We start from the raw sequence: 102,030 nt of genomic DNA, 5'->3' as shown, positions 1-102,030 counted from the left end.
GTACATCTCCTTCCTCTCCATGTAATCTCACTTTGTCTGCTGGTGACTTTTAAGAAAAACTGTCAACACTTCTCATTTCACCAGTCAAAGTCATTACTTCTAAGCTGGTTTGATACCAATTAACTACACATTAATAACTAAAATGTGTTCTTTTGAGTTTGTAAAATAAACTTAGTAAATTAAACTAAATTCCAGAGTAAAGAAATAACTGTTTTTTTTGAGGGACTTGGTTGTTTGTCACATTAAACAATAAACTATTTGTACAGCAAATGACTTACATATATCTATATCTCATTGACTTCATACACGAGACTGCATTTGTCACAACAAGTTATCGGCTTATCGGTGTTATTTTGTATATTGATTTAAAAGTCAGAGTCAAGGAGTGACTTTTTCAAGGGATAGAAACAGTAATTGTAGTCTATTGCAAATACAGTAGGTAAACATGGTACTAATAGTGATGTACAGGTGATTGTCATTCCTTCAGTTGCTCAGCTGGTAGAGTCTAAGCATGTAAGTGTTTCTAGAACTAATCCTGTCATCTTGCAGGGTGGGATTTTCTATATCATTCCTCCTCTTCATCACATATCATGCTATATCATTATCATATCAGTTTACAAGTACAATGAATTACATCTTAATACTTCTAAACTGTATTGCACCTAATAAACTACACATGAATGACTAAATTGTGTTCTTTTAAATAATTAATTAATAAAATTCAATTCCATATTATACTCAGTCAGTTTACATTTCGAAACAATGTTATAAGTAGTTATTAGCACATAGGAAGTAGTTAGTTCCATTCAACAAAGATTGTGTGATATTACTTGTTAAGTTGCATCACAAGTTCATCTGTTAAACAAGCAGTTCCTTCAATGGTGTTTGAGCTTCTTCTTACACTCTTATCTAAACAGCCTTACCCTGATCAGCAAACATGTGCTACCTACTGAGTTAAAAAAAATAGTTTCTCTCTTAAAATATTAGTTAATAAAACATTTGTGTGCTTTCTCCATGTTCATGCGATGATATTTTTTGTTACATCACAACACTAAGCCATGAACAGCTTCATCCAGTAGAGATAAAAGGGTCTGTTAGTTTGTTCTGCTTGTCAACCTTCGATAGCTCAGTTGGTAGAGCGGAGGACTGTAGTGGAAGTACCAGGCATCCTTAGGTCGCTGGTTCAAATCCGGCTCGAAGGAGTGACTTTTGAATCAACACTGTGTACTTTGAACAAGCATATAAACTCAGATGAGTCACTCACTACATAGAAAAAGAATAAACTTGCTAAAACAAGCACTTCTACAGTCGTACCTTATCCCTGCTCAGTGATTACATGCCACGGAGAGAAGTATCTGGTACAGGATTATTTAGAAACTGCTTCTCTCATGAAGTATTAGTTCAGAAAGTGTTTTTTCTTTCTTACTTTAAACTTGTTTGAAGCGGTTATAAATTTGATCAAATTGAACCCAAATTGAACCCTGTTCTGTTTGGTCTCTATCAATGTGTTTTTTGTGCTGAATACGTTCTTTATCATGTCATGCAACTCCATGTGGTCGTGGACACATGTTTCAGGTGTTCTCCAAACATTGTCACAGTTCAGAGGGGAAAATAAATAAATAAAAAATACTCCTTCGAGCCGGATTTGAACCAGCGACCTAAGGATGCCTGGTATTTCCACTACAGTCCTCCGCTCTACCAACTGAGCTATCGAAGGGCTGCTGCTGCTCACATTCACACAGCTAATCCTGAGTACAATAGAATGGCTAACGTGGGCTCTCTCTGCTGGAGGGCTGTTTGAGTAAAGCACCTTGTTTACACAAAAGAGGCAGCAGGAATTCCCTCACGTGCGTTTTGCTTCACCACGTGCCTCTGTGTCCTCAGGTACGACGAGGAGCAGGCGCAGAGCGAGAACGCCGAGCGCGACCTGCGGAGCCGCTCGGGTCAGTCGCTGGGGTCGAAGGGCACCAAGGGGAGCGCGGGTGTTCGCCCCACTGCCGCCACTTGGAAGTGAGGTGATACCGCTGACTCATAATGACTTCCTGCACATTTCTACAGGGACCACCTGTGCGGCACGGGGGCATGAAAAAAAAAAAAAGGACCACCCAGACTTTTTTTTTTTTTAATTTAGCCCATCAGACTGCTCCCTCTCTTTCCACATTTCACTGGGAACAATAACACTACTGCTGGAGGAGCAAGAAATCAGCAATGTATTTGGAGAGTCTGAAGGCTGGAGTTTGTGACTGAATGAGTAAGAAATTCTACTGGTGGGGACTGAAGGTCAAGTCAGTCCAATATCACGTCCAAGGTCTCAACAACAGCTGCAGTCCCCAAAGCAGACCAAACTCTTCACCCTAAGAACTTAAATATCGGGGAAAAGTTGGGAGAGGAACTTAGAGGTGAGCAGGAACGTGCTATGCATGATTAATGATTACTGACACTTTAACTTGACCTACCACATAGGTGCTAATAGGAAGATATGTGTACGGGAATTAAGTGATAAGATATTATTAAGTGGGACAATAGATGTAACTAATGCAAATGGTTAAAGATATAATTAACAAAGAGGCAGATGATAGTTGATAGGAAGAATTAGCAGTACTAAATGTTAATAGACCCCAAAATATTTAATAATGTTTTTTTACATGTTCATTATCATTACGTATATGCAGGGGGGTTATTAATATTGATTGTATTCAGTGCTGAACTTTATTGCACTTTATTTCTTTATTTGTGCTCAAGTATTAAAGAAAGTCAGGTGATAAATTAAAGGAAAAACTTGAACCTTTGATGCTACAGTCTGGTGGCTCTGTTATGCTGTGGTGGCTTTTTGTTGTTTGGGTCTCACTTGTCCAGTCAGAGGAAAGGCTCACTGCAAATTAATCCAAAGTTGTTCTGGGTGATTGTCTTTGTCCTGTAATGAAACATTTCTGATGGAAGTGTCTTTTTCCAGGACTATTCATAGGCCACAATAGGTCACTGAATGCTTTTACGAGTATGAAAATGATGTGAATCGTATTCTGTGGGCCTTCACAGTCAGCAGATCTCAACCCAGCTCAGCACCTCTGGGCGGTTTTGGATGTACGCGTTAGACAGTGCACACCACCACTATCATCAAAACACCAACTGAGGGAATATCTCTCAGAATAATGCTGTTCAACCCTCAGTAAAGTTCCAGAGACTTAAAGAATCCATGCCAAGGAGCACTGAGGAATCCACACACCAGTTACTACAAACACTTCATGTTGGTTTTTCCTTTAATTTGTCACTCCTCTGTGTCTTTCTCATGTTGCATTTGGAGTTGGACCTGACGTCACATCTTTTGCACAGATCTTAAAAACAAGCGCTAATATGTGTTGGGAATGTATGCCTTTTTAGCTCTTTTCCTTTTTGTTTCCTCCAACTACTGAAATGAGAGAACATTCACCCTTTTAATACACTGAAGTGGGGCTGAACGATGTTAGAAAAGCACTGAAAAATATACTTAAGATGTGGCATTTTATAACAAAATTGCTAAATTGCATCAGACTGATTCTGTCTAGGGCTGCAGCTAATCATTTTTTTTCCCATCACTGATTAATCCGTTCATTATTTTCTGCAATAATAAGTTAATGAGGCTGTCTGTGAACGTCCTGACACTTTAGAATGTGGCACCAATAAAGATGATTAATTAGTCATCTGTACTTGCAAGTTAATTTTCTGTTAGACTCACAAAGTAGTTTGCTAATCTTTTGCAGCTCTACTTCAGTCAGACACTTTGGAAATAGTTTATTTGCTCTGTTTAAGATGAATTTTATTCAATTTTCTGTTTCATTCCATTTCGGTCACCTGTTCATCGAGGCTGCAGTCCATTCACTTATTCTTTCTCAAACGTGGGACACCCACTGCATTTCTGTAACCAAATTATAATTACTCTTATAGCTGAAACAACATCATTCAACCCTACCGTCTGATATGGATCCTATTTGGCATTTTGTGAAATTAAATGCTGCTTTTACTGTATATGTCTGATGTTTGTTGCTTCATGAATTCTTTACTGATTATGTAACAGGAATCTTTATTTGCTTTCTTTATAAAATTTCAATTTATTCTATTTAAATAACGGAATGTTACTTTTTTTTATTGTTGTTTCTTGTCATTTCTCTGTGGGGGAGGAGGGGCTGTAGGCTTGGATGGATGTAATCTGTCTGGAGTTTAGATTAATCAGAGGTAAATCCTTCGAAAGGCAACCGACCTTCGTGTTCTCGCTGTTACCACGGCAGCAGGGTAGGTCCCTGCATGGCACCGTTCCTCGACCTTGACACTGCCTCACTCCACCACCTTGTCCCTGGAGCTGGTTCACCTCGCATCAAGGGGTAGAAGCCATACATACATGACCAAAGTCCCCCAAGTAAATGATCTGTGTGAGTCACTGTTGAGCAGTAGTAATCCTCCTGCGCTGGAGACTGAATTTACTGAGAGACGGTATGATTCTGGGACGGCCTGAGGTGAAGGTTCCCGCTGCTGGTTGTCTTTAATGTGATCACAAACAGTGCAGCTTATGTTGTGTACAAGACGTAAGCAGCTTCTCTGTGCAGTAATGAGCTCTCCCTGTATGAGAAATCCATTGTTTCATTTTATTTCTTCCTTCCAATAAAACATCCACATTGGTGCTGCCTTTCAAAATACTTCAGGCTCATTTTTCTCAATATTTTAGTGAATTGCCCCTTTAAAAGTCCCATAACAGTTCATTTACAGTATTAAAATTGTCCTTTTTCTCACTCATTTTCAGGTCTTGCGTCACTCTATACTGCAAGTGATGGAAGCTGTTGTAATACTCAACTATGAAAGTGTGCATAACATGACTCTGCATAAATATATCTCAGTTCAGACTACAGACTTCTGCATGAATAAAGTGGATTTTTTTCACAGTGGAGGGGGTTTCCTACAAGTGGCACAAGACGGTTTTCACTTCCTTTTTCCTTGAAAGTACCTGAGTATGTGTTTGCACTATTTATGCAGTCTGGTTCACCCACAGTCATGATTTGCTTGTATATTTATACTCAGACAGACAAGTCTCGCAGTCTCACAGCACCGCATTAGTTTGCTGCTGACCATGTGGCCGACGCATTGCGTTGTTTAACCACTATGTGAACTGTGACTTACATCACTAGAATGTAAACTAGTTCACAGTTAGTGGTTTCTTTTTTTAAACTTTGAAATATGCATCGCTACAGTAAGAGCCTTATAAGTCCTTCAGCTGAACATTAAATCAGTAAGAGCTAAATTTGAGAAATTAGTAATCATAAGATTGGAAAAAAACAAAACAAATAGTTGACACACAACAGACACGTGGCAGGTAAATACTTGATCTGCACAATCATGATATTTGCACAAAGCATGAGGAACAGGAGGCCGACAGATTCCTGAAAACACCCGAAACAGCAGAACAATTTGTGTAATGATGAGTCTTTATACCTCATTATCTGCATTATGTGATGTTCCTGAAGTTTTGGGGGTTTTGTTTATAGTATTGTCTTAACTGTGAGGAAAGTTTAAAAGTGAGAAATCAGCCTGAACATGTTTGATTTCACTTATTCCTCCTTGTGCTAAATGACCCCTGAAAACTCCTCAGGGGCCCTTGGAGGCCCCCAGACCTCATACTGGGCACCATCGCTGAAAAAAAAAGGAGGGGGATGTGACGTCAAAAGGCGCGCCTCTGACAAGTTTACATAAAGTTAACCTGGTTTAACTAGTCGAGCATCCGACATCACAGGATTTCAAAATAAAGCGTTTCAACAAGACTGCTTTTATTCCAGACTGTCAAGAACCAACTAAGCCACATTGTTTGGCAAAAGTCTAATGTTATATCAATTGACAAATATAATACTATTAGTTGTGATGCAATGTGAAACTTCTGCATGTTTGTTTTACAGTAAATATAATTATGTATTTCCTGTGTGCACTTTGCCATGGCAGAAAAAGAAATATGTAGAAATACATGAAGACAGGTAAAAGCCACATGTTCAAAGTTGTGCTTAAGTAAAAGTACAGAATATCATCACCAAAATGTGTGTCAGGTATCTGAAGCAGTGATGCCTGTTTTGCCACAGAATTGCTGCTATTGTATTATTCTAAATTATTGGCTCTTTATTGTACTAGTTAATCAAGGTGGAGATAGTTTAATTTAATCCATGTTGTGTAAGGAAGTTTAATCTGTACCAATGCAACATATTGCAATGCTGTCTTTTAAATTCTAGTGGCTTAAAAAAAAAAAAGATGTATTTTTCACTGATATGTGGAGGCGTAGAAATTTTAAAAATGTGGAGACACTGTTGTTCTTCTACATATGTTATGTGGATGTATGTAAGTAACTGTGAGATGTTTTACTTTCCTGTCTTATTTTATTCTTTTCTGTTTTCTGTCTCTTTATTTTAATGTTTTGTGGTCCTGTTTCCCTTAGAAAGTCTGAATTAAATTGAATTTAAAAAGCAGAAAATAGAAATATCAGTTTAAGTCCACCTCAGAAGTTGACCTATGTACAACAGGTGTATTTTTCATGCTTGGCACTTATGTATTATATAAATACATTTCTACTTTTAATGGAATATGCTTTATTAGCATGAATGGTAAACAGTGTCAAAGCAAAAACAATCAGCAAAACCATGTAAAAGATCATATAAATGTAGTTATTCGGTTCAATTTCACCTTTATTGAAGGCAGGCTCAATTTATCATGTAGCTGAGTAACAAAATAAAAGCTGTTGGAACAAAAATAAGATATTTGGATGACAATGTAAGTTTAAAAGGCCAAGCTTGCAATTAATGAAAACATTACTGGGAGTGTATACCTTTTTAAAACAGATAAATCAGACAAAACAAGAACAGCTGGAAATAAAATAAAATGAATTAATTATTCATCTCATTCATGTTGTGCGTTGTGATAATTCATCTGTGAATTATCACATCACATCCTATCACATCTCATTACATCACATCTGAACGCCTTGACCAGATAAAAACAAGTGGCTGCGGCTGTGCGTCTTATTTTGAAGGTCCTGACCGGCTGCGCTGTGCCGCACTGCGGGTAACTGACGGTTGTCAGTCGGACAGTCGATCCATGGTGCCGCTGCTGAGCAGAAAAACGGAGAAAAGACTTGTAAATTGGCACCACTAGGAGAAACAACTCGCTTAAGCATAACCCCTTAGGAGGAATAAACCGGTTCTAGGTAAGTTTACACGGAAACTTTTGCGTTGTGCTGCTGTGCTAACTTTTTTTACTCTTGGGGCTGTGGCTAATTCGCTAACATTGGAGCTAACTGGGGGCTAGCGTTAAAGTTAACTAACTTCTCGGTGGGAGGAGGTTGGCTTATAAAAACTTTACACCTATTTAATTAGATGAAACCTGTACAAATGGCAGTGCTTGAGCGGTATGAGCTGTGCAGTAAGATATTAAACTGAAGTTGAACTGGTTGTCCATTGATGGCTGCAGTAATTTGGGTAATTCAGGGTATTAACAGTCCGACGACTTAAGCTAGAACCGTTAGGTCCTGGTTTGGTTAATGGCGCAGGAGTTAATGTCAGGCTTTAGTTTGTTTTAAAGCAGGTTAATTCATCCAGTTGACTTGAGCTGTGTAGTTTTCGCAGGGAGAGAACAATGTTTCGTTGACTGGAGAGATAAAGGGCGGGGCAGGTTTCGCAAGTAAAGATAACCTCCTGGTTCCTGTCATATCACCCTGCTTGGTATTCTCACAACATTACATAATTCTGTCCTTTTCTATTAAGAGAGATGCCTCAGTTCCTGCAGCCTTATTGTTCCTGATCTGCCCCTGTGCCCCGTGTTCAGCTCTGTCACTGTTTGGATTTGCGCAGTGCCAGCTGGATGCCAAGTTTAGTCCTGAGTCCTTATAGCCGGAGTTACAGTCACAGAACGAAGCTCTCTATCCGAGACAGAGGGTTGGAATATTTAGGTCTGATCCTTGTCATTAATCATGTGAGGATGACAAACAGTCAAAAGTCATGATACTGCCATGAATCAGTGGAAGTTATCAGTCACCATCTGAAGGACTTAGGCAAGCCCAGTGATACTGAGCTGGAGATGTGTGATTGTTGGAGTTGTGTTGTCAAGGCAAAGGAGTAGTGAAAATGCTGCTGGTTCCTTTTTTTCTTTTTCTTTCTTTCTTTCTGGGGGGCCCATGTGAAGCGATTGCTTCGTCACAGAACTGTGCTAAACTTAGAGTGGGTTTTCCAATTTAGGCTGAAGGCACTGCTCTCCATTCAGGCAGATCTTTATTGGGGCATTCACCAAGAGCGCTCATGAAGCAGTTAAAGGGATATGAGCCTGCAGAATGAAATCATGAAACTCTGTCTTGATTCATGCCAGTATGCATTTGGAACCACCACCAATGTTAGAATTCAAAATGGAAACGCAGTGTTGTATGTTTCAGTATCTTGCAGCTGAACTCTCCGAAGTGACTTTGTGTGTTATTACAGTACTCACAGGAGCATCAAGTCATTTTTTAAGCAAAAAGACCAACATTTACAGGCTGCAGTCATTTGTTTTTGCACTTGTCTGTTTTATGTTATTGTAAAGTGATTATATTTGGGTTTTAGAATCATTGCCCAGACAAACAACAGATTTGACAATGTCATCTTTTGTTCAACAAAATAATAATGAGTATTTTTCTATAGTTTTATATAATAAATGGTTAACTTAGATTGCCTTTTAGCCACTGTTAATACAGCAACTTAAGGAAGCTCCAAAAATGCAAGTCAAAGGGTTACAAATAGGTGTTTGCAGGTGGGACACTTTGATGGTGTTAAAAAGGGTTATATAGTGCTTTCCTGAAAAGTCTGCAGCTTTAAATGCATCACGAGACACTGCTCAGAGTGCAGTGCTGGGGCTTCCGCAGGAAAAAATGCCGAATTCGCCTGTCGGTGATGTAAGGATCTCCCCTTCCCTTTCATGTAATACTGAATTTCCCTCCATTATGTTCCTCTCCATGCTGCTGGCGTGCCCAGTGGAAAGTGCCTGAAAGTGTGGAACAAATGCCATTGTTTTTCCCCTGTCCATGGAGCAAGGTTTTTTTTGAGCAGGCGGACTGGTCAGTTACGTCGAGGCTACAGTTGACCTGGTGTTGATGGACCAACAGTTTCATTGTCTGCTGTTTTGGAACCTCTTAATGGCAGTTTGAAGCTCCGCCAGCAATCTCTATAATAGCTGGATAGGTGGGAGTCTGAAGTGGAGAGCCTCCACATTGGAGAGGCCATATTCCTGTGAGACCAGCAGTCTGAACAGCTGTTGAGCTCACATGAGGAAGGAGGGCAGGGGTGACTTGACTGACAGTGAAAGAAAGTCAAGGTCATGACCTACGATTGCTATGGATACTTCTGATCCTCAAGCTTGTGTGCATGAGAGAGAAAGAAGCAGAAGAATGACTGTATTTTTTTTTCTCTCCCATAGCCCAGGCGGGATTTAGCAATGTCCTGCTGTGAAACCGCAATATCGAAGGGCTAGATCAGCTCAGCTGCACTCCCTGCCTCTGAGATATTGCAGGCGTTTTATGCAACAAATGAAGGAAATGGAAGCTGACTAAAAAAAATCACCCCGTGTCAGATAAGCAATTTTTATGTGATTAAGACACTGACAAAGTAGAGTGCTATTGTGGAATATTGTAACTTGAGGGTTATGTAATCACACTCTCTTACTTACGATTGAATTAAGTGTGGTTTTGTGTATAGATTCTAACTAATTGTGTATCTACAACTCCCCATTATTTTCAGTATCGATTCATCTGACCATTACTTTCTGGTTTAAACATATACTTTGAAGTGTAAAATGTAAGAAAATTATGAAAAATATCCCAAAGACACTCTGTTTACTGTCACAGTTGATCAAAACTGACTGGTTGCTGTACCTCTGATGGTCAGCAGAGCATTTTTTAATGAGGTTTGATACATTTTCTCAGCCGCAAGTAGCTGTAAAGCAAGTATTTAAAACCCTGGCAAAGACAGTCAGGCATTTTCCTCCAGGCAGAATGTATGTGTGGGTTCTTGCTTACACTGACATTCATCCAGACAAAGCTGGGAGGTCTCAACATTTATCAGGAAACGAAATATGACACAGCAAACCCTCAGGATAACTCCACTTACTGCACACATTTCCCCTCCCCAGCAGTTACTGATGCTGATAGAGGCAGAAATAGATTGTGTGACATTAATGTGGTGATGTCCTTGCTGCACACTGTTGATAAAAGTTTGGTCTCAAGTAACCAGATTTACTTCTGAATTAACTTGTGAGGTAGGAGTTAGAAGGTGTTCTGTCACAAGCGTGATCCTCCATTTCTGTAGTATGTATGACAAAGTGCTGTTTTACTTGGTTTGCGCTCGTGATTATATTTTCACCCACTGACATAAACACACACACGGCTTTAGGGCAGGCATGCATGTGCCTGTCAGCTGTGTATGCGCTCATCTCTGTGGTGCGTATATCCTGTTGTTTCCTGTTCTTCAGCTCAATTCATGACACTGTTTTCTGTGTGACAACCCCCAGAACAGTCTGAGAAACATAAACATGGGGTGAATAGACGGTTTACTGGTGGTTTCTGGGAAAGAATATGCTCCTCCACATGAGTGTGTGTTTTGTGCAGCTATCTTTCCTCTTCTTTTCTGGCTGTGTCTTTTTCATCAGTCTCCATTTGCTCATCTTACATGATTTGCAGAGGTGGTCGACTGATATGTGGTTTTTTGGCAGATACCAATTGTTAGCAACCTCATTAGAGCATTGTTTGGCTATCACTCATGACATGTAAACAGTCAGATAGTGCTGTGGATGCTGCTCAACACCACAGAGTGACTACAGATGGAGAGAGGCAGTTGCATCAGAGACTAAGTGACACATTTTTGAATCAGTTTATTTCATCAGCAATCAATTTTTAAAAAATGATGCCAGTAATTGCTGAAAATGACTGAATATCAAAATTTGATAATGGGTTGACTCCTCGTCACTGGCATATCATATGACTGACTGCTACATAGACATGACTCAGGTCGTCTCATGGCCAGCATGCTACAGTAAACCTTCATGTGCTTTTAATAACACCCATGATCATCTCTTGCTATTGCTGTCTCACCCTCAGCCTCTCCCCTTTAAGCCTGGCGCACGTCACAGGCAGCTGCTGCTCTCTGAATCATCAGTCACAAATGAAGAAACCGCTCATTCTTACCATTTCGACTTTAAAACAGCGACGTCTGCCTGGTCTGCACAAATTCAGATACGAACTTGTGCGTTTGTAAAAGGGGTTAAATGAGTAGTGACAGTGTGGGAGCTTGTGGAACATGCCAAGTCTCAGTTTGGACATGGTAGCACTGAGGAATGCATTTGTTCCTGTCTATCTTAAGGCTGTTGTCAGCAACCAAATTCCGACATGCTTAGTACATTTACTTATCAGCCTTTAGTGGATATCATTGTTGTGCTTGATTATATAATCTATAAGCTTGTAATCTGAGAACCACTATTCAACCAAGTTTCTGTCGCCTTGATTAAATCACGCATTTGTTGACAGAAATACTGTCTTGTGTATTAATTTGTCACTTCAAATTTATATGACAGTGACACAGTGCCAGATGATAACAACTCCATTTTACAATCTCTTCATGTTCCCTTCATTCTTGTGTGTTTTGTGCTTGTTCATAGCAGCACACAGTGTTGAATTTTCCAGTGTTCTCCTGCAGAGTGATAGACTGAGTGGACTTCAGACCTCGGCTTAGTCAACAGCATTGTTTACAGTTCTGGGTCAAGCTGCGTTCAATTGTTTAACACAGTACCACCCCCCCTCACCATGTCCTACAGAACCAGCAGTGTGCAGACGCTTGTTCCTTTTTATTGTTGATTACATTCGACCGGAGACAGAGCTTTTGTGACAAAGGAATTTCCCCCCAAATTATATTTGATTGAAGTTTTTTTGCCTATAAAATGCCAGTTTCCATTCATCCAAGTTCCTATGTTTTCATTTGAAATGTAGGCAGGAGAGCCACTTTATTAGAAGCTTGTCACCCTTGCTAACAAGCTTTACTGTCATTATATGAGACATCTGGAACTTTGTCATATAGTCTTGTTGCTGTCTTGCATGACATTTGATTTATCGTATCCACATCATCCCATCAGCTCTCAATGTGCACGTCTAGTCAAGACACATTAATCATATCATGGTACTTTGTCAAATGTACATTTGATCTCATCAGTCCCAACCCCTCCTTGATGTAACAGAACAGGAACATGCACGTGTAAAGCTGTCGGTGGTTTGCTTATATTGAACCCTACTGTGGTTGTGTTGTCAGTGGAGGTTTCTGCTCTGCAGCGTTTGATGTCAGCAGACTTGCTGCCATGTGCACAGCAGATATTTGTGGCTCGTTCCATGTGTCTCCTCTTGTATAGCAGAAAAGTGATATGTGAATGAAGAATATGGACAGCTGGCAGGGAAAAAGCAGGACCAACAAGAGGACTGTGCTGGCCTAAATAATGTGTCATTTTTGCTGCTGTGAAAGTCAATTAGTTTCTCATGGATGCAATGTGTGTGCATCACACTCGTTGTATTACACACACCAGTGGGACAATGACACTCATTGATCAGAGGCTCATCAGTGATCACTGTGATGGTTAGTCACTTGGAGACTGTGGCAATCTGTCCTGCACAGTCATATTAATGGTTAGACTTTTGAAACTGTGTCTCTGCAATACACCTTCAGGGAGACATGGGAGATGGATTCATACAGTAGGAATGTGTTCTAATAATAATAATCCATAATATTTTAATATATCATAGAGCTTACCATGCATTGAACAGGTGATGGCTGAAGTTGACATATTGGTTATTTTTTTTACAATCCAGGGGTCTGAAAGGCAAATTTTCTTGCCTTAGAAAGAATATCTCGCATCTAAGCAGCTGAACCCAATGAGTTTTTGATTTTTGTTTCAATCTGTGATCAAAATATTTTTGATTTAATTTTGCTGTTGATTATTTAGCTCGAAGGAGCTTGATATCATGTTTGTCACAGATATTTAATATTTTGTGGAGATAATGTGGTGAGTTATGTGGATATAGGGCTGTAATTCGTTCAGTCTAATGTATGATGCATACAAAATGTTCTGCACATACAGTTGTGTCTGCTATCACAGCTGTCATTTCTGAGGAAGTGGAGTACAATTAAATGTCTGGCTTTCTCTAGAAATAGTGACAGAGAACATCTGTTGTGTGTATACCAATCTGGGTGCATGTGTGTATTTGTCTGTTTGACTGACCTGACTGTAAACTTCAAACACAGCTAAAGGGAGGATTGTTCATTTGCCCCCCTTGGCCTGTAGTACCCACAAAGCTACCCTCTGTCCATGTTCTGCCCTAGAGGGCACGGGCCACTGACCATTGATGGACCCACACCCACACTCAGAGCTGTAGCCCTCATCCTCTCGCTGTCTCATTCAACTGAAAGAGGCCCTGTGTGATCACACTTGGCACTAAACTGTATCTTGTGTGTTCTAGTCACAAGTAGACAGCCCTGAATTAGGGATGGGAACTCAGTTAGTTGTGTGTTGAAATTGTATGTTTAAATGAGTGTACCAATTTTTTAGAACAGTATAAAAAAACAAAACGAGAGAGTCACAGGGAGGAAGATACAGACATGGGTTCAATAGGCCTGATTTAATTTGTGATTAATTAATATTGTTAAAAAGAAAAAAGGTTGATGCCACAAAGACTTTATGTTTAAAAGCCTTTGATATGAATTTGAGGACACAAATCCGATCATGAAGTCATGTTTGAAACAGGGCAGCAGTGAGGATTTTGAGAAGCATTAACACATGTTCAAGTTTTTTCAATTTATTTTGTTAGGTCAAAATTTTAAAAATCTACAAGGAGAACACTGAATCCTTTTTTATTTAATCAACTTGGTTGGTCTGTAAGCCGACATATAAGATACCACCACTATGTTTAAGTTTTGGGTTATAGATATAAACTACTTTTGTGCCTGAGGCAAGTTAAACTCTCAGATTCCCTGGAAAAACAAACCTGACACCCTCAGTGTCTTCACTTGTGGGTATGGCCCTGATTTAAAAATAGATGGATACACATACTGTAGGCCTGCTGATAGTTTGCAGCCTGTTAATTGTGAAAAATAATGACAGTCACTAATCACTATTGTTTTGCCTTTATTGAACAAACATTTTTTTTCCCTTCCTAGTAGTAGCTGCAGCTGTCCTAAAGACACAATTGAGTTGCAATGTACAATCTGATCTCTAGTGGTCACTTGAGAAACATTTGCATCCTGATGCAAAGTGTCCCCTGCAGCGTGTCTCAGCTAGACGTAACCACTGTCTGAAAATATACGATTACACTGGATACTTGGTCTGTAGAGAGAGGAGAGACTCCAGGCTGATGGGGGAGACAGGAGAGGACTGAGAACTTGAGCAGAGACGATGGAGGAGGATATGAGGGGATGAATAAAGAGGGCCTGTTTGGGGGGGCGCTTTTTAGTTTGAAATGATGGACGTGAGGAGACAAGAGTAACAGAGGACTGCCTGTCGTACCAGTCTGAAGGAAACGGAAGCTGCCTGCAGTGTGACTCTTGACAGATTTTTTTTTTTTACTTCTTTCTGCCAGAATAGAGACTCAGTATGCTCCCAGTAACCACTGTGGTTTCCGTTTGTTGTGTGTTCAGGGTGGCAAGGTTATAAAAATGGGTAAAACCACCCACCTGCTGCCGAAATTTTCAACCAGATCACACACACACTCACCCTCTGAGTTACTTCTATTTTCTTTGAAAAGCATTCACCGTTTTATCTGTGAATGATCCACAGCTGTAGTCTCTGAAGAATGTTACTTTGACTGTTGACTCTATGTCGTTGTCTTTCAGCTGCTGGTTTCATAATACATTTAGAGCTTACAAGTGTGAGACGGTGTGTAAAGGACTGATTAAAATATGTGTTTCCCTTCCTCTTTGCTGTTTGAATGTCAGCTTGTCTCCTGTTGTATTTGAGCAGGACTGCATCGAATCTACAGCCATACATGTTCAATATATTTCGGTACACTGCATGTACTACTGATAGTGGGTTTTTGGGGCAGATACTGATTTTTAGATGGGAAAATTATGAATAGAAAATGGGTGGATGGTTTTCTGCCTCATACAACTTTTTAAAAAAGTGAATACAACTTCAAAGTTATAGTTAATTTTTGGACCTCCACAACAATACTTTAAAAATAGTAATAATAACAATGTTTTAGTCAATGTACCTTAAAATGTTACTGTTTTACTCAGTAGAATAATTTTGTTAATCACATTCAGATATCCTGATATTTACCTTAAGTTTGTGTTTTTTTAAGGCCCTATACACTGAGTGTACCTTTGGGCAGCAGCGATGTCAGGCGCCTATGATGACTCCATGATTGATGTCTCCAGCGATAGCTTCTGGGAGGTGAGATGCTTAAAATCTTTTCCCCTTGACTGCTACTAAAGCCAGAATCACAGTTCTTCCATTGGGAACACTTTTGCTGCATTGCAGTGCTGCAACAGATGAAAATTCATATATAAAGCACAGAATATTACTGTTGTGAATTAATTTGTCTTTCAGAAATAAGGTAACTTCTATCAGAGATATGATTCTAATGGCTAATGTTTTGACTAATACTTTCAGGAATGTTTCGGCCCTTTTTCAAAGTATTCATCTGTCCGTTCTCTGTTGCTGGTTTTTAGGTTGGTAACTACAAACGCACAGTGAAACGGGTAGACGATGGCAATCGACTCTGCAATGATCTCATGAACTGTCTTCATGAGCGTGCACGTATTGAAAAAGCCTATGCACAACAGCTCACAGAATGGGGAAAGCGCTGGCGGCAACTTATAGATAAAGGTGGGTACATGAAAACACACATCTGACACTGAATTGGTTACAGTAGTTGTAATTTTCATTGTTAAGATTGTATTTCTTATTAAGAATGTCAGCTGTTGTAGAAAAAAGCCAGAAGTATTGTTCTCTACTTTATTAGGGGAAATGCATTTATATCACAATAATGGACAACAGTGGTGCAAAATATTAAAGAGCCCATTTTACTCTCATTAAAATGAGCTGTTTCATGCAGGTAAGAAACCATTTTTTCTGAGAATAACTCCCTTTGCTGTGGATTCTTGGACTTTGTAAATTTGCAGATCTTTTAGTGCACAAAAAACTGTAACATACTAAAAGAAAGGGCTGAACTGCAAAAGCATTCATGGGCTTTTTAGAATATTATGCTTGTATTGGCATCAGTAGGAAAACAGTTCTCGAACTCAATCAAAGCATGATTTTCAAAAGACTAACTGGTAAACAACTCTGTCCTTAGGTCCTCAGTATGGTACGTTGGAGCGAGCATGGTCTGCTCTGTGCACTGAGGCAGAGAAGGTGAGCGAGCTCCACATGGAGGTTAAAGCAGCATTGATGGGAGAAGACTATGAGAAGCTGAAGAACTGGCAGAGGGATTCCTACCACAAACAGATGATTGGTGGCTTCAAAGAGACTAAAGAGGCTGAGGATGGCTTTCGCAAGGCTCAGAAACCCTGGGCCAAGAAACTCAAAGAGGTATGAATTTAATTTCTGGTGAACTCATGAGATTTTGATCTTTTTTATATGATTATGTGTAGTTTAGCAGTGGCACGTTGCAAGTAATTTCCATTAACTGTGCTTCAAACTGTAAACATCTGAGCAATTACTGCAGGGCAAGCCATTTTTCATCTCACTGATTATAGCCATGACTATCAATTTTACCCTTCAGTTCTCATGATTACATTTTACTGACTCACTATTGTTTCTTTTTCTCTCCATGACTACCTACGTGCTAAACAACAACACAGCAGAAACACAATTGTACCCTTCTTAGTGTTGATCTAAAATGAGAAGGTAGTGTTGGGCATGAGCCACAGCGTGCCAGCCAGTTATTCTGTCTGCCTTTGATTGTGAATAGAAGGGAAGGAAGCAGTGAGGGCTTACAGGGAGACGTCGGGCATCTCTCAGTTCAAAATCAGGTCACTGTATTTCCTACTACTGCTTTCATTTTAGAAGCCTGTTTACTTGGTAACATTCCTTTCTGTTTCAGTGCATGCGTACGAGCACACGTTTGTTCAAAGCTGCAGAACATGTTGTTGCAACCTTCAGGCTCCTTTCCCCCATTTCCTCTGTGTGTGATGTCACAGGGGGTGGCGACATCCTGGCTTGTCATTGAGCAAAGGCAGAACAACAGTTCTGCGGTCATAGTGATTTATTGATTGGCCAGACAGACAAGGACAAGTGGTGGTGGTGGTGGAGGACAGAGGGGAAATGAGGCTAATTAACTGGGAAGCTGACAGGGTTGATGTGGGCCGTATGTCACTAATAGACACATAACTTATAAACTGAACACAGTGTTTGACTCAGAGACATGAGCCCTCATGCAAATAAAGGAATATGTAACTGCCTGTTATAGCAAGTTAAAGAGACAACGGGCTCTTCTATTCTAAGTATCATCTACTTATGTCTGCATTGTTTGCTCAGTGGGACATGGCTGCTCTGGCCTCGGCCCAAGTTACACCTAGTGTTAGCCAAGACACTCTTGAAATATTACCACAATGGATGAGTGTTCTTCCTCAATTCTTATCTGTTGGAGTTAAAATATAACAAAGTGACACAGGAGTGGTTAATTCCTCTTCTCACAAATTAATCACATGTAAAACTTAGCAGACATCACCTGTTCCCATGTTGCCTCCATTACATGACAATATATAAATATATATATATAAAATGTCATCAAAGTCATTCACATTCATGATGCGTCCAGGGGACGTGGTTGTAATGATCCTAAAAATAACAGATTACATTAAAAAGTCCTGCTGTTTCATGATAAAACATGAAACAAACATACAAATTACACAATAAAATCTCCTCAGAGAGTTCTTTCAGAAAGTTGTTAACATTTTAGGAGAGGATGAATATGTTTAGAGTGGCTGACAATTTACACCTTCAAAGATTTTGTTGGTTTGAAAATTACTTTTTAGGTGAGCCAAAAAAAGAAATAATGTTATGTTTGCAGTCCTTAGTCAGACACCAATCTTTGACCAATGTGTTGTACATGTTATAAGAAAGACAACATCACAGATATGTGGAAAGAAATTAGAAAATTAATTTGTAAAATAAATTAATATAAAATTTGAAAATGTACAAGACAAAGCAGGATAACAAAAACAAAGATCAAATGCGCAAAAGCAGCCAAAAGCTGTTGAAAACATATAAGATTTCCTTAAACGTGTTCTTCTAAGTTACCTGTTTACCCAAGTCTTGCACCATTTCCTATAATGTATTTTATTGATTGACTTCACAGGTGGAGACGACAAAGAAGTCATACCACTCTGCCTGCAAAGAAGAGAAGCTGGCAGCCAGCAGGGAGACCAATAGCAAACTGGAGAACAACAACAACCCTGAAGCCCAAAAGAAACTCCAGGAAAAGGTGGAGAAGTGTCAGCAGGAGGTGCAGAAGGTAGGGCTTCCTGTGGAAACGGTCTAGGTCGAGTGTCTTGTAGAACCCATAAGCATTAGATCTTGATAGATAATAGGTCTATTTTGTTATGAGTGAAGGAGTTCATGTTTTTTTTAATGTGATTTGTCTTTTCATTCCGTCCTTCCACTCAGACTAAAGAACGCTATGAAAAATCCCTTGAAGAGCTCGACAAGTTGACCCCTCAGTATATGGAGAACATGGAGCAGGTGTTTGAACAGTGGCAGCAGTTTGAAGACAAACGAATTCGCTTTTTCAGAGAGCTGCTGCTGGAGGTTAAACAGCACTTGGATCTTTCAACCAATCACAGGTCAGACACATAAGATGCTGTCCATTTGTTGCATTTTACTCCTTATTTAAAAAAAGAAGGAATGGAAAAGTAAACATAAGGGGAAAAACAGTTGGGGCTCATATTGTGTGAGAGTCGCTTGAGATTTCAATAAATACAAATAAAATAATGTATTTTATGTTTTGTGTTGTCTCTGTAGATTCCAGGATGTATATAACACGCTGGAGGACACAATCTCTGGTACGGATGCTGAAGAGGACCTAAAATGGTTCCGGTCCAATCACGGCCCCGGAATGCCAATGAACTGGCCCCAGTTTGAGGTACTGTACTACAACTTAGAGTTACACTAATGAAAGAGTATATAATGAGGAGGTTTCGTAGAGGAGAAATGAAGGAGAACCATCCAGAGGGCTGCTCAAGAAGTTCCCCAAAAAATGTCATGTTACATGACACATGACACACTGGGTCATGATCCCTCGCTTTACTTTATTGCAGGCACTCTTAAGGGAGGGTTTTTGTTGTTGACTTTATGAGATGAAGACATACAGTAATAGTTCTTATATATTATTTAGTAGGGTACTTAAGAATGAATTAAAGTTCTTATTTATCTGTTGATGCCAAGCATGTCCTCTTAAGAGCCACTGGTGGCCCCCCAGCCCCAACTGGGACAGCCACCAGTGAGGAGAAATGAAGAATTATGTGGTACTGAAAAATGTTTAAGAAGAAGAAGAAAAAAAAAAAGAACTTCAGTCGTGCCATAGCTCTTTGCCATTAAGTTTAGCTCCAGCAGGAGTTATAGCATAATGTCATTTTTGTCATTGAGGTACAGTGTTTGGCAGCAGGGGTGGAGGTAAATCTATCCTCAGCAGTCGGAGTGGCAGTGAGAGGAATGTAGTTTATGTCCTTTTCCCAGGAGGAGGTGACATAAGAAAAAGAGGAGGGAAAGGCAAAGAAAGGCTGCGTGTACTTGCATCGCTGCAATTTATAGTGCTGTGGAGTGTTCTTGCAGGCTTAGCTGTTCCACTGAGGTGACTTCTTCTACTTTTTCTTTCTGAGTTCTGTATGGGTGTTGGAGAAATATTCTAGAAAAGATAAAGTTTTCTCTGGAACAATTTTCACAGATAAAAAAGAACAAGACAGAACTTGTCACTCAGCTATCCACAAGAAACCTGAACAAACTAAACCCAGCACGCTCATGTCATAATTACCCCGCAAGCTTTTGATTGTGTTGCCCGTGTAGGTGATTCTACATGCTTTTCAGCTGTAAGATCAGACCGTGCTGTCTGCATTAACCCTGTTCTACACCTGCTTCCCTTTCCCCATGTCTGACAGAATTTGGACTGGTCCCACCCTCGCTCCTTTAAGAGAAGGTCCATTGTAGTGAGTTCTGCATGGGAGGGCTGTTCTGTCACAGCAGCCATGGGGGAGATCCTTCATTCCCACTTACGCTCTCACTTCTTACTGCTTCCGTTTGTGTGTGCGTTTGTGTGTGTTTGAGGTGGTTATGTTTATGTCTTGTATCGAAGAAGCTGCAGAGATGTTAATCAATACAAATTCTCCTGGTACACGCAGACACCATGTGGCTTTCTACGCAAACATGTCACATATCCACCTGTTTTCTTTCCCTGTACCTACGGGACATTTTCATACTTCTTACTGGAAATCAGCATTGCAGAAATGACCTTGTAATTACTAACTTTTGACCCCTCAGTGCCCCCCTTCCCCTGATCTTTACAGCTGTTCATGTGAACCTTGCAGTATGTCATATGATGCCACCATGGCTCTTGTCATTTGCTAGACAGAGGGACCTTTGATCTCTAAAAGTTTGCGAGGCCTGAATCAGAAGGGTCAGGCGAGCACATTAGGCAGCTCTGAGGTTGTGCTTATTAGTTCAATATATTGTCTCTATTTTATAAAGGACATTAAGGGAGTTGTCTAAATTATTTGAATATATTTGAGACATTTCACTTTAACATTATCACCACGATGAATACTGGAAATTTCCACGATCATTCAAATAGGCTTTTACAATTTTAATGATTGCAAAAACACAGAATAGTTTCAGTGAGCAAGACCTGAATTTTAACTAAATTTATAACTATATCCAAACACAAAAAATGGTTGTTTTATTTTGTTGTGACAGAGTTGCTGTCATTTGATTGAAGTGCCTCTCTTTTGCTCCACTCTCCCTGATTATCCACTGGTGGAGGTTGTGATCTCTTGGTGCTGTGTTTCTTTCAGCAGGTGATGGATACTGCACTTGGTTGTATCTCTCATTTCGTCCAGCTTACACTGTGCTATATAAACACAAGTGCATGCACAGTTTTAAGCTCCAGTCAGTTTCACAACTCGAGAAATGTTTCACTGATCCTGGACTTTGTTGAAGTGTGTGTCTGCTGCTGTGCACATGTCTGTGCGATGTTCTCCCGCTACTAGCAGTGAGGCATGTTTTGAATCAAGCTCAACCTTTCAGCTGGCCTAGGTTGGTTTTGGTGTTTGAGTGTAATGTGTATCTGTGTGTGTCCACCAGGATTGGTCCATAGACCTGAACCGAACCCTCAGCAGACGAGAAAAGAAGAAACCGTCAGATGGCGTCACACTGACAGGCATCAGTCAAACTGGGTCAGACCAACCTGTTCAGCCTGCCAAGACCAGCAGCAGGTAGATATCTGATCACTCACTGACTCACTTTTTCTGTCTCCAACAACACACAGAAAACTGAACATTGTGTTTCATGCACACACACACACAGACACAGACACAGACACACACACAGACACACACACACTCTCTCTCTCTCTCTATTTTATGTATCCATACCCCCCACATCAGAGATAAGCCAGTGCACCACATATGGCATCTTCCTCTTAAGGAATGCCTGTTAAAACTTACATAAGGGGGAGCTCCAAGAATGACGTCTTGTTATACGACTATCCCCATGGCAACTGTAAACATTTTTGTTACAGATTGTTGGGAAGAAGTCATCCCCGCGAGACTGAGTCTGCTGGTACATAGCTGAAAGCATGCCAGAAATAATGTGGAAATATTAATCACACACAGACACACACACACACACAGACCTTCAGAAGCATTAATATTGGTACTAAGTTCAAAAGTAGTAAGTTCAAAGAAGGCCAAATTGGTGCCGTTCAAGTGAAACATCTGCGCTAGAGGCAACAAATAAAAAATCTTCAGCTAACCAACATGTTTTTGTGTCAGATAAACAGACTTCAAGAAAACCTCTGGTTATCTTCCAGTCTATGCTTGGTAATTTGATCTTCTAATGATTTAAATAATGGAATTACAACCCTCTGCTAGCGTTTAGAGCCACTGGCGGCTTTTAATAACGTGATGTAATCTTTTTAAGCCGATAAGATAAGAAGGTAATTGTCCTTGCTGAGATATTTGTCCAGGGTGTTGTGGCAACAGCACCAAGGACTTAACATTCGTTGGATGGAAATGACAGCAAAAGGTTGAATTAATGAAAAGCTATGAGCACACTTACTCACATGGTAATAAAGCACATCTTACTGTCGTTGCATATTTGATTTTATCAGCCTGTGTCTTGGACATAACGACTTCACATTCCTTTGTAGCTTTGTAATGAGGTTCCCTTAATTTAATGTGCAAACACCTGCTGTCTGCCCTTATCCAGACCGTAGTAGAAAGTGGTGTGCATTCAGAAATTATGAGAGCGCTAGAGGAGTGTTTAGAGGAGTCAACAAAGGGAATGTCAGGCATGGAAAGCATTTGACCTCTGAACTTGAGGAAGTTGACTCTCATGGGACTGATTGATGCTCTTCTGACTAGCATTTACAGCACATTGTTTTCCTATCATTTCCAACCTCTTTTGGCATGGATAGTGTTTTCACATGAATTGTGGGAGTAATGGTAAATGTGTCACGGAGCTCTGTTTGTGGCTTATCTAGATTGTAGTCTCAGTTGCTATTCTAAATCAGAATCAGAATTGACCTTTTTGTTTTTTGCTGCATTTTTTAAGTGTGAGGCTTGAACGTACGTGGTTTTCTCGCACATCGGATTACGCAGTATTACAACTCTTTGAAAACTTCGGCTCATAGTTATAAGGTCAAGTCTGTTTGTTGACACAAACCATCCAAAGTTACAGTTTGCCAGGCTCCCACTGGAGCAATGTTTAGTGTAATAACGCCACAGGCTCAACTCGGAGAGTATGGCATGACTATGCAAACAAAGGCGTTGACTTTTCTCTGCTTCACACTCCCAGAGGCCAACTGATAGCTGCTGCTGTGCATGGTCCAGTAATTCTGTAAACAGGGAGTAGAAACGCTGCGTTTCCTCTGATACAGGTGGAACTGTAGTGCAAGTTTTGTTCCTTGATGCGGAAAGTCACAATGGTAGGAAGTAAACTGCCCTTGAATGACTTCTTCAGAAGCATTTTACAGCTAAACAGTCCAGAGCTGACAATTAAGTGTTGCACAGGGAGTGTCTTCTTGGTGTTTTGGTGGCTTTGTATTAATTATGAGGTACAACGTCTGTAAGTGCAAAAAGTGCAGACTTTTCTGTGTGAAGTCCAACACAGTTGTTTTGTTGACTGGGTATAATACCTTGTTGGTGTCGCTCACGCTTATTATTACATATAAATAAATACAATAATTACTGGGTCATCTAGTTCTCATGAAGCCACAGTTAACCATTCGCTAAGCCTCACCCCCCCTTAGTTACTGTTGCCATGTGTGTAATTTCTGAAGTAGTGGGTCTTTGATGTCTCGTGAACGGCCTCTCCTTTCTGGCCATCAGCTTCCAAGTGGTAATGGCAGTTCTTATCAGCTGTAATCATTTCCTACATAAGATAAGCTTATCTCTGTCTAGTAGGTTGAAAACTCTGTAACCACCTGACTTTTTTTAAACATTACTCCATCAGAGGGGCGTTCTCATAAATGAGCTACTAATTAATGTATTGCTAACCTATTTATAGTTTAAACTGAGCCACCAAAATGTCAAATGTGATTCTGGTGGGAGGTTTTAGTTATAATTACTATAAATCCAGCTGCTCATACAGAAAATGAGGCGAGCCACTGCACAAGTGCTCACCAGGCTCTCTTTGCTCCATTGGCTTCATATCTGACAGCTCTTCTTCTTCTGACAAAAGAGACAGGCCGCAATGTGCGATGGTTTAATTCGATCGATGTAGCATGCAGCTTCTATATGCTACCTTTTTAGTCTGCCTTGTATCCATTTTTGTCGTGCACTGTGTAGAGGGTGAAACATACAACTGAGCTCCTGAGAGCGTCAGTAGAAGGCAACTGGACTTGTCTTTATTGATTAGTGACGATGTTTCATCTTTCATCCAATTGTCTTGTACTACCACTCTGTGGTTTTCTCTGACTTGGATGATTGAGAATCTACACAGACATGCGTACGGGTGAAATTTTGAACAACAGTATGAAATGGCTGATTTACTAGAAAGTTGACTATATAGTGAGTGAGTGGATGTTCAGAGAAGGGCTCTGTTTTGGCCTGGTTTTCATCAGTTGTTTTAAACATTGCCATGCTTGCATACAGTAGTTGGTGTGTTCCATCTCATAAACTCTTGACATGTCAAGTGTATATATCACTACAGCCACATGTGCACCACTTCAACATGTGATGAAATCCAGACCTTAAAAGGCAGACTTGTTGTTAAGTCATTTGACAATACCTGTTGAGTCAAAGGGTTCAGTGAATGGTTAACAGAACATTTCAAGTCATGTGGTATGTTTTTATGTCAGTTATTTGTACATTCCCCTTATATGAGGTCAGAATATCAAACAGAGGCATCTCAGCTGAAACTACTTGTTTGTCATTGTCTTCATCCCGCCTTCCCTGACTTTGGCCACAAGGTCATGTACGTCCACAGTGTGTATTTATGTGTGTGTGTGTGAACAACCCATCTCTCACTGTGTCCCATGTTGTCAGCCTGACTGTGCCCACTAGTACGGCGCCAGTGGGCTCAAACCCATTTGAAGAAGACGAGGAAGAAGAGGAGGAGCAGGAGGCCGTGGAGCAGCAGACCACAGTCAACCACATCAGTGTGAATAAAGAGGAAATAAAAACGTTGGTGAACAGGAGCAGACGCTCCGCCCACCCGCAGCATCCTCGCCTTTTCTGTTTCTATCTTTGCTCCGTGGATCGCCGTTCGTGCCGCGTCTCCTGCCAGTTCTGTGTCTTGGTTACTTCTTCCCCTTCTCTTTCTTCGTGTTCCTCTGTTCTCCCTCAGGTGGCAGGTTGCTGTGTTGCTCTGCATGGTCACTGAATGGCATTGCACACAAAGCCAGAGTGTGTCTGTCCGTTACTTCTAACAGTTTCATGTCTTGCAGAAATGTCATGCGCATGGAGGCGCATGTCTCTGCTGTGGGAAATCAAATATGTTTGTCTTACAGTCAGATCTGAATATTTGGATGTTTATGCACATGTTCATAGTTTGATCATTTATTTCAGTTTTTTTTTTTTAAACCATTGACCAAATGGTTTGTGTATATAGAAACAAAAATCCAAAAATGAACAACAAAAATACAAATATGTGAATTCAGCCTTTGAAAAAACATTTTAACTGCTTTTTTTTGTTCTCTGTGTGTAAATGAACTCCAATATTCATTAAATGTCTGAGGGATAAGAACAGTAAGCCAAAAGTAAATGTGCAACTGTGAACCGGTCTGACTGTAAATCATTTGTGTGTGTGTGTGCTGATGTGTCTACCATTTTTCAGCTTTGTCTGTCAGTGTAAGTCCTCTCTGGTGTTTAGGTGGCTCCCTCTGCTGGCCGTTCAAGTTAAAACTCCAATCATGCATACGCAGTGATGATTTGTCTTGCTTGGTCCTATGTTGCTATTTTTCATAAGCCTTTTAATATGTTGTCATGTTTTTTGCCTTGCCTTTCCTCAGCAGTGTGTGCACTTTCACTAGAAGCTCTTGATCTCTCTTGAAAGTGGCAGCAAAGCAATTTTTAAATCATTTATCATGCCTGAACCAAAAGCTTGCCTTGTAGCATTAATGCCGTAAGTCAGCATGTTTTCCACTTGTTTGGACTGAACCAAAAGGAGAATGTTTGCAGGATGAGTCACAAAGTTATTTCTGGATTTAAAGATGCATTGTAGGCTTTTGTGTGTTCTCACTGTACTTGTTGCATTTTTTTTTTTCCCTCGCTTTTCTAACTTTGAACTTTTATGCCTGGCATGTTGGGTTTTCTCGTTGATGTGTAAAGCCCTGAGTTTTCACTAAGCGGATGTTTTGTCTGTCTGTCCAGCGCGAGCAGTATGGAGAAGACTCCAGACTGGTCAGATGAAGACACAGGAGGTAACCCTTTCTCTGCCAACGGTGACGGTAACCCATTTGAAGACGAGCCAACCTCTCCGGTTATATCTGTGCCCGTCAAAGCCCTCTATGACTATGAAGGACAAGAGCAGGATGAGCTGAGCTTCAAAGCAGGTATGTGACAGGACTGGTGACTGAGGCAGCTACTCTGTCGGATCGCTTGGTTTGTGGAATGAGAACGTTAATCCCTTTTATCGCTTTCCCAGGTGATGAATTTACCAAAATTGGTGAAGAAGACGACCAGGGTTGGTGCAAAGGCCGGCTCAAGGATGGACAAATGGGCCTTTATCCTGCTAACTATGTGGAAGACATCCAGTAATGAATCATCACTGATGAAATAAATGTGAAGAAAGAAGAAGAAGATAGTGTTTTCTGAGACTTAACAGTGCAGATGGAAACGTGAGGCTCAAACCTATTTTCACCTCTTTTCTCCCTGTTGCTGAAGACTGGATTGGAGTAGGAGAACACAGAGAAGAGAGGTTGCAGATGACAAAAAGGACCACTTAAGATATTGTCGCTTCCCACAGATTGACCCTTTCGCAAAAGTGGAAATTACCCACAAGTTTCCAGATGATTCCAGGAAGATCAGAGAGAACCGTTGCTGTCAGTGTATATGTTATATGTTACTTAAAAATCCCATTTATGCTGTTACAGAAATAGCTTTTCAAGTATATATTAGACAAGACTCAATGAAATGTATGTGTGAATTTATATATCGTTTAAACAAAACACTGGGATGACAGTCTGACAAATCGTCTTGCATTGTTACATGCAGCCTTAATATGCAAGCCACTTTTAATTAAGGGAGATGGATCTTTTACTGCTATAATAAACCGTTTCTTTCGATGGAATCTAGTCCATAAATGTTTAATAAATGTCAGATTTGTCTTTATGAAATAGGACCTTATGTTGAGACTATTTTGTCAGAACTTGATTTTAAACTAGTGCTTACATTATTCTGTTGTTCCTTCCAGGGTTTGGATTTTTCATTCAGTCTGTAACTCTTGTGGTTATTTTGTAAGGAATGATAAAGATCAGTTGGGCCTTTTCCTTTTATCTTCTTCATTTAGGTTTCCTGTAGTCCCTGCAGTTGAATGTATATTCACTGATTGTATTTTCTCACTCATTGATTGTTCACATTTGCTGATGTTACAACCACTGACCTGCCCCCCTCCTAAAAAAACTGTCCTTTCACACAAATCTCTACTTTCTGTCGATGATAGATTGTAAAACTTTATGGTTTGTTTTTCATGCAACACTGAAAGTTTATCTCACTTGAATTGTCATGTTTTAGTTCTCACTTCTTGACAAATGTCATTTAATGGGAGGATAATTTAGTGCTTTGAAAATATATTACAAGTTATAGCAATAAAACCACAGACAAGTATGGTATTGCGTACATGCATGTAAATAGCCCGGATTTAACATATTAGAACAAATGAAGCATTACGATCAGATGATATGCAGTTAGAAATTGATGATTGTTAATTTATGATGCCACAAGTGCTTTTGTTCTACTCTTGTTAGAATGCTGTGATTGAGAATCAGTTTGTACATTGATTGAATGTTTTATGACAAATATCCCTTGAATCTGTTATTTTGTTATAATTGTAAATATGTTTTTTCCCCTTCAGAGGGCCATATACATTTAATTAATCAACAGATACCATGTGAATAATTGTTAATTTTCTCGTAGGAGCTATGACATAAATGGATCTAACTTTTTTTCATAGCTTAAATACACATTTTGATCATTAAATATTTTATCAGATTGTGTTTTTGCGGAGATGAACTGCAGACTTCACAAGCTCTAAATTCATAAATGCCTGATGTATGAGTTAAATTGAAAAAAAAAAAAGATATTTGATGCCTTCAACTGCAGCAGGAGAGGAAGATGACTTTTTTGTCTCTTAACAGTGAGAAAAGTTTTTTTTTTTTTGCCATGTTTTCAGGGCGTGCTGCTGTCAAAACGCAGCAACAACTGTACTTGCACAGTAAGGTTTGTAAATGTTGTCCCACAACATAATAAATGAACTTATTGGAAAAAAACAATTACTGTCTTGACTACAGATAATTCTTGAGATTAGTTACACTTCTCACTTATGATGTACAGACACTAAAAAAGACTGCTTGAAAAACAGCTGTATTGGTTTAAAGGAGTCTTGATGAATTAAATGTCAGAGAGGTATGGAGCCAACAGAAACATAATTATTATTTTCAGGTTTTTATACACTAATTAAAATGTGATTATAAATATTGGATTCAATTTTCTCCCAACAAACCACCTTTAAATCCTACAAACAGGACCTTTAAATATAAGTGTTGCCGCACTGACACATTGATGCATTAGCCATTAGCCCAGAATCAAGTTCATATGCCTCTTCATCACATTTTTGGAGGGAGAATTGCTTTTCTTTTTTTCTTTTTCTTTCTTTTTTTAAAAAAGTTATTTATTTGATGCAGACGAATATTTAAAAAAAATTAAAATCCAATTAAGATTATAAAGTATGATGGTCATTGTTTCTTTTTGTTTCGGTAACAATAAGCACACAATCAAAGCTGGTGAAAAGCTGACTAAAATTAGTCCATACACTGACTTAAGGCACATGTAATTCTATATTAAGGCATGCTTTGTGACATATTTCATTAAACTTGCATAGGTTAAGCTGTCTACAGTAGTTACAATAATATAACACAACATAATGCAGTACAATATAATTACATGACCTCCCTTCACATAAACAATACGTCTTCCCTCACGATTTATTCTCAGTTGGAGCGGCAAGTATTGCCAAAAACTACATTACCCAGAAGCCTTTGCTACAATAACATAACCACGGGGCATTTGCAGCCAATCAGAATCCAACCATGATGTTCGGCCACTGACGTGTCGCAGTCAGTTATTATTGAGACAAAACACGGGGCTGTTTTTGATGCTATTCCTCTAACCACTGAGCACTGGGCAGGTATTATTACCAACAGGTGAAACAATGGCAGAACCCAGCAAGCAGGATATTTCTGCTATTTTTAAGCGGCTCCGCTCGGTTCCTACGAACAAGGTGAGTTTAATAAACGGCAGACGTTGGACTGTCTTTAACAAGGAAGTCGGCTGAACTAAATATCTGACACGTCGCACTTTGTGGAACGACTAGGCTGGCTTCAACTTAACAGCTTCATTTAACAATTTTCCGAAATGTGTCATGTGGAAAACAAGTCGGGCCTGTTTGAAGCGGGTTTTGAAACTCGTAGATTGTGCCCTGGCGACATTTGAATGAGAATGAACTGTAAGAAAACTTAGAAACTGTAAGCAGACGTTAGGTTAGCCATGAGGCAGATAGCTAGCTAGCTGCAGTTTGACAGTTTACATTAGCTGTTTGTTTAGGCTTAATGTTAGGGCCGATGGTCCACTCAAAATAGTGTTAGACAGCAGTGCAGACAGCCTTAATGATAAAGAAGTGTTTACAGCTTGCTGCTGTGCTAGTATCAGTTCATTTCATTGCGAAATTCAAACCACTTCATCAACAGCTGTTTGAATCAGCAGCAGCGCCGCCACAGCTAATTGTCCTGCACTTCACACCCTCACAGCTGTTGTTGTACACTGACAAACACGCTTCACTCTGTTGGCTTCCACGTCTATTATATTGATTTTGGATGTGTGGTTTTGAAATAGGAGGCAGCTGGAACACCATTCATTAAAATGTTAATTGCTTTGTCCGTTTACATTTTGAGAAAATAGTTTATTCTTGCGTGTCTTCTTTGCTCTCTGTCCATTAGGTTTGCTTTGACTGTGCAGCTAAAAACCCCAGCTGGGCCAGCATCACCTATGGAGTATTTCTCTGTATAGATTGTTCTGGGACTCACAGGTCTCTGGGAGTCCACCTGTCTTTCATCAGGTAAGTCGCAACTTATTTATTGTATGTTTCACAAGAAAAGGCATTTAGCAGGAAATGTCACACAGTGATACTACAAACCTAAAAGCAACTAAATGTAATTTCACAAAAAAAAAAAAAAACATTACATTAACATAAGGAAACTAAATAAAAAAAACTTGAAAGGTGTTTTTTTAACCCAATAGGAGGATCTAATGGTGACACAGATTAGCCAACAAAGGGAGAATATAATAGACTCACATCAGTTTTACAAACTTTAAGTTACCATATGGACAAGTCTACTCAGAGGGACTCGACCATGTCTGACAAATAATAAATCAAAGTTTCAACAAATATGGGAGCCAATAAAGAGAGCAACACTGAAGTAATGTGCTCCCTGTGCTCTTAAACCATCTGCAGATGAGCTATAGCTTGTTGTTGGAGGCAACGTTTACGTGATTTACAGTAATTTAGTTAACACACAAGAGACGTGAAGCTCTGTTCTTCTAGAGCCCGTCTGTAATGCCAGGGGTAAGCATGTCTAGGTGCCCACTGCTACGTCCTATACGGCTTGCAGTGAACTCAACCTTTATCCCAGCAACCATTTGGCTGATTGGATTATGGCTTCATCTCACTTTTTCAGGCCTTAAATGAAATCTTGGCTATCAAACACCAATTGTTAAGCTTCCTTCCTGGGCCTTCTCCAGGAGGGGGCCTCGTTCTCCCTGTTCCCCTCCTTAGAGAGCCTTAGAGATAGGGTAAGGAGCTCAGGCATCTGGAAGGAGCTTGGAGTAGAGTTGTGGTACATTCATGTCAGAAAAGCCAGTTGAGGTGGTTTAGACATCTGATGAGGTTGTTGTCCTAGGCGCCTTCCTTTTAAGGTTTTTTTGGGCATTACCAGCTGGGGGGACACCCCGGGGCAAACCTCACTGGATGGATGACATATGTCATCTGGCCTGGGAATGCCTCTGGATCTACCAGTAGGACCTGTTAAACATTGCTGCAGAGAGGGGCATCTAAAATGCCCTGATTTATCTGCTTCCACTGTTACCTGAACCCTGGTAGTTAATAAATATCTACCACTTTTGAAAAAGAATTATGTTTAACCTTAAGGGACTTTCTTTTCTTCTGTTGCTGGAGGATATGGTTTTGTAACCTGAGGTGCAGTTTGTCCAATCACATATTCTTTAAACCCCAATGCTGTGCTGTTCTACAGGTCCACTGAGCTGGATTTTAATTGGTCGTGGTTCCAGCTAAGATGTATGCAAGTGGGAGGCAATGCCAGTGCAGTGAGTACCTGAGGGCAAAATATCAGCACACTATCAGCAAAGCACTGCGTGAAACCCACATGGTTTAAATGGATGATTCCTGTTTGCTTTTCTGTGTCTGTTTTGACCTTTCTGTGGCAGATCACATATTTCAACCAACATGGGTGCACAGTCAGTGCTGCCAATGCCAAGTACAACAGTCGGGCTGCTCAGCTGTACAGAGAGAAGATAAAGAATTTAGCCACACAAGCTACCAGACGCCATGGAACTGAGGTAATGCAAACATCATGGTTTACTGTTAATTTTTTTTTTTTTTTTATTTAAAAAAAGAATAAGAATTTAAAAAAACACCCGTGGCTTGCTAAAGAGAGTGAAAGAAAGCTGAAGCTGAGTGAGAGAATGAAACTCTGACTTCCTGTGTTACACCTATTTTCTTATCACACTCTCTTAAAACATATCTGTTAGTACTCAGGTCATTAAATCAATTTTACTGCTCTTCTCCTCCTTAGCTGTGGCTTGACAGTCAGGCTCCTCTGTCTCCAACATCACCAGACGACAAGCAGGTGGATTTCTTCAGTCTGCATTCACAGGTACAGGAGTGTGCTCACCTAGGTGTGATTTCTATCCACATAACTGCCTTGATAGATACTCGCACTGTAACCGAGGATCAGTAATTTCACTATGTGTGTGTGTCTATGCAATGTCTAGAATCCTCCTGAAAATTTGAACATGGCCAAAATGAGTCTCAGCTCCTCCACACCCGAGAAGCCTTTGACCACGGAAAAAGACGAAGATCGAAATGGTGTGTATCTGATAAATACTGTTGCATATAAACACTTTAAAAAAAATTGTGGCTTACCACATATACATACACTCAATTTTCAGGTAATTTAGAGGAGGGACCTAGTGTGGAAATGCTGAGTGTGTCTCCGAAAGCAAATCCAGGTTTGTTTGTTTTCTTCATGTTTAGGATTCTCTGCCTTTTACTGAAGGACATTTGAATTGTATCTGAATTAGAACTTCACTCTGGGAGATTTAACTTTACTATCCTTTGCTTTTTCCAGAGCCCTCCTCTCTTCTCAAGAAGAAGCCAGCAGGTGCCAAAAAAACAGTATGTACAAAGTAATGTTTGAAAATAAAGTCTGTATAATATTGATCGAAAGCAGGACTGTGCATTCATAAAGTGTGTCTGCTTGTAGTTGGCCTCTAAGAAGGGCGGTCTGGGTGCTCAGAAGGTGAGCAGCCAGAGTTTCTCAGAGCTGGAGAAGAAAGCTCAGGCTGCTGACAAACTCAGAGAGAAAGAAGAGAGCTCCTCTGGTGCCAAGAAGAATATTCAACCTGAAGAGTCCATGTGAGAGGACTTATTGTTCTTTTAAAATGTCTTTATCTTTCATGTAGTAATCTATTGATCGCCACATAAGTGAGTCACTTTGTATCCTTTGCAAAGAGATCATGGAGCAGTTTTCAGTCTTTTTATAGTCCTAAACTCTTTATCTCAGCAAAAAGGGGCTTGAAGCATAATCAGTACATGTCCCATCTGCTACATTTGGCTCACCTGTTCAGTCTTTTTTTTTTGCCTGTTCTGCTTTTCCTCTCCTCTCAGCGCTCCTTCCATGCGACTGGCCTATAAAGATCTTGAGCAGCAGAGAAAACGTGAGGAGCAGAAGCTGAAGGGATTAGAGGGGAAGAAGAGGGAGCAGGCTGAGAGGCTGGGCATGGGTCTGGGCATCAGGAGGTATGATGATAATGAAGAACTGAATACTGCCTGTAGTTGATTTAAGAATTAGTGTTCATTCCTCTGAGTCTTGCCCTGATTTTGCTTCATTCTCAGTAGTGGAGTTTCTCACTCTGTGATGTCAGACATGCACATCATCCAGCAGGAAAGTCCACTTGGAGCTAAGACCACCAAAGGGCGACGATTTACTGACGAAGACGAGGATGAAGGGTCTTTCAGCTCTAGGTCAGATAAAGAAAAGTAAAAATGTTGATCAGCATTTAATTTATATTGCTTATAAAGTTAATATTATATTCATGTTTAAACATTATTTGAACTTGTTATTGTCATTTGTGTTTATTGGCATTTACCACATGTGCACACCCACAATTAACATGAAATCATCTCTACTGCAAGTCATGTCAAAGAGGAAAAAATACAACAAAACAACAACATCTATTGGTGCAGATTAGTTTTTAAAAGCAGGTTAATCAATATTCAGAATATTTAGGTATTAAATGGTGTATAAGTTTACTTTAAATCAAATGAGGATATTCAAAAATAATGGCATGAATGGTTTGTATTATCAACCGACTTCATGCAAATTGCAGTAAACAAAAACACGAAAACAGTCGTAAGCAGCTTTTACATTGAAAAGTCTTTAACATACCCAGCAGGTTGGTTGTTTACCATCTTGGAGAACTTGCACATTTTTTTCCCCCTATGCATTTAACTGTCTCATTGTCTTCTGTCTCTGATGCCATAACATTGTGATCAGGGCCCTGTTGGAACCAAACAATTTGTTGCATTGCTCTTTTTGGCACTGAAGACAGTTCTTAAAGTTGAATAAATGAATTTTGAGGCAGCTCCCAATGGAGCTGTATGACGGATTAAAATCTAAACTTCCAAATGCTTCAACTTTTGTGCAGTAAATGTGGTATTTATTTCCCTTAACAATATTTTAAACATTAATTCTGAGGCAGTGTCATAATTCATACCGTGCTTTGCCAGTTCTATACTGCATCTGAATACTTTCAATGCAGGAAAAGCCCATTAGAGTAACATTAGAACATAATTCTGAACTGCTTCTTCCTTTAGGGTCCTGTCTCGGTTTGAGGATCAAACAGAGACCTCAGATGATTTTTCTTCGCGGTGGAGTGAAGGACTTGATGGAGGAGGCTGGATGAAAGAGAGCAAGAAACCAGAGCCAGACTTCTACTTGTCCTCCACCATATCTTCACTTGATGACAGGTAGGATGTGTGTTAATTATAGTTCTCAGGAGCTCTGCCCTGCCCAGTGCTGTTGCTTGAGTAAGTTGAAGAATTTTGCACTGTAACATTCAACACAAGGCAGCTTTAAGTTGCAATTCATCCACACTGTCATACTGTGATTTTATAAGTATTTTGTCTTATGTCCTATTCTGTTGTTCAATATTTCCACATTCTGAAGATGACCATGACACGGATGACTAAGAATCTACTCACACATACTCATGTTTCAGTTCTTCCTGTCGCTATACCAGCACAGTTTCCATTTGTAATGATTTTCTGTTACCAGGCCCACAGCCAGGAGGAAACCAGAACCAGTACCCGTCTCAGACACAGGAGAAGCTCGGAAAAAGTTTGGACAGGATGTCAAAGCCATCTCGTCCGACATGTACTTTGGAAAACAAGACAACTCTGAGGTACACAAAAACAGCTGTATCCTGTATACAGTATGTGATAAGTGTAGATAGTCGTCATAGTTTTTCACAGAAGTCTTATAAATCCTGCACTACAGTAATAGTAGTGATGCTGTAAAGAAATCATCACATAACAAAGACAAAAACTGAAAAGTAGAAGTTTTTCCACTAAAACAGAAAAGTATATTTAGATTTTCTGAATTTCTGTTCTTCAGTACGAGGCAAAAACACGACTGGAGAGATTTGCTGGGAGCGCCGCTATAAGTTCAGCAGACCTATTTGATGATCCAAAGAAGCAGCCCGGTAAGACACGACTGCATTGTCCCTTTGCAAAAACAGCTTACATTTAAATTTGTATAATTGAGAAAGATAAATTGATGTTGAGTCTCATGCAAAAACATTCTTGTATTGCTGTGAATTGAATTTTTTTCTGTGGAGCTTCCTTGCATGAGTGTTTAAAGTCAAAAGCAAACTGTCAGTGGCACAAACTTGATGTCGTAACAGGCTTCTGTTTGATAAGCCCTCTTGTAGATATCACTACTGTGGTAAATGTTTAATCTGACTACCACACTCCCTGAAGTACTCTAACGCCAAATAATCAGAGCATGTTTGAGACAAAGAAAACTGGAAAAAGATCATTGATCTACAGTCCACCTGTAGATTTGCTGTGCACCACACAGAGTATCCTACACCAAACTGAGCTGGTCTCAGCTGAAGTTGTTGCAGAAAGCATTAACGTAAATAAAATTCTTCACCCTGCCCAGCGTGCGTCATGGGTCTCCTCAAAGTTTGATTATCACCTGATTCTCACCTCCTGTTATGAGCTGTGTTACCATCCTCGCAAGCTTTTGTTTACATTCAAACCCTGCACAATCTTTGTTTTCGGTACATTTTGTTTAAATGTTGACGTAAACAGAATGGTTCCTACCAAGCACAATGATGCAGAGAGAGCTCACAGAGCATCCTTATAAAAACTTCTTTAGGGACTTCACATACTGACAATCTATTTCATTTAATTTCATGTGGCCTTTTTTAATGCATCTATTCTGAGTACAGTTTATTAGTATGGTTTTCACTCTCCTAAATTACTAACATCATTCTATATTAGCTTCTATTATTGTATAATTCTACATATCTATCAAATATCTGAAAACATACATTTAAAATGGCCTGCGTGGACACACACTTGTTCTGTTGAAAGTATTACACTCGTTCTTAAGCTGGAGTGTGGGACTTTTACATATAATTAAACTTCTGTTACATTCAAGCATTTGCCAAACAAGTTGCACAATGTTAATTTAAACTATCAACACCAGATAAATTCCTTTGTATTTGTATACCCGTTTTACAAGTCAGATGTTTGTGGAGACATTCCCACGCTTTTGCACTGGCAAGTCAACCAGCTTTGATTTGTTTGCCAGAGCTGAAGAGAGGAGCAACTGTAACAATGGAGGCGGAGTAGGCTACTGCAGCTAGGAGTAGAGTGGCACCTATAGTGGGAAAAACCTAGGAGGTGTCCCAAAGAAGTTTCCTACTCCAGATAAAAGCAAGGAAAAATTACAGTCTAGAAAAGAAAGTGACCAGTAATGTTTGTGTAGTTACTCTCACTGCCAGATTCTGTTTTCCTTGAAGATGGAGACAGAGTGTCCACACAATACAAGCACAACATGGTCTCAACCACTTGTGTAAACTATGAATATCTAAGAGAAAATCCTAAATGCATTAAAGATGGTGAATACTTCCACTTCTGTCGTATATCCCATTTAACAACGAAGCAGTGCACCTGAATGATTCTTGCATGAGGCCCATCACTCTCTGCTTGTCTGCTTGACTCTTTGTCTTGTTCCCACAGCGAGTTCATACCGTCTGACCGACGTGCTGCCCAGCGCTCCTGACATGTCGCAGCTCAAGCTCGGAGTTCGCTCAGTTGCAGGGAAACTGTCGGTCATGGCCAGCGGCGTAGTTAGCTCGATTCAGGTCAGTCAAACACTTCAAATCAATATCCTGTATATCTACATCTTTCTTGAATACAACTTCTCATTATGTGTGTCTGTGTGTTTTTTACAGGATCACTACAGTTCCTGAGTCACAGTGTGTCTGGTTGGATTCAACATCTCTGCTTGTGCTCTGTTTAATGTTAAATAACATTTCCAGTGAGTGACGGGAGCTCATCTTGGGAGAGAAAAAGATCAGTGTGAGGAGCCGGTCTGCAGGATTTACCCCAAAATTACTCTGTATATATCTATACCCAGTTTAGATATTGTATAGGCTCAACAGATGCTAGACTCAAATCAAAATGAGCAAAGCACAACTTTTTCTGCAGACATCACGAAGGGAGGTTTCTGTATATAGGACAGTCATGAAGAATATTTAGTTTACATTCTATTGCTTAGTTTGCTTTGAGGTTTGGGGGTTTAAATATTTAGAAAAAATTTATGTAGCAGTCTGAGACGGTTTGTGGTGTTATGAAGGAGGGGTTACCTATTTGATTTCGTTAGCTGAAGAGGTCAAAATCTAAATAGGGGAGACAGTTCTGTTGTAATTGCTTAACTGGACAACACACTCTTGCTCATGCTCAACATGCACTCTCTAGTGTTGTTTTGTGCTTTTCTTGTGCACATTGATGCAGGTTTAAAAGTGTCCTTTCTGTCCCCAAAGTGCAATTATGTTTGCTCTTCCACAGACAGGACCAAAAGCTGATAAAGAGGCCTTGGGGGACCAGATATATATATTTCTTAATTGACTATCAGTTATGTAAACTGATGATTGATGGCCTCTTTAGCACATAAGCGTCATTATTCTGTGAATAGCAACTTTTTAAAATTGTTTTGTTGGCCTTGCAGATGTAATTACAAAAAGCCAGGATGACATGTTGAAGCAGCTGTTAAATATGAAGTTTAGAGGAATACACAAGGAATAGTAATGCGCATTTGCTGAGAGTTAGATAAAAATATCCACACTACTTTAATATGTTAGTCAGGCTGGCTGTTAGCTTAGTTTAGCATGAAGACCAAAAATGCTTAGCCTGGCTCTGTTCAAAGCCGGTTTTCCTGCAAAGAGGAATTTTTGGTGCCCTCCAAAGACCAGTTTTGTTCACTGGGGTTTCAGTTACCCCCCAAAGGCTCATTCTGAGCCATGAAGAACTTTGCAAAGCCACCAAAATCTGCCTGCCACCAGCTCTAAAGCTCACCGATTATATGATTGTATATTCTCTACAAATACAGAATACTACAAAGTGTAAAAACAGAACAATGTACACCGTACACAAGCTCTATTTACAACATTGCCTGTTACTACTCACAGATGAGAAAAAGACTTAAAGCAGCCAAGTGGTGTCAGGTCTTCTCAGCTAATTCTCAGCAAAATTTCAAAAGTATCTGCCTATTCCTTGAAATGACACTCTTAACAAATCAACCCAACTACACCAGAATTAACCTTCTTGATGAAGGTCAGTTGCACTATTTGTTAAATTATTTTTTTTCCTCAGTCCAGTTGTTTAGAATTAGACACTATGGTCAATGTTGTAATATAGAGATTTATTGAACTTAGAGGGGTGCCTTTAATGAGGTTTTGGTTTGAATTTTGTTGAAATCTCTATGTAGATGTTTGTGGTGAATTTCAAGATTGTAGCCTTTGGTATATGATCTAATAGCACATTCTAAGGACTGTTGAATGCCAGGATTTCCAGATGTGGTGAGACCTTTTTGTAGCTTTCAGGCCTCATTTCCACTTCAAAAATGAATGCAAACAGTCCCTTTAAAACCTTCAGAGTTCCATTTTTGTTAATGTAACACACTGCCAAGGTGTTTTCTTTAATTAAGAGAGATGGTGAAACAGAAACAGCACGATGGTTTGTGCCATAGTGGGATTTGGGGTTTGATTTTGAAAAACAGTACGGAAGCAGCTGTTATCTGCTCCTGGCTTTGATATTAAAAAAACTGCAGCTTATGCTTTAGCATTTCAGCAAAGTTTTCCATCATATTAACAATTCTACATCTAGTATAAAATTGTTCGATTAAGGGACTAGTGTTTTGTGAGCCCAGACTTTACACAGGATGAAGGTATTATTGAGCAAATTCTGTACTGTTGACACCTCTCAGGAGTTTGTTTTGATGTGGTAGAATATGAAACACTAAAAGAGAACCAAGAGCTGTACGTCCTTCAGTGACCGAATATTTTTTTACACCCATCACTTTATGCCTTAGCCCAAAGATCTTTAATTAGCACACTCTAATGTTGCAATATTGTGGAGTCTTTTAGTTACCTTTTTGCACATAATTTGTTAGAAATCGCATGTGGCAGCTTTTGCTTGGGTGTACTGTAATTGTTCGCCTCTAAGTTTACACGTCCATGTTCAACTTCCGTTTTGTTGATCTTTGTAAGATTGTTTGTGTCTTCTGCTGTGGAATATTGTTGAATGTTACATAGAAGAATAGCAGCTTGTGTAACTTGCATGGCCCTTGTAGCTTGTAGAATACACATCCTGAATAAAAGATGTTAAGTAATAGCTGTATAGTAGGCTACGGACTGCTACATACAATGTAGTATAGGGCTTTGAATTACCATTTACAGGAAGCTACTGATAATCCGATTTTGACAATTTTTGACACTCAAAATGTAGGTAAGAATTTTGGAAAACATGCCAAATAAATGGCTTGTGGCTAAACTCTCCTGTCTTAATTATTTGTCCAAATATATGCACTGTACACATTTCTTTTGCAACTGTGTAAGCTTTAGAATTAAAAAAAAAAAAAAGTCAGATAATTGTGAAAAATTTCACTGTTAATTAGGATTTCACACATTATTGTGCAAACAATAGTCCAACCCATAAGATGTTCAACTCTGTTATATAAATCAGAGAAAAAGTAGTAAATCCTTACTTTAAAGAAGCTGAAATCTTGGAATATATTTGGCTTTTTATTTTTTTATTTTTTGGCTTTCTATGTGGCTTAAATAATCAGTCAGAAAAATATTGCAGAATATTTTTTTGCTAATCGATTAATCAGGTGATCGATTGAATGTCCCAGTTCTGCAGGCATTATTAATCCATCAAATGCTGGCAGCCGCTTACGTGGCTGACTGCGGCGTTTACGGTACCTCCTGTGCTGTCGGATTTGTGAAGGTCTAGGATGGAGCTTAGTCGCAAAATCTAACTAAATGTTAAACGTGACTGAAAGTAGTATTTTTTGTGTAAAACATTTATGTCTGATGTAGTCTTGAGTTAACAATTGTTGTGTTTGTGGCAGATTTGCAGTTTTGATGCCTCTCACTGAGCTGTGTGGAATTTCTTTCAAGGAGCACTTGAAGGCAGCATGAGAAGAAGCCTTAAAGCTGTCTTATAGCGGTAACACGCAAGAAACAGCCGTTATTTAAACCTTTTTTTAAAGGTTATTTCCTTCATTATGAACTTGTATCGGAAGCAGGAATATTATTTTACCCGGCAAAGAAACGAATAGGTATTTCGTTTTTTATCTGGTAGGCTTTTTTTTTTAGTTTCTCAAAGTAAAAGTTAAGCAGCGGTTTATTTAGCTTGCTAAAATGCCAACTGAAGTAAAGCAAAGAAAGAAAACTCAGGCACAGAAACAAAACGATGAACTATCAGAAACTGCAAAGTATGAAGCGCAGAAAGTGAAGACGGAAGAAAACACTGGAGCAAATAAAGCGTCTTCGGGTCTGGACGTTAAAAGTCTGATGTGTTTACTGTCGCTTGCAGCTTGCGGAGTTTTGAGTTGGTGAGTTAAAATATTAATATGATGTAAACAGGTTTTTTGTTTGTGGTGTTTTGCTGTCTGCTAAAGTTCCTCTGGGTTTCAGGATGGTGCTGCAGCAGAATGAGAAGTTTTCCCAAATTGAAGAAAAGTACAAATCGCTGCATGGAAAAACTTCCAGCCTGTTCGACATGGAGGAGGAGATTGTCAGAGTTTCTAAAAAGGTGCGTTTAAGGCCACGGAAGAGCTTTAAAGGGTCGCTTCACCCAAATTCCTAGTTGCCCAAATTTTGAGATTTCTGCCTTTTAAGTGAATGTGACTCACTAAAACTACCTTCCACTGAAGAAATGGTCTCTGTTCTACCTTTTGACAGTGTGTTCTTTGTATTTTCCAGAATAATGGAGCTTTTCATTGCTTTTTTTTTTGCAAAACTTGGGCAAATATACCTGAAACTGTCTGGAAAACTGTCTCAATCTAACTTGAGGTGTTAGCTATAATATGTAGTCACTCTGTATGCAATTTGGGTGAAATGATCCTTTAAATGTGTCCTCAGTTTGTTTTTACTTCTATATTTAGAGCAAGAAATTTTTGTCCCAACAAGTCACCGTTATTTATAGAGTACATTTAGAAGAGAAGCAGTTTAGTTAAGTGCTTTCCAACAGAGAAATAAGATTAATGTAGCAGATTTACCCAGTTAAAGCTGCTTAAAAGAAAACAAAAGGGCGATTAAAGCAATTAAGAGTAGGTACAACTAGGGCAGCTTCAGAGAGAACTGAAAACAATGGGGGGAAAAAGTGTGCCTTTTATTTTGATTAGAAATTGCCAGTGGTGGGATTTAATGTGGAATGGGAAACCGTTCCAGAGTCAGGGTGTGTAACCAAAGAGGTCTTGTTGAATTTGGTTTTCAGGCATGAGTAGGTGACCAAGAGGAGTAAATGTGATAATGACCTAAGTGGTCGAAGGGCAAAAAATTATTGATAATGTACTGTCAAGTTATGATGAAAGGGTTTGAAAGCAAATAGTAGCTTTTTAAACTTAATCCTATAATTCACTGGAAGCCAGAGAAAATAAACCAAAGCAGCAGTGATGTGATGTGTTTTTTTTTTTGTTTTTTTTTAGTTTTTATACGATTTTTTTTAGACCCTGGCAGCTGCATTCTGAACTGGACTGTGTCAACCACATATACAGGGACTTACAGTAGTCCAGTTTATTGTGGTTTAAGTTTCAGTTTTGTTGAGTGAAAAAACAAAGTCTCTTGACATCATTGGTTCACAAAGCAGGGGTTGGGTTCTGCCAGTTTGTCACAAGAGATGATTCACAGAATAGAAAAGAAGAAAAAAAACCCACAATTGCAGTGTTTCTGCCAAACAAAATGTTCAGAGATTTTTTACAATTTTTCGTAATGTCTCTGGTTTTCATAATACATTCTGGATAGTTTAGCATATTCAAACCCATAAAAATGACTCAAACTTGACAAGTTAGGCTGAGACAAAACATCTCTCACACCACATAAACCTCAGAGAAAGAGGAAAGAAAACGTTGCTTTATTGTTAAGGGGTCACATGTTGGAAATCACTGCATTAAATGACATTTAAAACTTGTGCAAGCCTATTGTCATGAGGAAAAAACTACACTTAGCTGAGCACAAACGATCTCTCCTACATTTCTATTGACATTTGGGGCCTCACTCAGCACATTGTTTCTTCTTTTAAAGTTCACTTCTGCTCAGCCTCATGTTTGCATGAGCTTACTTTCACTGTATATATTTGATATGAGCACTGAGGATCATAGAGCTCCCACAGAAACAGCCCCCCTGTTTTGTGTTGCGGCTGCAGCTTGCCGCCTCTGAGGATGACCTTCAGGCAGCGCTCTCCACCGTCTCCTTGGCGACAAGACTCCAGCAGGACATCTCCACCCTCCACGCCGCTGTCATGGCGATGCAGGCCGACGAGAACTCCGCTTCCCGGGACCTGCAGACGGTCAACGCCCACTTCCTCAACGTGACGGAGACGTGGCAGGAGCGACTGGCTGCCGTCACCTCCGACCTGGCCGCCCTCAAGGCCGAGTCCCGGGACGCTCACGCCGGAGCCACCGAGCGGGTGAACGAGGCTGAGCAGAGGGCCCGGTCGCTGGCGGAGAGGCTGGGGGAGCTCGAGGACAGCACGAAAAGGAACGCCCGAGCTCTGGAGCGCACAGAGGAGGAGGACGCCAAGCGAGCGCAGGATCAGCTGGACTGGAACACCAAGCAGATCCACAGGCTGGAGGAGCAGCTCAGCAGCCTGAGCAAGAGGGAGGCTGAGCTGAACTCTCAGCTCCAGGAGCACATTCCCCGAGCACAGCAGTGTGAAGAGCACCTGCCACAGGTGGAGGAGGCGGTGCGCTCCATCCTCAGGCTGGGCGGCGATCTGAACGCGGCAGAGAAGAGGCTGGAGGAGGTGACGTTACAGGTGTTTGGGACTGAGGACAGCATGCTGAAAGCGTTGAATGAAATCCTCGAGATCAGGCAGGAGCTGGACACCCTGCAGGCTCACAACAGCATCCTGAAGATGAAGAATGAGTTGTCCGTGGTTAAAGAGGCGGTCCATGAACTCACCATGGTGTTGAGGGAAAGTAGGGTCGACGGCCACATGGACTCTGACACTCTGGAGGAAGAGGGTTGGAAAGATGAAGAGGAGGAGGAGGAAGAGTGGGAAAGGGATGACCAGGACGAACCAACTCAACCCCCTCATGATGACCTCAGTGAATGATGTCATTGTTTTGTCGGCTAGGGAAAAGGAGTGGCGATGTCGGGTCTTATTATTTGCTGTAAAAAGTCTCAAATGAAGTTCAGTATTAAAGTTTTGTGACAGTTGTACCTCAGTTTAATGTCAGAAAACTGTGTCCTATCGTTGTGAAAGTAGCCTGATGTCAACATGAACTCAGGAGTACATGCACTGTATTACAGCACACACATTTAACTTCATGTACCATTTTTATAAAGCACATTTTGTTACTCTCAAGCTGTCCATTTGAAGTTTTATTACAATAACTGTGCCCATTTTTACATGTACATTTAGTTCATTAGACGACTGACAATTGCTTATTTAATGTATCAAGCAAACATTGTCCAGTTTATGGTCTTATTCATTTGTAAACTGAATATTTTTTTAAGTGTTTCCTGGAGAAAAGAAGTGTTTTGATGGTGTGTTAAGAAATTGGATGCAATTTCCTGACATAGACCTACAAATGCGTAGATAATGTAATCAGAAAAACAAGCAATAATGAACAAAATCATTACTTTCAGCTTTTGTAAATGTAAAATTAATCAACATATTTTTGATATTTGTTTCCACCATGGCAAGCAGTTAATCACTGAGTTTATTTAATAAAATCACATTTTTTATACATATAATGCCTGTTGTATTGTTTGAATGTACTTTGTTTTGTCATTTGCCTTCTGCTCTGAGGCACCAGTTTCTCTCATGGCCTTTCTTTTTTAAAGGGAAGACAACTGATGCCTTGTAATGCAGGATTGCTTCAAGTAGCTTCCGTCTCCTGCACAAACACACATGTGGCATCCATCACTCCATGTACTATGTGTTCTGTTTCAGTGTGAGAGCGTGCAGCTGATGCTGGAGGGTCTCGGGGGTCAGCGGGGGTCTCTGCAGCCTCAGCTGGAGGGTTTGGAGCAAGACGTCGGCCGGCTGAAGGAATGGGCCTCCGGGCTGACGGAGAAACGAGCTCAGCTTCAGAGCAGCTTGACTTCACTCAGAAACGCTGTGGGACAGATTGAAGAGCGCACCTCAGCCATCACCAAGGACTTCACCAACAAGGTTTGTCCACTTGTTTGCTTGCAGACTCTTTGTTTTTCTGTTTCTGTCAACTATAAAAAAAATCTGTGCAGGGCTTTGGCCCTCTAGACGCAGGCTTTCCATTATTGAATAACGTTGCAGTTTTTTCTTGAATAATGAATTCATGTGAGCTTACTACCATATATGGCAAAGACAAACTTCAGATCCTGAGTTTTGAGAAGATTCAACCACCAAATATTTGGCATTTTTTACTTTAAACATTTCTTACAACTATAAAAAAAGAAAGAAAATAATCATCAGTAATTTACCATAATTAACTTAAAAACAATTTAAAATAGATCAATTAACTCAATGTAGAATTACAGAATTAACACTTCTTTTTCTGTTAAATGTCACAATTGTATTTCATTTCATAAATAAATTTAGAGTAATAAACTTGAATTTAACAGTTTCATCTATTAAATAAAATGAAAATATTTGTGAAATTAAGATAGTAAATTTGCGAATGTGTGACATTCTTTTTATGGTTATCCACATTTAGTGGGTTTTTATATCACTTTAAATTAGACATGTAAAGTCACATTACTCATTACTCTGTTTTTGTAGTTTTGTTGATTTTTGTTTAATTCAAAATCACAAAAAAGTTAAAATTTAAAAATTCATAAAAAAAAAAAAAAAAGTGTCTTCTTTTGTATTTCTGACAGGAAAATGAATGAAACAAGCTCCTTTTGCAGGGGTGAAAATGTTTTTTTTCCTACAAACCCCTTCGTTTTTACAACACAAACATTTCCTAGCTGCAGTTTCACACTGATTTCCTCCTGTGTTGTCCCTCCAGGTGGCGTCGGTGAGGACAGACGTGCGCAGGATGGACGGCCTGCAGTCTGAGTCGGAGTCTCTGCTGACTCAGGTGGGGGAGCTGGAGGACAAGACCACTCAGGTGGAGCACAACATGGTGAAACGCATCGGCGATGTGCTGGCCAACAGCATAGATCGAGTCTCCAATCTCCGAGCCACATCAGAACGCAACACTAAGGCCATAGAGCAGCTCCGAAGGCAAGTCCCTGAACTCACTGCCACTGACAAGCAGATCTCAGAGCGGCTGAGGGAGCTGGAGAGCGACCGGGCTCGCCTCATAAGAACAGTGACCTTCGCCAGCGACCTTAAACCGAAGGTGGCCGCTATCAAGAGAGACTTTGGGGCGTTTGATCCTCAGCTGTCAGACCTGACTCTCCGTATAGGACAATTAGCAGAAGATCTCGGTAAGAGAGAGCAGGAGATCGCTGAGCTCCGACAGACTTTAACTAATCTCACCGCAGTTGAGGGAGATTTAAATGTTACGACTAAACAGGTTAGTGAAATAGCTGATCTGTCTGATATCGGAGAGATGCACAGGCCGACATGAAAAACATTTTTTGGCTTTCGTTCAGTTATTCCATCTGATCACCTGTCACACTGCTGTTTGAGGAAATCAATGTTAAAAATTTAATAAATATGAACATTTGTCCACTGGATAGTCTGAACATCATTAAAGCACAAATCCAGTAACCTTCGCTTTTAATATTTTGGAGTGTGAACAGTTTAGCAGCCGGTCTGTCAACATTCCTAAATGTACAAACATGTTTTTGAGGTTTGTTTGTGAAGCCCATGACAGAGATTCCTCTCCTGGTTTCTGTCCTGCTCTGTTGGAGTTGCCTGATTGACATGTGACTGGTTTATTGTTTTTCATTTCTTTCACGTCTTGTGATTCAGAAGTTCTGGAAATGTAAAAATTATAATAGTAATAATTCTATCATTGTTGAGGGTGGAGCTTCACAATTTGGTGGAATATGCTTATTCACATTCCTGCTGAGAATCTATAGATGCCACTTTAATGTTTGTGGGCCAGCGGTTATCCACTGCAGGGGTTGTTTGGCCGATCAAGGGAAAATCAATCCATTATCTATACACCCGGGTCATGGGGGGCTGGAGTCTATCCCAGCTGACTTAGGGTGAAGGCAGGGGACACCCTGGACAGGTCACCAGTCTATCACAGGGCTACACTTAGAGACAGACAACCAAGCACACTCACATTCACACCTACGGACAATTTACAATCACCAATTAACCTCAACATGTTTTTGGACTTTGTGGGAGGAAGCCGGAGAACCCGGAGAGAACCCACGCTGCACGGGGAGAACATGCAAACTCCACGCAGAAAGATCCCGGGTGTCCTCACTGGGACGCGAACCAACGACCTTCTTGCTACGAGGCAATGGTGCTAACCACTGCGCCACCTTGCAGCCTCAGGGGAAAATATATAGTGAAACTAACCTGAATGATTTATGTCAGGGAGAAAACATTTGGTGACCTTTAATTCACGAAAATTCAACTTGATTCAAGCTTTTATTTCTGAATTGCTTTTGCTGTCAGTGTTAAATATTGATCAAAATTGTAGAAAGGCATTTTTTGGCTTCCACAAAAACCACCACTGTTGGTTAATCAAGCTTCAGCAATCAGACCAAAAAATGTAGAAACAACTGTACTGGTACAGTTAGTGGTTTTGAGCAACAAATAGTCAAGCCTCCATAAAACAGCAGAATGTCACTTTTAACTTTTTAATCCCAGATCTTTGGACAGAGCCATGCTACCTGCTCAGCTCATTCGCTGCTGCTATTTAGCATGCAGACGTGCAGCTGAACTGATTGATACTGACGTGAAGAAGCTCCTTATTTTTACCCCTGTGGTCTTATAAAACTTGACATTCCACTTCGTTTCCACAGCTATGTGAGCATTTCCTGGCCTCTCGGGGGCCCTCCTGCGTTATTTCAAGAGTTTATTGGCGTCCAGATGCCTTCCAGCGAAACTTTGAAGTTTTCCGGTGAAGCGGTCGCACAACAAGTGCCTCAGGTGTTGCACAAGAGAGCACATTTTTACCAAACACCTGGAAGAGAGTCAAAACTATCTGCTAGCTGTCACTTGTAAATGAAAGAGTTCGACATCAGGTATTCAGTCGCTGCAAAGCTGATAATCAGAGGCTAATTATGTAGTTAAAGAGGGATTTTCTGTTTTTAATCATCCCTCAGCACTGTACATTTTCATTCCCGCCCTCACCATGCATGTATCCCCCCATGATGTAACAGTACAGGCAGCTGAACCAAATTAAGGAACCATTTCGTCATAAAATTCACACCACAAAATAATTCTGCACAGCTTCGAGTCAACAAGATTTTTTTTTATTCTTGTAAAAAAAAAAAAAAAACATCATGTGAGTGAGTAAACAAAGGAGTGCTCAAAAAGAGCTTATTATTGCATTTAGAGGTTCAAAAAAACAGCCCTGGCACAGAAAAACAAAAACATTAAAAATATTAGAAAATAAAACTACAGTGCAGAATGAGTGTGGGTTTGAATTCACAGATCAGCAGTCCAGCTCTCGCTTCAGTTTTCCTCCTGTTTGCTTGTTTTCTACCAAAGTGTGCAACATCATGACATCAACCATCAAGTTTGAGAAATTCTTCTTCTAGAGAATAAGAAAAGTGGGTTGCAGTCACCCGTTTGGATTCAGTATCGTCCCTGGTGTTGGATGTTTCAGTACCCTGGTGTGATCCTACTTCTTCTTGCCGGGGGCTTTGGCTAAACCAGCGAGTGTCTGCGTGGTCTTCTGCAGCGCCTCCTGGAGGGCAGCGATAGCCTGATCGTGGCCTTCCAGCTTGGCTGCTTTGCTTTCCAATCCTGCTACCATGTTGCTCAAACTCTCTAGCTGCTCTGGCTTCATCCTGCCGCTGCTGTCCTCCAGAGCGGCGAGCCTCTTCTGCAGCTCCTCCACCTGGTTGGAGTCCTCTGCAGCTTGCTTGCCGTTCACAGCGGCCATGTTGGACTGGAGCTCCTCCACTCTGCTTTTCACTGCCTCCAGCTCCTGCACTAAACCACCCTTGGCTCTGTTCGCAGCCTCCCCCTGGGCAGCCAGTTCACTCTCATGTGTGTCGTATTTGGCAAATAGTGAGTCTACTTTGGAGGTGATGTCTGACACGGATGCGGACAGCGAGTCTCCGCTCTCCTCTGATGCTTTAACTCTGGCTTCTAGGTCTTCGGATCTTTTTTGCGCCTGATCAGCTGCTTCATTCGCCCGCTTCTCCACATTACGAACAGCGTCAGTGAGCTGCTCCACGCCGCTCTCCAGTGTCACAGTTTTGTCTTTTAGCACCTGAACTTCTGCCTCTGCTGCAGACACTGACTGCCTCAGACTGCCAGCGGTCTCCTGCACCACTGACCTCACTGTTTCTACCTCCTGAGACAGTGAAGCCACTTCGCGGTTGCGAGTCTGGAGCTCTTCCCTCACTGCACCGATCTGCTCTCTGAGTGAATCAGCTGAGGCGTCAGCTCCCTCTTTGGCTGTCTTGATTTCAGCTACAGCATTAACGATGGCAGACAGCTCTTGTTTGATGAGGACAGGGTCTTCCATGTCACCCAGCCGGGCTTTAAGGTCAGCCAGCTGGCTCTGCGCCTCGCCCTGAGCTTCGGTGAACTCCGCCACGCTGGCTTTGATGGACTGACTCACCTCAGCCAGACGCTCCTCCACGGTCTTCTCCAGAGAGGAGAAGTCCCTCTCTCGAGCCTCCTTCACCTCGTTGATGCCCACTGAGAGGTCCCTGAGTAGATCGTTCTGGAGCTTCTGAAGGGCCTCCTCCACCCTCCTGGTCTCCACTTCGCCCCTCTTCATCCGGCTGACGGCTCCCTCCAGCTCCACCCGTGTGATGCCCAGTGATGACTCCAGTCCATCCACAACACTCCTCAGAGACTCCACCTGCACAAGACATGGAAACACACAGCTTTAATCCATTTTAACATCCACACACCACGGCTTTCACACACGAACACTGTATCTATTCATGACATGTCTCCAAAAAATCTCAACTTTCCAAGAAAAATAACCTCAATTTCAGCTTTGTGATGATGTTTTTTTCAGATAGCTTATTGTTCATTTAGCTCAAGAAGGAGAAGAACATGTTCCTCCATTCAAAGCTACTTGACCGAAGTTAAGTGCTTTCCAAAATTTTATATTAAATATTACCCATAGAATTATACAATCCTTAACTAAAGTACAACTGAAGCTTAATTTTTAAGTTAATGCACTGGAAAATAAAAACAAACCATTTTTAACTGTAATTGTTTTTTAACTATTATTTCAGTGATGTTCCCAGTTTTGTTCAGTTACAGATTTACAGTATTATGTTACATTTTAACTGTAAGAATACAGGCCAAAACTATAAATATTTCCACATCAAAAATCTGTATTTTTATAAATGGTAATTCATTCTATTACAATAGTTTGATTGTAAAATGACACTATTATTGCTGTGTTTAAATCAGTACAAAATTCTGATAGTTTACACATATTTGCAGTAATTTGAAAAAAATCAAGCATTGAAAATTATATAATTTTTTAATAACTTTTATTCATTTATTTTAAAAGATTTTTCTCTTTTGTTAAATTCCAGATATCTACAAAAAGAAATCACAGAAAAAAAGTACTATTTACATGTTTGCTGTAAAGAAAACAGGCCAAAATTGTCAATAATATCCTCATAAAAAAATCTGTATCTTAACAAATAGTCATTTGTTCTTTTCTAATGTGTGACTGTAACACTGGATATGACACTGAATCAGTATTTTACAGAGTTTTTACATTATTGTCACAGTTTTTACAGTTTTTGAATGATAGAGGATTCCATCGCACACTTGCTGTCAGATTTCTAAGGTTCCTTTATGTTTTTGTTGTTTTTACAGTGTATAATGAACTTAATAGCCTTTTCCGGAGCTTTCAGTGTCATCTCATGTTCTTCACCAGTAACTTGAGGCGTCTCAGTCAACATAGGCTTGGTTCAGTTGACTCAGATGCATTCATTTGCTCATGAAGGTCATGGGGTGTGGCTGAAATCTCAGAAGAATGCCATCAACTTGACTTTGAGTTGAGATTATTTTGTCAAACTGCTTTTATCTTCTTTGCTCTTATTAATGTTAGAATTACGCAGTGTACGTTCAAATTTTACACTCACTGAATATTAACAGATACTCCAATATAATGCATTTTTTTACATCATATTTCTTGAGTGTAATATTTAAAGGCTTATAAATTACAAAATGTGGAGACAGTATAAACATTTTTTGAGCTTAAATAATCCTAACTTTTATCATGTTTGGGGGAAAAAGCACTTTTGAGTTGTTGCTGCAACTAATTTTAATTTTTGCTGAAAAGGAACACTTTTTAAAAATGTTTAAAGTAACTACAATTAAGGGAAACATGTGATAGAGAGCAGATAGATTATAGTTAATATTAAGTGGTGAGTTGTCATCTAAATTTACCAAACAGCTCAAACACGTTGAACCTGTAGTGGCTATAATTTTTTGCATAGGATGAGTCATCACATAGCTGGAATCAGAGCTGGTAAATATTTGTAAGTGAGAGCAATACATGCTGAATGGAACTAAAATTGCTTATAGGATGCAGGGAAATGATTCAGGAGTGAGGAATGAATGAAATAGGGGAGGACTTTAATTATATAAGCAAATGGGCACTTTAATTTCCAGGCAATGGCATTGAATAAGGATTCTTTAAAGCAACTTTTAGCACTTTTCAGTCTTGGAAAAAGATTTTTGGTAACGATTTGACTGCTTATAGTGAAATCATATTCTTTAAGACACAAAGGAAGAATGTCTTCTCTCTCCCCTGAAGTGATTGACAGTGACAAGTCATCCTTATCTGCTCTGTGCAGATTCTTCTCATACAGAATGAAAAAACAACATAAAGTAGGAGTGATTTATAATTTAGACTTACAGTGACTTTAAAACTTTTAAAAACTCAACTTTGCTGCTTGAAAAGTTTAACCAGCTCAGCACATCCATCCTTGTAAATGCACCCAACCCCCAACAGTACATAAAGTACAACAACATCATGGAGGCTTATGTAATTCTGCACAAAATCAAGTCTACCAACAACAAACAGCAGTGTGCATGTAGTATGCTCCTAAGTATGTGGGTCTGGAGACAGTTTGCAGCATTTCAACTATTCTGACACTTCTTTCCATTGATTCCCATCCTTTCCCACCTACCTGTTGAACGACACTCTCCATTTTGCTGCTCAGCTCTGCGCTCTGCTGTGCGCTCTCCTCATGTTTTGCGTTTGCCTGCCGGATCTCCTCCACAACTTGCTGTAAATAAAAAGCAGCAAAGCCTGCAGCGCCTATCAACGCGATATAAAACACTGTTGTCACAAGAAGCCCGAGGCAGCTTCCTGAGCGTGGCCCCTGAGATCCGGGGCCACTCAGCCCGTTACTGCTGCTGCTGCTGCTCTTTGGGCTTTTCTTTGGCGCATCTTCTTGGCTGGATGCGACGCTCTTCTCGCTGGACTTGTGTCGGTTTTTCGCAGTCATCGTCAGTGGGAGCTCGGTGAGACGTGTGTGTGTGAGTGAGTGTGAGAGAGTTTTTTGGTTTTGCAGTCGTGGATGGGATGGGGAAGGTTTCCAGTTCAGGCCCACTGGCTGGACCAGCAGCGTATCAGTGAGCGCGTCGTGTCTTTCCACGGGGCTTTTTGCGCTGAGGTATGCGGATGGGGGCTGTCCCACGTTCAGCCCCAGCCTCTTTATTGGTCTTGTTTTAATGACTTAAACCACCAGGAAACAATGAATGATTTGTGCTACAGTTGGAGCTGAGTGTTGATGTTGGTTCAATCTTTGGATCAGATAATAATTTAACCACAAAAAAAAAAAACAAAGATGAGAAGGAAGTTTGCACATCAGCATCAGCCTCTGATCATTTCCAAACAGCCATTTGAGGAGCTTAAGTTAATTTTGTGCAAGGTTTAACCACTGCAAAAGCAAGTGATTTAACTTTGGAAGTGAATCACAGCGATTTTAGAGGAAAAAAGACGCATCAATTTGGCGCAAACTCTCACCAACATTCTTTAAAGTCTATCAATCTGTGCACTACATGCGCAAACTTCTCATTATTAATCTGACACATGCTTCTAAATGCTGTTCTGTGCTGATGCAAACTTTCCGCAGAGAAGCAGTGCAGGGAGGAGCTCCCACTTTCCTCCAGCTCGCTCCTCCTTTCATACGTGGCAGCTCTGCAGCCTGTCACATCTTATATCTGAGGATCAGAGCTGCACATCACAAAACTCACAGCTTTTATGTCCACAGACTGAGAAGGCAAGCGTCCAAAGTCCTCCAGTGGCTGCATTTCTTCAGTTAAAAAGGGGGAAAGAGTCACATTTTATGGCTCTAAGATTATGCTTGCAAGTAAATGAACACATTTCTGCCCAGTGTAAATGTGTTTGTTTCCTCTTCTTAACTTAAAGTTCACTAAATCAATGAAAAACATCACTTTAAATGCTTTAGTTCAGCTTATTTAGTGCTAATAATCACTTTATATTGGTCTTGATATCCTTCTCTACTCCTGATTAATGCATTTTAAAAAAATAATAGTATATATTTAGGCCTTAATTTGACTTTATAATTTGTAGTTTCCTCTAACATTAAACTCTAGAGTTTGTTTATAGTGTTGTGTTCAGGCCAAATCCTAAAATCTCAGCCTGCAAACCACAAAAAGAAAACATCCCTGTATGAAAAAGTTTTGCTGCCTCAGCTGTATTCTGAAATTACCCTTCAAGAAAAACCAGTTAATTTGTACCTTGTCCAGGGTATGTTCTTAGTTTGAACACTAGATGTCACTAAAAGTGTTTTTATGCTGCCATAGCAACGCAGTGAAGCCAGATCCACGTTTACTCCATGTGATAGTTACTTCTACACAAAACAGAAATGCAGAAGTAAAAGATTTGTTTGGCATGAAATTGCAGCATTATATGTGTGATAGGCTAAATGAATTGTTGATGCTTATTTTAAAAAAAAAGATTTACTGCCACAAATTTTCTTTAAATCAGTAACTATGTGCAATACAACAAAGGTCATTGAAAGCAGCATAAAGCATCCTGTATGAGTGCACGACACATAGAGAAATGACCTGAGTAAGACAAAAACTACTAGACTATAAATGTAGTATCCATGAAAAGAGTTTCCAAAAGAAAACGATTATAACTAGCACATCACACTTCACTTTTTTGGGGGGAAATTACTATAAAGAGAACAAAAAAGCAGGGAGATACAAAAATGAAATGACATACAAAAAGATGTGTTTGACCACCTATGAGAAATAATACATTCAGCATCATGTGCAAAAACTATTGTTTCTATATTTTTAGACACCTGTTGTCCAGCAGTCGCACATACAGTCATGAAAAACCAAAAGAGAAGATTAAATAAATTAACTAAAGAAGCAAAATATGGATTTTATATCAGTTTTTTGATGTTGTTTTTATTCTTTTTGACAAACTTACTATGTATCTGTACCTGTGTGTAAATCCACACACACTAAGCTCTTCATGACCGAGCTCCGTTGCATCTTAAAGATCTTATTGCACCATATCATACCAACAGAGCTCTTGCTTTGCTCTTAGACTGCAGGTTTTCTTGTGGTTCCTGAAGTTTCTAAAAACCAGAACAGGAGGCAGAACCTTTAGCTCCTGTGGAATCAGCTCCCAGTTTGGGTTCAGGAAGCAGACAGCGGCTTAAAATTTTCCTTTTTGGATAGAGTTTATCGTTAGTGCTGCTCAGGTGATTTTTATCCCTCAGTTATGCTGCTATAGACTGACACTGCTGGGAGACTTTCCATGGTGCACTGAGTACCTCTCCTCTCCACTCCCTTTTTTTCTTTCTCTCTAGATACAATTAAATTCTACTAGTGCATGTCAGTAACTTTTTGTCCTCTGGCTGTGGAGCTGCACGTTTCTGATCTGCAGTTACAGGCCTCACTAACCAAGTGTTTATTGTTCTTTTATGTTTGTTCTTGTTTATATTCTCTCTACGTTTTACCCTCACTCCAACCGGTGGAGGAAGATGCGAGGCCTCCCTAAACCTGGTTCTAGAGGTTTTTTCCAGGTAAAGAGGAAATCTTTGGATTTGTTGGGTTATTCTCTTGAACTTTGTAATGTGAATTGCCTTGAGGTGACATGTTGTAAATTGGTGTTGAATAAATAAAACTGAATTGACTTGCATGTTGAGTTTGCAAAAAGACTCCTTTTTTTTAAAATTTGCAGCCTTTTGGCAACCAAACATTGCAGGTAAAAGAAGACAAAATTATCAGTGCGTACATAATATACACATAAGGCACACGCAATTAGCCAGAAAGCTTAACAGTCGACACAAACAAACAATATGAATCACATCTCAGATGAAGTCATGGGTCGCTGGAGGTGATGTGCAGATTTCCCAGCAGACCGTGAACGCAGCATCAGTCTCCGCCCAGACGCCGTGACAACCGACGCCGCTCCGCTCCGCCGTCCAGGTGTACGGTGTGCGATATTGCAGAGATCTGGACCGTTTTGGAGCTCTATCAGTGTATCTGCATGAAATGGCCTAACGCGATATGCTTTGTCTCGGAGCCCGGCTGTCGCTTGGACTTCTCAGATGCCGTCTGCCTCCCTCACCCCTCCGAGAATAGAGCGGGAACGCCGCTAAAATGAAGACTGACACGGGGATAAGAATTTGAGCTGTTTATACCTCGAGTGGGAAAAGCTAGCGGTGAGGCTAAAGCAGCCAGCCAGCTAGCCAGACAGCTCAGACACCCGGCAGCGGCGGCTCGGATATCGGATTTGCGCGGCCATGGCGGGGCTCATCAAGAAGCAGATCCTGAAGCATCTCTCCAGGTCAGTGGCGAGCGGAGGCTAACGGGCAGGCAGCGGGGAGGGAAGGACACAGCTGTCAGTTAGCTAGCTGTCCTCAAAATGTCACTTTAATGTTACGAGTGTGTTTCGCTGGACGTGGAAGTAAACGGTGTTGTTATTTAGTCCACGTTCGTGTTGTGTGTCGGACTGTCAGTTGCGTTTTCAGCCCTCTTCGACCTGGGACGTGGCTGCTAACGTGTTAGCATCGGGGTTAGCTCCGGCTAATCCCTCGGCTCTCGCTAAAGGCAGGTTGAACCAGTCGAGTGGTTGAGTCAGATTGTTTGAAACAACAATCTCAGCCTTCCCATAAACGGAAATTACCCTCCAGTTACCGGCAGCTAATTAAAAAAGCAACATAAACTATTAAACCGAGAGATATTACAGCAAGTATAAAAGGGAATAATGAGAAGTTAGGAGCAGGGTTGGGTGGTTTGTTTACAAGGCTTTAAACCCTACTTATCTGGTATTTTCACCCCTATCAGGTATCACAGAGTCCACATTGACCCTCAAAGTCCTCAGCACAAAAGATAAGATCATTTAGAATGGGAAATCCACTACACCTAGTTCAACACCATGAGTCAGACTGAGAATTTCAGTAATAAGCAACTGGACTTTTATCTTTTTTTCAAGGTCTTCAAGAACCATAAAGAAAATTCCACTTTTTATTCTGAGGATTTCCATGAACTGGATGACTCAGAATCTACACAAACATATTACACATATTAGCATGTTGCGTCACTTCTAAGCTCCCTGTTATGTACCAAGAGATAAATGAACCTAATATAGGTTCAGGATCTGTTTATTGGCACTGCTACAAGCTGTACAAGACTCCATTCATTTATTTATTTCCTTTTTTTTATGTCTTGCTGTTATGGATTGCATTTAGCTCTACCCTGCTTTACATGCATTATTTATTCTTTTCCACTGTCCCTCATGGGACTTTCAGTGGGCTGCTTCCTTATTTTGTACTGGGGGGGAGGTTGAAATGTACAGCAAACTGAATTTACAACACCTTTACTTCAAACAGTAGCGTGTATTGAATGATAATGATGGTTGCAGGGCAGAATATTAAACTCAAAGGTGGACGGAGCTCAGAGGTGGCATAAAAAAAAGACAGCTGTCATATTTATATTACAGGTCACAGATGAGTTAGGCTCATCAGTATGCTGCTGGACTGGTTCGTGTTCTTGAAAAGAAAAGGCGATTGCGGTTAGTGAGAGAAGTCTTTGCGGCTGAGTTGTGATAAATTTGTCACACACTGGTTAATACCTTATTGCTTTGTCATTCATATGCTTACACAATGTCAAACGTTCAGTGTCTGCCACACACAGCCCATGGGTGGCACGTCCTTGAGTGTCCTAGTGCGTTTTAAGTGTGTGTTGAGAATAATGCACGTTTCTGCACATGACTGTGTTTGCCCTCAGCAGCATTAGCATCACCATTGACAGGAAATGGCTAGAAGAAAAGTGATGTCATCTGATCTTCGTCCTGGCCTGATTGGTCCGTCACCGAGCGGAATCCGTCCCGTCTGACAGTCGGCCAATCCTGCGCCTTTCGGTGTAGTGATGTCATGATAAAAGTGCTGGTGTCAGAATGCCGAAGCAGCATTACCTTATAGACTCCAGCTGGAAGAGTGTCATTATGTATGCTTGGATGATTCAGGCTGGAGTTTATCTGCTCAGTTGCAGCATCGTGCTGCTTTATCAGCATCAGCCGGGAGTAGTTGTACTGCAATCCAGCTTATTTATACACCCTGTAGGTGTGCTTACACAGCTACAGGTTCTGTTGTGGGTGTCAACATGCCAGCTCAGCCTCCACAGCTAGCTGTTGCAGAGGACACACGTCTGCCCCACACTGTCTGTGACCAGGACGGGACTGTTCAAGTGAGGCAGAACCACATCTTTACAGTTCATTGGCCATGAAGTCTGCAGTGCCTGTTCCTCCTCCCGCCAAGACAAGTGCGCTGAGGCATGCATGACATATTGAACTAGTTGAGGAGGTCTTTTAGTACAATGTGAGCTGCAAGAAGAAACGTTGTGAATGACTTTTCATGTATGAGGATGAATTGAATATTAGGGGACATGGCTCAGTCGCTGTCGTACATGTGTTGCTCTCATGTGAAAGTGTATCGATAAAGTGCTTCATAGACTCAGGTAGCCCCTGAGGGAGAGTTGATAACAAAGTGCATGTTTGTCTGCATTACAGACAGGCTTGGATATCGACAGGACTCTGGCTCAGAGCCAGACTACGCAAGATCCTGTTACACACACAGACACATACAATTATACAGTCATTAGGCACAACATTAAATCCTCTTGCCTAACATTGCATAAGTCCACCTTTTGCCTACAAAACAGTTTTGACCCGTCGGGCCACGGACACAGGACCTGACTGGGGGTGTCCTGTGGTGTCTGGTACCGTTGACAGTTGATCCCTTGAGTCCTCTGGGTTCTTGCTCAACCCGTTCATACTCGATCAGATCGGGATCTGTCGAGTTTCAAGGCTGGGTCAAGGCCCTTGGCTGTTCATCTTTATAAATGTGTATTGTGGCGAGGTGTATCGTCCTGCTGGGGGAGACCGCTGGCACCGGGGAGTGTTGTTGCCACGGATGGGTGTGTGCTTGGTCTGCAACAATGTTTGGGTGGGTGGTACGTGTCGAAGTAATGTCCACTTGAATGCCAGGACCCAAAGATTCACAGCTGAATGCGTTGGAATGAGGTGGTTAGTGTTTTTTACTTCACCTGTCAGTGTTTTAAACGTTGTGGATGGAAGGTGTAGATGGATGGAGAAACAGCTTAACACAGTTTATATGCTCAGTCACACTCTGCCTTTCTCCAAAAGGAGAAATTTACTCTTGTTTTCACAGTGAGGTGAAGGGTCAGAGTTAGCTACAGAGCTGGAACACGGAGCTGGTAATGGAGCTTAAATACAGGTTTTTAAGTTAATGAATGATAGCACCTTTCTTCAGTCATTTCTTTTTTTCGTGCTCCTTTCTTTCCTTCTATTGTTGCATCCATACTTCTTTCCATCCTTCTTACTTCTTGTTTGTGCCTCTGTGAAATGTAATGTGTCACACAAATACATAAATATTCCACAGTAGTTAAAGAAAAACAACAATCTGAAATACCAGAACTCTTTACATATCTTGCTTTGTCTGACTGAAATATATTAAACTGACGAAGCAACATACTAGTGAAAAGCAGCTCCTCTGCACATTTGAAATTTAGCAAATGAACAGTTTCAGCTTTAAATGCATCGATATAATTTATTTTCTGTTCTTTTTTTACATAGATGAAACAGCCCTTTGTTCAGTTTGTCTACCTTGATTCATCTCATGCCCGGAAAACTCTGTCCTCCTCAAAAATCATCCAAAGTCATGTTGCAAGAGTTTATTTTTTGCTTTGAAACAACCATTAAATTCCACACACACTTGAAATCACCTTTAAACCCTCCAGGCTGTTTACTAAAACTTCCACCTGAAAAAACATCCATAAATTTAGTCAGAAACAGCTGCAAAACTTTAAGGTCAAACTGAACAATCTTAAAGGACACTTGGAAGGCAAACAAGTGTACTTATCCTCATCATCAGACCAGAGAAAGATTTTGAAAAACTCAAAATGTATATTGTACTACTGTCAGTAACTGCTTTATAACAGTGAGTCAGTAAACACTGATGTCACTGAATCTGTTTAAAAGGCTTTCAGCTGCATCTCTGCCAACAACAAATAACACATAACTAATGCTACAGCCATTGTAACCACAGCAGTGACCTTTTAAGTGACAATCTCTGAAAAATGCGACATAAATAAAACGCATACAGCCTGGTCCTTGTACAGAGACCTGCAGGGTGAAGGGGTCAGTGACATTTTGATCCAGAAAATGCTTTAAAAGGACCCTGGCCATTCCATAGCATCATAATTACAGACTTAAGTGGCTGTTTTATTAATGTCACAGGACACACAGCGCTACCACTAATTGTAGCTAGTAAAATTCACAGCCTCAGTCACATGGGAATGCAGCAGCTTTGTGCTGTGGAAGGAGATGCTTGATGAGTGTTAACATAGTCGTTGATGGACAAACTTCCACAGAACGAAAAGATTATCAGTGTTGTCTAATAGACCCAGTTCATGGCCTGAAGGATTAGGCTTAAAGCCAAGCTGGTATGTGAGGACGCATAAAGTCCCGACATTCGGGCTGCAGCTGACAACTATGTTCATTGCTGAAGTGCCTGTGAATATTTTATTGATTCATCAGTTAGTTTGGTGTTGAAAAATGGTGAAAAATGTCAATCAGTGTTTCCCAAAGTTCAAGATAATGTCCTCTAATGTCTTGTTTTGTCCACAACCCAAAGATATTCAGTTAATTGTCATTAAGGAGCAAATAAAAACCAGAAAATGTTCAAATTTAAGAAGCTGGATTCAGACCATTTTGACTGTTTTAGAAGTCAGTTGATGAATCGATAATCCCATCAGTTGATGTTTAATAGTTATTCTTGTTGCAGCTTGACTACATGTTGGCGGACTCGTTAACTTTTCCTCCTTTTTTGGGTTTAATGTTGATTCTGTAGCATTCAAGTTAAATAGTGAGCCAGAAGTTTTCATTCAGTTACTGATTGTTTTGTATGATTCAATAAGATGATCTCACCAGAATTTCATCCTCTAAATTTTCAATCAAGAAAGAGGAGACAGTTTGGGGAATAATTTCTCACTCTGAGTCAGCTGAGATTACGCACAAGGGACTGTAGCTGAGTATTACAAATATGATGTGCAGTGTACGCAGATATAACAAGTCTGTTGTTTTACATCAGTGGACGTTCGGCGCTAACCGCAGTGTTAGAGACGGGCCCATTACTTCTGCTGTGTTTGTCACCAGGATCCTCTTTGGGCCCGACTCTCTCCACGCTGCAGTAGCTGCGTGATGATGCACCACAGCGATGATGAACTCCACTATTCCCAGCGTTATCAGTCGGTGCTGGTGGGAAGGCTATTATGGCATGAGTCATGACTGAGTGCCGAGCTGTGGGTGTCTCATCAGTGTGTAGCTGTGAAGCACTTGAACGTCCAGTGTGTAGGTTGCGTTTTTGCAGCGTGCGTGTTCGAGCGACATTTGGCTGGGGTCCCTCCAGGCCTTGGCGTCCTCTGCTGCTGTGTAACCTGGGTCTCGGATTGTTCTCCCCTTCACACTAACCTTTTCGCGGCCTCCACAGGGCCATAAATATTCCACGACTGTGGGTTCCTCGCTGCCAATACAAACTCACTTAGCTGTAGCAGGTTCCTGTTGTTGTGTACGTGTGGAGGTGTTTTGCAGGAGTTTGTGTATAGTAATTCAAATAACGTTCTGTCCTCTTGACACATTTTTAAATCATTTAAAATATTATATTTATATTTGTTATATTGTTACTGTCAGATCCTGGTTGATTAATAATCTTGAATATAAAACTTCACTAATGCACTTCATAGATAAAATTTAAAGTGATGTTTTCAAATTGCTTCTATTGTTTGGCAAAAGCCCCAACATGTTAAATTTACTATCATAAAAGACTTGATTAGTCTGGAAAAGTCTGGAATCATTGAATTCTGAGCATGTTTTAGGGCTGCATGATATGAGAAAAGATTATTAGATTTAGATTATATAGATTGCAGTATGAAAAAACACGGAATTCTTTACCAGATCCCTTAAACTCTAGTTCTAATCATTTTTATAATAAAAAGTAATTCAAAAAGGTACAAATAAAGCTGTTTGGAGCCTTTTTCATATGAGGTAACTCTGGAAAAGGCATCTAAAATAGTTTTTTTTCTCCCTTTGGATTGCCTTCACATCCGACTTTGCACAATCACACAGAGCTTTGTGGTACTGATTCAACTGGACAAACAAATTAGTCATGTTGCGTTTTGTGGTGGCAAGAATTGCAAGACACTGCTGAAAAAGTCCCTGTTTTTTTGGCCAACGTCACCCTTTCTGTAGCTGAAACATTTCCACATTGACATTGCATTTTTTTCTTTTTGCAACCAAATGTTCCTTTTCTATCCTGTTCCTCACTCACTTTGCTGTGCACATGTGAAGCCTGCACGCCAACAAACTCCATATCTTGTAAATGAAAAAACTCCAATAATCCCAGAACCCTTAAATCAGAGCACATGATGTTCTATCATACCGTGATGTAGATGCTGAAACAATATATCGCCCAGCCCTAGCGTTTGTGCTCAAAACTGACTTAAATGATTTGCTAAATTTGTTGTAGCTCATTTTCTGTCAAACATAAGTAGCTAGCTCAGGGAAACAAAACACAAACGGCCTAATAATGTCTGACAGCATTTACGACCCTTCATCAATTCACAGCTTTATTGCCACACAGCACCGTCAGCTAACAATAAAATCATAAAGATATGTCTCTAAAGAAACCTGCGCTGTATTATCCATTATATTAAAACACAAAATGGGTAAACAGTGACAGAACACAGCGTTCATTTTTCATGTTATCTATCATTAGGCAGGCTTAGATAATTAGAACAGGCCAATAAAAAGCAATAAACTCAGATATGTATTGTGTAATGTGACTGCTGGGTAAAGGTGACAGACAACACAAACTGGTTAATAAGAACAGGTTCACACATGTGGGTTGTTGCTTGGTATTTTTAGGTTTGGTTGTGTTTCCATTGATTTGCCAACAAACCCACACAGTGCCTAGAACTGCAGTGCTCTGACTATATCATGAGCTTTTCTATCACTTGTAGCTGCTTTGCACCGTGGCGGAGGGTCACGGTGGCTGGAGTCTACATCAGCTGACACTGGGTGAGAGGCGGGGTACACCCTGGACCTGTCAGCAGTTCATCACAGGGCTAAAGCAAAGTGACAACCATTCGCACTCGGATTTACACCTACGGCCAATTTCGAACCGCTAATTAACCTACCATGCATGTCTCTGGACTGTGTGAACATGGAAGCCGCACACTGAAAAGCCCCCAGCCCACCAGCAGGTTCAAACCGACAACATTCTTGAGAAAACTGAGCAGCCTTTATCATGAGTGCGTTCAAGAAATATAAAATTTTTTTATCTTAGATGTGGCAATAAAAATGTATCTTGTGATTTGATGTAAAATATAAAAAGGCTTTTCACATCTAGTCGACTGACAACCATCATTTTATTATTGCCAGCTGATGTTTCACACTTTCATGGCATTTAATGTGTGATTTGTTGAATTATCTTGGTGTGTCACATTCACCGGAAGCAGCTTGCAAGTTTTAGCGCATGTCGTGTTTGATTTCGTTATAATCTGACTGGTGTCCGATTCAATCAAGTGCATCAGTGTATGCTGAGGAGTACTGGCCACGCTTTATACAACAGAGTCAATACATTCTGCTGCTGACACCGAATGGGCTAGTGAAGGAGTTAGAGGCCCATTTAAATGTCATGTTCTCCATTTTTGTTGTCGAGCCAAGCCGGCTGCAGAGAAAAATGTGATAACACCCCAGATCCCACTTTTTGTTTTTTCTGGAAAACCACATTCCAAAGTCCCACAGGAATTCCCTGAGGATGCTTCCTCGCCTTCTGTCTTTTTTTGTCCTTTCTTCATGTCTCTCTCTCCCTCTCTGTTTGTCTGTCTCTCCTTATTTATTGTCTTTACGTTGCCATCGTCTCGGTTGCTAGAATAGGCTGGGTGTTGTCTGAGTCACTCCGACCATCTTTCCTCAGGCTTCGCTCTTTCTGGCACTGATGTCATCAGGCTGCGCCCCAAATGCATCATCATGAAGCGGGGAAAAACTATTTCCATTGACTAGATCCACAGACATCAGCGTACAGTGTGGCGGGCCAAAGCCTGCTCTCAGTTTGTGGTGAAGGAAAAAGTTGCAAGATCAGCCATTTTTAAGTCCATTTTGGCAAAATTACACAGAAACTATGAGACAAAGTTATTAGCAACAGGTGTTTGTGAGGAAAAGCAAAGTCATGTTTTTGACTGTATGAGAAATGTGATAAAGGACTAGTTGAAACTTTCATATGTCTGTTCAATAGGAATTCAGAGCCAGAAGCTAGTTAGCTCAGCTTAGCATAAAGACTGCCAACAGAGGGAAACAGATAGCCCAGCTGTGCCTAAATTTGCCTGCTGTGGCCAAAAACAAAGCTATGAGAGTGAACCAGTAGCATAAAGCTGAGGTCTTAGCAGCGAGCTGAAACCCACCCATAATCTGTTAAGCTAAGTAGAGCTGCAGAGTCAAGTAATAAATGTTTTCTCATTGTTCTGTTTTTTAAAATAAAACTATGCGTTTTTAGCTGCTTTAAGGGTCCCATAGTGTGCCGATTTTGCAGCAAATTAATGACAGTCCTGTTCTCAGAATGTGCTTTTCAATTTTTCATCTCAAAATATTGCAAACATGGTTCATTTTCCTATGACCCCTGCTTTTAGCCCTGTTCTAACTGGCCTGTGTCAGTGTCTGCAGCTTGACTATAGCTGCTGCTGTCCACGCCCCCTTCAGGAAGAAGTATCTGCATCTGTGATTGACAGCGCAGAGCAAAGCAGCTGACACAGATGTGAATATATGAGATCAAGTCTTTCTATCACCTCCTACTTTCTCCCTGAGCAATCATATGACATGGAAATATTGTCTGATATTACAGGACAGCCATCGTCTCTAATTCATACATGGTGAGTTTGTCAGACAACGTTGTGGTTAAATAAATGAGTAGGTTAGTGGTGCAACAACAGAAACAGAAAAGTATGCAAATGAGAAGACCTGAATTCGGCTGTACTAAAATATAGTAAGTGTGAGCACAGAGAGCAGGAGAGCAGCAAACAGATGTAAACTATGCCTGGGTTTAGGTTGCATTATAGCACATGAAAACAGATCGGCCTTAAGGTTTCCAGGATGTCCTTTAGCACGACATTTTTTATTCAGTGTGTGTCTTCACTGGCTACCTGTGTAGGGTGTCACCTGCCGTCACCCTAAGTCAGCTGGGAAAGGCTCAAGCTCCCCATGTGACCCTGCTGGGAGTGCACGAAGACCTCTGTGTTCACTCTTGCTTTTATTGCTTGTGTTTGCTTGTTGCTGAGACATCTTAGAGTTAGCAGAAGCAGCTGTAGAAAGCTGATCATCATATTGGATAGCTGCTTATTGCTAATGGCTCACCTTGAATGCAGAAGACAGCAAAGCAGTATTGCATCTTCATATCCTAACAACTTATAGTTTACACCTCCTATGTTCACAACAACCACAACAATAAAAATTAATTTTAACCATATAAGACCTGTTGTTAGTCCTCTTATCTGTCATTGAGCAAGAAAGCAAATAAAACTACTTAAAACTAGCTAAGTTGACTGTCAAGTGGTTAGTTTTGTGTTTGAGAGGCAGACAAACTGCCTCCCAGCCTGTAGCCTGCTCTAATCTCTTTATGGGCCTGGATCTGGTCCGGTGAGCTCGGCCCCGCTGACTGAAATAATGGCTGTAGTCTGGTGAGGATAATGAAAGGGAAAGATGACGGTGTGTGAACTTAATACCTTCTACCTCTTGCTGTTGTACTCAGTGACGCCTTGGATCTGCCTGTGTAATTTAGTTTATTTAGCTGTGGTAGCCTTGATATTAGGCTGCTGATTAACAGCATTTTATTTGATTACATTATTGATTTATTTATGAAGATGGAAGGAGGAGAGAGGAAGCGAGTGGTGCCCCAAGAGAGGCTGAGACGCCAGATAAGGAGCGAGAGAGCGAGCGAAACTAGCTGGCTAGCTGGTTGACACTTGATCAGCAGCAGGAATGAATATTTCACTGGTCACAAGACTGACACTCCAGCAGCAGCAGCATCCATCTCTCGCAGACAAACCGACTGTGTTTACGTCTGCGAGTGTGTGTGTGTATGCTCATGTGAATGCATGTGCACATTATATTATTTGTGTTTTGTTAGTCAGAGGGTATGTTGTTTTGTCTTGTTCTGCGCTGCTGAGAGTCTGTTTATGCCTCTACTGCTGAATAATTTACAGGACGGTGAATTAGAGACGTATCTAATGCTGCCAGGAGAAGGTGTTGAGTGGATAGGAGCAGGAATTTGACAGACTGAATCATTTAAAACGTGGGCTGCCAAATCACAAAGCAATGTTCACCGGACAGAGTTTCTTTCATGCCGTAGCTGCTGCCAGACAGTGCACCTTGCTATGTCTCCTGGTAGCTTTCCGTCACTGAAGAGTCTGACCATCAGAACAAAAAACCTTTTGTCTGCCCGAGACTATCCAGTTACTGAGAGGCTCCATAATCATACATCACTATTTTATAATTGCTAACGATGCAAATTGTCATCTTCTGGCTTCGTATGTAGTCATACAGCAGCCTGCTTATGGTCTTCTTCTTGAACTTGTTGACCTTACATTGCTGTGTGTATGCACTTCTTATAAAAAGTGGGCTTCATTTTTAGGGTATTTTGGATTTTTCAAGGTTTTCTACGACCCTGCTGAGAGAATTTCGATTGTAGCACAACTTGTTAAGACTAATATTTAGCAAAGTCATCCTTTTGTTCCCCTGTGTCTTTATTTCGACAAGACTTTCAAAGTAAACAATGCAAGCAATTCTTTTCTTTTTATACTTATTGTGTGCTTATTTTTGGCGTGTGTCCTTTATTTTACCTGTTTATAGGAGCTGGGTGTTGAGCTTTACTGCTTTGTGACTGCTGACCACAAGCTGTTTTTTCCCCCTCAAATCAGGAACTACTAAACCTATTATGACTTATTATACGTTAGGTTCAAGTGCATCTGCCTGTGAGAAAGCAGCATTACCTACTGATGTGTTTATGAAGTTAGCTGCTTTTATTAAATAAAGGAAAAGGTACTGTTGGATAAATGGTTTATATTAAAAACAATGTAGAGCCAAACTGATATCCGATAGAGTACAATGTTTGCTTATCACTAATATATATGTGTACTGGTCCATATGTCAGCAAACAAGAAATGGTAAACATTCTTTTCAAAACTGTGAACTACCATGTTCAGTATGTACTGGAGTAATCAGGGGTGTCATGGTATATAGGTATTGAGCATAGCTGTGATATTTACAAAATAAAATATATCTCCTTGCACCTATATTTGCAAAAAAAAAAAAAAGAGAGAGATAAAAGACACAATTACCAAAGTTAAAATTACTTTGACTGACAGCAATAATATTTATATTTTTGCTTTTCTATAGATATCGTGATAACATCATTATCATGATTTTTTTGGGCCAAAAGAATCATGTACTGAAAATCTGACATCATGACAGCTCTCAATCTGAATTTAGTGATTCTCAATTTTTACGTTTTTTTTATTTTTATTTATTGTACATAGGTTTGAGAACATGCAGACATATTTCACATTATCACATTTTTTAACCATTAAACCCTTTCTAGCCCCTAAATATAAATGCCTGAGACTTTAAAAATACAATTTTGGTCAAGCTATAGTTTCTCTTATGTCTGTGCAGAAAATGATTCCCAGTCCTTGCTGTTCTTACATTAGCCACAGTTCCACACATTCCTGACGGTGTACATGTAGGTTATCAGAGCAGTGAAGTACAAAAACTCCAGTCTGTTGTCTAAAAGTTGTGGCATTGATAATCACACATTACTCAGAGGGTAACCTGTGTGTGGGGTTTGATCCGCCCCATTAACACATAGGCACTGTTGGTATGTGAGAGATCAGCTAAATGACAAAGTTAAACCGACCTATATTGTATATGTGTGTCTAAAAGCGACTTAGCCCTTGTTGTTTTTATAATTTTATATAAACTGCTAGCCACAGTGTAGCCTTTCTGTAGTGCTTTACCTATTGAATGTAATTGTTTCACTCCATTGCTGTAACTATAATGTAGACTAAGATCAGGAATGCATACGGTCAAGGCTGTGTGCCTCTCGGCAGACAGAGAATGTGAAATCAATACTATCCCCTGTTTTTAAGAGATTCCATTAGACTGGTCTGCAGAGACTCATCACTCAATAAGCCATCTAAGTATCTGGCCACTCTGCTAACTATTAACCAATAGTTAAACTGCAAAGAGGGGCTAAAAACACTTGGGTCATGGACATCATGTTTGCATGTTCGTGTCTCTTTACTTAAGCAAATAGACTAACCTGACAGAATCATTACAACAACACACCGAGGTTAGAAATATCAATATTGGCTTCTAGTTAAGGATGACTTTGGTACCTTTTCCTCTGCAGTGTGAGGCTCGAGTACATTTGCAGCATAAACTCTATCCTGAGCTACAACATATATTGTTAGGCCAAGGCCTGTTTGCTCTCTGTTTCTGCCTTTAAGTCGTCTATATGTGAGCTTAGGAGGCTTTTTCATTATTTAAACTCAACTCGCTATCCGATTGGGCAGTAACTGTGGAAACAAAGCAAATACAAGTACTCAGGAAACCTCAAGCAGGAGAGAAATAGTTATCGAAACTCTGTTGACCAATATGATTTGAACAGCAGTGTATAACCCTAAAGTAAGTGCACATTTCTGAGTGTGCTATTAAAAAGTGAGGGTTTGTTTTTAAATATGATTCACTCTCAAATGAATGGTTGGCTTGTAACAAAGCTGCTATTAGGAAACATATTGCCTTATATCTATTTTTAAAAACATGCATTTGAAGATGTGATGAGAGTGTGGTGGAATCCAACACACCAAAAGCCTGACTGTTGGTTTGTTTGGCTGGCCTGTCGGTCTGCCAACAGCCTATTTCTATAAATATCTCACAGCGTTTCTCCTGTGTGTCGCAGGTTTGCTAAGAACCTGTCGCCGGACAAGATCAACCTGAGCACGCTGAAGGGGGAGGGCCAGCTCACCAACCTGGAGCTGGATGAGGAGGTTCTCCAGAGCCTGCTGGACCTGCCCACCTGGCTCGCCATCAACCGCGTGGGCTGCAACAAGGCCGCCATCAGGGTGAGGGTCACTGTCTGTCACTGTACGGGAAATATTAAGCTGCAGCCAGCAGCCTGGATAAGCATACAGACTGGGCTCAAAAGCTGCTGTCTTTGTTTATTCCATACAAAAATTCAAGCGTAAAAACAACATATGGTTTAATGGAATGCTATGCGCTTCATAACCAGGCAGATTATCTTCCTTGAGTGTCTGCTGTTTTCAGTCTTGATGCTAAGCTAGCAATCTGCTGGGAGTAGCTTCACATTCACACAGATATGAGAGTGGTAAATGTTGAACATGTTAAAACCAGAGCAAAGATGTCAGATTTAGTTGATAAAATCATACTGAAAATTATATACAAAGCAGATTTTACATGGTTTTCTTTCAGGCCTTATGTAAAACCATAGAATACTGCTTAACTGCCCGCTGTATACATACAAACACTTTGTACAGGTGTGTGCAGGCAAACCTGTCAGTGACTATTTGCAGTGCACATGCTCTCTGTGCTGTAGCCCCGATCACCAGCCGAGTGTCACGTCCAAGCGCAGACTTTGACACACCCTGGAAACAGTGAATGGAGCCGTATATAATTTTTCTTCGTGACTGGACTTTCATTCCGATCAAGGTCCACTTTCCACCTCTGCTTTTCCTCCTCTGCCTCATTACTTTCTCTCTGTCCTTGGTGTGTTAACTCCTCAGCCCTTGACATAAATTCTCAACCTCTTCTTTATGCACCCACGTTGAGCTCTCTTTTCATTGGGTCAGTTCCAGCCTGAATACCTCTGTAAACACTGACTGTGTGTCCTTGTTTGCTGACTTTATCTTGATTATTCTACAAACTTTGCCAATGCAGCCTCTTGTGTTGACTTTACTTATGAGCTGCGTCAATGACAGTGTGTGTAACACTAAAGCAGTGTCGCACCTAAAATAATCACATTATTTACATTTAGGTGTTCTGAGTGATTTCTGAACAGAACTGGTGACACCTTTTTTGCTGCCTCGATACAACTTACAGTGTATTTAGCTGTTTTACTGGTTTAAAAAAAAAAAAGAGAACACAGATGTGTATCTCACTTCCTCACTTGTTAGACCTCTTTTCTGTATCTTCCTGTTACAGAAGTGATAAACGCAATACTCTCACCTCCTCGGTCTAACACACTCATTAAAGGAAATACAAATTACTACATCGATTGGCCTGGTTTTATAAAATCTATACGTACGTACATTGCTGTAAATATTTCTGCTTTAGTGACAGACAAGAGGTAGCACCCACCACGGGCAGTTCCTACCGTTTCTACGACCAGAGGCAAAGCAAATTAAATGGGTCGAATTCCATTAGAGCTGCAAATCCTGAACGTTTCTCACTTCTTGATTTATGACGTCTCAAAGAACACGGCGCTCTGTGGGAAAAAAAAAAACTGCAAATGAGCGTAAGCATTTAATCTCTTTTACTATGTAATTTGACATGAATAAAAAGGCTGCATGTTCAGGATTAATGGAGCTCTGGAGCTGAATGAATGAGCTGCCACTCAGTCTAGACTCATTGATTTCCTTCTCTTCCTTTCTACCTTTCCTGCCGTTTTGACTTTATTTAATTTTGGCCAGTTTAGTTGAATTTAATTCGATTTCTACATCCCATTCACTGGTAATCCAGTTTTTGGAGAGCCACAATGCTAAATGGTTGCTGTAAAGATCAGAATGCTGAGGATGTAAGCTAAGCTTCTGTTCTGTTTTCACTGGCAGATACCATGGACGAAGCTGAAGACTCACCCCATCTCTTTGGTAAGCTTCCATTCCACCGCTGTTTTTTTACACGATCAGAAACTCTCCTTCATAATTTACTTATAATCTATCAGATGACGCAAACCACTGAAGGTGTCGTCGTAAAACAACCTGTTTGCATACAGCTTCACAATCTATCCTGGCTGTTGTTAGTAACTGTGACCCAGGTAGAAACCACTCTCTGGCTGTTCATCATCAGAGGTACCAGCGAGTAGCAGCGCATCCCTCGGACCATGGAGGTGGGCTTGAAGCCACTTCTGATGTTAGAGAAGAGACTGATATTTCAGCTTGTTCAATCAGACCCACTTAGTTTCCTACATGAAGCCCACCTTTGAAGCACTTGTGGCTGTGATGCCTTCAAGTGTCTTCAGCTGCTTGTCCTGAGCTGACTTTATCTTCCTCACCGCCTCGTCGTGCCTTTTCTAGGACTGCAGGTTGGCTCAGACGGTGGCCATTTTCTGCACACACCTCACTGAGCTGGGCGCAGGTGTCAAGTTGACATACTGCCAGCCTGGTCCTTGTCCCCTGGTAGCTGGAATTCCCAGCTCACAGGCTGCTGGAAAACAGCAATAGCAGGAGGGACAGATGCTCCATCTCAAACACTTGTCTCCTCATTTATACTTTCAGCACCCTGTGTTATGTGGTATTTTTCGCACGCTGTCTTGATTAATCTATTACACAGGATGTGGCAACAAAGAATCTCAATGGAACACACAGCATTATGTATTGAATATTTAACCACGATTGTTATAGTATTGTGTTAGACAGTAGCACAGGAGTGCCTTGTTGAATGGACTATCAGCCTCCATTCTGTAGAACACAATAATATCTCAGTGTCAAAAGTAGCAGGGCTTTTGAACTACAATATTATGAAATGGTGTGAAAGTGGAGAGAGCATACGATAACATGGCGACTGCCTGAATGTGCTATGTACACAATAAAAGTCCTGTTGCGTCACGACTTTTATTAATTGGAGAATAGCAACAGCATAATGTGCAGAGTTTCAAGGATTTTTATCTTGTTACACAGGCTGCGGCTTGTGTGTACCGTGAACAATATGTAGGCAGCTTCCTGTCTCCATGCTCCGTCAACCTTTTTGTTGCTTATCTGGGTCACGGTAGCTGAGCATACGACAACACATTTCTTTTACGTTTACTTGGATCAGTTGACTGCAACTGCACATTATAGCCTTTTATAGTCAAAAGTCTTCTTCGCGTTAGTGCAACCTGATGACCTCGTGATTAAGAAATGCATTCATCTAATCATCTTTTAAGATTTTACACTTCTGATGGATTTGAGTTTGCTCGTTCTCTGAATGGATCTTCATGAGCTTCAAAATGCCGCCTTTACTTTGATTTACAATTGCCAACACAGCCTTTATAAACTCTCGGGCTGGAAAAGGTGCAGAGAAAACAAACTTTTGCAGAGTCTGACTAAAACTATTGAATACACTCGTCCCTCTGCTATGAATCTGCACGTCCAGTAGATTTGCTCAAGATTAAGGTCACACACAACCTTCGCAATTATTACAACCTGTTAGAGATCCCCAGGTAATAGTAGACTCATGTGTATATTGCCTTAGAATGAGAAAATCCCTAGAATAAATTGCCAAACTTAAGCAAACCTCTCAAAAAATGTGTCGACCTAATACAGAATTATAGAAGACTATAACTTCCTAATGGCGCTGCTTGTTGGTTGTGAAACTAAGCCCTTGACTTGCTTTTTCTTGCAGACTCTGGATAAAGTGGTGATGGAGATGAGCACCTGTGATGAGCCCCGTCCTCCCAATGGCCCGTCTCCCATAGCAACAGCATCAGGACAAAGGTGAGCTTTGGGCTGTTTTTTTTTTTTTTCACTCTTAGGACTGGACACAGAAAAAACACCTATCTTGTTTGTTTAGTTAATGCAAAACGTGAAGAGCAACAGCACCTGGTGTTATGGGGAGTTGTGCTAGACTATTTATCGACCAGGCACATGCACTGTTTGCAGCTTGGATGCTAAGCTAGTGTAATTCCCAAAATACTGAACCGAAGTACAGAGAGAGGTTTTATTTTACCAAAACACATTTAAATTTGGCTGCTTTTTTGCTTTAATTCCTCCACATGTGATCAATAAAGCTACTCTTAAAAAAGTATGAAGTAAAATATAAGGTTCATGTTTTACATCATCTGTGGGGCCTTCATTGTTCTCTCTTTTTTTGTAGTTGTATTTCTTTTAAAGAAGTGTTGATATTTCAACCTGGGCCACCATGTGCAGCACTCACCTGTTGCTCGTCACTTCTTATCACCTCATTTACCTTTGTCTCTTTACCCCCTCATCTTCCTGTTTTCCACATATACAGTGAGTATGGCTTTGCTGAGAAGGTGGTAGAGGGGATTTCCCTTTCCATCAACTCCATCGTCATCAGGATCAGTGCCAAGGCCTTCAACGCCTCCTTCGAGCTCTCTCAGCTGCAGGTCTACAGCGTCAACACCAGCTGGAGCATGAGTGACCTGCGATTCACTCGCATCCAGGATCCTCAGAGAGGAGAGGTCTGTATGGGCTTTCTTAAAGAAACAGAGGCTTTTGTTTACTGTTTTTCACGCAATATTCGAATTGGTTACCCTCTTCTGTTTGATCCAGATCCTCACATTTAAAGAGATCAGCTGGCAGATGATTCGTATTGAGGCTGACGCTATCCAAAGCGCAGAGCACGAGATGTTGAGCGCCCCCATCCGCCTCATCACTAACCAGTCCAAGATCAGAGTCACTCTCAAGAGACGGGTGAGACACACACACACACACACACACACACACACACACACACACACACACACACACACACACACACACACCACTAAATAGAATCTGACATTCACTTTATGAAATTTGATGGACCCGACTTGAAACACAGACTGCTCTAAGCAACATCCTCTCGTCTGCTGTGAACAATGATCCCTCTGTGTGGCCTCACAGGCTGCAGGGCCAGGAGCACTGCTTCATCAAACAGCCAGTGTTTATTTCAATAAAAATGACAACCAAAGTGTTGGAGATTTAATATAATCTGTAAGTGGTAATGTAATTTCCCCCTTTACTTAATGAAGTTTTTTTATTGGAGGAAACTGATTTTCTCCCAAATGTTGTCTCTGCAGTTTTACGTATTGTAACAAAAATAGTATACTGTGTGTAAAATGACTTTAAAAAACTTTGAGTGTGTGCTTCCAGTGTTGGATCGTAGAGCTTAGTGCAGTCCCAGTGAGTTCAGTTTGTACCTACCGGTTCTGAACAAAGACCTCCAACAATAAGAAAATATCACTTCAAGTGTCGTGTTACGTTACTGGAAGGTGTCAGGCAACCTCCACCTGCATATTGCATGTTTATAACAAGGCCTCTATCTGGTACAGATTAAGGACTGTAACGTGGTGGCCTCCAAACTGATCCTGGTCTTGGACGACCTGCTGTGGGTGCTGACCGACTCCCAGCTCAAAGCTATGGTGCAGTATGCAAAGTCCCTCAGCGAGGCTATGGAGAAGTCTGCACAGCAGAGGAAGAGCATGGCCACAGAAGATCAGGTGCAGAGATACACTCATTTCATCCACATGTAGAAGACTAATTACATTTTCTCAGCTTCTTTCACACCCTGGAAAAATGTTAATGTTTTTCTTTCTCCTTTTCCCATTTTTAACATTTCCCCATCCTCCTCCCTGTTCATGCCCTAATTCCACCCTCTGTGCATGAGCTATGGTCTGACAGTTTGTCCTTGTGTTCATGAAAGTCATGTCTGCCCTCCTCTGCATCGCTCCCCTGATGCCATATGGTGTCTGTCTGCCTACACCATCTCTGTCTCTCATTGCTGTCGTCACCATCTTTCAGTCTGTGCCCTATTTCCTTGTCATTCAAACACACACAAAATGTACAGACATTCATCGCCCACACAAGTTCACACCTTTCCATGTCCCAGCAGACTTCCTGCACAGTAATCATTCAGTTTTCTGTAATTTGGTCCGACATGCCATCTGGTGGAAGAATCGAGTACTGCATAGCTCAGCTGTTCTTGAACCAGATAGCGTTTCTGACAGGCTGTTGTTTCTCAAGGCCAATAAATAGAAGAGAAAACAAAACAGAAACCTCTTCAGCAACAATAATGCAGAGGCTGAACATAGCAACAAAGCCTGGAAAACATGAATCCTTCCATCAACCAAACCAATACATCAGGGCTAAAAACGTCATCTGTGTGCACCAGGTGTCGTCAGCGCCCCCCTCGGCCCAGCAGGTGCGCACCCAACAGGCGTCCACAGCCGCTGACCAGAGCGCAACCATGGCCAAGCTGTTCAGCGCCTATGATGTGTGTGAGACGTCCCACCATCTTCAGATCACACACCTTGACCTGCACATCTGTGACGACATTCACGCGAAGGACAAAGGTAACGAATACAAACTTAATCATACTTTACATTGCAGTGTACGTATTCTTTATTGTGCAGAAACACAACGTGACTCTTAGATCTTATACAGGCCTACTTAAATCTTGCATTTTATTTGTCAAGCCACAGGGATAGGTACACAAAGATGATTTTGTTGACTTTGTTTTTCTTCCTGCTGTGCAGTTGTCAATAAGCGGATAACAGGTGGAGCCATGCAGCTGTCCTTTAGCTCCATCACTCTGGACTACTACCCTTTCCACAGAGCAGGTATGAATCGTGCAACTAGAATCAACGTTGTTACCTTCTTAGTGTAATTGTCCAACATCTCCCAAAAAGATGTACTATCATGCGACATTATTGAGTTAGCAGGTATGTTGAGCCTATAGCTTCAAGAGTTTTCAGTGTCATGATGGTAGCTTTCTTTTAACCTGCAAGATCACCATGGTAACTGATTCTGCACAGCTAAATGGCTCCTCTGGCGCAAAAAACAACAACAAAACTCTAAAAAACTAATTGGATTTTTGGTTTTAATTTGGGTTTTTTGAGGCGGTTCTTTTTCCCCGTTTTTTTTTTTGACCGGTTTTTTTTTGGGGGCTCCGGGTTTTCGTTTGTGGGAGGTTTTTTTTTTTGCAACCTGTTGAGCTGAATGTCAGTAATGCCACAAAGCTGTGCAGTTGCTGTAGGTAAACCTTAGGCATTGTGTAGACAGAGGAACCTGCATGCATGCAGTTGGTAATGCAGAAAAAGTTTAAATATGTATTTATATGTGGCCCAGATTTGAAAATTAATTAGTCTCATAACATCTATTTCCAAATCATGTAGCTGGCAACTGTTTGCAATTTAAAGGAATAGATTGCTGTTTTGGAAAATATGCTTATTCAGTTTGCTAATTCAGTTGAATTAATTTCATCATAAAGGGTTTTGTGAAAGTTTTAAGAAACAATATCGTCAAAGCATCAAAATACAATTTGTCTTAAATGCATGAACACACAGCAAGATGAAAACGGCATTCAGAAGCCCATGTGAATGAGAGAAAAAAGCGTCAATGTTACCTCTCAGAACTATCACGCCTGATGAGGTTTAGGAATGAGATTCAGGTTACTGTACAACACTTTCACAACATGTTTGTTCTTCTCCATTTCCTGGGTTACCAGGGTGACGAAACACGTGTAGGACATCGCAAACCAGCAGGAAAGACATTTCCCTCATCCCCTATACGAACATGTTTTTTTAGAGAAAGGGCTGCCATGTTCGATTTCTGTTTTTTTTTTCTTCTGATTTTTGGTCTTTTTTGAGATGACCTATGTTGAACTTGCTTTGTAGTACATTATTCTGATGTTGTCTGTTCTTTCTCCCTGTGCTGTTTCTGTTGGTGTCTCTCCTCTGATCATTAGGATTTACTAAAACAATGCAAACTGTAGTCACCAAAATGGAACACAAAGGCATTTAGAATAAGTTTTAATTGCAGGTATTGCAAGTATTGCGATGAAAATATATATAAGTATAAACTAAAAACAGAGATAAACAAAATGAAACACAAGTACAAAGACTTGGTGCACACTGACAACAGCAGAACCATATTTAGTTAACATGAAAATGGATGAACAACTGCTTGTACTCATTTTTAGTCCTTGCCAATCTCCTCAGGTGACAGTTGTGCCCACTGGATGCACTACAGCGAAGCCACTAAAACCAGAGAGGGCTGGGCGAGGAACCTGCTGGATGAGTTCAAGTCCAACGTGGAGATGTTAAAGGGTGCAGTTCGAGACCAGCAAGCCCCGGCTCCTGCACACAGTTCCCCACAGCATGGTAAACAACGGTTCACTGAAACATACTGCTACTCAACTTGTTCTGGGTGTGCATTTTTGTTGCTGGAACCCACAGCACATCATCCCTGTGGGTTTTCTGTCCTCCAGTGACCCTTAGGGACGATGTGTATGGGCCTCTAGGAAGTCAGGAGAGAGCAGGAGGAGAAGGAGTAGGGCTTAGTGAGGCAGATGGAGGACTCCTAGAGTGGAGCCCACACACTCAGCCTCCGGCCCAGTGCTGCTGGTGCCTAGAGCCAGGTACCACGGTGTGTGTGCGCACAGCTGGGTGCGGTGATGCACACCTTTTGCTAGGAACAGTGGTTTCTTATTGAAGAACTGAGTGGCTGCACTGTTTGTCTCCCTCTATGTCGCCATTTCTATCTTTCTGCTCCCTTATACATCTCCATCTTTGTCTCCAGGTAAGATAAGCACCTCGTCCAGCTCTGCCTTCAGTCCTCCTCCCCCTTCAACCCACAAGACCCAGCTCATGTCCAGCTCGGTTGTTCTCAGGATGGCGGACTTCAGCATCTACCAGGTCGCTACAACAAATCCTCACTTGCTCACAAACTCTCGTATACCGAATCACCCTTCTCTCTACTAACTTTGGGTTTTTCTGTTTTCATTTTAAATGTCTTTCAGGTTTCAACAGCAGACCAGCGTCGCTCCAGCCCCAAGGCCATGATCTCCTGCAATAAGAAGTCCTTGTACCTCCCCCCGGAGATGCCCGCCATCCATGTCGAGTTCACAGAATACTACTTTCCTGATGGAAAAGACTATCCAAGTAAGATTTCCTTGCCTTACGTCTCATTTTAGAAACATTAATCCTTATTAGTAGGTCAGAAGCTGTGCAAATAACATTTTTTGTACACTAGGCGCACTGTTTTGGCAGAGATTCTCTGTCTCGCACGTCCCTTTTGGATCTATGCAGCCCCATTCATTCAGTTGTGGGGGAAGTCATTGACTGCTGTGCGGCTGAGAGACCATTGATTTTTCTGAATTACGCCCAGTGCTCTGAATGAGGGATCACCCAATTAAATCATTTATGGATTTCTTACACATTCAGTCCATTAGAAAACATTAGAAGAGCAGTTAAAGGTTTTTCATTTCTAGCTGATGAATGTGCGACTAAGACAAGATTATTTTGCCAATTAAAACATGTGTACACATTGCCATACAGTACTTTTCTTCTCTGTTGTCTCATTCATTTATTTCTCCATTTTTTCTAAACATTATGTAACATGATACTGCTTCCACCTTTTCCCTTTCCTCCTGCTTCTGCAGTCCCGTGCCCCAACCTGTATGCCCAGCTCAATGCCCTGCAGCTGGTTCTAGATCCTCGCAGCCTGGTGTGGCTCAACCTCTTTGCCCTCGACCTCAGGCAGAGTCTGGAGCAATTCATGGAGATTTATAAGCTTAACGACTCGCAGAAACCCGATGAACATGTCGACGTCAAGGTTGACGGCCTCATGCTCAAGGTAAGGAGGACTGATACATGACCTGTTTATTTCAGTTTTGTAGCATGTAGTGTATTTTCTGTTATTTATGTCTGTTTCTTGGTTTTTACTCTCCAATAGCTGGTGATTCCCACTGACCGGGACGCCTCCTGCCCCCCCGACCTGCCTCGCTCCATCTCAGTACAGACTTCAGAAATGGTGGCCACCAACACCCGGCATCCTGCCAACTGCACCCGCTCTCACCTTGAGGCTCTGCTGCAGGCCTTCGAAGAGGAGCCCTTCTTCTCTTCATCTTTCTCCTCATTCCCTCGCTCCTCCTCCTCCTTACCCATCCTCCATCCTGTCTTCCAGCGACACGCCCACGAACAAGACACCAGGCTGCACGACATCTACCGGGGCCTGGTGCAGCCGACGATGGGCACAGACTCTCTCAAAATGCCGGCCGCCACTGACTTTTGGGCGCTGCACTTTGCCCAGTTTTGGGTGGACTATGAAGGTACCCGTGGAGGTAAAGGGCGGCCGCAGCCCTTTGTCGACTCCTTCCCTCTCACTGTGTGGGCCTGTCAGCCATCGAAGCTTGTCCAGCATCAGGAGAAGCTGAGAAACGCTGCGGGATCAGGACTGTCCAGGAGCACGTCGGGGGAGGCCGTCGCACGTTTGCAGAGGAAACGATTGTTAAAGGAGTACTACAGCTCTGACGGTGCACAGACATCATCTCAGAGCGGTGACTCACCACTGCCACCCAGTAACGGACTCCATAAACCCCACTCGCTGGACAGCCTGCCCTCTTCATCCTCTTCTTTGTCATCATCACAGAAAGATCCAGATGTACATGTGTTGGTGCATGTGCAGAAGCCTTTAAGCGCTCAGGTATTTTTATTGTTAGTCTGTTGTTTTTCATAACCACACAGCTTGTTGTCCAGAGAAGCTTGGGTGCATTACTCTATAAATCACGTATGAATTCTGAGTTATATGACACCACACTGCTTATGGCCAAAAAAAGGTTTCACACACAACTCCCTGTAAAATCACAACTTGTCATTTTTAGTTTATACGTGTGTGGATTACAAATGACATGTAACTTGATCAGTTGTTAACTTTAGAGGAGCTGGCGGGCACTGTTCTCTTTCTTTGCATTTGCATTTAGGTTAGCTGTTTACCCCAGTTTCTAGTTGTAATGCTACGCTAAACTTTCTCCTGGCTCCAGCTACATATTTAACTGACAAATATGAGAAGTGTAATAATGAGACATCAGCGTATCTCTGAAAAAATTCTTTATTGAAAGTATTTTTGGAATTATTTATACCATCACTGAGTGAATGGTGCAATTCATTACAAGGTCACACATGGCGATTTGCCCAGAATATCAGTGCTTACTGTCACCTGTATTGCAGAAATGATTAGATGATGAAGCGACTGCTTGATAGTCAGGATTTATAAATCCACAAAAAACCCGACACTATTCTTCCATCTTCCAAAGTATTATCATTTGCAGATTTTTCTTTATTTTATGTTGTTTATTGAATGTCTTTAATTTTAATTTCAATCATAGAAAGGGAAAAAAATGAATACCTTGCTGATAATGAAGGTAATCCTCAGTTTTTCTGTTGTTCCACATGGAAGTTGGTTTAAAGCTTTACAAAGTCAAACACCAAAGCAGAACCATTCATTATTAGAACAGCTAAAAAACAAGAAACAGATTAAAATAAGCATAATTTCGGAAGTTATCAAAAAAACAAACAAACAAAAAACAATATCATATGGTAGATACAAACTAATGTTTCAGTGGGTATCATTAGTAAATAAAACTAGCTGACAGTTTTTTAGCACTGCAGCCCCAGTTTGGTTTACTACATCCTACTCATTATAAAATTAGTTATTAATCGCCATATGCTTTGATAACGGCTTTGGTCTTTGTGTTTAGGTGAGCCATCGGCAGTATGTGTTTCTGATGCATCTTCAGCGCAGCATCAAAGCCCTGCAGCAGACACTACAGCAGGATCTGGAGAAGATGAGCTCCAAGAGAGACCGTAAGGATCACCGTCCTGAAGATCACCAGCCCTTCACCGCCTGCCTGGGCCTCTTGCTCAAAAGCGCAGAGGTGTCCCTGCTCCTGAAGCCTGTTCCTCGGCCCGAGGGTTCGGGATCTCCTCTAGGCTCAGAGCTTTCACCGTCAGAGAGTCGTGGAACTCTGGAGCCTGCGGGTGATGCTGCAGAGGTGGCGGAGAAGAGCAACGAAGGGTCTGGCTCAGAGGGAGGAGCAGCCAAGCGGTCTTGCACAGTCGACCAGCTGTTATGTGGTGAAGGGTCGGAGGGTCCCGCCCCCCTCGTCCCCACTTCAACTACACGTACTGACTCAAATCACAAAGCCTCAGTGGAGGAGAGGACTTCAGCTAAGAACTCTGGGAGGGGAAGTTCAGATGAAGGGGGCGATGTGATGGTGGATGGGTTGGCAGGCGATGAAATGGGAGCCAATTTGAGTGACCCTCTGTCCGACCCACTCAACAGCAAAGAGTGGAGCGACAAAGACAAGGCTGCAGGCGGGAAGATGCCTCAGTCAATATCCAGGTATTCTTTTAGTCTCCCGTTAATTCCCGTCACGGCGTCATTACTTTCGAGTGAAGTCAGCGATGTGCTGATTCAACATTAATGCGTCACTGAGATAAGTCCGTAATCAGCCCAATATCACAGATTTGCACACGAGGGATTACTTTTCCAGGATGGTCCAGCTTGTGGTAAATGGAGTGTAAAGAACATTAATTCATTGTGAAATCAGTGCTGACACCAACGGATCAACAACAAAAAACTAATTTCTGTATCAATCAAAACATCTCCTGATTATTGTCAGTTAATAGTTTAATTTATTAAATGCTAAAAGCAGGGAGAAGTGGCTTTGTTAATGTCCACGGTAATGGTGTAAAATAACTTGTTTTGTCTGATGAAAAGCCTAAAATCCAAATTTACTGCTGACAGGGAAAAGTATTTAATCCTCTTACTTTGTGAAGCTACAATAGAGGCATGTACAAACAGCTGAAATGACCAATCATCTAAACATACGGACATTAACACAGTGACTAATACTCTTTATATTAATAATGGAAACTAATGGGGTCATTGTTTGTCAACTTAACAGCAGTGTGCATGTATATTAATAACTAACTAGCAACTTACCAAGAAGACACCACTTGACTCCGCACCACCGTCTGTTTTAATGTTGATGCATATTGGACAACATAGACACCAACACGGATGTGTTTGTAAAAGGCCAGGACTGGACGGGCTTTAATGCTAAATAATTTGTTTGTCAAAAAACGAATTGATGAGTTGTCTTATCTTTGAAGCTCTAAAGTCTGAAGCTATAAGCACCCTTCAGAGTAGTTTATTCTTTACGAATAAATCCTTAAAGGTTTTAGCGAACAGAAAGTTAATTGACATTGACATTTCATTCATCAGTTAATCTTTTATTATGTAAAAATACCAAACAGGCTTTTCTCAGTCTGGTTTTATAGCATTGTAATGAAACCAAACGTTATTGAAATGATATGTCATTGTTAGTAAAAGCTCAGGCTATTATATGTCAGTTTTCAGATTTGTAACTGCCCCTGACAGCATTTTTCAGATTGCCCTCTGTGTTTCACTGTCATTAACCTCCTTCTCTTGCTAATTTAGTCTGTCTATTCCTGAACACAAGAGCTGTGTGTTGAACTTCCACATGAGTGTTTGTCAGTATGAATGTTCAGTCTGATTTCACACGTCTCTCACATTATCAATGTTCTTCAGCCTCAAGCTGCTACGTGTCTTTACATGTGTTTTCCCATCTACTGTCTGTCAGCTTCACTGTTTTTGTCCACTGTTTTTGTAACTGTTTTTGTCATTTCTTACCTCATTCACTTCCTTTTCTACCTCTTGACCTTTGCTTTGACCCATGTGAGGTGTGTGTATGTGTGTGTTTTCTCTCTACCAAGGAAAGGAAGTTTGTCTGTGGTTTCTGATCTCCTCAGCTCCTCAAACTCCAGCAGATCCACCTCCCTTTATTCCATGTCCAACATGTAAGGCACTGGATCTGTGACTAGCTGTACTAATGAATGTGTGTGCGGGTGTACACGTCCTATATGTGCGAGTATGTCCTTGTTCTTGTGATCCTTGGATGAATACAAATCAGTGCAATTGTGCGTATGTGAGTCCCCTGTGGGCATGCATCTGCATGTGTGCATGACATACTGGTTCTTGTCTGTATGTGTTAAATGAGTCTTTCTTCTTTCCCGTGTTTGGTGTCTACCTGTCGACTTTTGCTGATGAAACCGGAGGCTTCTTGTTTGTGACGGTTCCCTTTTTCAGCCTTGTGTTCTCAGTCTTTCGGGAGCCACTTTGATTTTGCCCATTGTGATTTTACTGGAGATTGTTTCTAGCACTTGGAAGGATAGCACACTTGGTTCTTACATGACCTTAAACAACACTACACAAAGGAATGAAGTGATATTTAATTCATGACTTGTCGAGTAAGCTCTGTCAGCTCCTTGAGAGCGCTCTGGTCTTGGCTCAGTGTCAGCATAACAACAACATTCATATCAGATGTGATGAAATAGGAGCACTGGACCTGTAGCTGTCAATCAATCCATCATACATTAGTCATTATTCAGAATTATTGGCATGTGTGGACAGTGTTGCTCAAGCCCTATTTACAACACATAATACAATGCATTAATAAATACGGTATTTATTTTCTCTAATGTCACTCTGTCCACTTCACACATTCTTCTTCATGTGTACTTGTGTGTGTGTGTGTTGTAGTGGTCGTTTGATGCGGGACCGCTCCCAGTCCAGTTTCTCTGTGTCCTATAAAAACATGAAGAAGAGCCCGTCTCTGCAGTCTCTGGATAACATCTCCATTGACAGCTACCTGATGGAGGACGGAGACACTTACAGCCTGCTGGAGAGAGGTGGAGCAAACACACACACACACTTGTTCGCACACAGTATTAATCTGAATTTATCCAGGGTGGACTTACTCAGACATATTTATTAGCAGCTGTCTCTACCAGCCCTCGATTTACCCCTTTGTATCTAATCTTGATTGCTGACCTTCTCACGTAGAGGGGTGATAGAAAACAAAAAATTCCCTGCAGGGATTAAGCAGCAATGATTACCATCGATGTACTTGCAGGCTACAGTTTTGAACAGAAGGTGGCAGCACTGTGCTGGTTCTCTACAAACATACAGGAGCATGTGCAATTATGAAGACAGAAATACATGTGAAAGGAGAAAATTATACATGTGCCCATGTGAGTCAGGTTTGTTTATCTTTATGTACTCTACAGACGATGTGTCCATCTCCGGCTTCAAGGACGCCATCAGCGAACAGAGCGCCACAGAGAGCGCCACTGAGGCAGTAACCGGCCAGGAGCAGGAGGGAGGCGTGTCTCCTGACACTGTCAGCGCAGCATCCCAGAGCATTGACGAGCCCACCAAAGATATAGTAAGATACCAGAACGTTTGTCTAGAAAAGCCGCTTTCTACCATCTGACAAATAAGCAGCATATCTGCAAAAATACAGAAAATGATTCTACTAGACACATCTATACATTTGTTGTTGCAGATCAACTGTTGTTCACGCTTTAAGGGAGCATTAATATGTACAGAGACCACTAAATAATAACGTAAACAATGTTATACTAAGTTAAAATATACACTGTTGCCTATAAGTTGGCATAATTTTTGTTTTCAGACACTTTCCTCTATTTATTTCTGTTTATACACATTATTAGTCACTTTTGACCAGGTGCAGTGATTACATACTGTTACCAGGTGAAAGGTATTCTGACTTCTTCTGAGTGATGAGTGGGACGGTCTGTCCATTGACACCATCAACAAGCTAGTGGACAGTATGCCCCGATGTCTGTGATCTGTGACCTGTGATGATCTGTGTCAGGGGTGGCCATTCTCAATATGATAGAGTGATAGTGGACGTTCTTATGCACGAAAAATTTAAACAAAACCTTTAATCTTATTGTTCAATACCCTCATTTTTGTTTAAGCCTGAATACACAGTTTTCAAAAGTTAATTGTGGTTTAATTTTTTACTGTGATATGTATTGTATGTATATTGTGATATCAATAAAGTTTTGAGGAGATATACACTTTATCTATCAGGAATGAATCACATTGTCAACTTTCCAACTTTATGGGCAACAGCGTACAATCAGAAATGATCAGACTTGTGTGTTTTAAAATCAATAATAAACACCAGCTTGCGCAAACAGAGCAACAGTTCATGCTGCTGACTGTAATTTTCCTTGTTCCTGTGTGCGTTCTTTACCTGCAGGTGTCGGTGCTGGTGCTGAAGGTGCAGTCGGTGTGTGTGGGCATGGAGGTGGTGGGCGAGAGCACGGCCGTGGCTCTGGAGGTGGGCCGGGTCACGCCCAGCCAGCTGGGCAATGTCAGCCTCAGACAGTACCTCAGCAACCGCAGCCTGGGTAAGGAGTGCAAATCTGCATATTTATTTTTCCCCTCAGCCCGAGCATGAAACACAGTGTTGTACATGAGCTCTAATACGATGCATTGTAACGGGCATGTCGGACTCACAGTTGCAGATTTACTGAACATCACAAGTGTTATGTGTCGTACTTAACATTATTTGATATATCTGGTTTACATCAAACTGTTGTGTGAATGTTGTTAGATTATAATACATCATTATTATATTTAACAACATGCTAAAATCAAGAACTAGCCAATCCCATTTAAACCTGTAGACTCATTGACTACATAAAGCAAACCAACCAAAATAGACTTCAGAAGAAGGCTGCAGGCTATTGCTCACATTTAAAATAATGCTTTAAAGATGAAAGTAAAAGGACATTTGTCAAGATTTCAGCAGACAAGCGGTTCAGTGACCAAACAAGAAAGAACAGCAGGACCGAGCTGTGTGCATGAATGTGTGTGTGCGCTTGTGGATTTAGACTAAATCCAACCGCCTTTTGTAGATTTTTTTCAGATGATCTTTTGTGGCATTTTGGCACATCTGACATTACAGAGTGAGAGGAAATGTGAGGAAAGAGACAGGAAGGGCATGTGATAAAGGTCCTGGAACAGACCTGGAGCCAGTTTGTTGCGCTCAAACCACCAGGCTGCTTCATTTACAAACCCTCCTGACATTATTGGTTTTTTTGACTGTTCGAATTGTCACACAAGGCAACATCAGGACATCCCAGTTTCACTCTCAGCAGACACCAGCAAGAACAGGAAGAAGAGATTCAGCACTTTAGGAGAGAGAAAAAAAGACATTCAGTCTGTATCAGAGCTGCAACAACAAATCATTATAATGCAAAAATTAAAGGAATTTACTGGTTCCAGTTTGGTGATTCTCAAATTTAGGTCTTGTGTTGTAGGAAAATTGGATATTTTAGTGTTTAAGTTCAGCCTAATTGTATTGGGATGGTAAATAATCACTGTTTCCTGAAACAATCTGTGAATACATTGGATTTTAACAGGGGTTTTTCAGTCAGTATTGACGATAACTTTATTATCATGTTAATAATACATATGCGATAATATCACAAAGACACCAGTGTCAGTCATGATCTGGTTGACACTCCAACATCGAAACAACAGACAGTACAGTTATGGTTACAGTCTCTCCACCTTCCTACACTTGCCAAAAAATACACAAAACATACAAAAAATAAAGATAATGATAATGTTATGAATTCCCGGGTTTAGATGCCGGATGAGCCCCCACTTTGTTGTAACCAAAGGGTGAAGGGAAGTGACAGTAACAGCTAGGGGGACACTTTAACCAAAGTTACAGTTGTTTTTTTTAATTGAAAATAGGTAATTAAACACAAATACAAATCTCAGAGAGAATTAAAGTTTGAGGATGCTACTCAAATAAATAAAAATAATATAACAAAAGGAGTAATAGTAAAGTGAAGTAACAACGCATGCCTGTTAACAAAATAAAAGCTTGAAAACCAGAACTTTATTTATCCACACTATTCAGTACACAAGAGTAGCACCCCTAACAAATCACATGTAGATTTCACTACAACAAGATTTCTTAAAACTCCAGAAAACTAGTCTGGAAGTCACACAAATTCAACTTCTGGGGTTTCATACGTATCAAACCCAAAGAACTGATTCAGTCTGCTTAAGGATGGGACCTTCTGTGTCCTTATTGGGCCTTCAGTTTAAACCTATGTGGCTGAATTACTCCAGTATTACAGCTGAGCATTGTGTAGCATTGAATAGTTTGATAGTGTTTGATGAGAGTCGTGGGTGAGCTGCTGTGGTCCATCTGCAGCAAACTGGGACGGTTGTGGATTTTATAGATCTGCAACACACTCTATGAAGTTAGGAGAGGAGTTACAGCTAAGAATTGAAAGGTAGGGAGGGATTATATTGGGGAAAAAAAATCTAAATATTCACTTTGATAGGGGTTAAATCAGCCACCTGCGATGGACTTCTTTGTGTACAGACACACACACACACATTTGCACACTAACACAGCCACCCCTTCCTTTTTATTTACCTCCCATAACTCCCCACAGGTATGGTGTGTTCAGTACCAATACCTGCTCAAAGCAGCCAAGGTAACTGCTGTGTGTTAAATCACCATCTGTAACCTAACATGCATGCTTGCCTCAGCGCATCCGTTTCCACCTGGTTGTGTGTGTGTGTATTAATGTATACAGAGTGTGTTTGTGTGTGTGAGTGAGAGAGTGACTTTCTCCCAGTTTGTCTTCTGTCAAATGTCATTCCCAGACTCAGGACTTTGCTCGACAGCATGCACTGCAGATGCACATAGATTCAGTGTGTTGCAACGCATGAAGCGCGTGTGTTTGCTCATTTTTCAGCATCGGGGGGTGTTAATGTGATACAGAGATTTCTCTCCGGAGGCGTGTGTGTGTGTGTGTGTGTGTGTGGGTCTTAACAGAGGCTAGATTTGACAGTAATGGAGTGAGTGGTCCCATTATTTGCAACATTAGGCCCTCAACCTTTCAACGTGTGTGTGTGTGTGTGTGCCAGATTCAAATTAACTGCTACTTCTGTGAAGACGATTTTAACCCCTAATCTTCCCGTTCTCCTCTCTACCTAATTTGCCCTCTCTCGCTCCATCTCTTTCTCTCCCCCACGTTCCTCCCCACCTACCTCATCTCTCCACTGCAGCAGACTTTGCAGTTTCAGTCCAGTGATTCAGGCAATGAGAGAAACGCCAGCTTTACCCCTCGCCACCTCTCCTCCTCCTCCTCCTCCTCCTCCTCCTATCTCACAAGAGCAATCCCACCTCCCCCTCGTCCTCCCTTCTCTTTCCTCTCCACTCTTCCCTCCAGCTCCTACTCCATCTCCCTACTAATCCTCCGTCATTCACCTCCTCCCTCATCACCTTTCCTTTCCTTCATCTCTCTCCCTCTCCAGGCCATCTTTTCTCCTCCCCTCCCTGTCTTATCACAGTCATTCAGTCCTTGGCTGCTGGCTTCCTCCCTCCCTCCTCTCTTACTTTCTCTCTCCTCACCCACTCCTGTCTTTTTCTGTTTTTCCTCCCTCTCTATTTGCCTCGACCCGAGCCGCTCAGGATTGAGAGAATATGTCATTTTATCTGAGAAAAGCTGACAACATTGTGTGTGTGTGTGTGAGTGTTTTTTTTTTGCTGCTCCTGAAATTGCCCTTTGGTATTAACCCTCTCCTGACTTTCCTTCAGAGAGCATATTAAAGGGAAGTGACGCACTTCTCGCTGTCATAATGAGAAGATTTGTTTCTTTAAGTGGCCGTTTCAGTGCCTTGCTGAGTGTTTCTATTGCAACTCATCGTGTCTCTCTCCCTCACTCATTTAGAAACTTGTGCTTGTAATTGTATGCCTGCTAAATGCCTTTTTGTGTGCTAAAGATTCCCTAAAAGCGAAGGTTTTAATTACCGCCTCTTTGGCTTTAACATCTCTCAACCTCATCGCTTCATGTTCTTTTCTCTCTGTCCTCCTCCTTTTTTTTTTTTTTAGCCTCCTTTAAGTCTGTTCTCGACAAACGTTACCGCCACGTTTCCTCAAATTCAGCTCATTCAGCGGCGAAACACTTCTTCTCTGTTCGAACTAGATCAAATTATTCGCCTCACAGCTCAGTGTGGTGGAGTGTCTAATTCATAAAAAGAAGAAGAAATCCTCATTAAAACGGTGCGATCCATTCACTTTGAATCCTCAGTAGTTGAGGTGGGAGTTTCCACTGAACCCTCAAGTCCTCAGAAATAATTAAACATCAGTGCTGTAAAGAGCCGGTGGGACTGCACAAAATCTCCTTCAACCCACCTTTTTCTTAATTCCTTTCCCCCCCACTTCTGTTTCCAGCATACTTTGCTTCTTCTTTGTTTCCAACTCCACTCCTCTTCTCTCTAATACTCTCCTTCCTCTTTTCTTTTCATTCATCGCTCCTGTTAACTTCAAGCGTGTTTAAACCTGACATTAACATGCACCCTTTATTCAGAGAGAGCAAATTTCCATAAAGTCAAGCAGCGAATGCACTCAATATGCCATGTTTTTGACACATTTCAAGGAGCGAGGAATCTCCTTGAGCGACTAGACATATATTTTAAAGTCGCAGTGAAAACGAAGTTCCAGCTCTGGTAGGGTGATGTGTGGTCAAATGAAACAGAATAAAATGCTTTGGATTTGACCGGGTCACTCTAGCAAATATGGTGCAATATGGAGAAGACGGGGGACAAAAATATGGATGTTGTAATATATCGTCTCACCTAGTCTTGCGATACTTTATCAATAAACATGCAGAGGATCTAAAGGTTTACGATTTACCAGATTTGCATCGTGGCACTTATTTCTTTAGTCGCACAGATGTAACATATTGTAGATGAATGTCTTGCAGGATGTCATCGTTATTGCGTTCAGTGGATTGTATCACGAGTTACCAATAATTTGGAGCTCTAGAGGACTCCACCCACATCTCCTGCACTGTTAGCTCATGAGGCTAATTTTATTAGTTTAGGAGAGATTAAGATTTTAATTTTCCTTTTTGGCAAACCAATCAGGTTTGGCATTTGCTTTTAGCAGACAGAAACAGTAGAGACAGAGAGGAAACGTTGGAAAATAGAGCAAAAAAAACCAAACAAAAAAGGCATGCAGCAAACATCTGGCCAGCCAGGGGAATCGAACCGGGGACTCGCTGTTAATGGTCGTCTTTCCGAATAATCTGAAGTGCAGATGAGTCTTAGAAAAAAATTGAAATAGAAGAAGAGAGGGGTTTGGGTACTGATATGCTCAAAACTTTTTGACATCTTTTTCTATATATGCCAAACAGACAAGCACCATATCTTGGGAGCTAATAGTGATATCCATATTTAGGAGTTTAAAAAAACAACTTTAGATCCCTTGTATTTTTTTGTATTTGTGACCAGTTTACTCACTAAACAGGACTTTGTAGCTTGTCAGTGCGCTATATGTTTGTGACAATATTACTAAATTACGTCAGACCAGTGTCAAGATTCCCGTTTTTCATTTTTATGTACTTTATTGTCCCACATAAGCTAATATCAGCTGATATTTTTGGCTTCCGAGATTATGGGTCTCGTTCTAATGCCAACAAATAAACACAGGGACACAGAATCAGAACTTGGAAAATATATTATTCATTTCACTGTGTCTTTAAAACACAGTTTCAGTCAGATAGAATAATCACAAAGTGAACCAGATGTATTGGACAAGTAGTGGTGGAGATGCTACTTGTCACATTTCCAAGTTTGTGAATTGTCGTTCTAAAAAGAGAGAAATCCTTCTTCTTGCTGGGTGTATTTTAATGTCAGGTCTAAGTGTCTGCCAGCTATAATCATCTCTCCAGTCACTGAAGCTAACGTTCATGCTAACAGCAGCTTCTGTCTCCTCTTTTTTAGCTGGTGGAGAGAACAGCTCTGGTTCCATCCTGGGCCTCCACAGTCCGGAGGTGCGGGCTCGCCTGGAGAGCGGGCCCTGCGCCGCCGCCCACTCCCCGCTGGCCGAACGCAACGGCTTCCTGCAGCTGCAGCTCCACGGATACCAGGCGAGCTTCATGATGTCCACGCTGCGCAACCTTGCCCTGTTCCTGGAGGACGACTCTGCCCCGCAGGTTCTGCCCATGGAGATCAGTGTCAGGGACACGCACGTCAATTTAAAGGTGAAAAACCCCACTTTGCTTTCACACTGTGGTGTTTAGTGTTCCAGCTCCTTGCATTCAAAGGTGGAAAGTTTGTGTTATACCCTGAGGTTGTTGTTGCAGAACGCTACCTGCAACATTTCAGCAGAATATTTGTCTTACTGTTTCAAATCCAGTTACGGTAATAGACCCCATAACTCACTGCCATACTCCGCAGCAGCATCTGTAGCCACGTTAAATACTTTGAACCATGGCCTAATTGGAATTTGGATTTGAACTGAAAGTTTAATGACACAGAAAAGACCTTTCTGCTTTCTCTCTTCGGTTCCTTCACTGGTGAGTAGACTTGCTGTGGAACTGATGTGGATTATTTCTCTCTTCATGCCGCCAACACACAAACACGGTCACAAAACATCGCAAAACTAAACACGCGTCGTCTCTCCCGCAGGACGACGGCCCCCGTGACAATCCCTCTGACTCCGAGCCGTCGCCCATCACCCTCCACGTGGACAGCCTCGTCATACACAGAAGAGACGACGGGTCTTTCTCTATAGGAGGTGACAAACGAGTGCACATTTTCATCTGCCAGATATTCCCACCTCCACTCCAGCGCTGATTCACCGCAGTTATATAAGATGTCCTATTAAATGCTTTTTAAGTCCACGCTCGGATACATCCACACATCCAATCTCCCCCCTCTCTTCCGTCTCTTCCTCCTCACAGTGGACGGAGCAGCAGAGGCCAAACCCAAGAAAGCGGGTTCATTGATTGACAGCTCTCTGAGTCCGGTCCCTGAGACTGTGGGCAGCATCTGCGGCGTATCGAAGGCTACGCAGACTCCAGCCCCGCCTGCCACCCCCCCTCCATCCACCAAGGAAAAGGTGAGACACGCAACGAATGCAATTGTGCTGCAGCAATAAAAGGTAGTAGAGAGCATAGAGGCAAGAAAATCCCGCCCACCGCATCTGCAGGCTTTAAGTTGAATGCAACCACACATTTTTTTTTTTCCCTCTCTCCTCCTCTTGTCTTTCCCGCCTACAAACAGTGGTGAACAAGAAGGTGCTTTATTTCTGATTGATCGTTCTGGAGGCTGATCTAAAAGCATGCGGTGCCAAATTTCGGTTTTGCCAAGCTATTCCACTTCTTTGTTTGGCTTCCATTTCATTTACAGTGGGTGTGATATTTATCAATTTATGCAGAATACAAGTATTACATTTTCAAATGGAACACTGAAAGCAAACAGTTACATAAGGCTATAGACCAGCACGTCCTGCAACCTAAATAATAATAGAACAAGTTTCACTGGTTCCAAAGTGACCAATATAAACCAACGACTGTGGAGAAAACTACTCATATGATCAGTTTGCAATCAGAAATTCTTTCTCAGTTAAGATCTGTTGGTTTTAATCACGGAAAGACTGTGGGCACAGTTGAAACAGGCAAATGTGAACCAAGATCTCACAGCTTTCTGATCACCTGCTTCAGGGGTTTTACTCTGGATTATAATTGACAACAGAGCTGAAACTGTCAGTCAATCAATTGATAATATCACAGAAGATTACCTGTTTCGATTTTACAAATATTTTTTGATGTAGCGATTATTTGTGACAGCCATTAATTAAGCAAAAATGCTAAATTATCCCTGATTCCAGTTTTGCAAATGTAACACTTCCCTCTCTTTTTTTAAATATTACGTTTAGGTAAATATCTTAAATTTCTGGCGTGTTGGTTAAAACACAGAACCCAAGCAAATAAAAGACACTATTGTGGGCTCTGAGATTTTTTCCCCCTTTACTTTTAATCACATTATAGATGATCAATCAAGAAAATAATCGTCTTGATGAATAAACTGAAAATGATCATTAATTGCGGCTCTAATTTACATAAGAAGTCTTCTGACAGTATCATGTAAACAGAGGCTGTTTTTAGTGTAATTCTTGTGGACAGACTATTTAAAACAAGCCTCCTTTTACTGAAAAGGTTTTGGATTCCAGTTCAGTCACATGAACTTTATTTTATTTTTGATTTATTGAGATAAAAGTTCTTTGGAAAGAGGAGTTTCACACAACAGAATACAATGTTTTTCCAAGTGCCTGTAGGTGTTAATAATATTAGGGGGGAATAAGATGAAGATTATAGGAAACTGATAAAGACAGATGTGTAATTTTCCTTTAATTTTGGCAGTTTAAAAAAAAAAATATATATAACATGCATTTCAAACTGTTGTCACCTCAGTGCGTCTTGGAGCCTTGACTTTACTGTTAGCATTTGTGGTTACAATCTCAACCAAAACATGTGAAAGTCCATGAAACGTTTTCACCGAACTGTTTCATAAAACATGATTTTATTTTTTTTTGCATTTTATTCTTTCCAATGCGGCCTCTCTGACTCCCCTCTTTGGCCTTTTTTTAACCGTTTGCCTCCAGATGCTGATGGAGGAGAATGAATGTCTGAAGGTGGAGCTGTCCAGAGCCAAGATGGCGCTGGCCGAGGCTCAGATGGAGAAGGACTCGCTGCTTCACCGCATGAAGAACCTCAAAGTCGCCACCAGCTAGAAACCAGCCCTCTGTCTTCGCACCCTGTCGGTCACCCAGTGGGTCGGCGGTGACGAGCAGCATCAACGAGTAAAGACAAACAGGAACTTCTTACCGCGCGTGGCTCCCTTTTCGTTTGATGGGCGAGCCGCCGCGCGACTTCAGACTTCGAAACAAAGCAATGCAGAGTCTCCGTGAAGACTCAGAAAAATACACGTTTTTTTACACGCTTGTTGTCTGTTCTGCGCTCTCCACGTTGGACTGTGGAGGCTTGATGCATTTGGAGAAACATTTAGCGGGACTGTGTGAAAGAAAGAGATCTATGTTCTTGGTTGTGCCTACAGAAAACCATTCCCACATTATTCCCCTAGTCTAACTTATAATAATAATAAAAAGAAAAACATCACGGCTTGTCTTGGATGAGCTGCGTTCAAACCCGTAGGTATGAGGAAACACTGAATGTCATATCTTCAGAGGAATGTCTCAAAAAATAACAGTCTTATTTTGCACTGCACTTAAATTCAATTTGTAATTTTAGTGCTTTCATATTCAGAGGAGGGCGAGACGAATCATGCTCCTGCTCGTCCTCAGAGCGTGTACAGTGTATATTGTACAAGAATGTGAACACATAACTATTTTCTACAGAACTACGAATGGTTATGCAGTGTTTCAGTTGAATGTGTGTGTGTGTGTGTTTGTGTGTCTCAGTCAGAACAAGCATTTCGTTACAAGTAGAGGATGAATTTCTAGCTGTCAGTTCCACGGCTTTGTCAGCAAAATGCTCCACCCTAGTCTCTGCCCCCAACCTCCCCTCCACCCCAAACTCCTTCTCTCTCCTATTTTTCTATGTGTAAATAGCTACTTAACATGTGCTGCACTTTTAAAAACAGAGGCACTGTAAATAGAACAACTAGAACTGTGAGCGAACAGAGCAGAGAGCAATTTAGGAAAAAAAGAAAAAAAGCAATTTGTGTGCTCCCGTCTTAAAGAAATAACAGGAGTAGGAAAATAAGGGCGCATTGAAGCTGCCCGACTACATGTAAGTGTGTGTTTGTCTTTATGTAAATTTCTAATCTGCCATGTAATGTAATTTTTTTCATGGACATGCAATGACCATATCTGCTGCTGTTCCATGCTTCGTGCCGGTGTGACGACTTGAGGGGAAATCTCACCTCCCCTCCACTAGATTTTCAAAAACAATTAGAATCGACTGACTTTTCTAACAGCACATGCTTTTGGCACAGCACAAAGGCCCACACGGAGTAGTTTTACTTCTCACACGAAAACAACAGCTCCAGAAACGTTAATGGAACTACATATGCAACTGTCTTAACCTGTGCTCTAGCTTGGCCCACGTCATTTCAGAGTCCATTAAAAATACGAGTTGTTCTGGTTCACGTCAAAAGCCGTGAACTGGTTCTCTGCACAAACGTGGGATTCAGGCTTGACGTGTAAGAACACAATCGTATGTGAAGACTTGTGTGTGTGTTAGGGAGGACTTTTTTTGTTTTGTTTTTTTAAAAATCTGTGTTTCCTCCATTCATCCCAGGCCTCCTCTTATGTTTTTTTTGGGGAAACTCCACCCTCTGAAAAGGAAGAAACATATACACAAAAAATAATAATAAGTTGTATTTTGTCTGTCAAAGCTGCTGAAATCATGATGAAAATAAAAAGGTATCAAGTTTAAAAGGTTTCTGCTTTTTGTAAGTTTCTGGTGTGAATTTATTTGCAGAAAACCACTTTTCCCCTCCAATCTGGAGAACAGGTTTTTAAACTTGTTAACGTATCCATATGAAGACAATTAATGAGCGAAACAAGCAGTCAACATCATGGCTGGTTTTTCCACACTCCGTTTTAGATCATAAAATAAATACATGAAAAACTAAGAGTAGCCTCCGACCTGAGATGTGAAGCCAATGCGGAGGTGCCATAAAGCTGCATTATTTCGAACAGCCAGCAGGGGGCGACTCCTCTGGTCGCCATAAAATAAGTCAGATTGAACAGAAGTCTATGAGGTAGTGGCTCTACTTCTCACTTGATTTATTGCCTTGGGGAGCGTTCTCCTAACGAGATTATGGTCTCGATCATTCGTTCCAAGACATTTTGACTACAGCATGATGTTCATTTTATAAATTATGGTCCCATTTAGAAAAAAAAACAACTTTGAAAGTCAGTGGTTTGTTTGTCCATTCTGAGCTACTGTAGAAAGATGGCTCATCTGAAGTCATAAAAAGCAGACCAGTTCTTATTTTCTGGTGGTTATACATTAATGAAAACATAATTATGAATATTGTATTCAATTTCTGCTCCTTTCAACTTTAGCATTTGAAAACTTTTGCTTACAAAGCTTCATTTTTCTAATTAAGTTGATAAAAAAAACCCCACTTCAACAGCTGTACAGAAACTCTGGCATTAATGTGGTAGAGGATCTAAAAACTTTAATGACTATGTGGGAGTATTTTTTAGCACTGAACCCTTATAACAATGTTGACGTGATGAAAAAAAAAAAAGTCAGTATCAAACAGTAGAAGTGGGCCTATCATGGTGCTTAATTCCACAACTTCTCCCTTTCCCCAAAACCTGATGCCTACAATACCCACAAGACAACACTACAATGTTTTTTTTTCCTTCCCCTCCAAACAATTATCACTTCTCTCCCTCTTCAGATACCAAACTTTACACATTTTCCCCCCCACATGTGCTTTATTTGTGTGAATCAGGTCCCTGTTTATCTTCACTTCACATCACAAAGTTGAGATTTCAACAAAACCCGATGGTGAAGATAAATGAATACATTCAAAAGTCGGTCCAAAAAGGCCCCATGAGGAAATCCCACACGACAAGATTTTGAGTAAATGTATATTCAACGCATTTTCATCTGCAGCGTAAATGAAACCCATCAAAATCACATTTAACCAGCAGGGCGAACACACGGCTCGACTCTCTGCTTTAAATCTGATTGTCGCATTTATATTCATTAAAACTGAGCTGCAGAAGCACAAGTATTTGTCCTCGTGGATCTCCTGTTCACTTATGTCTGCATTTCCAGGTTCAGATTTGTTACAACTGCACAGATTGGGTGCAAAAGTTCAAGCAAAAGCACCAAGTTTCCGATTCAGTGCATAAATAAAAACCCTGCGCGATTTACAGCGCAGGTGTTTGGCATATGGCACGACTTAATCTCATGCAGCATTTGTACATTTAATAGAAATACTGTTGGAGCTCATCCTGTGATACGCAGAGAGGAACTCTTTAAATATAAGTGAGGCCACTTTGTGAGCTCAAACGAGCTGCAGTGAACCGCTGCAGCAGAGTGTTTGGATTTTGTGCACATAAATGGTCATGACATTTTACAGCTGGAGCAGCGCAGTGAGTCATAGAAGGACATTTAGTGCTGGTGTGTGTGTTAGAGAGGAAAGTTCTGCTGTTTACATACTGCTGCTTAATGTTTCTCTGATGATGTCTGCGTCACAGTGCAGCCCCGTTTATGTAAGCAAAGCGTGCACATGTTCATTCATATACTGTGTGTGTGAGCAGGAGAGTCGGGGGGGGGGGGGATAGGAGGGTCTGCCTGCATCGTGCACAGCTGGATCGTGGGAAATATGATAAAAGACGGAGGCATCAGGTTGTGTCTTGGCTCGGTGCAAAGTGCAGAATGTGCATCAAACACTCAGTAAGGCTTCAGCTGAAGGTTTCCTCCACTGGTTTGATTTCTGTTGGAGCCCCACTGCAGTCATGTGATATCTTAATTTTAATCAGAGTACAAATTTAACAGAAAAACTGGCTTCTCAAAGGAAAATTACAGTATTATGGATAAAAAGAAAAACATAAACAAGTTATAATTTATCAAGAGAAATACCAATTATTTGCTGGTTTTAGCTTCTCATTTTATATCAGCGTCAAATAAAGTTTTCAAAAAAAAGTTTTTTTTTTCATAACTGATGGCGAATACACATATGCTGCATTTTTACAGTTTGACAGATTTTGTCTGTTTTTTTTAAATACATAAAAATGGCAACAAAATTACAACAATTCTGAATTTATGTCTAACGTAATTAAAAACCAATAACTGTGACTAACCATAAGATTTTTTATTTTTAAAAGAAACGTTTTATTTTACAACAAACACCGTCAAAAAACACTGACAAAATTAGCATAATTTCACACTTATTTCATTATTTTTATTTAACAGATGAAACCACTGAATTCAAACAAAATCTATATTATTGTTATATATATTATATTTATTTCCACTGTTTTGATACGTGTAAATATCCTTAAATAAACACTAAAATGGCGCAAAAACTACTGTATTTTATGAAAAGGCTATTTTCATTATTTTAACTTAAGTTTTTTGATGCCCCAACTCCCATAATAGATTTAGTTTTGGTTTTCAGTCATGCTAGCAACATGCCTCGAGGGAAATCAATGCCAGTCTGTTGATTTCTATGAAAATGTGCACAGACATTCACATCATAATGACTTCGGTGATCCTCCGACTTATATTCTGGCAACACCATGAAGCCAAAAGCGTCAAGATCTTTGGTGTAAAAACCCGCAGAACTGACATCCGCCCCAGCTGTACCTTCAGCTCTAAATAGTAAACTAGTGCCAATTTTATATGGTTGTTTTAAGAGAACTGCAAGTTAGCATGGTGGGGTGTGATGGGCATTTTTATTATTATTATTGGCATTTATCCACCTAAAGATGAGTGGAATATATAACCCATAGCTTGACAGTCACAGCCTCGATTCCCGCCCTACAAGCTGATCGTGCAGGTGTAGGCTTGACCCACATCTCGTCCAACAGCATCACATAATCAACATGTAGGAGTGATGGCGCTACTCGTCCGCACTGACACCAACATCAGTATTCTGAGTGGACAAAGAGGTTATTGTTATAGATTTTTTTTAAACATTCCTGCAGAAACCTGATTTCACAAGTGACCTGATTTTGTATCAACAAGTGACCTGCAGGACTTTAATCCAAAAAGCACCACAGCCAGAGGCACGAGCAGCAACCAGACACAAGCTGCGAGTGTGTGGAAAACTCCAACCGCTTACTTTCAGGTGCTTTAAATACACAAACAAGTAACAAATAAAATGAAACATCAAAATTGAAAATAATGTTGAGCTATGTCTCACAATCACAGTTCTCCTTCAAATTTCAACGATGAAAACAACATGAAATAACATATTTTGCTTCATAGTTTACAAATTAAATCACTGTTTTATCACTAAAACTTTCAAAAGATTAATCAAAAATGAAATAACCATTATTTACAGCAGTTTATTTATTAAAAGCAAAGGTGTCTTCTTTTTATTCAGCTCCTGAAGCTTAAGTTTTGTTTGTTATGTGCTCTTAGTGTTGTTAAAATAGCGCAATAATTAATTAATCTAGAGAATCAGCAATAATTACATGGTCAATTTGCGGTTTAAGTGACTGTTAAATATTTCGTCTCAAGTGTGGGGGATTAGCTACTAAATGTTAATTGTGTTTGGGGTTTTTTTCTGCAATTTTCTGAGATTTTACAGACCAAACATTACTTGATTAATTAATTAATGTTGGAAACATCTATTACCTGCAGCCCTGCAATCATTTGAATGTGAGACCTTTCTCAGGAGGTAGGATGTTTGACACAGCAGCTGCAGGTGGAGCACTTGAAGGCAGCATTTTTTTCCCCCTCTAAATTCCAATTAAGCAGCAGAGTGGAGGCATGAGGCAGGTCCCAGCATGCACCGAGCGGCAGGGTGGGGGCGCAGTGGAGAAGGAGGTGGCCGGGTTGGGTGTCCGTTTTCCCCGGCTGTCAGAGGACAACATCAGAGCACATTAACATCCTCCTTTCTTGCGTTCACACAAAAGCCTGCTGTGACATGACTGGGGGGATATTTCAGGATCTCACCTGTTTTGCACTTCCATTAAGCTGCAGCGCCAATTGTGCATGGAGTACCAGCAGAAGCACAGAGCGCCAGTGCGCATGTGTACGTGGTAGGAGAAGTTTCTGGTGTAAAAGTGGCAACAACCAGAGCAGCCGGTGACTTTTTTTAAAAAAGATCCTAACAAAAGGCATCGCCTCCCGTCGGTGTTGTAGCATCGTCATCCACACCCAGACTGTACAGTAAGTCTGTAAGTCAAGAGACACACAATAACAGCGGAGGGGAGGCGGCTGTGCCTACAAAATAAAAGCTTAGCTTTGCATCAGATCTGGTTTTATCCTCACATCCTTAATGATGGATTAAAAATAGTACGTTAACTTTTATAGCATTTTGTTAGCTGCTTTTATCTTTAGGATTGCATTTAATAGTAGTTTGTTTTTTGTTTGCAAAGTTTCCAATCAGGTAAACGAAAGCCTGCAGGGCCCTAAAAAAAAACCTATTTACTGGTTTGTACCAATTTAACACGTGCCACTAATTTACCTACAAATGTAAATATTGAGGTTAAGACCCTAAACTGTTATTTGTGGTTTAAATTTACCTGAGTAATTTAAACATTGCTATTAAAACCCTGTTGTTTTTAGTGTGCTATATCAAGGGTGACTGGACTTAAAGCACAATGTTAAAGAAAAGAAAAGAAAAAAACATGGCTGAGAAGAAGATAGACTAGGGTCAGGCAGTTTTTTGATTATTTATTTATTCTTTTTATTTATTTACCAGGGACATCATATGAGATTTTCTGGCCATTTTTGGATGTATTTTTTGAACAAAAGAACGGTACTCATGTATTTAAATGTATTTGACTTGAACTGTATATTAATATTTGTCATCTCATCTTTTCCTATTTGCTTTAGGCATTTTGTATTTTTTTTCATCCCCAACGGTGTTATTTAAAACCTAGCCATAGTTATATATTTAGCCATTTGCCAGCTTGCAAGCTAACGTTATAGCTAGAGGTGCTTAGCTACAACGTCTACTAGCTAACGGGCTACGAGCTAACATCATAGCTAGTATCCAAGTGCTAGATAAGTAAATTAGTTTGTAGCCAACTTCAAATTGTGTTATATTCAAAGATATAACTATTTCGGTCAAATAATGGTATTATATTTTGTCATTTGTGCAGTAGTAGTTACGTAGCTTGCTGGCAAAACATCGGCGAGTTTGCTAGCCACCTAGCGGCGTTGCTAGCTCGCTAAGGGACGCAACTTTATTTGAATGGCACTGTTTAACAAAAACAAGGAAACTCAGGCTGGGCTTGAAATCGTATTTAGACAAGATATCTAAAAAAAAACAACAACCCACACATACAAGGCACAAGAACTCAGCGTCTTATTTTGGAAGCTGCAGTGGGAACTCCACTATTTAACCCGGGTTACCTTGACAGCCGAGTCTCAGGCGACACAGATAGGCACCGGCCAGTGCGGTAGGTTCGGGGGAGAGAGGTGCCGAGCGCAGCGGGGCAGGAGAGCTTCATGTGGAGGCGGACAGAGTTTCAGCTCCCGCCTGTTACCAGCAGGAGCTTCAGACCCGTCAGCAGCCTGTGCTCGGACTGAGAGGGAGTTTGTGCTTTTCTTCTTCTTTTTTTGAACCGGGCTTTTACTCTTCACTTCACACTTACGTTCAGGGACTCGCCTCGGAGCCTCCGGTTCCCCCCTCTGCTCTTGTTTGCACTGAGGTTACACCGGGGAGCAGTGCGCGTCAGCGGGCTCATACTACAGGAGATTACGGAGCCGTGCATGTGAATGGACTGAGGTTATAAAGGCACCAGGGGAGCCGTGCACGTCAAACCTGCTCTGCAGCATCAATAACACCTATTTCACCGTGCAGCAGCAGCAGCGGCAGCGGCGGCAGCAGCAGCATGCAGTGAGAGGAATCCTTCCAGATGCTTTCCCACAGCAGACAGTAAGGAAAGGAGTCGTAGGGGAGGAGGAGAGGAGGGGTGTATGGGAGATCTGTTGGATTTTCACAACCCCGTCGTTACAAACTTGTGTCCGGGATGGGGAAGGAGCAGGAGCTGCTGGAAGCCGCCCGGACCGGGAATGTCGCCTTGGTGGAGAAATTATTGAGTGGGAAGAAGGGAATTCTGGGGTCAGGCTCCGGCTCCATCCCTCTGCCCAACCTCCTGAGGTAAGCACCCTGCATGAATTTGCTTCCCATGACCGCTACGGTGTCCGGGGGAGCCCCTGGGGGGGTGCTGGAGGGATTCCTGAGGGGGGTTCCCATGCTGCAAAATTAGGCGTAATTTAGCTTCATCTTAGGTCATTGCACTAGAAATGAGCCTAGAACACCAGCACTCCAGTCTGAGCCTCAGTCCTGCAGCATATAGACCGGGCAATGTATATTGAGACAGCAGCACAAATCTTTCCATAAGGTGTAAGGTTGCAACATGCTGCATGACACAGGAGAGGAAGAGAAAGGAAGTCTGTTATGCAAAGTCAAGAGAGTTGAGTGAAGCAAAGTGCAGAAGTGCTGCAGGCTGAATGAGGCACATACTGTAACCCAGACAGAATTTGCCAATATGTGACAATGTGAAGGCCGGTCTTGCCTTGTCTCATCTCTTACTGGTTCTGGTAGAGCCACAGTAGGTTGAGCTAAAAGAACAGACAGTACCTTCAGCTTCTCAGCTCTGACAGCTGTCATAGTGTAGTGATGCTGAGGGTCCACTCCGTGTCTTTCACTTATTTATTTATTTATTTATTTATTTTTGTGCACCAAGAAGCTTTTTCATAAAAACTCCAAAGCGCCAAAGCGTGAATTTTTAATCACCACGCTGGCTCCTGTGAATTGACGTTAGCCGAGCTGATCATCTCGTGGTGTTTGTTTAGCGCCGTGTCTTTTTTTCACATGATGCTGGGAAGGCCTGACAGGCAGGATGTCAGAGCTGGCTGTGAAACTGCTCTGCGTTCACGTGCTTCTTTGTCAGGAGGCAAACAGTAAACAAAGGCTGGATTTCCTTAAAAAAAAAAAGGTGATGTGGATTGGCTGCTTCTTGATGGTGAAAAACATAATGACTTGCAACATCATGTGTGGTTTCTTTTCAAGAACAGGGATGTGGGGAAAGAGAGGAAACGCTGTTAATCGGGTTAACAGGTGGCACTCCAGACTTATAACCTTGAACTCATTGTTCATATGGAAATATCAGGTTAAGTCACTGTTATCTAGTTTCTAGTGAAGTGATGACATGGCAGTATTTGTAAACTAAGATCAAAATGATGCTCTCTGAAGGACAAAATCTTAAAAAAGGCTTCAATCTGGCTGTGAGAAGAACTGCTGAGGTTATTATGGTCCTCCTCCTGCCCCTGCAGCCTCTCCCCTCTTTCTGCTCGGGCTGAGGCTGAGCCAGGTGATTAGTAGATCAAAGGCGGGGGCGTCTGGGAGGAGTACCGCCTCGGGCTCTCGAGCAGAGCATCTCACGACCAGGCTGAGGTCGCATGCTGGCAGGGAGAATGCCAACCACTCGACTGAGGGCCTCGAGACTCCTGCAGAGGTCTTAAAGGGCAAGAGCTGAACCTGTTTAAAGTAGAGACAGCTTCATTTGAACACGGTTTAATTCATTGGCTGCAGGAGAAGGATGTGATTAAAGAGCCGTTTCTGATGAGCAGCTTCTCTCCATTGTCCTCCAAGCCTAAACAGGGAAAGCAACAGGAGACTGCAGTGTTGTGAGGAATTCCTCCCACCTGTAAGAGCAGAGACAGAGAAGATGAATGCTGCCTGTTTCCCACAGTTTTGGTGATCTTGTTTGAATCGAAAAGAAAAAAAAAAGAAAAATATTCATGCTTTGGCAAAGCTCACTGCTGCCTGCAACAAGTGGCCAAGAACATGTGGTGCAGTTTTTCTTTGTGGGTCACCACAGTTCACGACACGGGCGGTTTGACAAGCTGTAATTTAGCCGTGCCCGTGCGTTTCTGTTCTTCCTTTTCTGCAAATTAATTTCCTCTCCGAGATAATGCAGTTATAGTTGTAAATTAAACTCTTTGGTTAGGTGTGAATGGATCATTGAAGCTTCCTGTTCGCTGGTGTAATTTTGTTGGTTCCTGCTTAATTTTCTCTGAAGGGAGATGTGTGCTTGCTGCATTGAAGCTCTATCCTCGCTGCATCCTACATACTGACCATTTGCAGGATGTGCTATATGATAACTGTCCCAGTGATGTTGTTTTTATTGGATTTGGCTGCCAGTCATTCCAATACTTTGCT

General features: G+C 41.1%; 6 protein-coding genes and 2 non-coding genes across 19 annotated transcripts in view; 6 read left to right on the top strand and 2 right to left on the bottom strand.

The window, feature by feature from the left end:
• Positions 1-1,115: 1,115 nt before the first annotated feature.
• Positions 1,116-1,202, top strand: trnay-gua (transfer RNA tyrosine (anticodon GUA)). The gene is given in 2 exon segments: positions 1,116-1,152; positions 1,167-1,202. It is a non-coding gene; the product is annotated as a tRNA-Tyr (tRNA).
• Positions 1,203-1,630: 428 nt separating this feature from the next.
• On the bottom strand, positions 1,631-1,717 carry trnay-gua (transfer RNA tyrosine (anticodon GUA)). The gene is given in 2 exon segments: positions 1,631-1,666; positions 1,681-1,717. It is a non-coding gene; the product is annotated as a tRNA-Tyr (tRNA).
• A 5,345-nt stretch (positions 1,718-7,062) lies between these two features.
• Positions 7,063-28,195, top strand: pacsin2 (protein kinase C and casein kinase substrate in neurons 2). Of its 4 annotated transcripts, XM_008289222.1 has the most exons (12): positions 7,063-7,207; positions 15,353-15,444; positions 15,723-15,879; positions 16,349-16,584; positions 18,356-18,511; positions 18,664-18,839; positions 19,018-19,138; positions 20,151-20,198; positions 21,349-21,479; positions 24,753-24,890; positions 26,079-26,260; positions 26,353-28,195. In XM_008289222.1, the coding sequence occupies exons 2-12, from the start codon at positions 15,388-15,390 to the stop codon at positions 26,463-26,465; spliced, it is 1,515 nt and encodes a 504-aa protein (XP_008287444.1). In that variant the 5' UTR covers positions 7,063-7,207; positions 15,353-15,387; the 3' UTR covers positions 26,466-28,195. The 4 variants fall into 4 exon arrangements, with proteins under 4 accessions (XP_008287444.1, XP_008287445.1, XP_008287446.1 ...); XM_008289223.1 differs by lacking the exon at positions 20,151-20,198; XM_008289224.1 differs by lacking the exon at positions 24,753-24,890.
• Positions 28,196-29,048: 853 nt separating this feature from the next.
• Positions 29,049-39,345, top strand: arfgap3 (ADP-ribosylation factor GTPase activating protein 3). 2 transcript variants are annotated; one of them, XM_008289221.1, is made up of 16 exons: positions 29,049-29,205; positions 29,921-30,039; positions 31,232-31,304; positions 31,425-31,556; positions 31,793-31,873; positions 31,992-32,085; positions 32,169-32,228; positions 32,348-32,394; positions 32,483-32,634; positions 32,887-33,018; positions 33,118-33,243; positions 34,096-34,248; positions 34,556-34,682; positions 34,895-34,982; positions 36,532-36,656; positions 36,747-39,345. In XM_008289221.1, exons 1-16 carry the CDS (start codon positions 29,137-29,139, stop codon positions 36,762-36,764), a joined length of 1,596 nt encoding a protein of 531 aa, XP_008287443.1. In that variant the 5' UTR covers positions 29,049-29,136; the 3' UTR covers positions 36,765-39,345. The 2 variants fall into 2 exon arrangements, with proteins under 2 accessions (XP_008287443.1, XP_008287442.1); XM_008289220.1 differs by having other exon boundaries at positions 33,115-33,243.
• A 641-nt stretch (positions 39,346-39,986) lies between these two features.
• On the top strand, positions 39,987-45,941 carry ikbip (IKBKB interacting protein). Of its 2 annotated transcripts, XM_008289219.1 has the most exons (4): positions 39,987-40,411; positions 40,494-40,611; positions 43,978-44,199; positions 45,014-45,941. In XM_008289219.1, the coding sequence occupies exons 1-4, from the start codon at positions 40,218-40,220 to the stop codon at positions 45,578-45,580; spliced, it is 1,101 nt and encodes a 366-aa protein (XP_008287441.1). In that variant the 5' UTR covers positions 39,987-40,217; the 3' UTR covers positions 45,581-45,941. The 2 variants fall into 2 exon arrangements, with proteins under 2 accessions (XP_008287441.1, XP_008287440.1); XM_008289218.1 differs by lacking the exons at positions 43,978-44,199; positions 45,014-45,941 and adding an exon at positions 42,223-43,778.
• A 1,427-nt stretch (positions 45,942-47,368) lies between these two features.
• ckap4 (cytoskeleton associated protein 4) lies at positions 47,369-51,625 on the bottom strand. The gene is made up of 2 exons (XM_008289217.1): positions 51,264-51,625; positions 47,369-48,958 (listed from the first exon to the last, which is right to left on the bottom strand). The coding sequence occupies exons 1-2, from the start codon at positions 51,582-51,584 to the stop codon at positions 47,762-47,764; spliced, it is 1,518 nt and encodes a 505-aa protein (XP_008287439.1). The 5' UTR covers positions 51,585-51,625; the 3' UTR covers positions 47,369-47,761.
• A 2,891-nt stretch (positions 51,626-54,516) lies between these two features.
• Positions 54,517-92,309, top strand: bltp3b (bridge-like lipid transfer protein family member 3B). 2 transcript variants are annotated; one of them, XM_008289215.1, is made up of 23 exons: positions 54,517-54,913; positions 67,656-67,818; positions 69,541-69,579; positions 71,312-71,403; positions 71,921-72,110; positions 72,202-72,342; positions 72,963-73,130; positions 73,802-73,982; positions 74,166-74,249; positions 75,630-75,791; positions 76,210-76,325; positions 76,430-76,571; positions 77,072-77,265; positions 77,365-78,114; positions 79,169-79,812; positions 82,036-82,184; positions 82,563-82,720; positions 83,567-83,717; positions 85,791-85,832; positions 89,131-89,390; positions 89,818-89,926; positions 90,093-90,250; positions 91,796-92,309. In XM_008289215.1, the coding sequence occupies exons 1-23, from the start codon at positions 54,870-54,872 to the stop codon at positions 91,922-91,924; spliced, it is 4,266 nt and encodes a 1,421-aa protein (XP_008287437.1). In that variant the 5' UTR covers positions 54,517-54,869; the 3' UTR covers positions 91,925-92,309. The 2 variants fall into 2 exon arrangements, with proteins under 2 accessions (XP_008287437.1, XP_008287438.1); XM_008289216.1 differs by lacking the exon at positions 85,791-85,832.
• A 6,996-nt stretch (positions 92,310-99,305) lies between these two features.
• Positions 99,306-102,030, top strand: part of anks1b (ankyrin repeat and sterile alpha motif domain containing 1B) — a 262,428-nt gene continuing 259,703 nt past the window's right edge. For 3 of the 6 annotated variants that reach the window (XM_008289214.1, XM_008289208.1, XM_008289209.1), the window contains exon 1: positions 99,306-99,963. In XM_008289214.1, coding sequence (XP_008287436.1) covers positions 99,833-99,963 — 131 coding nt within the window. In that variant the 5' untranslated portion in view covers positions 99,306-99,832. The remainder of the gene's footprint in view (positions 99,964-102,030) is intronic. The other 3 variants (XM_008289207.1, XM_008289206.1, XM_008289210.1) reach the window with 1 other exon arrangement.

This window comes from Stegastes partitus, unplaced genomic scaffold (assembly GCF_000690725.1).
Source record: "Stegastes partitus isolate 25-593 unplaced genomic scaffold, Stegastes_partitus-1.0.2 Scaffold599, whole genome shotgun sequence".
Lineage (NCBI taxonomy): Eukaryota > Metazoa > Chordata > Actinopteri > Pomacentridae > Stegastes > Stegastes partitus.
This window is presented reverse-complemented; position numbering and strand designations above follow the sequence as displayed.

Bases quoted from the DNA above. Each gene is read 5' to 3' on its own strand.
- ckap4 (XM_008289217.1), bottom strand. From the start codon at position 51,584: ATGACTGCGAAAAACCGACACAAGTCCAGCGAGAAGAGCGTCGCATCC. The intron at 48,959-51,263 runs GTAGGTGGGAAA...TGTCTTGTGCAG, and splicing joins TGGAGAGTGTCGTTCAACAG to GTGGAGTCTCTGAGGAGTGT.
- arfgap3 (XM_008289220.1), top strand. From the start codon at position 29,137: ATGGCAGAACCCAGCAAGCAGGATATTTCTGCTATTTTTAAGCGGCTC. The intron at 29,206-29,920 runs GTGAGTTTAATA...TCTGTCCATTAG, and splicing joins GCTCGGTTCCTACGAACAAG to GTTTGCTTTGACTGTGCAGC. The intron at 34,983-36,531 runs GTAAGACACGAC...TTGTTCCCACAG, and splicing joins TGATCCAAAGAAGCAGCCCG to CGAGTTCATACCGTCTGACC.
- ikbip (XM_008289218.1), top strand. From the start codon at position 40,218: ATGCCAACTGAAGTAAAGCAAAGAAAGAAAACTCAGGCACAGAAACAA. The intron at 40,412-40,493 runs GTGAGTTAAAAT...TCTGGGTTTCAG, and splicing joins GCTTGCGGAGTTTTGAGTTG to GATGGTGCTGCAGCAGAATG. The intron at 40,612-42,222 runs GTGCGTTTAAGG...TTGCGGCTGCAG, and splicing joins TTGTCAGAGTTTCTAAAAAG to CTTGCCGCCTCTGAGGATGA.
- pacsin2 (XM_008289222.1), top strand. From the start codon at position 15,388: ATGTCAGGCGCCTATGATGACTCCATGATTGATGTCTCCAGCGATAGC. The intron at 19,139-20,150 runs GTACTGTACTAC...CATGTCTGACAG, and splicing joins TGAACTGGCCCCAGTTTGAG to AATTTGGACTGGTCCCACCC. The intron at 26,261-26,352 runs GTATGTGACAGG...TCGCTTTCCCAG, and splicing joins TGAGCTGAGCTTCAAAGCAG to GTGATGAATTTACCAAAATT.
- bltp3b (XM_008289215.1), top strand. From the start codon at position 54,870: ATGGCGGGGCTCATCAAGAAGCAGATCCTGAAGCATCTCTCCAG. The intron at 69,580-71,311 runs GTAAGCTTCCAT...TTTTTCTTGCAG, and splicing joins AGACTCACCCCATCTCTTTG to ACTCTGGATAAAGTGGTGAT. The intron at 73,983-74,165 runs GTAACGAATACA...CCTGCTGTGCAG, and splicing joins CATTCACGCGAAGGACAAAG to TTGTCAATAAGCGGATAACA.